We start from the raw sequence: 120,764 nt of genomic DNA on the forward strand, positions 1-120,764 counted from the left end.
ATGAACTAACTTGATAACATTATCTACCATTGTTGGACGCATGAACGTCTTACCCAAATATTTTTAGTTACATGAATCAATAATCAATTAAATATACCTTAACAAAATGATTAAGCTACATTTAATATTTTGGTTCAATATTTTCAACCAAATGATAAACCCAAGAAAATGGTTTTCATACACTTAAAAACCAACATATACCTGGACTTTTGTCATTCTCTGTTTTTTTTTTGAGCAAGCGTGACATAAAACGGTTTATTTCCATTATGAATTTCAATGTTACTTGGTTTGATAACAACTATTTTCCTATCCATACCCGTAAATTATATATTAAGTCTAATGTATAGTCAAATTATATTAATTACTTTGCACGGTTAAAATGTATATTAACATTACACATTTTAGTTTAAAATGCCACATAGGGTGTGTTCGTTTCACAGAATTCATGGGAATTCAAAGGAATTGGAATTAAAATCCCATGACATGGCGTGTTTCTTTCGTTGGAATTGGAATCTTAATTTCATTTTGGTGTGTTCGGTTCAAAGAATTGGAATTGGAATTCAATTTCTTCAAATTCCTTTAAATACATGGATTTCAAATCCTTCCAAAATGTGGAGGAATTCAAGGAAATTCATTGGAATCTTATCTCGAGTTTTTTTTAACGAGAACAACGAATAAAACATTTTAGCCTTTTTACTTTTTTTTTAATTTATTTTTTGAGTTACGAATTTTTATTATTATTTTTGAATATTTTTAAGGGGTTTTTGATCTTAATATAAAACCAATAAAAAAATTCAAATAAAATTAAGAAAAATCATAACGCAAAATATAAATAAAAAACAAAAAATCTAAAAAAACTAAAATATTTTCGCTGTTATCATTGTTAAAAAAAACCTTCTTGATTTCTATTTATTTGTCAAACGAACACACTATAATGTATTTGGATTTCAATTCCCCCCAATTCCAATTCCTATTGTAATGCTCATATTCCAAATCCAATTCCTTTAAATTCCAAATCCTATGCAAATTCCAATTTCATTCCATTCCATTCCTTGAAACGGACGCGCCTTTAGAGTTTGAGAAGCTATTTAAGGAGTTAAATGCAACAAAGAAAGACCCTATACTATTTTCATTGTTGTCCAATATTACCTATTAAATTATCTCAACTCATATAAATACAAATTTTAACAAAACCTTAAAAATAATTGAGCAACAAAGCGACAATTGTATCAAACTCAAAAACAATTCTTTACGTAATCCAACCTGCCTTATGTGACATATTGTTGCAGAGATTATTTTCAACCGACGTGTGAAAGGCGTCGTACACCTGATGGGTTTATGCTAATACAAGTCGCATTGGGTCCGCCAATTATGTTTCAAATATCAACACCCTAAACTTCAATCTATTTATCGACTTGTATTCATTTTTATATGTTATTTTACTATTATCTCAGCAGTTGCTCATGGATTAAAAGATTAATGTGTGCAAAATTGAGGAAAATTCAAATCAACGAAACAAATTAACACACTTATAAAATAACTCGTTTTGACGCGAACCAGGTTGACAACTTTTTAAAATGGCCCGCTTTGACTTGAACCAAATCGATACCTTTTTAAAATAACCAATTTTGAGCCAAACCAAATCGTTACGATTTCAAAAAGACCCGTAAAGACCCGAACCAAATCAATACGTTTTTATATTGATTTTTTTTAGCCAACCAAATCGACATGCTTTTAAAATGACACATTTCAAACGAAATTTAAATTGACACCTTTATAAAATGACCCGTTTTATGGTATTCGAATTAACACACTTTTAAAATGACTTTCTTAAACTGGTTGTGTTACGTGGCAGGGATACTAATTGTTTTGTGTAGGCTATCCTTCGTTTGCAGTCGACGTTCCGGCAAAGTGTGTCCGTCGACATCTGAATGTTTCGATCTGGTTCGATTCATGGTCTCATCTTATAATACCTAAGGAGCTAATGAAACTGTCTTAATTCCCCGACTGTCGCACAAAAAAATCAACTTCTGTTTATTATTATTATTATTATTATTATTATATGGTTCACAAGGAATGCATCGAATTCAATACACATGATATGTTCTAGATCATGAATATAATTGTTCATTCAATCTATTACAACATACGCTGTGTATGTGTGTAATTATCAAATAAACCTATCAAATTATATTTCCTAATCATGAAGATAATTATATTACCGAACCCTAACTTCTATTCTAGCTAATATCACCTTTTTAAAGTTGTTAATTTAACTCACAAGACAATTATATAATATCCATCTATTTGATTCACGCCCCGTGTATTTGTTGTACTATAGGAATGAAGACATGTAAAAGCTCTTAAAAAAATTCTTAACATGCCCATGCTATATGTTTTATAATATAGTATAGATATGGTAACTATAGATATAGATAATATAGATATATTTGAGTATTTTTATCTTATATGAGCTTAATGTGATAATGTAATTAATAATTATTATATACACTTAATGTAGTTATTAAATTATAATTATCATTAGTTAAAAGACCATAAATCTTTTGTATCTTCTAAAGATGCAAGAGTAATTTTACAAAATGTGAAGCTTAATCAACTTGTATCAAACGCTTTGAATACGAATCGAGTGATTGTCAAATTACTTTTCCTACCCAATTATGAATTGCCATTTTTGTCCTTGTCATGTAATTATGAAATTACTCAATTGTCCATCACTCTTCCTTTATATATATATATAGCTATATATATATAGATATAGAATATAGATATAGATTTTCAACTTGTGTACGACTCGCCCTACTGTAGCTCGTTTCATCAAGAAACACCATTATAGGCAACTCTTCTTTAGTTGTTGAGTTACCTGTAGAGCAAGGTGAAAGTTGTCTCATTATTGAGTTATGGATACGGTTAGCTTTTATTTTCAACTTTATAATGAAAAACCATTAAGCCAATTCCCAAAGTTACTTAAATATATTGACCCAAATCATAAATAGTTAATGTAAGATGGAAAGAATGAACAACATGTGACATATTAAACTAAAGTGCAATGCAACAATACTAACATGTAACAAATAATTTAAAGTCTTGTCTACAAAAAGCACTCTTTTTAGTACCTAAGACTTTTAGCAACCTCAAAAAAATGAGCAACATTTTCTTCTGGTGTGCCTACAACAATCCCATGACCAAGATTCAATATATGTTTACCTTTCCCTGCTTTCTTCACAGTATCATGTATCCTATTGATGATGAAATCTTTTGACCCGAACAACACACCCGGGTCTATGTTCCCTTGAACCGCTATATCAGAACCTAACAGTTTCCTGCCTTCAGCCATATCCACGGTCCAGTCCAAACTAACCACATCCACCCCCGTCAAAGGTAGCCATTCCAACAACCCACCTGACCCACTTGCATAAATAATTAAAGGAAGATCTGGGTGAGTTTGTTTAATCGTGTCCACGATTCGTTTCAAGTAAGGCAAACTGAATTCTTCAAAGTCAGTCGGGCTCAGCTCGGTGGCCTATGAGTCAAAGATTTGAACTGCTTGTGCACCATTGTCGGCTTGGTATTGAATGTATGTAGCCATAGAGGTTGTGAATTTTTCAAGCAGTGCGTGTAGGACCTGCAATTGTGAACCGACAGAGTCACTAACATTTAACTTATGAAATATGAAATTTTGAATTATAATAATATAATGTAATAAATTAATCACCTTAGGCTGTGAGAAAGCAAGCCTCTTAATTTTGGAAAAGTGCTTTGATGATCCGCCTTCGACGTAATATGATGCTAGAGTAAAAGGAGCACCAACAAAATCTACAAATTTCCAACACTACCAAAAGTGTTTTTACAAATTTCCAACACTACCAAAAGCGTGCTTAGTTTAGTCTGAACTTTACACTATCATCTTTTTCCTTAGCCCAAATTGCCTCAACTTAACCTTGAGAAATAGTGTATAGAGGGTATGAGGTTGTTATTCATTGGTATGTATGTATATTTATGTAATAGAAGCACACGAATGCACTATATATAGGCTAACAAAGTTAATAGAAACATAATGACACATGAGAGTTAAGAATGTGGATATTCACCGTAATAATGATAATATGTGGACAGTCACCATAATAATGATAATAATAATCTATAATAATAAGTAAACCATAACTTTTTGTTTTTTAAAGGATTGAAGAGTAATGTCTCAAAAATTGAAGCTTCATGATGTTGTTGTACTAAGAGCTTAAGAGTTGATGGATACATTGACAAATTACTTTTCTTGCCCTATTATGAAATGACATTTTTGTCCTTGAACTCTAATTGTGAAATTACTATGGATACCCATCACTCTTCCTTTATATATAATATAGATAAAGATTAACGAAAACTAATATGTTACTTGTAACAAAAAAAATGCGACACAAAACATATTATTTATGAAAATCATAAAAAAATATAAAACACATTATTTATAAAAATCATAAAAAATCGGGCAACTGGCACTATTGTTAGCTAAGTTAATTCGGTAACAAAACTACCAATTTCTTGATCAGTACAGATTTTCAATTATTTCACATTTATTTGAGTTTTATGCGCAAACTATATAAAACGTCAAGATCATGATACTAGAGTAAGTATATATATATACCTAATCATAAATACAAATAGTACTATTAATATCATTTTAAATTTTAAAGTTATAATAATCTAGAAACATGGAGAGTTGACGTGGTATTTAAATCTTCAACGTGTCGAACCGTTCAATACTCTTTTAACTAAAATGTATTTTAATGCAATATAACCTTTGAATTGATTGATGAAAAAAACTAATTATTATTGTTACTTAATCTTATTTTACGTTACATATTAACAACAAACAAATAATAATTAAATATTGTACTTTGTAGATTCGGTAATAATAATATTCCGGATGAGTTGAAATTGATTGGAGTTGCACCCCTGCTCCAACTGAATTTAAACTTATTCAACTTGTACAGCTAACATCCCCATTCCTCTTTCTCTTTCTCTCTCTTGTTTATGTATGTATGGGTCAAAGTCATTGCATATATATATACACACATACCAATTTGGGGCTAAGTGAAGGAGTCAGTTAATCACAAAATGGTGAACCGGTTGCACCGCCGTAACTCCTCCGCCTCCTCCGTTGACTACGCTTCCGGCGAACGATTTGAATTCAAGTTTTCCGGTCTTCACGCTCTCCAGGTACACCTATACCGATACAAGTGCCAGCTGGATTGTAATTTGTACGGAACTGTTTATTCGTATTAGTTAATATTTAATACACGTATACGAATGGATGAATGAATGATTATTAGGATATTGATCGAGTTATGGCAGCTACGGAATTATTAGGTTTTGAGGAATGATTATGATGTTTATAGTGTAGTTACGTTTTGTTTATGCGGCTCGAATGAAATGAGAGTAAATGTTATAGGCTATTACTGTTTGATAGCTAGTGGTTGATTTCTGATGCAAGTACTTTTATGCTACTGGTTTCTTATGCTGTTATTGAGTTCTCATTACAACATAGCGATACAACTTGTGATTTGTATGGAACTGTTGATATTGATCGTGTTCTGTTATGTGTGTTTGAAGAAATAGAATAGTGTAGTTATGTTTATTTCCTGCGTTTTGAATATAATGAGACTGAATGTTATAGGCTGTTTAGTCAGAGAATGAGTATGATGTTGATCGAGTTATGATAGCTACGGAATTAGGTTTTGAGGAACGATTTTCATAGCGAAGTTGCATTTTGTTGCCTGCGTTTCGAATGAAATGAGAATAAATGTTATAGGCAGTAGGCTATTGATAACTAGTGCTTGATTTCTGAGGCAAGTAATTTTATTTAGGAGATTATGAGTTGTGTTCTGTTAAGGAGGTACCTGGAGAGCGAATGGTACACACACGCATAAAAACACGCAACAAAGCGATGCAACTGTAGTTAAATTTGTTATTTGTATGAAGAGTCTTATTCGTTTTAATTAGTGACTGATTATGATATTGATCGAGTTATGATAGCTATGGAATTAGGTTTTGAGGAATGATTTTCATAATTCATAGTGTAGTTACGTTATTTCCAGCGTCTCTAATTAAATGAGACTAAATGTTATAGGCTATTGATAACTAGTGCTTGATTTCTGAGGCAAGTAATTTAATAAGGAGATTAGGAATTGTGATATTTTAAGGGGTTTATGTTTATGCTACTGGTTTCTGATGCTGTTATTGAGTCCTCATTGCAAAATATTCACTCTAATTTCATTCGTGATCTGTATAGTGTTACTGTTCAGGATTGTATAGCTTAAGTAGCATATATGACTGTCACTACTGGAATCTGTTTTCATAGTTTATATAATCTTATGATTTATGGAATAGGCTTTGTGTAACAATGTTCTGTTATCTGTGTTTGAAGAAATAAAATAGTGCAGTTTCATTTATTTCGTGTCATCGTGTGTTTCAAATAAAGTGACTAAATGTTATAAGCTATTGATAACCAGTGCTTGATTTCTGAGGCAAGTAATTTTATTAAGGAGATTAGGAATTGTGTTATGTTGAGGATGTTGATTCTTCTATAGAGAGGTTTATGCTACTGGTTTCTGATGATACAAAATATTCACTCAAATTTCATTGTGTTCTTCATGATCGATAATATATAGCAATATCGTTCAGGGTTATATAGCTTAACTAAGGTATAGGGCTGTTACTATTGTAATCTGTTTTCATAGTTTATTTAGTATTACGCTTAGTTGTGATTTTTCAGTTGTGACAATTTTTTTTTTTTTTGCATTTCTAGGTCCCTAAAGGATGGGATAAGCTTTCACTGTCACTTGTATCTGTAGAAACTGGAAAAACAGTTGCCAAAACAGGTAGATCATTTGTACAGAATGGGAATTGTCAATGGGCTGAGAGTTTGTCAGCATACATTTCGGTTCCTCATGATGATGCTTCAAAAGGGCTCGGACAATGCCTGCATAAGCTTCTTATCTCAATGGTCTGCTCCGCCTCATGTTTTTTTAATTAAGTTTCAGTTTGATTATTATTTCACTAAAATTCTTTTATTATGTTGAGTGACAGGGATCAAGTAGAACTGGCATCCTCGGAGAAGTTACTGTAAATTTATCAAATCACTTGAGTTCTGAAACTTCTACTTCTATTGCGGAACCACTAAAAAACTGTAGTTATGGGACAATCTTACAGGTTAGTCATAATTCTTCTACTAGATTCTTCAGTAGCATGATTATTAAGATCATCAACAATGGTAGTGTCTTCTTGTGCCTTCTTATGTGTCTTTTATCACAGTGTTCATAAACTGCATGATTATATTCAGAAATTGGCATGATCAGTTACTTCTAGTATTTTTATCATTTTTAAAAAAAATTATTAGGTTATTTTAACAAGTCTTAGTTGACTTAATCCATAGAAATTCTATGGATAGAATAGATGATACAGTCAAAATTTATCATGCTGCTTTGTAATCACATATTGAAAATGCTATCTTTCCTTGTGATGCCCTCTAACACTATTAGTATGATATATCATATGATCTAGCCTTGTGATGGAAACATTAGATGATAGTACCTGACATGTCGATATAGAATAGATTTTGATCAGATTTTTGCCATAATTCTTATGTCTTATCTAGGCACACAAGACATATGCATTGATGTTAAATAATATTTAATTTCCTTTCCTTATTATCAAAGGACTAAGAAATAAATCTTCTAATGAATTGAAAACTTTTATTTGCAACAAGGATATAAATTATGTTATTTTCTCCTTGCAGGCGGAAATTAGGTGCTTAACACCTAGACCAAATATGAGGTTTGTTCTTCAACATAGAATATTGATATTCATCCTTTTAACCATTGGCCTATGTGCTAAAATGCTGCATGTTTCAGAAATGACAGATGGATGGACACTGAATCATTTGTAGAAGATGCCAATGCTTCTGATGACTTGGATACCAAATCAGATGTGTCTGATAGTAGGACCACTAAGAGTGTAGAATCTTCCATGAGCAGTAACTTCATGTATACCTCTCAAGCAGGTGGACTTGGTAGCAAGGTACTTTTTCAGGGAACTTGATATGCATTCTTTTCATTCTATGAATATGCGCTATCAGTATTTGATTAGACTCTTAGATTAGTATAATAATTGGAAGTAGTAGCTTTAATAGGAACCAGGTTCTTGTAAGGAAAATTTATAAATAGAGATTAGGAATATTGGATTACTATGCTTGATTTGATAGAATACAAAAAAATTATTTTGAGCGTTCTGTATCTAAGAGTACTTTTGTTGCACAGGATACAAGCTTATCTGGAAGGGGATCACTTAGTAGTATTGATTCATTGGATGACTCTTTTGGTAGGCATCTAACTGAAGCCAATGATCTAATAGCAAGACATGATTCTATTGGCTCTTCAAATAGGCCACAATATAGCTCATATCATGTCTCTGATTCTCCTAGAGTAAGTCAAAGACAAGATTCTGGAAAACTTAATTCAGGTCAAAGACAAGATTCTGGAAAATTTTCACATTCGATTCCCACATCACCACTACGAACTTTTGGTTCCGTTGAATTTGGTCTAGAAGCTGAAGGGGCCACAGTGGAAGAACTTAGAGCAGAAGCAAGAATGTGGGAAAGAAACGCACGGAGATTGAAAGTAGATCTTGATTTTTCAAAAAAGGAGTTCAAAGACCAAACAAGAAAGTTACAAAATGCATCTATGGAGATTGTTGCATTACAGGCAGAATGTGATGGGCTGAAACAAGAAGTTGATTACTTAAAAGCCATACATGATGAATCAGAAGTCAAAGAAAAGGCTGCTGACAGTCTAAAACTCCAAGCGCAAGGTGATATACAGACAGAATTGGAAGAAGAAATAAAATTTCAAAGAGATTTGAATGATGAATTATCTCTTCAGTTTAATAAAACTCAAGAATCAAATCTTGAGTTAGTTTCTGTTCTTCAGGAACTAGAAGAGACCATAGAGAAACAGAAAATGGAGATAAAAAGTCTTTATGGTTTGAAAGATAAGATTAAGGAGCTTGAAAAAGATTGTAATGAGCTTACTAACGAGAATCTTGAGCTTGTATATAAGCTTAAAGAATCGGAAAACGATCTTTCAACGGGTGTCAATTCAATTGAAGATTCTGAGATAATTAAACTTGAGTGTGAGATAGAGAAGCTTAAAGAAGAAGCAAATGAGAGAGAGCTTGATAGAATAGATGCTGGTAACCTGCAAAATCATTGTAATGAACTAGAAAGTAGGTGTGTGAAACTAGAAGTCGACATCCAAGATTTTAAGGATAAAGCTTATTATCTTGATGGTGAACTCAATATATACCGCGCAAAAGCAGAAGAATATGAAAATGAGGCTGTTAAATTGAAAGGATTGTTGAAAGTGCAGGAAGAAGAAAAACATGAAAGTAAGTACCTTGCATTTATGTTTCTAGTCTGTTTTATCATAAGTATTTTGATGTAATTTTCTATTTCAGGCAATCTTATTTTTTCCCAGAAAAAAAAATTGAACTTCAGGAAAAAAAATGATAAAAGCCCTCAAACTTTACATTTTTTATTAACATAATTTGAAGATATTACTAGGTCAAAATAATGATACGCAGAGTAACTTTGACCATGTTGACTTTTTTTACACGAGTTGAGAAAATTGTTTACCTGCTGGCATGTTGAAGACTAGCTTAAAGCCTTAAAAATCTTAAATGTATCATTTTTAAAATTTTGATGGATTTTCTGTGAGACAAAGTTGGTTCCCTGAAACAAAATTTTGACCACCAGTTACCTTTGTATACAATTTGTTGGTTGTGTTTTTGTACACTAGTGACTAACTGTGGTCCGTTTCACTTATACTTGAACATCACACTCTTTCATTGCACAAATGAACAAACTGACTCTCATCCTTCAAATTTAAATGTTTTTACTTACAGTTTTAACAGTAAAACTATTTTAATATGTACAGATTCATTCACTGCTGAAGAAACCAAACCAATGATGAAGGATCGCTTTAATATTGAAAATGAGATGGAGTTTAGTTTGAAGGACGCTAATGGCATAATTGAGAAGCTGAATATTGAACTACTGGCAAAAACCTCTGAAATAGAAGTTCTTAAATCAGATTGTTTGCTCAAAGATAAGGAAATTCAACGCCTGAATGCCCACCAAACAGACTTGGAGAATCAGGTGTCTGATCTGAAAATATTAAAGAAGCAGCTAATGGGCGGTTTGAAAGCTATGCAAACAGAAAGTACAATCATCTCTGAATGTCTGGATAAGGTAACATGCTCTGTTCACTAATGATCAAATACAAGCAAATAGCTGGTACTTTAGCCTCAAATTGTGTTCTTTTTAATTTTAAAAAGATTTTTTTCTTGTTGGTCTCATCCCTAGGAGGCTTAGTTACACTTATATAGTTTTTAGAAACAAATTTGAATTTCCTCTTTAGATCTGAAATAGTTGAGCCATAGAAACCAATCCTAATTGCTATCTTTATATTCTTTCTTAATCTAATATAATCTCAAACTAATGAGTTCATCATAAAATTAGGAGTGTAACATGAGCCGAGCCGAACTTGACTAGGCTCGAGCTCAGCTCGTTTATTATTTATTAATTAATTTATATACATTTATAATATTATTATATAAATAATGGTTTATATATATAACATAATATATATTATTTAGTTATTTGATCATAATTTTATTTATATTAATATATATATTAAATAAAAATTACATAGTTAATAGGCCCGTTTAGGCTCGCAAGCTCAATACATGAAGCTCAGCCTAATGCTAATTTATTAATTAATCTTAATTTTAGGCTCGATTCGAGCTTTTAGCGAGCTGATCTCGAATAGCTCACGAGCGGCTTTGCTCGTTTACACCCCTACATAAAACTACTGGTATTGCTTATCTAAACAAAAATACTTAACTGATTATTAACCTTATTCTAAGGTAATCATGAGCTCTGAATATATAAAATCCAACAGGTTAAAAATGACATGGTGGTTCTTAATGATGCAAAAGATTCCCAAGTTGCTGCAAACAAGACTCTTGAAAAGAAACTACGTGAGCTCGAGAGCTGTAACAGGGAATTAGAACAGCAAGTAACCGAATTAGAAGTAGAAAATCTACAATTATCAGAACGAATATCTGGATTAGAACCTCAATTAAGATATTTGACTGATACACGTGAGTCAAACCGTTTGGAGATACAGCATTCAGAGACACGTGTCATGAATCTACAGGCTGAAATAGAAAAACTAGAAGCGGAATTAGAAACAAGCAAAGTTGATATGAGACAGAAGTTTGAAGAAATGCAAAAACGTTGGTTGGAAGCTCAAGAGGAGTGCGAGTATTTAAAAAAAGCAAATCCAAAGTTGCAAACAACTGCAGAGAATTTGATTGAAGAATGCAGTGAACTTCAAATATCAAACCGAGAGCTAAAGCAACAAAGACTTGATTTGCATAATCGCTGCATAGATCTGGAAGCAGAAAGAAGGGAGTCGCAATATAATTTCTCTAAGTTGTCTACAAAATTGGAAGATTTAGAAGATAAATTCTCATTAATGGTGAATGAGATTGCTGCAAAAGAGAAAATATTCGATTCAGAACTTGAAGCTTTACATCTCAAAGTTAACGTCATGGAAGACTTAAAATCATCTGATAAGAAGATCAAGACCGTTGAAGTTGAATATGAAGAAAATATTCATAATCTAACGGTTGAGCTTGCTGCTTCCAAACAGATCAATGGAGTTCTAGAAGCAAAACTTGAAAAAGTAAGGGAATTATTGGAGAATACAAGATCTAATGAAGAAAAGCTAAGAGTTAAAGTTGGTGTGCTCGAAGGGGACTTAAAACATTGTGAATACGAAAGAGTGCAATTAACCGAAGAAATCTCGAGTTTGACTAGTCAACTGCAGAAAATTCCATTGTTACAAGATGAATTAGTGGCTCTTAAGAACTCATACAATGAAGTGAAATATGAGAGTGAAAGGTTGGAAGCTTCACTACAGTTGGTAACTGAGGATTATAAAGAACTAAAGGAGGAAAAAAGTTCATTGTTGCAGAGAACATTAAGCATGCAGAAGGCGTTGATTGAATTAGAGGATCATAAACTTAGTAAAATTGCATTGGAGGAACAAATTATACGGCTCCAGGGCGATTTAACTGCACGAGAAGCATTATGTGCACAAGATGCTGAGTTGAAAAATGAAATCGGGCGTCTAAAACGGTCAAATAGTCAACTACAGTGGAAGATAAGCAGTCTTCAAGAAGAAAAAGATGAATGCATGAAGAATGCTCAAGTTCTTGAAGAGAAATTGGAGGATTTATCTGCTAATAATAGTGTTAAATCTTTCAGATCAGATAGTAATAACAGTTTTCACGACCATATGAAGCTCACAGAGGTTCATATTAAATTCTTATTTATGATAAATTGTGTGAAAGAAAAACTGTCTACGAATTGACTTCTAATTATGTTTTTTCATGTTACAGGATGTGGATGCGAGTACATATGAGGTAAGTGTTGATGTGTCATCAAGAATCAGGTCACTCGAGAATGAACTTGTCGAGGCTTTGCAGGCAAATGACATGTATAAAGCTCAGATTGATAGGTATTACTATTAACCAAAAAAATCATCTTCTGTTGATAAAAGCATATTATATTTGAAACAATATCATTTTTTAATCATTTTGATACCACTTATTTATTAAAAAAAGTCCAATTATTTTCAGCTTTCTGTCAAAGGGAGAAGTTCATCAGTTAGATATTCCACTCGAGTTAGAAGATGTAAAAGCAGTTAAAAAAGGAAACGATAACGATGCATCTTCACTTGAGACCGAGTTGAAAGAGCTTCAAGAGCGTTATCTTCACATGAGTCTCAAATATGCAGAAGTAGAAGCTCAAAGAGAAGAACTTGTATTGAAGCTAAAGGCTGTGAAGCCTGGAAAGAGCTGGTTTTCATAATTTCAATTTAGTATACCAGGTATATTATATCATCTATAACTCATTAAATGTTAATATCCATTAATAGCTCCTATATGAGGAAGACCAAAAATATGTGATTATGCATAGCATATAGTATGGAGTAAATGAATACAAAAAGGATAAGGTAAATGATTGTATTTCCACTTTTATAGTAGTTTATTGTATCTTTTATTGGAGATCCAAATTCATGTCAATTGTAAGTGTTAATGAATATTACAGACATCTATTGAGCATATAGAGTTTTCACTGTCAACCTGTTCTTTTACCTTTATAATCTAATAACTTGACTGTGTCGAAAAACTGTATTTTAAGCTGCTTTTGTAATCTAAAACAAACTAATAATTGACACACTGTAATCATTTGTATCCAAAATAATAGTCCAAAACAGAAGGCATAGATATTAAAAATATTGATTTTGTTGATAATGTATACTTTTTTTGACTAATCCAAAAGCAAAAGATACAAACAAGAAAAACAAACGTGTAGTTAATTTTGTTAACGTCACTCGGTATATAAAATAATAAAATCTACAGGTTTGATTTATTTGAAGATGACAATTTACCATTTTACCGCATTCCAGTGGTTAAATAATTAAAATTTGTGCTGTGTTGAGTATTATGATTCAACCACCAATTCCATCCCAGTTGGTAAAATGACAAAATATTAGTGTGGAATTTTATTATGCAATAATTAATGAAAAGGAGCCAATTGTTAATCCAATTATACAATGCGTAACCGATCATTCAACATATAATTAGAAAAACAGTGAGGCAAAAATGACGCACTCCACGGATGAGAACACAGAACTATAATCTTCTTCCTGGGTCAGTTTGTAATCTGTTTACAGTATGGAGCTTACTGTTTATAGTATGGAGTAAGCTCGAATAACCTCCACAATTGGTGCCCTGCATAACGGACATTTCCCCCCTCCACGAATCAACTCGTTTGCACATTTTGAACACGTACACATGTGCCCGCATCTGTATCAGTTATGTTATAATTAAAGGGTATTTCAGTCATTTTTCTAAGCACTTTATAAATTATGTTTTCAAAGAATAGAGGGAATTATTACCTGTACAACAGAGAATCGATCTGGCTATCGCAACAAACACAACATGTTCCTTTCCTCACTTGACACCATTTTGATCCATCTTCTGATGTTTCTGCAGCAATACCTGCATTTACGAAATTTACATTACATAACCACCAAAGGGCAGAATAGTAATTACATCATTAGGTGTCGTCATGTACCTTGTCCATCCCCTGATCTATTCAACGCAGCAGAAACTTCTTGTCGGACAGACCGTTGCAGCTCAAGCTGCATGTCCATACAAGCCTCCAGCATTCTCTGCATGTGGCTCATGCCTTGTTGCAGTCTTGCCATATCTGCCCTCAAATCATTAATCATCTCCCACTCCTGTTCCATTTATGTCCACTCGTTAAACTAATCAATCAAATGTTATAGGTTGTAATCATCATCATCATCATCATCGTACTCAGTATATCCCACCAATAGCAATGCTATGGTAGGGTCTGAGGAGGGTAAGATGTAGACAGCCTTACCTCTATCCCATAGGGATAGAGAGGCTGCTTCCGGTGAGACCCCCGGCTCGATAGTAGTTTTGCATCAAGCCTTGGACATAAGGCACATAGCACTCAATCATCGGGACACCGGCTGATCGGTGCATGTGCCCTTGTCTTTCGGCTATCAACGCCACCACATGATGCCTGATTAACCTTCCGCCACTTTTAACGTTATTTTCATGAGATTAGTAAAATAACGTCAAAATTAGTGCAATTTTACTTTTGCCCACCCGAGGGTTCACACATATATACATTATATGCGCGCACCGCAAGCAGGGCGTAAATGTTATAGGTTGTAATAATTAAACAATAAAATGTTTTTGAGTGTACGACAACTCTCAAGTATAACTTACAAGTTCAGACCGATGCATTGAGTGACGGGACCAACTAGAGTAAGGCAAATGATGCCAAATGGGTTGTGGTGGTGGTACTGGTGGAACCAAAGAAGGTCTGCCGCCAATGGCACCATTCTGATTCTCACCAGTCTGTTCATCCTGGCGGTGCTCCTGGTCACCCTCTGGTGAAGCCGCGGTCGGCAAGTTGCGGTGTAGATCCCAATCAATGGGCGCACGACCTTGTCTGCTGACATATGATTGGATCAACTGGTCCAAACTCTCACGGAAACCGCTTCTAAGAAGATTAGAAACACTTCTCCTGCAATAAACAAGAAAAATATTAGTTAATGATTTTGTTTGAAGTTGTATGTTGTAATAACCAAAAAAACGCTACCTGCTCAAAAGTTCCCTGAGTTCCATGCTGTACACGTTATCATCATCAGGTGGATGAAACCTACTGACTCTCCTAACAGGGACAGAATGCAGCATTCTTGGTGGGTCAGAATGCTCATTTGGCCAGTTTTCAACAGGTTCCCGTGAGCCGTCTTCATGCCAAACCTCATTGGTTCCATGCACACGAGGACCATCACCACCACTTTCTAATGTTTGTTGAGGCCAATCATTACCTGAATTTTCCTGCCAGTTTCTTCCAACATCTTCTGAATTTCCGTCTCTCCATTCATTAAACTCATTATAGCTGCTGCTTTCCTGCTGCCATTCTCCTCTTTCATCTTCTTCAATGTTTTCTTGTTCATTTGTGTTTTCAACATCTGTAACGGTTTCTAACCTTCCTGTGTGATCCGTTACCTGATGAATGTCAGTTTCCTGGGCCCACAATTGTGACTGATCTTGGTTCTCGTATTCGGTTTCCTGTGAATTGATTATGTAAGCCTTACTGCTTGTAAATTCAGTTAGTATTGTTGTTAAACTAGTAGTTAAAAGTGCATGCTTACTTGATCATGAATGCCGTTTTCTGATCTGGACCGGAACCCTTCCCTGGTTTAAAAAGAGCCATCTCATCAAACAGAAGTTGAAAAGAAAACCTCAACTATTTAACTATATCTGGAAATCTCAATCCATTTAAGGGTAAATGAGCCAATTCAGGTAACACTTTGTGCAGGCCAATCATGGGTAAATTTATAAAATGTAACTAAAAATCAAACAGGATGAAGATCATGCAGACTGTACTCAAATTGTATGGGAAGATTATTTCATAACTTGGATTATATGTAATAATACAACTGAATCTTTAAAGCAAAATATAAAGATTTCAAGCATATAAGCTTCAAATATAGCATACCTCAACCCAGAGACAGTGTGACGTTGTCTCAATTGAACCAACTCACTTGCTGCAACTGAAGAAGGCCTTTCTTCCTCTATAGGTCTTTCATTTCTTAAGAATCTGCCTCTCAATAAAGACTGAAAAAATGAAAAAAATCATGTATGGCCCAAAAATTGCTAGACATTAGGCATACATACAAAACAAAAATCTTAATAAGACGATAATCATATGCAAGAAAAGTAACCTGAATACGGTTGCGATGTGCGAAATCAGAAACCGCACGATACTCGGTCAAACCCTGAAGCTCCCTCTGTCGTTCTCTTTCGACCCTTAAAAGTAAGTCAATTAGAGCTTGTCTTCCCCGTAACCTGAGCATATCCCTTCTGATATGCTCTGGTTGACCATCATGTTGACCACCTGTCCTTTCACGGTTTTGTTCACGGCCACCACGTGCACCCCTCTGCTGACTTGTCATCTGCACCCACTCCCTCACAATCCTCACTCTTTCCCGTTCGGTTTCCCCAAGCCACTCAGCTCTCGGACTCTCATTATTCCTCTGTGCAACAGCGGGTGCGGGTTCAGATGCACCCAAATCCCTCCACCCCTGTACAATGTGCCTAACCCTCTCCCTCTCGACCTCACCTATATCAGGAGTTTGCTCACGGCTCGAACCGTTATCAGCTTGAACCTGACCCTCGTTCTGTCGTTCAATTTGATCATGCGACCACGTTCCATAATCATTTTCACTCCCGGTTACATCTTGTTCACTCCCTCTACCTTCTGTAGTGGTTGAAACATTTGTATTCGAGCCCACACTTCTTTGCTGCCTAAGTCTTACTCTCACCCTTTCACGAGCCCGATTCAACACATGTTCATCTTCCAACTCCCTCCACATCTGCAATATCGACGACGCGCGGGTACTCGGCCTCTCAACATTCCCCTGTCTACTAGAAGTAGGTGACGGAGACTGCGACTCCCTCAAGAAAGACGAATCCAACATCGAAACCGTATGCAAACCCGCAAGCGCCATCAACTCCGACTCCCTGTTCCTCCTCTCAATCGTAGTAATCATTTCCTGCGCTTGTCTCGCAGCCCACCTACTCAGAATCCGAGAATGCCGTCTTCTCGCAATCGAAGACTCCGCCAGGTCATCACCTTCAAGATCAGACCTCCGTCTTCTCCTCATAAGCTGGTCACCACCTTCACTCTCCTCATCATCCTCTGTGTTCCGCGGGGAGCTGCATGACGCAAACGACATACAATCGTCCAATTGCCCCCTCATTAACTCCTCATATCCTCTTTCGAAATCCAAACACGTGTCTGTCGTGCTCTCGGGTTTCTGCGGAAGCTGCTGTTGAACATCATTCATCTTCGGCTCTTCGCACTAACCCTACCCCGAAAAACCTAACGATATCCACCCGAATTCACCACCGAACGCACCAACACACAAAATTAACCATTTGATGAAAACATAACCCTAAATTGATACAAAATACTCGTTTAATTTACGGAACACAGTGGCGTGAAATAAAGCTAATTCTGTATGATCGTTAAGGATACAATTGATCACAGAAACCGAATCGAGATCCATCAGAATCTGGAAACCGTAAAGAAAACTTACCTATGAAGCAGTGTGTTGTCTTTCAATATATTAATACAAACAAAACCCTAGAAAATTGGTTGCCTGAGGAATTGAATTGAAGACAAAAATCAAAGGAAATTGAAAGGTAAATTGTGTGAGTGAAGATTAAGATTAAATAAAGAGAGAATTAGGGTTGAAAATGGTTGAATGAATATAGGGATGAATTGTTTGTTGTATTGGATTGTATTGTATGCAAGCAGAATTGAGACGAGTGAATAATAAGGCTAATAATAATAATAATATCTAAGAAGAAGAAGAAGAAGAAGAAGAAGAAGGGATGAAGGTTGGTTTTAAAAGGGGTGAAGGGTCCTCCTTAAATTGTGTTACCCCTTTTTTATTGCCGATTTTTTCGCTTTTTTTTTTCTTTTCTTTACCCAAACATTTTACTTGCTGTTTACCGTTATTTTTATTCTTTTTTAAGCTTTCCATTTATATATATTTACATTTTATTTATGAATATTTCATATGTAAAAAATATCGATGGTTAAGAAAATAAGATGAATTTGGTGGTTTTGGTGAGCCAGTTCTGGAGCGTCAAAATCAGTATTATTGACGGTTGACATTTCGTCTTAAGAAAGCTCACTCGAGTATTGTGGGTAGTTTTAAACGTTGTTAAGAAGATGTAAAAAATATTGAAGACCGTTTTCTAAGAGACCTATAATTTAGTTGTAGAGTTGTTCATGAGCCAAGTTCGGTTAGTTTGGTCTTAAAAAATAAAACTATAGGACCTTTGACTTGGTTTGAAATCATTTAGCATGTAGAAAAAACCTGAGCTCGTTTTTGACTGAGCGGATTCATTTCTATAAAAAAAATGAGATCATATGGGAGGATCTCAGATAAAATCAAGAGATACGTAATTGTTCACACAATGACGATATGTTATTGTTGATTTCGATAAAAGCAAATGACTGAATCTCATAAGTGAACATTCTAAGAGCGCTTGTTATTTTTCGTTGTTAATAAACCATCTATTACTGTACAATAAAGAAATAGTTTGTTGTTACAATTCATGTATAAATTTGTTTTCTTTTTATTTATACTTTTTGTATTAAGCATGTTAGTTTTTTTTTTTCCAAAACAAAAATAAAGTATGGAATTGGAAGCCACATATATATTTGGTAAGCTATAAAAGATTTGCTATCACACGTGACACTTTCAACCTTAGCTATTACTTTTTTTAACGGATAATATATGTTATAAGAAAAAATAATAATAAACACATATCTACACAATTACACATTGATATAAAGGAAGATTTACTTTAGATCCACGACTTCTTTGGGCATTCTTGAAAACTCAATAACAAAAATAATAAAAGAGAATTACACATTGAATTCTAAAATTTGTATGATCATTCTAGAACACACTATTATCAATTATAATATAAAAGAGAATAAGACTTGAGTCGAGTACGAAGTGAGTAGTGAATTTCTCGCTATATTAACCCTTCTATTTGTTATATGTAACAATTTGTACATAAAAGATATGTATACTAGTCTATATTATTATAAAAGATTATGTATATGAGAAAAAGTTGATTGACATATGAAAAAAATCTATATAAAAACTTATTACGTTTTTACTTCATATGTATCAAGTTTTCTTGTGTATGCACACCTTTTATTGTTATCGTTATTTAATATCAACACACATACAATATTTATAAAATAATACAAAATAAAATATATCTAAGAATGAGACCATATAGTATATACAAGTATGATATGTGGGAAATCATAAATTTAGTACCATGCGATGTTTATTTAATTAATTGTGGTTAGTTATTATTCATAAACTTTTCAAACTAGTAACAAAAAATAAAAAGAAATAATCTTGTAATTAGTTATTCTCATGATTATAGATTTATAATTTAGAACTTTTGTTTTGGAACCAATAAGTACACCACCTTTTAAAGATTTAAAGAGATAATGGATGCAAAATATGGATCTTTTGATTACAAATATATTATATATTAATTAATTAATTATTATCTTAATAACTAGATAATCTTGATACAAAGAAGTCTACTGAAACTCCTTTTACTTCCAACAGTAGAATTCGTTGACCATGTGAATGTTTATTTGATCAGTTGTGCTTATTTATAAATTATAATTCAACAACTTTTCAAATTAGTAACAAAAAATAGTCTTGTTGCTATTGCTAATACTTCTTATGTTTATATTTACAGAGCAGAATTTTGTTTTGTACCACAAATGATGTCCGTGAGAGAATCTAAATGGTTGAAAATGTACGATCATATCAATCGTAGTCACTATTTGTTAGTGTAATCTTGCGTAAGTGCGTGGACCTGGTTGTCACACTTACAAACCTAGGGGGTTATTGAGTTAGTTTTCCTCCTATTCTTGTCTAACAAGTAATTGTATGGTTATAAATAGGGGTTATTTGTAATCAAGTAATAACAACAACTTATTAATCAATACAATAAATGTTTAGACTTGAATCTTATTGTCTTCACTATTTTTGGACCGTTCTGCTTTCAGTCACATGTTAATTTGCATCCGTTTTTAATCACAAATACCCCCTTTTGAAGTAGTGTAAAGAGGGTTAACCATGTATTAATTTGATGCAAAGTATGATATTTTAATTACTTATTAGCAAACTCTACATATCTAAAAGTTGTTAAAAGGAAAAGAAGATAAAGATAAAAATATAAAGAATGATTTGGTGTTAAGGAGTGAAACAAGGAGGGTTGTCTAATCTAAATCAAAAGATTGACTAATGTAATGTAACGGCGGTGTGGCACCGGTGCCATGAGTTGGGGTGGCCTAATCAATCATGTTGGTAGTATGTACCCTTCATCATCCTCTATACTCTAGATACATCACTTTTCTTTGGGGAAACAAAACCATCCACCACGTGCTTTGCAATCAAATGCTCATTTTTTAATATTCTCACTTTCTTCAAATTATACTAGACTTAACAAAATGGGTATTGATCTATAATTTTAAATAATCAAAACTATAGACTATTGACGAATAACAGTTTTAACTAGCAATTTGATTGCCGACGTTTCCAACTTAAATCATATTTGTTTCTAACAGTTTACGACTAACGGAAGCTTAACTTCGTTAGTCTGATGCAGACGTGGCATGCCTTGTTGACTGAATCTATCTTATGTGGCAGCATACGTGGTACACCAACCTTATTCATCGTCCCCTACATGTATAACTTTCAAATTTGGTACACATTCTAATTAAGAAATTTTACCCGATAAAAAATAAAAGAAGTTGAAGTAGTCAACTTTCTTTCAAAATAATTATAATATACATGATCTATGAGAGACTAATCTACGACGTTTGACTCATCGTGATACGTATCTAAATAAGTAATGTTCTTCTAAAAGAAGAGTGGCATCGTGACACAAGGGTTGTCGTTTTTTTTACCCTACGCTAGCGAAGTATTAAACCTTGGACATCTAATTACCCTATCTTTAACTCTATATTGTTAATCACCTTGATGAATTTAAAGTATATTATCACTTCACACTATGAATTATTTCTATATTCATGTTTTATATGTAGGGTTTGTCCAATGCCCACAAGGCCACAATGTTATTGTTAGTTCAAACTGAGTCATTATACCAACCTATACCACAACGACACACACGTGTATTATCTGTCCTAAAACAATGTAGTTGGTTAAGGTTTGATTTTATATCAGCAAAAATCATTATATGATGTATTATATGATGTATGCATTATATATATGTGCTTTCTTACAAGTGAAGTCACAAATTTAGAGAGGTTATTAAATTTAAATACTACACCAAAAATACAAGAATAAAGAAGACGATACAACTTTTAATATATTCGGTTATTTTGGCGTAAAAATAATTATGATGAGTGCACAAATGCAGTCCCATAAATTAATGAGTCACTAGAATTGGGATGGTGCTATTAGTGGTGAGCATTTAATTGATTAGTTTGAACTGAACTGGTGTTGGATTTATGGATATCTAACCCTTTATATGGCTTTTAGTCTGGGTCAATTAGGTTATGTTTTGTAGTCTTTTTGTTTTGTGTGTACTTGTCATAACTACTCACTAAGTGCCTTTCTTTTAATATATTTGCCGTTCAAAAAAAAAAATTAATCGATTAGTCAACCGCAATCACGTTAACTGATTTAACCGAACCTGATAGTTTGGTTAAGCCATAACCAACTAACTGAAAGTTATGCTTCATTTTGATCTTGGTGGTGTGTCAAACTGTCAATGTGTCATACTTGAATTATCTTGACCGAACATAAAACGAGCCATGTATTTGTGTGAACTAGTAATTTTGGTTGTTTGTTTATAGGTAATGTGAGCTACACCATGTCGTTGTAATGTAGCTTTCACATGTGTATGTAACGATATGAAATTTGATAATGCATATAAACATACTAGTTTTATGGTATATATACCATGTACATAAACCTATACATCCTTCATAAGAAGTACATAATCTAAAAATATATGAAGTATAGGTAATTTTCTAAAGTGATTTATATTTGTTTTGAGCACGTTTAAATAAAAAATTAAGTAAACTATAGGAACCTAATAAGCAAATGTTTTTGGACTGAACGGGAAACCAGACACATAATCGATCTGGTTGTGTATAGTTAACTTTATCGGTTCCATTGGGAATCAGACTTGGTGGTCGGATATATATACTTCTTTTAACTCTATAAATATGTTTATTTAGGACTTCATGCTTAATAATATTGTAAATCCACCTATAAAATAAAAACATTTATATTTGTTTAAAAAACTTGGTATACAATTAGCAGGGGATGCTCGGAGGGTGTGCGAACCGCACTATTGGTCGGGGCACATAAGTTTCGGGGGCACAAACTTTTTATACATATTACATATATATGTTTTTTTGTATTAAAAATAAGGTTATTTGCAATGATTTATGAGATAATTACATGTTTAGAATTGTTTCTGCTTATAATAAATCGATCGATAAAAGTTTTATCCATGTACTTTAGCGAATAAAAAAAGTTTCGTTAAGACTTACGGGCCTTTTTATTTTGGTTCGGCTGAGGTATTCAAATTCTCGGAAACGGCCCTGACAATTAGATGCTTAATTGCTTTTTTATTTTTAACTATTCGGCTTTTGAATGTGGCCCAACTAGCGAACAGATAAAGGCGTTTGTGAATGGTTCAGATATGAGAAGATCGCTATGAACAACATTCATATATTTTGTTTTAACTATAATAGATAAGGCAATTATGTAACAACTATCACACTCTTAAAGAATCATATTCTATAAAGCCTTGATCGACCTCTTTTTAATTCAACAACACGAGCAAGCAACTCGGCGCTTAATCATCCGGTTTAACCATAAGTTACAATATTATTTAGACCTTGTAAATTTACTAACTTAGATAGAAAATAGTTACACAAAATAAAGCTAGGGGACAACCCCCAGGCAGAAAACAGCATGGCTACCTAACATCACTTAAGCCCTAACCATGCCCATGCAAAAATACCTACTCATCTATCAATCATTTTTTCATCTTGTTTTATACCTTCTTAACTCTTTCCATCTCCTCCTTTACACCAATCCTTTTTCTCACTCTTTATCATGCTTTGTTGGCATCGGTTCTAAGCATATCTATAAGAATCGATATCTTCACGTGTCTATATTCAAACCGATCAAAGTTGATTAGGATCAGTCAAGATGGGTACCGATGAAACAATGACTAGGACCAATCAAGATTTGTTTGGTGATCTAGACTGGTTGTAAGTTACAAGTGATAAGATCGAATTTAATCGGTTAATTATATGGCATGAATAATGTGGTTTGTGTGTTGATCGTTGGTATTTATTTGTATCAAAGATGTTATCAATCCTAATCAAATTAACAAACTTAAAATTGTGTCAACCGAACATGAGCTATTCAATCCACTTATCTAAACGAGTCAAACAAATTTACGGGTTGTAATCAAGATGTAAACATGTTAAATGAGTTAATATGTGACATATGAGAGTTATATGTCACATAACAAAATAAGTTTCATTGAACATGAGCTATTCAATCCACTTATCTAAAATAAGTGTCTCACTTTAACTTAATTGAGAGTTATAACTCTTAACATTGTTCAACATTAAACTACATATTTTACTTTTTATTTGAATATGCTTTTATAAGATTTTAGGTTATTACATTATATTATATTTGTGACATATGATCATATATTCTTTAAGGGCCGGTACTAAAATTGTGCATATAAATTTCAGTATTTTGAGTAACAATCGTATCTTAGTTAATGAAACTTAACTTGAATAAACGATGTAACAGAAAGTACTTTCGATCATAGATTTCTCTGTTATAAACAATAATAACCAAATCTGAATAGAATTATAACCTCCTTAATCTACTATTTGTTATAAAGATTTTATCCATCCGTATTAATTTGGATTTTTCGCAACAATTATCACATAAGACGTTCTTGATATGATTCGGGTGCTGATTAAGAGTGCTTAAAACATAAACTACACTTCAAATCGCCTAAAACAATTTTATTATTGATGTTCAATATAGTACACACATCAATTCATTCATAAATCCAAAAAAAATAAAATTAAACCACCATTTTTTATACCAAAGTTGATCTATGTATATTCTTCATGGTAGACCAACCCTAATTAACTCCAAAAGCTCAATGTCCAAAGAATGGAATGATTGATCCAAATTGGCTTCTTGTAGATGGAGTTTTGCTAAAACCCTATTAGCAAGAATGGTGATGATAACATGTGGATGTATGCATCATGCATGGACAAAATGGTTCACATAACATGCATGTGTAAGGAAATAAGGGTTTGCTTCCATTTTATCCCAATGCATTTGTCTTCATTGCAATGGACACCCCTTACCCCTAATTCACCAACCCCCATAGTCCATGCTTCATGGACCCTTGTGTTATGACTTATTCTCATGTACAAATCATACATGATCATGTTTGCTTTTTATTTATATATACTATTTTCCACATACAATCTTTTGGTATAATAATGTGGCATGTAGCTTGACCACTCAATATAATCTTAGTTTAGGTAAACTTTTTTCTACTTAAATTCTCCCACTCACAGAAAGGGGTCCTGTTTATTGATTGGTTAACTTTTCTATTATATATTTATTCAATAATAGATTACATCCTCTTTATTAGTATTCTTTTTGGATACTTTTTAAGAGAAAGCCCCTTTAGTTCCAAAAAAATAAATAAAAATAGTACATATATCATGTCCATCTTTGCGTTCAATTAATTGGGTTTATATAGTTACACAATGCACATTGCCTCTATACATATTAATAATCTTTTTTTAGTAACAATACTACTAGGTATTTTATATCGATGGCAGTTAATCACACTATTTCGATAATAAAAATTAAGACGATAACAATATCGCAATTTATAGAGAAGTAAAAAAAGGCTGAAAGAGCAAATACGAATGCATCCTTCATTGTTGGACTGTTGGCTTATTTATTACTTAAATCTAGTCCAATAAACTTTCTTCTAAACTCAAATAACTTTTATATATTTCAAGGCCTTAAAAAAATCATATTACAACAAAAAAAAATTATGTCCAGTTCCAACTATACAATTAAAACTAGTTGCAATGGAACGTATAAAGTTGTTACAACAGTACTTCTAAACTAGTTATAATGATGCAACCAAAATGTCCTAGTTTGACGCATACAAACTATAGCAACAATGCATCTAAAAACACTTACAAGTTACAACTATATCTAAGTATACACCCTCACTTAATACGTATCACATCCTAGATTCTTCGCATGCACGCTTCGCAAAGATCACCTTTATAAACTCATCTTTGCACATATATATATATATATATATATATATATATATATATATATATACTGTAGGTTTTTTAATATCAAAAATAGATCCCAATACCATTGGAAAACACAACAATCCCAATCCTAAGTGGGACTAATTATGATGAAATCAAAATTTTGAATGGAGAATGTACCATATCTTGGAAACAATAATAAATCATGGGTCATTTATTATATCAAGAGAAAAAAAGAGTCCATTTGGGTCCAAATGCACTTAACTATTAATGAGCCCAATTGTGTCCAAATGCAGTTAACTATAACAAATATGAAGAAAAAAAATTAAGACCTTTAACATTAATTAATAATAATGTAAAAAATAAAAAAAATAAAAAGTTGGAGATGCGGGGTATCTCCACCCGTACCTCTCGCATGCTAAGCGAGCGCTCTACCATCTGAGCTACATCCCCATTGTTGTTTCATTTCAAACCTTTAGATAATTAAAAATTAATTATTTAATAAAAATAGCTCAAATAAATTATAAATATACACATATTTACAAGTACTTACTTCTTTTATCTAACAGTGAGCATAATTCATTTTGTTACAACTTTCACTCTACACCAAAGTGTGCTTTGGTTTTGCTCCTTAGAAGCCATTTGGGTTCGTTTTTGAAGTTTTAGATGGTTAGGCTTTTCGGTTTATTTATGTGTGGATATGCTCGGCTTTTTGGTTCACTTTTGTGACTGGGAAAATTGAGTCCACCAAGTTCGTAAACAACACATTTCGTTTAGGTCAAATTACTCAAGAGGGAATTAAACTGTTACATGCCACATGCCTAATACCTCAAATACAAGACATTAGCTAAAAGCATAAAATACAATATAGATCAACCCCTAAAAACAATTAACACATTTCATCAAATATGTAGTTTTATAATAGTTTAGTTTGTTCCTTTTCGATTATAATGCATATAATTGAACCAAACCAATGAAACACTCGGCATTTCGGTTTAAAGTTGGTTTTTCAGTTTTTCACACACCCATAACAACATTTATAAGGCTAAACTTCTCATAACCATTTTTAGATGGTGGATTAAAAACTAAACTTTAGTTATTAACTCACTATCCATTCATATTTATAGTCATGTGGATCTATTAAGAAGCAATGGGTATCAAAGTTATTTTGATGTGCTATATAGTATCTATCTAACAATTGATTTTTATGCGCTACATCGTATTCGGCACACTCGACTCACAGTTTCACCAAACATTTCCAAAGGGTGACACTAGTATAAAAAATTTACGGATCCACTACTAGTGGCGGTAGTTGTGATTGTAAAACTTAAAACAACTCGTTATTGAAAGATTACAATACATATTTAAAGGGCGCTTGGGTAAACATAAGAATCTTAGGTATACTTTCCATCAAATAACACTAGTACAACTCAAATATAAAATTTTGTTTTTACACAAAATTAAGTTCATATCATCCCATCATGTTGGAAAGAACAATAAAGTTGTAGCTTGCGGATATAAAAAATGTTATTTTCATATTATATCATATCCTACCGGTTCCAAGAGGCTGCCTTGAGGTGTCACCAGACGCCCACGCTTGATAGTCTTTCATCAACTGCATTCACATCAAAAGAAAATAAAACAGTCATGCATCTATTTATAGAAAAAATACATATATATAGTGTAATTTGAAAATCAAAAGAGAAGAGACGAAAAGAAAACAAAGTATGACATGCCTGAGCCATAAACCGGGGAAGCATAATTTTGAGTATCTGTTCAAGGACTTGAGTGCCACTTGATTCAATGGATTGAACCGGGATTGCTTGGAAAGGAAATGGAATATCAATGCTAACCTGAACAACAAATTTCAAACAATAAATACACAACCCGTGTTTTACTTTATCTCATTGGTTAGCAGAGTATTGATGGGTCCCGTGAGTTTTCCAGTAACAAGTTCAACCAGTTATAAGAAAACAGTAATAAACAAGAGGTATAACTATACTACTAGAGTTTAAGCGTCATGATCACCTCGATAATTGTGTCCGACGTGAGATTTTGCGTGGATGAATTACTCCGGTCACTATCACATGATATTCTATTCACCATAGAAGCTGCATGCCCATACCAAATCAGTGTCAATGGAGTCCTGAAAAAGGATTATGTAATATAACTTATAAACATTATATTCCCACTATAATAATAAAACTAAGGCCAAGTATTTGCTCACCATCAAACTTATCATTTTGTGCAACCACAATTGGAGATCCCTCAAGCTGCAACAAGTAAAAAAATTTCAATATTAATAACATTACAACATGCTATAAAATAATATGGTAAAAATGAAAATTTGCATACTTCAATTACCTTACAAGACAAGAGGTTAATAGAACAGCCATTAGGCTGCTCCTCGACTCGGACCAACAAAACAGGGCAAACCTCAAAGGCGAAAAACTTGAATTTGTATACATAACACCTGAAAGTATTGTCGTCAATCCTCTCGATCCTTTGCGCATCTAGAACAGAGTATTGACTTGCAGGAAGGCGCATGTACTCCACTGTCATGAACAATGACACAAAATCAGATGACCCAATTAGCAAATTGTTTCTACATTCTCTAGTTTAGGTAAAGTTGATTAAAATTACTGACAGTTCAATCGAAGATGCCGGTGGAGCGCGGATCGCCCATTAGACCATGTGGTTGGCCCAGGTCATACCACGTCACCAAGACATTTTTAAATATGTTAATTTGTTGTATTTTGGACATTGACAGATTTATTTTCATCTAAGACATCTTTTTGTTTTAAATATGCTAATTTGTTTATTTGGGCGTTGACGAATTTGTTTTCTTCAAAACATTTTTTTTAAATATGTCAAATTGTTGTATTTGGGCGTCAACCAATTTATTTTCATCAAAACATTTTTTTGGTCTTACATATGTTAATTTGTTGTACTTGAGCGTTGATAATTTTTTTTTGGTTTAGTTCCGGTACTTCAACCCGATACCAACCAATTCGCTTCGACTTGTAGCCACACCGTGCTTGTTTTACCAACTGACTACATATAGTTTTACTATGTATCATATATCATAAGCTATATGTGTCCCCATACTATCCTCAGCGTTTACTAATTTACTTTTGGTGCTTAGTGTCATCTCCGTAACGAACCTAAACTCATATTTAATATTTAATCATAAATTCGGAATTAACCAAAAGTAAACAAACATATGAATCAATATCATAATATAAGTAAAATAAGCAGTGGTAAAACATTACTTAGAGGGCGTTCGAGTTGTCGAACGGGGATGGATTCGGTCCGACGAGCAACAAATCGAGCTTTTGGCACAGAAGGTGACCTGGCTGAAACGAAAAAAGAGTGTGTACGCAAATCATCTGAATTTGATGATGTTAACCCAAACAAGGAAGTTGAATAATAAAAGTTGGAACTCAACGCCATTGCCAAACTATTAATTATTATTGTTTATATGATTATTTTTGTGTTGTGACATATGCTAGAGCATATTGAGATAACTGTATGTGTGTGTGTGTTAGAAGAAGTGAAGTATGAAAGTGAGATGTGTGGTTTGGGATAAGGCAATGGGTTCGAGGTTCTATCTTTCTTTACAGTTCAAAATATCATTTTTCAACGGTTTGGTTTACCAGACATGTGAACCGGACCGGTTGGTGCCAAGTTTCATAATTTTCTAAACCGTTTACTAAAGAAATAATTGTTACCATAAATGACCACTTAATAATTTAGTTGAGAAAACCGTTGACTTCAAAAAAGCATTAGGTAGTGTTGGTAAGAGACGAAATGAAATGAGTGTGTGAGGTAATGAGAAAAAGTGTTTGGTTTGTTAATAAAAGTAATAGAATCATTTATTTTTTTACATCAACTCATCATACTTAGGGGCGTGGGTATTAAATTTCACGATTTTTTCTGAAAATTTTTATAGGTATTAATCGCGGGCATCCCAGATGCATTTTTCCAAAATGCTATGAACACCAATGGTTTTTTTTTTAAATATAATACCTCATCGGTTTTTTTTAAATCTCACAGTGTTTATAAACACAAGTTACAAAATAGTAGTTAAATAGTAAAATATTTGTTTTTGTAAATATTTTAGGTCTTTGTAATTCTTCTTCTAGGTATTCATCTTTAGCGATGAGCTCGGTACCGTACCAGTAGCGAAATCCTGATCCCGAAAATCACAAATTTTTAGTACCAGTACCGATACCAAAATCTTTGGTTCGGTACCAGTATTGAAGGTAAAATTCGGGAATTACCGATATCGAAACTCAAAACTTTGATACCTATTCGGTACCGATGGTACCAAATCAGTATTGATTTTGGCACCGGTACTGGTACCAATACCGAATTTGATTAACCCTACTCACCCTTCCTCTCGCATTATCATGAATATTTTAAGTCTTTGTTGATTAAAAAATTATTTTGTTTTTTTATTGTAAGAACAATCGTTTGAATAAATGAAAAAAAAATTAGATATATAGATGTCATATTGTTTGATCCGACTCAATTCGAATCATCAACATAAACCGAATCGTTGACTCGAAATTTTTGAGCCCGTGACTAAGCCTAAGCTTCGTTACTGACCGCACTCCACAACCACCACCACCACTGCCTCTATCACTACCACTTGCCATCTCCAAACACCATCAGCGACCACTGCCCCGCCGCCACCGCCGCTCAGCACCATCACTGACCACCGCCTACCATCACCTGTCACCGTGCACCACTAGTTTCATTTTATGCCTTCGCTATCAAACAAAATAATTGAATGGTAATTACCATTTCATTTATTTTTCCGTTATATTAATATGTCCATGCCATATCTCATAACAAACACCCTAATTATGGGGGTGTTTGGGATTCCTTATTTTCACCTTCTTATAACTTATTCTCATAAGTTATAAGTTACAAAAGTGTAACTTATAACCTATTACCCTCACAACTTTTAATTTTGTCAAACATCTTATAACTTTTTTATGAAAGTTATAAGTGAAATAAAATCAGTAATCTCAAACACTCCCTAAACGTGGCCTAGAGGCATAATAAATAATAATGTAACATAAAATTGAAGTTAAGACTCGTTTGTTTATAAATACGTGACATTAACTAACTAAAATGCCGATTTAATAATAATAATAATAATAATAATAATAATAATAATAATAATAATTTAGCATAAGGCTGAGGGGTGCGGAGCGCGAGAAGGGGCGCGAAAGCCCATCCGCTCGCGCCCCGGGGCGCGAGCACCACACCACCGAGGCGCGAGAGGGGCGCGAGAGGGGCGCGAGCACGCAGACCAAGGCGGGCGCAAGGCCAGTCACGGCTGAAAATGGGCGTAAAGTGGCTTGGGAATGCGTGCAGAGCCGTTGGGTGTGGATAAATAGAGCCGTTGGCTCTTTAACTTTATTAAAAAAAATTTTTTTTTTTCTCTATATAAACCAATATCAACCCAATATCACATACCACACCCAAAATCACATAAAATACTTTACCACAACCTCAAAAAAACCCAAAATCACCCCATCTTCCAAACCTTTTTTTAAAAACATGGCTGGAAATTGGTACCCAAACCTAGATTCAGATTACAGTTACGACGATTTATGGTCGGCACCGGACCAACCGATGTTTTATTCGGGGTCGCAACAATCATCCGGCTTTCAACCATCCAACATACAACCGTCTCCTAACTTTGTTGTTCCGGAGACACAAGAACCAGAAGGTGAAGCTGCGGGACAAAGAAGACGCGTCCACCGGAAAAAACAAGTTGCAACGGACGGGTCGGGTTCGGCTTCGACTGGAAGGACGAAACGGAAAACCACTCCGTGGTCATCGGATGAGAAGGAAGCCCTGTGTCGGGCTTGGATAGTCATTTCTGAGGATCGGCGTTGCGGTAATTGTTTTAACGTTTTTAAAAATGATTTTTAATAAAAAAGTTAAATGACTTACAAATTTATTTATGCATTTTGCAGCGGACTACCAAAAGAGCAAGGTCTTTTGGACAAAGGTTAGGGAGACGTTCTATTCGCTCGTTGGGAGTACAGAGCGGAACGCCGATATGATTTCGGGTCGGTGGACCGAAATCAGAAAATTTGTCGGCTTGTTTACTAATCTGTTCAACAGGAACGCCGGTCGTATGAGACCAAGTGGCAGTGACGATTTGGCGGTTTATAATTTCACTGTCGAAGAGTGGAAGCAGGAGTGCCTGCGGAGGTATGGGACGGTGAAGACGTGGGACGATGTAAAGGTGTGGGAGAGGTTGAGAAGGTGTTCTAAGTGGGTTGAGCTGGTGGCGCCGGACCTTGATGCGGAAGTAGGGCCGAAACGGACTAAAACTAGTTCGTCTGGAGCGTATAGCACTTCCGCCGGGTCGGATTGCCGGGTTGGATTCGACCTAAACGTTGCGGGGGAGGAAACGTCTTCACCGCCGAGGAGGCGGCCATTGGGAAGGGACGCCAGGGGGAAAAAACCGGCTGAGGGGGAAGCCGTAAACATCACCGATCTTGTTGAATCCCTCAATAAATTCAACAAAACCATGGAGGTGGTCTCTAATGACAAAAAGGAAAAAAAAAAGGAATGAGAGATTTGGACTTCCTTACAAGAGACTTCAGTAACCTAAATCCGGTCGACCAAATGCTGATGGAAAAACAAAAGGAACGTATCCGGAAGAGGTTGATCGAAGAAGACCAAGCCGAAGAATAAGAATAATGTTTTTTTTTAGTACTTTAATTTTTTTTTAGATATTAATGTGTTTTTTTAATTAATGTGTGTTTTTTTAAATAATTTATGAGTTTTTTTAATAATACGTTTTTTTAATACATTTATAAAAAAATAAAAAAAAACCGCTCGCGCCCCCTCTCGCGCCCCTCCACACCAAGGCCCGGGGCGCGAGCACCACAACCAACACCCATCTTATCAAGTTTCTCTCACAGCCACACGTCACGATATTATTGGCTGGAGCCCCACTCGCGCCCCCTCTCGCGCCCCCCACACCCCTCAGCCTAACAATGGACGCGTCAACTCTGCAAATCCTGTAAACAAACTCCTTCTGCAAATCCACAGCAATGGGATCACCGGACGTTTCATTTGATGACGGTGTTCCACCGCCGCAATCTCCTCCTCATCCGTCAGGTACTGTTAATATTCATTCAATTGACGATTGCTTGTCATTTTGATCTATCTAGTTTACATTTACCTCAACTTACTGTAAAATACAGATCTCACTTAGTATGTATTATATAGGCGAATGAATACAAGTCAATCCTGATGAATATTTTATACCAGTTGTGTGCTTGTTTTGTGTTGTCCTCATTAATGACCAGCTGCAATTTGATTTCTGTACATTTTATTATAAGTATTTGTTGATTAGGTCTACATGAACGTGTCTAGGTTTTGTAATTTGTATGTATAAAATGAAGGAAGAAAAGCACTATTAGATTAGTAGTAAATGAGATTTACTCATTTACATGTTTTATTTGTTATTTCTCATTATACTTGATGTGGATTGTGTTTACCTGGTGTTTGTCATAGTTTTTGGATTTGCAGCTATGTAGTTTTTGTTTTTGTGAATGGAAGTCATATTTTGTATGTTATGTTTGAACATCTGTACAAGTTCTTTCTGCTTCAAGAAGTGATAACTCGATTCGTTTATGTTCCACACTCCACAGAATGTTACTGATACGAACCCACCGCATGACCGTTTCATTTGCATGTTTACTTCACACATTTTATTAGTAAAACTAGTAGTTTCTCATTTCTGCATTTTCAGCCCATGATCTGTTAATTGCATTAGTGTAGCAAGTATGATTACATTTATTATCCTAAATATGTAATCATGGTTTACATTAAGAAAATTAAGCAGAAAATTGAATCAAAAGTTTATCTCTGTTTCTTGTTTTCTTGGAGCCTAACTCACTCAACAGGTCTATCTATTGGGAGATTGACCATCTTGAATCGGCCCCTATCAGTTGCAGTGAACAAACTCCAGAAAATTTAGTTCTACAACTATAGAGGCCACTTACATTAATAATGTTTGCAACCAAATAGGACCGGCTAGTAACAAATTTTTACAGATAAGTAGATAACTAATTGTTGTCTTCCTACAGTTTTTACCATTTCTCTGGATGATTTAACCTTCCAGTGGAGATCATAAAGTTACTATAATTAGTGGGAAACATAATCACTAGTTGTATATGAAAAACCAAATTTTATCACTTACTTTGTGTCCAGGAAGCTTGGAATTTGTTTTAGTTTCCTTTCCTGTGGTGCAATTTTCCTCTTGTTACACAGAGTTGCTTTAACAATATCTCATTTTATGTTCAAGACTACACAGATACCACTTATCTGAGGTTTCTTGCATCAAATGCGGAAGCTGGTTCAATTATTGGAAAGGGTGGATCAACAATTTCTGATTTCCAGTCGCGGTCTAATGCACGAATCCAACTGTCACGGAACTATGAGCATTTTCCAGGAACATCTGATAGGATTATTATGGTGTCTGGAACGTTTGATGAAGTTCTTGATGCCATTGAACTTATACTGTCCAAGTTGGCGAATGAAGTAATACCCATAAGTCCAAAACACAGACTGCATTTGGTTATTTACTTTAATACTCTTATATAGTATTATACATTGTCAAATAGTTTTATGCTGAAGATGGTGAGGAAGCTGAACCAAGATTGAGATTTAGGTTAATTGTACCGAATAGTTCTTGTGGTGGAATCATTGGAAAAGGAGGATCCGCGATAAAGTAAGACTGCTACTCACTGCATTATATTTGTAACTTTGATCTTATGCATGTCTGCACTCTGCACTACCACTGATTTCAAATGGTCTTGAAATAGTTTGTTTTGGGTGATTGTGTGGTTTATAACATTTTAGAGTTTCTGAAAACTTCGTGTTTTGGTCTTTCTCTTTGCAGGTCTTTCATTGAAGATTCTCAAGCTTACATTAAGATATCTCCGCAGGATAACAACTTGAATGATAGATTGGTAACTGTAATTGGCACCTTACAGCAGGAGCTTCAAGCCACTAATCTAATTCTATCAAAATTATCTGAAGATCTTCACTGCATAAAATCTATTGACCCCCCATTCTCATATGCTGGTAGACTTTTTTTTTCTTGAGACTAATTCTCATGATACTCTGAATTTTATAATCCTTCATAGTTGTCCATTTGCTGATTCCTCTTTTTTGCTTGTGTTATTGTACAGTGCCTTATGATGTACCAAACTATGGACCAAATGGGGGTGGTAAAAAGCTTCAAAACAATAAGGTTCATCATTTTCCTTATAATATTACTGGCATTAGATTAGTACTCGCTTATGTTATCATACTTGACACATTAATGATCTGTAAAAATATGGTGCTTTGCAGGAAGAAATCAGTAATTCAGTGATGTTGGGTGTCGCTGATGAACATATAGGGATTCTTGTCGGCCGTGGTGGTAGAAATATTAGTGAAATTAGTCAGGTAAGCAAACACATTCTCTTTTGACTCATTTCATACCATCTTTTATTAATTTTTTTATATTTCTCTTATTGCAGACTAGTGGAGCTAGAATTAAGATATCAGAAAGAGGTGATTTTATGCATGGAACATCTGATAGGTATATATCTTTTCAAAGCCAATTCATTTCACAAATACCAAAATGAATATTGTGTTTCCTGTAAAAAGTGTCACAATTTAGTTTGACTCGCACATAATTTAGAGAAACCGTTCAAATGATTTGTTAAGTTATATAAATTACTCTTCAAGACTGAAAAGCGAAAACAATAGGATCATGATATTCAGTTATGTTTCTTGTTAACTTCAAGAGTTGATAGAAAATGTCTTGATAGTTAAATAGGATCAGTACATTAAACAAAACATAAAAAAAATGTTATGTTCTTGCAGGAAAGTAACGATCACTGGATCACAAAGGGCAATCAATATAGCAGAGGACATGATAATGCAGAAGGTTGCTTCGGCTTCATCTCCACCTTCGGCTCCCGAGAGCTGATAAAGCACCGTATCAAGGTTCTCCTTGAAAACCGACACTTATTTACATTTGACCAATACTGATTCTATTCGTATCATATTTTGTAAACTGTCTTAAAATCACTGAGAAAAAAAGTTAAAACAGAACAACACATAGCACTTGCCATACATCCTTAAAAGATGAGCATTTTATTTTTAATAAACAAAATGAGTACATTCTTATAATTATAAACTTACATGCAAATCAATAATCTTACAAGTAATATAGTGAATCTGATGTGATTTATTGTACGGCAGCAATTTCATAAATGAAATGTATGTGAATTATTTAACTGCTGAGTGATTATAGTATTTTGCTGTAAATTTAGTTTATGGTTCATAGCCACCATCATAGTCACCATCATAGTCACCGGATCCGGATCCATATCCCTCTCCATATCCGGATCCACTCCCATATCCGGAACCTTGTCCATTACCCCCGCCTCCGCCTCCGCCTCCGCCTCCTCCTCCACCACCACCTCTACCGCCTCCACCACCACTGCCACCAGCTTTCCCACCACCACTTCCATATCCCGAGCCACTACCACTTCCATACCCTGAGCCACTTCCCGATCCATTCCCACCTCCACCGCCACCACCTCCTCCACCACCGCCACCACCAACTCCACCCTTTCCACCACCTGAACCATATCCTGAACCACTTCCAGACCCGTAGCCTGAACCGGAACCACTGCCATTCCCTGACCCTCCACCACCTCCTCCACCACTACCACCACCTCCTCCCTTACCACCACCGCCACCACTTCCATATCCCGAGCCACTCCCTGATCCATAGCCTGACCCATAACCCTGGCCATCCTCTCCAGAACCACCTCCACCCCCTCCTCCTTCTCTGCCACCACCACCGCCTCCTTGACCGCCTGTCTTCTTAGAAAATCTAGCAGCAAAAGAGAGGTCCACAACAAACAACACCAAAATTAAAATAGCTATTATCTTGGAGTTTGCCATCTTCAAACTCCCATTAACTACAATGCTTAACTTGTGATTAGTATATGTTTTAAACCAATGCAATGTATTTGTTTTGTAATCAATACAATCTCTTGAGTTGTGTGGTGCAAACAAGAGCAAAAGCCTTGGCTATTTATAAGCACTGCAAACCTCAAAAGGATGTGAAAATGTGAATTACTTGTAATTTTTTAGTAGTTTCCAATTGGTGGGTGGTTGAAGTCTAAGTTAAGTGTTTGATTTGAGATTGAGATAGAAAGATCGTGGTGGTGGCGGTAGTGGTGCTGTCTATCAGTCTAGCTAGCTCCCCATGCATAATTATCACTTCACTAAAGTTTCCTTCCACTTTTGACAAAACCATTCTCAGCCTGTTCACACAACTACACGTGTCATTACATTCATTCCTTGCAAAACTACTGTTAAAGAATGTCGACAAACAAAATAGGAAAAACTAGTATCATTCATTCAACTATATAATTCATACATACATTTCATTATATATTAATACAACATGAAACCTTAAAGCCTATGAACATTGGGTCAAGTGTAAAATGGTCCACATTGATATACAAAATGATTTTAGTAATTAGCATTGTTTTGGCATTGTTTTGGTAAAGTTAATAAGGAAAACTTAATTCCTAGGGTTGGTGGCCCAATGACAAAGGCAATGCCTAAATGTCTTGAATTCAAGTACAGGGAAGTTAGATATTCAAAAATGAATGATAAGGAATAATTGAAGTTTGGAATGGAAACAATTGAAATTATTGCGATTTAACAAGTTTTAATAAATCAACATTCAATACCCTTTTAATCTACAAACAAAAACAGTCTTTTAACAAATATGCGGTGTCCTCATGGATCGCCTGCCATGTGGTTGTCCATCATGAGTGCTTTAAAAAACATTGGCAATGAGCGCTCAGACGAGTTCATGTTATGTTAGCTTGTGAATATATGAGTCAAGTAGCTCGAGTCAAATCATATTAAGCTACAATTTTTTAAAAAGTTTTTTTAGCAGACTAATTTAAAGTAAAGTTAATATTAACGAGTTAAGTGAACGCACCCATGCTACACATGTTATGTTACAAGTACGTCCGTATGAAGAATGAAAAGAGAAAGAAGTGGGCAATGATTATGAATCCAATAACAACAATGTTTGTTATATTCTAACATGGTTGAAAAGGAAGAATGTTTGAAAAAAATGAAAGTAGCTTCACGCGTGACAGGTGTTGAAACCATAAGAAAGTAAACATTAAGAAATTTAGGCCACAAGTTGCAAACGCAAAACAAATTAAAAATAATAATAAAATAATTCAAGTCACCAACTCTCTCCAATTAGAATTTAGATGGTTGCATTTAGTGGTGGGTGAGTCCAGTTGTTTCTATTGGTCACTGCATTTGCATTCTGATGAAATTATACTTTTTCCAAAGTAGAAAAAAAATAAGAGAGCAAATGGTTTTTAAGATGAGATTTTCCTTTTGTTTTGGTTTTTAGGTGATGTTATTTGAAATGATGGTTCTTAAAAATTATATTAATGTTTTCGGCTATTGTCTAGTAACATTGGACTTTCAAAGATCTTTCGTCATTTGAAATTTAACTAAAGTACATATTATTTCTATAATTAATTCACTTTTTATGTATCTTGTGGTATAATATAGGTGTTATTTTCTTTTGGTGGTTAAAAGTTCAAATCCCGCAATAGACAATTTAGCTGAATATAGGAGTAAATTATTAACTTTCGAAAAGAAAAAAAATCCCACATCTAGTTCGGCATGTATAGTCAATACGTTCATCGTGTATGGTCAATTAAATAATACTATTTTCCACTTAAAACCATTCAAAAATATATCGTGAACCCTCAAATATGAGAGTTTACTTTAGTTTTCTCTATAATTTGTGATATAGAGAGAGAGAGAGGATTCCAAGTCCAGTAGTCAGTGAGAAATGTATGAGTAAAAAATAACAAAATCTCGTATTTTTCGCTAGAAACTCCTTTGTGACTTGTGACTCACTTTGGGCCCAAAAAAAGGTGGCCCATTTTCCTAAAACTATTTTTGTATGGCCCAAATCTGAATTCATGTATCTAGCATTCTAGCCTGTTAAGTGTTAACTACTCGTAAATTATTATCACGTGGAAGAGCAATAGACAATCATGAATGTAACAACCACAAATCTACGAACCTTGAGGAACACGAACATATGAATCTACAAGAATATATAAAGGATGTGATTTTATAACAAAGACATGTGGAAAAGGACTCAAGATTTTGTTTTTGTTTTGTTCTTTTTTCTCTTTATGCCTTCAAAATGATGGACCGCCCGACCAATAATGGATTTTTGTAGTTTTAGCCTTAACCGTTATATTTTCATTTTGGGACTGAGATTTAGTGTTTTGATTGGATCAGGTGTAGTTTTATAGAGAAAAATTTAACTATTTTAAATAGACAAGATTATTAAATGACAAGTTAGATAAGGTTTTGTTTTTCTAAAGGATAAAGGATGATGGTACATTTTGTTAAATACAGTTTATTATTAATAAAACTCTCCTAGCAATTAACTATAACACAAGAAAAGGTTACAAATACAATAATAGGTTATACAATCTTGTTTATATAACTTAGACATTAATAATGACTGATTTACTAAAGTTATGCTTAAAGTATTATTAGTGGTGTCGTTTTAATAACCAATAAATTATAGGATGAATAGGGTTATAGGGGGATTAGGGAATATATGGTGTTGATTATAAGATCATATAAGTATATAACCATGATTAGAGTTTGACTTGAATGAGGTCATTTACATTTTCTTTTTATTTTTTCTTATATAATAACTCAAACTTTATTAAATTATTATGTTTTTTTTAGCTTTCAGCCTTTTAGTAGTGCATGTAAATTTAGTAAGAGTTGAGCTTAAACAAAATGAAAACATAAACACAAAAAACTAGTATAACAGGATATGTTTAATATACCTCGTCACGTAACTTCAAATGGCTCTAAAGTTACGTCCGTTTTAAGTTTAATTTTTTTAGCTATTTCTGTTTTTTAACTTTTTGTTCTATATATGAATATATTCAATATCAAAAAGCTACTTTTCGACCAAAATACGAAAAGGTCCAATATAATAGAACGAACGGACATCTCGTTTTATATATAGGATATTAGTACAACAAAACATAACTATATTCTTGATACAAGACCAAAAAGAAAAAGAACAATATTTCATCACACTCATTATTTGATTTTGTTACATGTAAAAAAAGATCCTTACATATATGTAAGAATGTTTAACTAATGCGTGTTTAAAGTTTAAACATTTAAAGCTGCAGCTTCTTGTTTCATTTCAGTTTTAATAGCATCAGCCAAATGATCATAAGCTACACGCCATGCATCCTTCATCTCTTCGCTGCATTTTTCGCCCATCGCTTTCTCCATTGTTCTTATCAATGCTTCTTTCACAACCTTCATTTTTTATTCAAATTATTATTTTAAATCTATATATTTAACTAGGTTATAAACCTGTCTATTGCACGAGTTGGATAATAAAAAACGATATAATTCGTAAATATGTAAGTGCTTCTTATAAAAACGGTATAATTCATGTTACACGAGCCGGTTTAATAATGAGAGAATGTTCAATTTATAAATGTTTTATGAGCAAGCTTAACTTTCAAAAAAAAATTATATGTTTTTTTAAATAAACATGCATAATTAATTGGAGAGTAAGACGGGAAAAAAAAGGTGAAGATGCACAAGAGAGTGACACGTGACAAAAAAAAGTTATTTTTTTATGTAGTATAGATATTGATAAATATAGATCATATATAAAATTAAAAATCCATGAGTTAAGAGGATGATGAATACCTCAAACTGAGGATCAGTAATTTGTTTCTGAAGATGAACAGATCCCAAGTACTTGAGTATAGAACCAGATATCACAACTTCACCTTTCTGCCTTAGTTGAACTGCTGCCTCACATACCTTCAATCATCATATACATTATATTATAATCATATATAACAAGGGTAAAAAAGGAAATTCACACACCATTTTAAAGACTTTAACAGCATGGGACTTGAGCTTGGGGTTATTTCTGGGGAGTTCATTTGTATCTTTCAAAAATGAAAATAGTCCTTTCACCTCTGGGGCTATATCCAATATCCTAAAGTAATTTGTCACAATATAAAAAAAGTTTATACTATGAGCGTCCAGTTGAAAAGTATTGATTCCGTCACTGGAGATTAATTAACTTACATTGCGTAAAGATAGAGACTTAACTCCGGAATGTCTTCCTTCATCACCTCCCATGATTCCTTCACCAATGTTTCTTGCTTCTCACTAAAACCCATCTCTTTCTCTTGTTTGTGAATTGTGTGTGTTTCCCTATAACATACACATGCATGTATATATACTAGGCTATATGTTATAAAGGCAAGCATATCCAAATTTAAGGGATAAAGATGTAAAAGTGTAAAACATATGGCTACATAAGTGGTTTTGCTCTTGGGGTTCATTAAGGGTCATTTTGGCTTTTAACAAGCGGATGTAAATATGACAATCATTATAAATATACCAATTTTAATAATCTTCAATAGGTGCATTTGGATGGTTCCTATGATTTCATATGTATCTTTTTGACTGATAATTGATCTTATTGGTAAACAAATTTGTATAGTTGTAACAGAAACTTATATAATATTGATTTTTTTAACTGTTTGAATATAAAATATTTTAACAGAATCTTATATAATATTGATTTTTTAACTGATAAGAATATAAAATATAAATATAAATTGTTCCATTTAGATTTTTGACAGAATTACAAATTTTGTCCTTTAAAATAAGACGAATTACGGTTCGTGTCCTTTTCTAAGTTTCCTTGCAGGCGGTGTACTTTAAACTTTTTTTTCCTACAAGTTATGTCCTTTACGCTAACTGGGTTAGAAAAACTCTGTTAAATCCCATCACGTGAGAAGCATGTGAGGGTAGTTTTGTCTTTTTGCCTACCCTGCAACAACTTCTTCTTCTTCTTCTGTTTCTATACCTTCACTAACACCATCAGAATCAAATGGAACAACACACTGATTGCAATTTGGGGTTTTCACGGCCACCAGAACACCGCCGCTACCAACCACCGTCACCTAGGGTTTCCAAACAGAAACCCAGCAACAGTTGGGCAACAACCTCGCTCACCCTTTTTCGGTCGTTTCCTAACAACGCCACGACACCGAACCCCGTCTTCTACACACCATCACCCTCCACTGACCACCATCGCCTGTTACCGTCTCCACCCGACCCCTACCATCGCCTATTACAGTCACCTAACCCGATTTTCCGGCGAGCCCACTTAACCTAACAAATCTGAGATCCGGGTTAACCTAACAGATCTGGTTATATTAGCCCACTTAACCTAACTCCAGCCACCATAAATTCCGGCCGGAGTTATGATTAGCCCGATTTTCCGGTAAGATGTTATGATTAGCCCGATTTTCCGGTAAGATGTAACAGTGAATCGGGGAAAATAAGTGAATCGGAGGTTCAATGGAACTTCTGATGTTCTTAGTTTAGAAGAAGAAGAAGAAGAAGAAGAAGAAGAAGAAGAAGAAGAAGTTGTTGCAATAAACGACGGATGACGGAGGCACACGTGGCGGAGATAAGGCTCTGGGGGGTGACACAACTCCATTCGGAAGAAACTGGATCAAAAGAAGATATTTTGATTGCCGGATTAATAATATTATTATCGCCGGTGGTCGGAAAAGAGAGGGTATATAGCGAGAGGTAAGGTGGGAAAGAGGCGGTGTAGATCACGCGCCGCCATGAACGGCAAACGGAGTAGAGGGTGGAAGGTGGGACTAGATTGAGACAAAGTTGAGCGATATGATCAGGTAGACCTGGTAGTAGAGGCTGGTGGCAGGTGATGGTGTTAGTGAAGGTATAGAAACAGAAGAAGAAGAAGAAGAAGTTGTTGCAGGGTAGGCAAAAAGACAAAACTACCCTCACATGCTTCTCACGTGATGGGATTTAACAGAGTTTTTCTAACCCAGTTAGCGTAAAGGACATAACTTGTAGGAAAAAAAAGTTTAAAGTACACCGCCTGCAAGGAAACTTAGAAAAGGACACGAACTGTAATTCGTCTTATTTTAAAGGACAAAATTTGTAATTCTGTCTAGATTTTTTTAATGACAAACTAACATAGTATTAAAAAAGCACATTTATTTGCAATTTACAGGATTTAAACTCTTAACCTTTGAAAAGGATAGGCGACACCTTATAGCACAACATGTTTAGATATCAATAGTTCTAAACTAGTAACATACGTGACATTTGTTTTTTTATAAACAATATATATACACTAGTTTTTATACCCTGTATTACGGGGGCTGTTTTACATTATTCGTTTTTTAATATTTATATACATTTTTGGAGTTTTATTTATTTATTGTAAGAAATTAATAATATATACTTAGAATTTGATGATAAAATGGTTTCACAATAACTAATATGTTATAACCCGGTTTAAAAGTTATCTGAGTCTGGTGAGACCCAAGGTCCGCTTATTTTTTACTATAAAATTGTTTATTAAAAAGAATATCTTTTTTTTAAAATAAAATCGTATAATGATTTTTAATATATCCCTATTTTATAGGATTTTCACATCAATAATTTGGTGAGATTAATTTTTAATTTAATGAGATATTATAACCTGTTTAAGGAATATCTAGGTTTGGTAAGACTCATACCCGTGAATTCGGGTCAAATGCATGGGAAGCCACAATTTACAAATAATGCAATCTTGTGGCTTGAGAGAACGTAGAGAGCAACCAAAGAGCTTTTACAGGTTTCGTTTAAATATATATTATAGATTATATATATATATTATAAATATATCATATTATATTCTTTATAATTAAGATTGACCGTTCATATATAGTTTAAAGATCAATCGCTCCTTATGTTGTGGGAATGATCACAATCGTATCCTTTTGATACAAAGCACACATACTAGCTATAGGAAAACCTGGTTTAAAAATGACAAAACTTAAAACGGAATAATATCGCTTTGTTTGGAGTTATAAGGTCCATAAGTAATGGATGAAAACATCTCGACATAATATAGACCATTTACTCGTACTGTCATACCCGAATTCCATCACCTGAGCCTGTCAGTTTGTGTCTTAATGTGTTTAACAAGTTAGAGATGACGCAATTAACATAAGTATCAAATATGAAAATGACTCGCTTAACAATTGACTTTGGTGGTTTGAGCATGACAGTTATACGTTTTATATACAAAGAAAGAGAAATAAGAGTAATCTTATCGTGTCTAAACAATTGAGTCTAGTGTCTTAATTTTAATTATTTTTAAAAAGGTACAAATTTGCATAGCAACATTTTTTGCTAAACAAATTTTATCGTGTCTAAACAGATGCCCATTTTGACGGCCCTTAATAATGATATTTAAGTCGTTGAATAATATTCCAAATTTTCTTTTCAAACGAGTAATTTCAATATTTTGTGTTTCTTCCTTTATTGAACGTGTCTCTCTGATATCTCAGTAACTAACATATTTGGAATTCATGAAATGATAAATCATAAAATCATTCACGAAAGCAAATTAAGAAAGTGGAGAGTAAATGACAAGATTGGTATTCTTCTTTTGAGCAGGTATAAATAATAATAAATAAATAAATAAATTATTTTAAAATACGTATAAACCATCAAATACAAGGGTATGTGTAGGCTACAGATCTATGTGCGGATTGGTTGTTTAACTTATTATTTTTAAATTATTTTTCATCATATTAATCAACTAAATAAATAATATATATGATATCACTTACTTCTCTAGTCTATCCTACTAAAAATAAATAATATTGTTTCTGGGATATATAAGAAAAAAACAAATAAAAAAACTCTTTTCAATAATAAATCACCGGTTAAGTTATTTATTTGAACGATCATTGTTTAAAATGGATTGTTTGGTAGCCTCTTATTAATTCTGTTAAGAATTTATTTTTGAATCGGTCAGAGGCAGAGTGTGTTTGATTACACCTCTTAATAGCTCATGAAGTCTCTTAGTTGTTACATTTCACTAACATGCTAAATGATTCAAAAACTATATTTTAATCAATTAGACATTTTATTGACTCACAACCCTTAACTCATGTTTTTGTTTATTAATGATAATGATTGTGTTTATAGAGTTCATAAAACTATATTATTTAATTAGTAACCACATATTTTAATAAATTGTTTATCAAATCAAAATTGTACTTTTCTAGACAGAAATGGTATCAAGTTGACCATTTTAAATTAATATATTCATGAACCGTATATTAACCCTTGTTAAATAAAAATGATCACAATTTCAGTCCATTTTTAGAAATTTTTTAGTTGACTCTCAAGTGTGAAAATGGGTAGATCCTTGTAAAATGCAAAGACATGTGTCAGAAAGTTAGATAATAATTAAAATTTAAATATCAAACTAGAAAGGTGAGAATTCTTACAAACAAAAAAGATATTTTTCTTTATATTAACATTTTTTTCTATTTTAGACTGCCATTTAGTCCTATCATAAAATTAACTTTCAAAAGGCTTGATTGGAATTGGTGTGATAAATGACAAAACGAGAAAAAGATTATGACTTGTTTTTATATTAGTTAATGGGTGAGGTGTTCCCTTAATTCATTATAAAACCTATCATTATACTAATTATAGGCTATACCAGTGGAGGTTTTATGTGAATTTCTGAAAACATGAAGCTAGCATGAAATTTACTACTAAACCAAATGACAATTAGATACATCACATGTAAATAACTTCAAGCCAATATTACAAACATCAAAGATAACAATATTCTGAATCACTGAACAATGATCATCCTAAATAAGACAACCTCATATTAGTTTTGTTTTCTTTGATAAAGAAACATATCAAAAACATTTTCTTTTAAACCTCATTTAACCAAAAAATATAACTTCCCAATATGTTTTTTAGAGTCTCAGCGCTACCATTCACTTCACACATACTTCAAAAACGAGTCTTGTGAAGAAACAAACCTGAAGTTTATTCAGACCAGAACTTCAGAAACGCAGCAACAACTGTCTTCATAAATGACACGATAGGGTTAGTTTCTTGGCTGACAGATTTCTTTGCTGCTGCTGCTGCTTCACACGAATCACTGCTTAAAGAAAATTAAGCTAAACCATTTGAAAGATGATTAAATGTTGAATACAACTATTACTTGAGTTGTCTTTTGTCTCAAATGAACAAATAACATTTTCTGGGCTTTGCTTATTATACAAAAAGGACAAAAAAAAACTGCTTGCAGATCTGTTGACTGGGCGGGCGCGTTTATGTACTAAGAGTGACCCGTTTCAATCATAGTTGTTTTTACAGGTCACCCAACCTGCCCGTGTTTTTTATTTCTCAAGAATATGGCATGTTTATGATACACTCTTTCCATGCATATATAAACATTACACTTACATGTTGATTTCGTTTGATGTTGCATCAGCTGTTTGCTTTTGAACAGTATCACCGGGCTGCATTTCTAATTTGTACTTATCTGCGGTTGTTTCTTCAAAAGTTGCATGTTGAAGAGAACTGCTGGAGTTGTTGCTGTCTAGATGCTTAGAACTTAAGGCCTATCAAAGTGACAAATAATAAACTTATGGTTATTTTTGCAGACAAGTCAGATACTGAATAATATCCTACAGACATACACCAGGGATAATATGACCAGAATTAATATAAGAATATAATCTGTAAGAATAATATAACAAACGAGAGAAAATTAAATTTTAATATGAACTCACATTGTTTTCAACAGTATCCACAGCTGCATTTGAAATAATATTAGCTTCCACTTCCAAGTCGCCATCTAACAATTCTTTCTCACTTGGTTTCACATCAACATCATAAACCATGCTAGAAACAGGCCTCAGTGGAAAAGTCTCAACCACCACATCTTCTGATAAATGACGTATATGACCTTCAAACGGTTCTACTTCTTCTGTTCCACCTTTATGCCCATCCAAAACCCGTCCCATTAGCGGTTCCGCATGCTCGGGTTCTACAATATCTTCACTTTTCATTGTTGCATGATTACTCCCATTAACTAAATCATCATTATCAAGATTCTGTCTATGCATTTCAGGAACCCATTTTGAATTTATAAACTTGTCAAGCTTGGATTCATACTCCTTGACTAGTCTTTGGTTGTCTTTTGGCGGTAACCCATGTACATTGGGATCAAACGATATTGAACCCAATGGATTGTTATACAAGAAACTATCTACGTTCTCCATGTTCTGCTCTCCAGGAGGCAACTTACTCGGTTTTCCTGAATAAGCTCTCGGAAAATTTCACGCACAGTATAATATGACCCGCCAACTTCCTTGTGTGTGAGATGCAGTGATGGGAAAGTTCCATTATTTGATGACTGAGGTCTGAAAGCAGTATAACCAAAAATCAATTAACTAATATATAACCATCGTTTCTAACAACAAGTCTTAAGTACATTAATTAGAAGAAAAAATATATAACTTTGGTACTTTGAGAACTACAATTAATAATCCAATCCACACTCAAGTGCAAATATAGTTTTTGAAACTAAAATATGAAGACTTTTGTGTTTTAAAAAAGGGCCCGGCTATACAACACCATTAATGTGCTATTCAGACACCAGTGACATGTCATACGGCCAGTATGGATTGCCGAAAAGTGGTCAAACTGGGCGTATAATAGAGTGAGAGTCATACGGATCATATGAGGGCTAAATGATACAAAAGGTATGATTTTTTAACTGACAAAAGAAATGAGTCAAATGACTGAGGTGACCACTAACAAAAATCATACGCCCATATGATTGGATATAGATTGAAATTTGAAACTGAATCAAACAATAATCATGTAGATTTGCTTAAACTAGAAGATATAAAATCCATCTACATGTGTAATATGGTACAATGTACATAATAATCGATTACATGTACATAGTATGCAGTTATGCACTATGCCGTCATACATTACTTGGTAACACAAATGGATAAACAATAGCTGAAATGATATTACCTCTTTACAAAAGTCTCAACCATTTCTTTCCGTTCCTCTTCTTTTGAACGCCGCTTTGATTTTTTCCCTCCGGACGAGTCGTTGAGCTTTGCTAGGGCGTATGTTTTCCCAACACACCCTACTTTACTCACTTGCATTTGCTCAGCTACACACAAACATCAACAGCATAATTAGCGTTCAATATACCATATGACATATTGACATGTAATAACTAATAAGTACTCCTATTATGTTTAGGGGTGAGCAATAACCAAACCAAATCAAAAACCGACGAAATCGAACCTAAAATTGGTTATCGGTTATTTTTTATACCCTCGGTTAACCGAACTTAACCTAACCGAAACATTCATTTTTTTATATATTTCTAGCTTTTATACCTACGTTTAATGTATTATATGTTTTATACGTACCATCATTTCATGTATTTATATCTTCATATATATAGTTATAACTTCATTTCATGTATTTATGCATCCATTTTATGTATTTCTAAATAAAATAAAATAAAAAAACTAGCCCAAAATTGATTTTGGTTATTAACCGAAAACCAAAAAATTAATCAGACCGATTAACCAAAAAATAATTGGTTAATTTGGTTGAGACTAATAACCAAACCAAACCGAACCGAACCGTGCACGCCGCTAGTGTTTTACTGAGAAATGTGAAGCCAAAATCTAACAATAAGACTAAAAAAAGTCACAATGTACACGGTAACAGACTGTAATAATAAGTCAGAAATTATTGGGGCAATAATGGCATGCAATAATATAATGATTGTTTAGCTGTAAGTAAGGCATATGTATGTGAGGGATCTGAGTTGTGATGCGATGACGGTGAAGAAATGAAATGAGAGGGGTTTTAAGTGTGAAAATGAAAACCCTACACAGTTGTTTGTAGTGAAAGTGACACTGGAGTTTGAGTTTGACCGATTGCTATCTACCCTTTTTCTCTTCTCTATTTTCTTTGTTTTTCATGTGTTTTTAAGCCAACGATTATTATATTAATATTATAATTGTATAACTACCCATCATAATTGTCTATCTATATCTATACTATATATAATACACCAATTAACACACTTGATTTTAAGAGATTTACAATTGTTAATGCATAAAGTATATGTGTAATTAGGGGTAAACTTTTCTTTTAAACACAAATCACCCAACTTACAAGTTTGTCCCCTCATCTTTAACCATATTCTTTTTTAGTTTCAATTTTAAACCAACTTCTCACCCACGATTTTTAAACATCAATAACTTTTTTATACGTTAATATTTTTGTAAAATTATTGCACCATAAAAACGAGTATTTTATTCTCTTTAGTTTGAGTATAATATTGTACAATTTTTCCAATTAAAAATTAATATGTTACGTATGGGTGTTTAATGCCGGTTTTGATTGTTTTTAAGTTAAGTTTGTGAGCCCAACCGTTAGTACCCATCTTTTGTCATCCAAAACCAAAACTAAACCATTGAAAATTGAAAGTCAAACTGTCATTAACGGTCTAGTATTGTTTTGGTTTGGTTTAACAGTTTAAGCTTTGATAATAAAATTTGTTTAAAATGATTATTAATTAACAGTATCATCAATTCCAACTAAGTCAAAATATGATAGTTAAAATGATAAAGGAAGTAAAAATACCGACTGAAAGTAAAAAACTGAGCCGTGAAACTAAACCGATGACCGGTTTAAACGGTTTCAAGGTTTTAAACCGAACCATGAACACTCATAATTGTTACGTGATTAATAGGGTCCGCGTTCAAACACCCGCTGTATCGCGCGGGCACCCGTCTAGTATCTGATTGATATAGTTGAGAAGTTTGATGTCACAAAAGTTTTTTTTTTTAATATTTCATTTTTGTAAATCATTTGGATATTTATCTAATTGTGATAACTTGACATGTTGATTTTTTGATAAATTTATTAGAGCTTAGAAAATTCGAAATGTGTATAGGTTGAAGCCACATCTCAAAAGATTGTATAAGTATGACGCTCATCTTAAAAAATTGTTATGTGGAGACCCATTCTTTGAATAACTTTTTATTATTTTATTTCATTTGTTTTTTTTGTTTAAATATATTCATTTGTCAAAATTATCATCCAGCTTAATTTCCAATGTTGTAACGAACCTATTTGATACCAATCGAATTCGCGTTGATTCATTATCGCAACATTTGTGTTTTACCGATCACATAAACATCGTTTTAATTATGTTATGTTTCGTATCATAAGCTATACGAGTATCGCTATTATACCATATTCACATCGTTTCTCCGCCTCAACGTGTGTTTTTCTCTTGTTTTAAATATGTTAATTTGATGTATATGGGTGTTGACAAATTAATATTTTTTTTGTTTAGTTATGATTACGTAACCCGATATCGACCGAATCCGCGTTAGCTTGTTGCTGCAACGTTCATACAAACAGGCAAATATCACCAGCCCAACACAACACATCGAATAAGTCACATAGTATTCAACACTTCAAATTTCACATTTTGTCACATTAAATGTAATTTGTAAGGTAGTACCTTTTTGCTACGTTTTTATAAGCAAAAACGAACCTTCATTACCAAAACAACAGTTGTATTATCAAAACAAGCTTAAAATAAAAACACTTGATTAATGAACACATACTTGGATGCCATTATGTTTCATAACCCATATTAATTAAGGTATTGGTTATCGCCACCATTATAAAAATGTCATTATATTTCACTTTAGCCACAGGTCATATTTCCTGTATAATTATTTTGTTTTTTTCACTCCCCTTTATTGTACTTTCATGTCAAACTGTAATGTGTTTACACTACACTTGTCGCCATCTTCTTCCACAACGAAGTCTTTGTAATAATCTTGGTGTGCTTCTGGTATTCTTATTATCAGTTTTCTTTTTAAGCTTTGAATTCCACCCATGAGGTTAAATTTTCATACTTCACACTTAACACTCAAGCTTCAGCTCCACCGATTCTCTTCCTTTATTTTAATCTAGTGAACACACACAATCAAAACTCTTACAACCCAATGATGATTCCATATGGTAACAAAAATGTATGCATGTAAAAAATATAAAAATTTTAAATATTTACCGTTTAAAATTTTTTAAGTTCCAAGTTTTTAGAGAGTAAATAAATTTATATCAAACCTTAACTAAATGAGGGTGAAAAGTACAAAATTTTAAAGTTATTTAGTTAATATAACAATATCATTGCATTTAATAGAATATATCAATTATTTTAATTCTATTATTTCGTTTATGATGTGGAACTAATTTAGTTTTACAAGATGTCTTGTGTGTAATCATAACCTCACGTTTTTTATGTTTTCAAATTTAGAAAGATGATTACAGTTATTAGCAAACAGACTCAAAACTACCTACAAATATATGTTTGCCATTACATTCTACTACAGTGGTACTGTCTACATATTGTAAAAACATAATTTGTATTTAGTGAGACATTCGAATTAGAACAAAAAAATATTGAAAACTGCAAGAACCATATAACGAAGTTGTACTTTTTGTTTTAAGTGTCTGTACAAAAGACACTTACATAACAGCCTACCCACTATCTCATCAAATCATTAATGCAGGGAAATATAAATACTTTGCGTGATTCCCGTAGTTCCCTGCATAAAATTGGCTTTGAAAAGAAAAGGTCACTCAATTGGTGTTTTCGTATTGGGCTCTTACAGATAGCATTAGCAGTCACATACCATCTCATACATATTATACTTGTATCAGCGTATGCATATGCATGATACATCAATTGGCTAGATTATCATATCAGAGGGTGTTCCCCGAAACTCAGGCCCCGAGTCACTTTCTAACGGGTTTCCTTCGATGTTTTTCAAGCCTGCAACTACATGAAACTGGTTTCCAAAGCTCAATCACTGGATCATTGTGGCAACTTGCAACAATAGGTTTTATCATTTATCGTACTTTGGACATTTAGAACCACCTTTATTCGCATAACTCAAATACTGCAATATTATATAGACACTCACGCACGCATATAGAACCACATATCATCAACCATTAACAGATATACAAATTCCAGAAGTGGATAATAGAGTTAGCAGTTGGGTTTACTCATCATCTGGATATTCATCTAGAAACTGCTTTATAATCTCTCGTTCATTGGTCGTTAGATCAAAATCATCAGCAGCCAATCTCTTCCACAAAACAGCACTTATGCTCTCAGGGTCTTTATCCACAACCTGCATCCGTTTGAAAAGTGTACTGGTAAAAAGGTTTTTGATTTATAACACAAGAAAGATATGAATGTGAAAGTACTATCGTGGAGTATGGCAAACGGGCTGGCCCGATGGCTTGGGTAACAGGTCAAGGCAGGTTCAAGTTCGGTTGACCTGAATGATAATGAACCATACCTGTATATAGTTGTTGATGTGACCATCCTTGTCGGCGGGAGTAACAGGTTCATAGGTATTGGTCAACCATTCGCCATCAACTATATACTTGTACTCGTAACGCCCTTCCTGTTATGAAAAGTTATAATAATTAATTTTAAAATTAGTAGCATGGAGTATGGACATAGTTTGGTTGAAAAGTCATTACATTAAGTTAAATCATAGGACATGCAGGTCACATTTAAAGGCATTAATTTACCATTACGCCCCTGACTTGCAAATCAACAGTTTTTTCTCCTTGTGTAGGTTTAAATGTATAGATAATGGATACAAAGGCTATTCAATTATATATATTTTTTCTATGAAGACTCCCCTCCAGAAACAGTTAAAAGTTTTGAAATCGACCCATTTACCCCTTAGCATCCATTCTTATCGATGACAGTAAATATTCAGCACTGGAGATAATTACCAGCAAGTCTCTATGAAGAATCCATGAACCATGCTTCTCCTCATATGTTAACGGGATTCTCTGCAATGAATCGATAAGTTTAAGATCAACTGAAACTCGGATTTGAATTTAATATTTATCTCAGTTTTAAAGATTGTAGCATAATAAAATCAATAGTTCTATTAAACAATTTGGACTAGCAATTTTGTTATGTTTTCATTGTTTATTCTTGGAAAATGGAGGCTTTAGAAATTACCTGATCCCATCCGACATCAAGTCCTGATACTTCCACTGTGGAACAGTTATCACCACTCCATGTCAATGTAATTGATCTCTTTTTAAGGCCTGTAAGCTTTGTATTCAGTACAGGAATGGTGACAGACGGGTTAGAATTTGATAAGTATTAAGTATAAATATTCAAAACAATTGCTTGATGTGTTGCTTATGAGAATAGGAGTCGAAGTATCACTCACAATATCCGCAGTAGCACTTTTTATAGCTTCCACATTCGGGAAACATTTACGGTTTCTCTGCATAGAAAGAACAGGGTGATTGGCATTCTGTACAAAGATTTTGCATGTACACAAGTTTTTAACAAAAAGGATTTTGGAATGCTCCCAATAGTTGACATGATTTCTGAGATATATTGTAGAGTGTTGACGATTACATCAAAGTTTATAATCAATTTAAAAAGATTATAATGCGCCACTAAAAATCACCAACACTATCCATAAAGATTTAGCATTTTGTAAAGTACTAGGTTTGAATATATTTCTACTCTTACTGAGTGAAAAAGAGTGCATTTAAGAAGAAATGTTATACCAGGAGCAGACTGAGGGCATTGTTTAGCTTATAACCTTGAACCCAGAACATGTATGCCAGCTGTCAAATAGTTGAAATCACATCAATAATTCGTAGGAAAAAGTGAAAGTTTTAGAGCTTAAGGTTAGATTCAGCATACAGCAGTTGCAGGAGCTCTTCCAAGTCCAGCAGTACAATGTATGTAAGTTATTCCACCATTTCGATTAACAGCTTTGTGTAATTTGCTAACCACGGCTGGAAGGCGCAGCCTCAAATCCGCTCCATCAAAGTCTCTGTTTCATAATATTTAATGTTAAAACTTACATCAAGTAAGATACATTTAATTCATGATACAAGACCACACGTTAACCTTTAAATAAAGCAGTCAAAGAATGCAGTTACCTTATTTCAGCACGTATGTGTTGAATATCATCGAATGTGCTGGCATATTCACGAATTGCACCAATGTCCACACTAAAATATCTAGTGAAAAGGTTAAATAGAAAACAAGAAGTGCGCCAAGAACTTATCACATGCAACATCAATTATATACATCAAGCAAAGCTACAAATCTAATCTGACAGAATGCTACTTAATTTCTTTGTTTTGTATCATAATTTCTTAGAGATACTCAAGATCTGAGTCTTGTTGCAAGCAAAATATGGTTTTCACTTTAATGCTCCGAAGCTTGTCAACATCTGCAGGAGTCTGCTGTGTATAAAGTACGGGTAAGAATTCAAACTAAGGTTTCTTGGAAGAAAAAGAAATTATCCAATTGGGAGAAGAGAGAAACATAACCTGTAGACATGACCCAACGATTAAGTCTGGACGAATGAAGTTGTAGTTCATTCCAAGTTCATGTCTATAAGTCAAAACTGAAATTAATGCATTAGCTAGATGATATTGAGCCATAGATGTGGACCAACAAAATATTTGTTCTATAGATTTAAGGATACACAGTCAACAAAATGATACACAAATACCTCTAACGAGACTTAGAATCTAAGGATTACAGAGCCCAAAGATGCCATTGGGCCAAAGGGCATTTCGTATTGAGTTCACATATTGTATTACACGATCATTAAACTTACCAGCACCCATTGCTTCGGTCATGTTTGTACTGTAAACATCAGATTTCTCCTCGTCGTTGGCACCTTCCGTGTCTGCATTAGGTGCAGGGCTAGACGTTGCCTACATAATCAATCGCATGTGACTAGGTTATATCAAATACAACAATAGAAACACATATTATGATAGCTAATAATAGCCATTTTTTTACTAGACAACTAAATTCCTGGTTAAGCTTTCTTGTGCATAAAGTTACCCTATGTTAGCTGCTGTATATAGATAGAAGAAGTAAGGCAGCCAACAAAGGTAACAAATAGGGGTGCAAACGAGCTGAGCCACTCATGAGATACTCGAGATCGGATCGATAAAAAGCTCAAAACGAGCCGAGCCTTATCAAGCCTGAGCCTCAAATAAAGCTTGTTTAGGTATTGATCTCTGCTCGAGCCTTCTGTGGGAAGACCGTTTAGGGCTTTAGGCTAGTCAAGTCTTATCGAGCTTAGGATATTTCCAAGTTTTAACTATTTTGGACTTCTATGTATTGATTTCACACTGTACGATCGAGCTCGAGCGGAGCTTAGGCTTGTTAAGTTTTTTCACAAAATATATAAAAAATAATTAAAAAATATATTTAATTAATAAATAATAAACGAGCCGAGCCCGAACTCGAGCCTTGTGTGAGAAGATCGTTTAGGCTCGTCGAGCCATTAGAACCTAGTGTATCTATAAGTTTACACTATTTTGGACTTCTATCACTATGTATTAATTTCACACTCTACAATCAAGCTCGAGCCAAGCTTAGGCTCATTATGGATTTTCACAAAATATATGAAAATAATTAAAAAGATATGTATTTAATTAACAAATAATAAACAAGCCGGGCTCGAGCTTTTGAAAAAGAGCTTGAAACAAACCGAGCTCAAGCTCTCGTAAGTCAAAACAAACTGAATAAATGGAAATAAATCCACATTCACTCTCGTGAGAGGGAGAAGTGTCATGTAAATTAAAAAAGAGGAAAAGTAGCAATCACGGGGAGTCCAGACTTTCCACGAGATTCAACATTCAATATAAATGAATAAACGCACAAATTAAACTCGATCAACTTAGCCTTACCCTAACCACACAGTTTGTTCGAAGATCAGTAGCAATCAATAATCCCTGTCATAATGAATAAAAACAACAACAACAACACGTATTGAAACGAATACATATACGAAAACGCTCACATGTAAACACTGCATTTTACCTTCATATTAACAAAATTCGGATGAACAGAAACTGAAGATTTGCATTTGAATCTGCTGCTGCATAAAGGCAACGCTGAATAGGACGATCTGTGGTGAAGGTAAAAACCGAGACGATCATATACGATGAATTTTATACAAATTGATAACGAATATTATGGTATAGAAAGAAACCTTGAAACATTAGTGAGGCAATTCATCTGTAAATCAATCACTAGTCACTGGCAACCAGGTGTGGTGAGAGATATTGTTTGCTGTTTGTCTAGTTTTGATTTGATATTTTGGTGTATTTATACCAACTGATATTAAAATGGGGTTACTTTTGAAATGATTCCCCAAAATGCCATTCACATTTTACGTGATGGAACTGGGCCTTGTACATTGGACATGGCCCATCAACCCCACTCTGTCTCTAACTTACATTATTAGATTTATTATTATTGTTATTGTAGTTTTTGCAAAAATTGGATTATAATAATTTAAAGTAGAACCTGCTAGTAAGTCGATGATAGTTCACATGGCCGTCTCAACGTTCGTGGACGCCTAGAGAGAACTAATGTTGAGGCCTTTTTAAAAAATCCATTTGTGTAAACCATTCTTTTCCCGGGCTTGGGACCGGCAATAATAAACTAATACAATATTTGTTTCTTTAACCTTTTAGATTGACCTGATTCAAACTTTCTAATTGTATTTGACATTATAAAAAAAATCTAACTATAAATAATCTAAGATTATAACCATCGACTGCCATTAACCATAGATGAATCATTCAATGACACGGGCCTCACTCTTAACTTGACATATCAACAAGTTCTTAATAAAAAAGCCAAGTTTTAAAAGATATAGTAAATAACTCATATAAAATTGGAGGCCTATAAATACTGGAGGCCCAAAGCCATTGCCTTATTTGGCTGGCCCATGAACCGGGCTATTAGTTCATACAAGCAATTTGACCGATGAGAATTATAATCTAACGGAACTTATAGAAGTAACTTACCAAGTTCCTACTGAGCGTGACTACGTTTATCTCAATGAGAATGTTTTAAAATTGTTTTGAAATGATATAATTGAAACTACTATTTCAGTAGAGTGAAATTGCCCTTATAAGTTATAACCAAAGTAAAGTTACGAGTGTCATCATTAAGCTGCTATTAAATAAAATTTGTAACATAGAATAAATTACGAGAATTATTAATGTGTTTTGTACGAAGTTAGTTTGATTATTGATTTATTGAAGTCCAAAAGGCAAAAGCTAAAAATATGTTATGGACATTGCACAGGCCATCAAAATAAATGTGAAAACCAGTTACATGATGCTATTTTGAATTTTTGATCATTTTTACTTTGCCCTTCTTCTTTTACATTTGTAAATAAACTAGTTTTTTTACCTGCCGTGTCGGTAAAACTTGAACAGTGGTAAAATCCAAGCGTTGTCGGTCACATGCTTAGTAAGCCAACGCGAATTCGGTCGGTTTCATTGTCGTGTGTTATCATACTGGAATTAAAACCAAATATAAAGCATAAAATTGAGGTGGACCAATGAGGTGGCGTCGGTCGATAAAACTTGGAAAGAGAAAGACAAAAAATGATGTTCAGTCGATTTACATTACGTTCGTTAAGATGACTAAACTAAGAAAACAAAAACAAAATTTGCGGACCAGTTTGGTGTCGCCAAGTGGCTTAATAGGGCACTTACGGCACTAAACTTCTTAATTGTTATATAGTAATAATTTCTATGTTTTCTCCTTCCTTCCTCTCTCATGAGACCCATCCCCACCGCAACCAAAAGCCGAATTGAAGCCTTAATGTCACACCCTCATCTAGGGCCTAGGAGCGTGACTTAATAGTTGGTATCGTAATTGTAAATAAATCAGAGTTACGTTTAGTTTGCGGAAGACTTATAAATTTTAAGGATCGAAATATAATATTTACATAAAAGACGGAATTATAGAATACCCGTTTGAGTTAACAAAAGATTACTTGTTTATGTTACAAAACCACCATATATTAAGTTTTACAAAATAAAATCCGAGCCATCGGATATATAAGCACTTCGTCACTCCAAGTGCTAAACTTGTTCACCTGCAAAATGTAAGAAAATACGTCAGCAACGAATGCTGGTGAACACGCTGACGCAAAACAACTTCTTTTACTTTATTACCCCTCGAGACTACGCCTGCCTCGGCCCAACGTGGCTTAGGAATAATAAAGTCAAATAACACATTATAAACTAGAACCTCTACACTAGGTCACCTCACAAACACCGCAGCGTTTGACTTAGTTAAGTACCCGTAAATATACACAACGGTCGTACTCCCTGCAGGAGAGCGTCCTACGACTAAGGGTGGTGCGATCATGCCCATACATCGCATAGTACCACCTATGTAAGGATCCAGACATATGTATACCACAGCCTGAGGGCTAGGTTCATACCCATAGTTATAACGGTTTTAGGAACACATAGTTCCTTGTAAACAATTTCATATAACAAGTTTGACTCATTTGAAAACAAGTTTAAAAGTTTGGGGGCGTATTCACCTTGTCTCTTTAGGATCGGCTTCACTCACCATCCAAGGGTCTCTCCCTTTCTTTATCTCGCACCTATAGTACGAGTATAAATATTTGTTAGTCGGATACACGATCTGGCTTAAGACCTTTAGTCTTATATCTCAATCCTCGATTGAACCTTTAGTTCAATTCTTTATTTACTTAAAAACCTCTTGTTTAAAAGTAAATTATAAACCTTTAGTTTATATTAAAAACCCGACGTTTCTTCTTCTCCAAGAAACGTAATATTTTCTTTTATTATTTAAAAATACTCTTTATTCATTAAATAATATTTCATAACAAAGAATATATACATATATACTTACACACATATATACGTTATCATACATTCAATATTCAATCTTTCATTCATTTCTTTGTTATGTTTTCTCTTCTTTTCTTTTATCGAGGTATCGAGTATAACCTCGACTTAAAGCTTAAGCCTTGAACATACTATTAAATTATATTGAATTCGATATTACGCCTAACCTTAGTGGCGTACCGAAATCCTAGGGACTCGAGCAGTACTCCAATCCCGCTTGATCTCTTTGGTCGTCAACTGATAACGCCAAACTTCAATTCTCGACAACACGCTTATCGAGATTCATTGCCATTATAACTACACCTTCTTGGTGAATGAGGGTGGAGGGTGGTCAAGGAAACGATGATACACAATTAAGATTCGAGGCACACTTATCAAGGAAATGAGGCGCGAATTTCGAGGTAAGCTAGTGAGGGAGTAGAGAGATGTAGGAGTTGTTTTGGTGTGCAGAAATGGAATGCCTTTGGCCGCTATTTATAGGCAATATTTTGGACCCCATCGCGGTACGTGATGGGTCACTGGACAGACCTATCGCGTACCGCGATACAGGTCTGTCGAGTAACACATATAGGCCTGCCACGTGTTGACACGTGGCAGTCGCCGCTCCACGTGGCGACAGTGTTGCCACGTGGCAGCACATGGTGCCACCGTGTGCCACGTGGCACACGTGTCACATGTTGTCAGACATCCCATCGCGGTACGCGATGGGTGTCTCTTCTGACTCATCGCGTAGCGCGATGGGTCAGGAAAACCAAATTTTCATTTTTAACCCTCCAGTTTGGATTTTGGCAATTTAGTCTCTAGAATTTGGAAAGTTGATACTTTGAACTCGAAATTTTTACGGTGTTACACTTAACCACCACCGTCACCACACCTCCATGCATCACCACCAGACCCCAACAGAATCACCCGAACAATTATCTCATCAACTTGAGTTTTGGCTTTTATTGACTTCAGGTTTGCTCCAACTAAATTCCTCTATGGACTTTATATGAACATAGATAAGTCCGTAGTGGTGTCAGTGAGCCGCAACGACAACTTTGTGGGTGTTCTTGTTTTGTTCTTAGCGGTTTCTTGAGAATGGTGGTGGAATTGAATTAGGGATAGCAATTAAACCCGAACCCGATGGGAAAACCCGAAACCTGACATAAATGGGACGGGTAATACCCGACCCATTAGGGTTTGGGAAGGGTTTGGGATTAGTTTTGAAATTTTTCGCGGGTTTGGGACGGGTTTGGAATTTCTAATATACCCGATAACATGAACCCATTTACCCGATTATATACCCGATGTACCCAATATAGCTTATTATATTGTATATATATACTATATTCCAAATATATTATTTGTCGAAACTTGTTTATGTCAATTATTTGTGACATTTTATCTTTATGGTAACAATCTTTGTGACCGATTAGTTATATTTACTCAAAACCAGGTAGAAACCTAGCGGGTTTTGAGCCTGGTATACCAGACGGATATTTTATCAAAACCCGATCCGAAACCCGATGGGAAAACCCGAAACCCGACGGGTTTGGGACGGGTTTGGGATGGACTTTCATAACCGGGTATGGGTTTGGGAATACCTAAACCCGACCCAAACCCGACCCATTGCCATCCCTAAATTGAATCAATGATGGACTCGTGTAAAACGAGTCACAACTTGCTACCCAAAAACAACTCGAGATCAACTCGAATCAAACTAAGCTTAATCCTAAGTCTGAGCTTATTGTATAACGAGCGTGGGCCCAAGCATGACTAGGTTAACAAACCTAGTATTTAAATAAATGTAACAATGTTCATAATTTCATATAATATCTAATAACATAATAATATTAATAATAATAATAATATATGTACTTCTCATTTGAAAAAAAAACATCTAAAACTTAAGACACCATTGCTGCTTAACTTGGCTACTCCTTGTATCATGTGTCCCACACTGTAACCAAAACTGTGTGACAAGATATTCAATCTGTTCTTTGTTGTTGAAGACTGGGCACTTACATTATCATATGTTGATGAGATTCATATATTCTCATTTCCAAATCATGTCCCCTAAGAACTGAAGAGCCGGGACGCCTCTGATTTCTACATCAACAAGCGGCGCCTGCACCAGAAGCAAACTAGACAGCTCTGGATCGTTCTGGATCATATCAATCGCACGTGTCTGGTCCTGAAACATGTACAATGTGTAATTAGACCAACTGAATCGGTTACCTCCATTAATAGAACAGTTTCATTTTATTTTATATAATCATATTTAGAAATTTGTGTAATTATTATAAAACAATGCAATTATTATTTACATTGTAAAGTTTACAAGACCATTTTCTAGAATTTTAACTATGCAAATATAATAATACAAATTTTATTCTTTTAAAATGTGTATTACGCAAATAATTAAGAGAATATATGTACCTTTCTTTTCATAGCACAAAACTTGCAGTCAGAAGCAGATGGAGGAAGAATTTGATTAACAATAAGCCTTTTGACAGGAACATTTTCCTTAGTAAGTGAAGCACGCAGTCTCGATGATTCACTAATCGCCATTACCTTAAAATCAGAATGGAAGTGACAAAAAAAAATTTTAGGTCAATATAGTTTTTCAACAGCATAAAAAACTATATTTTAAGTTAACTAAAACCTTGTTATGAACCGTTTACAGTTCTAGATGTATGTAAAGTGTATTACCGTAGGAATTGTGACTATAACAAATTCTGTTGAATCTGTATCGCGGAAAAGCTCGCGTACTTTAATCATCCTCTCCCTTAGTTTCTCCAGTTTATCAGACTACATGATCATGAAATATAAATAAAATATTACCGATCCCATCCGGCTAGTTAAATATATTTGCAATTAAAAATTCATTAACAATTTAATGCTTACAGCATCTTGACGAGTTTCTTCTTGCCCGAAAACATTTTTTATGGCTGAAGTAGCCGATGATATTTTCTGCCTAAGCTGTAGGATGCAAATTTGTTTATGAGAGAAAAAAAAAGATTAAAAATTGAAGAAAAAAAAAAGATGTTATAAACAAAAGTGAGCATTGAATATTCATATATCATGGTTAAGCTCATTATGGTCAGCCCGTTAGGGTTAGTTTATCTATATATACTTGTACATCGCGTCACTATTGAAATATAAAAATATATAGTATACCTTCAGTATCTTCCCAATTGATTTATCCAAGAAATCGGGTAATGACAAAAGCCGCAGGGTATGACCCTGTTTGCACATCATATTACGTTAAAAAAACTACCTTTTCAACAAAAACATAATGTTTTTAAAGAAAAGGAACAACTGCTTTACTTACCGTTGGTGCAGTATCGAAAACTATACGCGTGAACATGTTATATTCTTGCGATTCAAGAAATTGTATAACCTGTCAAAAAGATTTATGTTATTACCAAGAATTTTTATAAAAGATTAAATTAGACAAATGTTAATGTCGATTAGTACCTTAGAAATTGCAATAGCTTCGTCTAAACCAGGAGGAGGTGTGTCCAATAGCTCCCCTAGCTTCAGCTCTCCTAACTTTTATCAATTGATCATTCATAAAATATCACAAGTAGTCAAATATCTTAAAAAACTAAGTAAGCTAGAAAAAATTAGCAAAACAAAGGAAAAGTTACTTGATCCGCAAGCATTCCAAGACCCATGCCATCCATGAAATCTTTAACTCCGGTCCCACCATTCTTCTTGCTGACATCACGAAACTCTTCTCTTGCTTTCTCAGGATTTATCTGTCACGAGTTTGCACATGTCGTTTAAATATACATACATCAATCAAGATAAAGATTTTATTAAAAAAACAAGAAAACATCAATAAATGATTTATCATACGAACCTCAAGAGCAAAGAGAGGAGAAAGAGGTCCTTCAACGGGTACAAGAGTCCCACCAGTCAAATCCTGAAAAACAAAGATGCACACAAAAATGCAACTTTTAAAAAATGTTGTTTTTGTAAGCTTAACTAACACATTAAGAAAACGTTAAAAAAGATATTACCTGGGCAAAAGAGTCACTTAAAGAATGTGCAGGGTCGGTTGAAACTACAAGAGTAGGATGACCATTGTTTGCAAATTTGACAGCAAGCGAAGCAGCACAGCTCGTTTTACCAACACCGCCTTTCCCACCAAGCATGTAGTACTTTCTTTGGGTCCCGGAAACCATTTCATCAAACTCTGCTGTGGTTTCAACTGGAGCTACAGCTGATCTCACTGCATTTAGTTTTTAGCATCATGTTAATCAGCTGTATAAGAATGTTTACCAAATTCTGATTGTCTGATCAAAGTTGTAATCATGCTAATTTGTGGTAGCTATTTCTAAACAGAATGTTTCAAGTTTCAACCATAGATAATACAATTAACGGGATTAATCAATTTCGGATCACAATGCCAAACACCTCCTAGTCAGTGTTGTACAAAGCGTGATTAGTCACCGAATAAAAATTAGTAAGTCACCTATTAATTTCACCTACAATCGGTAGTCAGTCAAAGCCGGCCCAAATCGTCCAGATTCGGTTAAAATCAGTACATAAAAAATTATAGTAATTAATCCAATCCGATAATTATATATAAATATTTGAAAAAAATTGTATACAGTATATATAATTTTAAAAAATTACATATAAATTTCCAGTTAGCAACAACCATGGTTGTAAAAATCCCAACTAGACGCCAATTAATCCCCGATTAATCGCTAGTCCCCACCCCACTGATGAATTTAGGGCCAATCGATCAATGGTCAAATTCGGTAAAATCGGGATTAGTCGGACTTAGTCGCCGTTTTCTAGTGAGGTTACTACCAAAATCGGCGGTTTCCAGAGAGATTCCAGCCAATTTCTAGCCAAACATGTGTATGTGTATATATAAAACTAAAAAATACATATAAAAATGTGTGTTTAAATATATAAAACTGAAAGCTACATATAAAAATATGAGTTTATATATATATAAAACTGAAATTTATACATTAAAGTTCAATCCGATTAATCCCAATTAATACCGATTAATCGCTAGTCCCCACCCCACCGCCTGACTAGCTACTACTACAACACCCTCCTAGCTAGTTTGTACAACTTAGGGCAAAATGAACTAAAAATAATATATGGTGAATGAAGTCATCTTAAAAACTAAAACAAATGCAAAAAAAATAAAATTATGAAACATTACCAATAAAATCAATAAAAATAGCCCCAATTTGGAAAAACAATAATAAAACTTGAAATGACAGACATACATGAATAATATACCTGTAAACAACTTTCTTGATTGTTTATGTTTGGATGAAAGGAAAAGAAGACCAGAAGTGAAAGGAGTTGGATAAGAAATAAACCCGGTTCGTGGTACGGATGCTAACCGGTTCGGTGAAAGACAATAAGAAGATGAAGAAGACATGAAGTTAGTGGCGTGATAATAAGATGTTATTGCCATTATGTTTCGTCTTGACAAGAATAATGGAAGGCTGTTTGGTGTTTAGTTTAGAAGGGTCTCGTACGGTGAGATAGATACAGGGTTGGAGTTGGAGGTGATCGTGTGTGTATACCTAACAAAAACTCAAAACATTATCACATGGATTAGCAAATTCGGGACTGATACCGGTACGGGTACGATACCAACGTTTTGAGTTTCGGTGCCGGTAAGGTACGGGACCGGTATTTCTCGAATTTTACTTTAAATACCGGTACCGTCCCCGTCCCGTACCGATACCGGTACTGATGTGTGGGTAGAAATATGTGTATTAAGTGTGTAAAGTCGTGTGTTTTGATTAGTTATATATTGTGAACACGATTACTTTGAGTGTGTTTGTGGTTACAGGTGTGCAGAGCTTAACGGAGCTTAAAGAAGCTAATTTGGAGCATTCATGATGGAGTGGAAATGAAAGTGATGATCTATGAGATGATAGAGAATTGAAATACGAAGACGTGGCCGCAAACGGGGAGGAAAACGGAGTTGAAACGAAGATTTTATGAAGAAAACAGTTTTGGGCTAGCAGGACCGTAAAGCAGAGCTGTTTAACCGTAAGCTACGGTGGCCGGACCGTAGCTTACGGTCTGGTCTGACGAAAAAGTGATTTTGGGTTATTTTCTTTCATATTTAAGGCCCAAAAACTCTAATATCGAATTCATTCAGTTATAATCAGTCTTGGGACTTCTTGGAGGCTATCATACACCATCTTAACAGCTACCAATCACCACAACCATCCATGTTATCATCATCTCAATCAAGAATCAAGATCTTCAAGATGCATATGCTAGGCTAAAGCTTTTGTGACCGTCTCCAGGCGTAGGGTTGTGTTTGTGGTTAGACTCTTTGGTATTTTGAACCTTAATATTGGATTTTGATTTGGTTAATCATTCGGTTAGTTGAATCTTTACATTTGTTTACGCATTTAACAGTTTTTCGTAATTGAATGTTTTATGTTTTTATCAATTTATTGATTTGTGGTCATCAACGTTTAGGATTAAGTTCTTTGAGTCATTGGCCCGTTTATCATTAACCATTAAATCACTTACATTTATCAAACCCTAAAACTGGTAATCAATTAGATTATTATTCAACTGTGCCAATTGTTCGGATTAAGTTTTGACAATCAGCAGAGCCAGATATTTAGTCTTTTGCTTATTAATTCAAACAAAGAGATTTCCAAATAGGTTTAATTACTTGTCCGACTTGCTTCACAACCTGAAACCTGGAGATTGGTTATTTTCTCATAACTGTTTACAAATCAAAGTAACATTATCTTTGCTTAACAAATCTTTTAAACCGCTTGACATCGTTTGTCCACTTAGTTTAATATTTTATAAATTATGAACTTGATTAGCACTTTCCACTGATTCCTTATGGATTCGACACCTTATTTGCCCTTGTTAGTAAAGGTAATTTATTAATGTTTTTGATTGACCTTTCGACATCGATCAAAATGGCGCCGTTGCCGGGGAATCAACGCGCAAAGTGCTAGTTTAGCTTAGTTTTTTTTTAGTTTGTGTTTTTAATTTTTCTTCGTTGATTTTACACGGGGTGTTAGTGTTTGTGTCCTTGCAGGTAACTTCACAAGTTGATGCAGACAAGATATTCCCGTGAGAAAGAGCCGCTCTAGTTTGATCCCGAAATCGAGAAAACAGCAAGACGAAACCGAGCAGCTCAGAAGCCCATACTAAACCAAATACCCGAATTCATAGCACCAAAATAAGAGACCATGAGTAACCGAAGCAGAAGAGATCCAAATGCTTACCAACCACATGACCAAGAACAACCAATCCCACAAAACCAGAACGTTAACCATGACAGAAACCGTAATCTGTTCAACCGGAGAGATGTTAACCGTAATATCAGAAACATGGATGACAACTTGTCAATCAGATCAGCTCCAGCGAACCGTCACAGACAGAATGATTTGAGAGAGGAAAGACCCGAGATTGATCGTGCTCGTGCACAGGTGGAAAATCGGCACATAGGGGACGATTTTGGTTATGATTATGAGGATGAGGAGGAGCGTAGAGATGAACAGCGGGGTCGATATCAGCAACAAGATCCTCGTGATGACCAAGAAATTAGACAGAATCATCCAGAAAATCAGAGAGATCGAGCACCGAGACGGCAACAACAGCATGAACAGCCGTATTATGATTTTGATGATGGAGTTCCAAGGGCGTTTCTTCCACCGCCAGTCAGAAGCGTTCAAAGCCACTTTGTTCCACAAGTGGCTACGAATCCTCTACCAATCATCATTCCAGTCAGACGGGGAAGAACTTTTTTGGTAAGACAGAACAGTTTAACGGGATTACCGACATTTCATGGAAAGGCTACAGAAGAACCATACTTACACTTGAGTGATTTCAACTCGATATGCGCACTCATCTCGAGTCAAGGTTTTACTGCAGAAGAGGTGAAGATGGTAGTTTCCAGTTCAGTTTGAAAGACGCGGCAAAGCAGTGGTTTCTATCGTTGCCATCATCTAGTATTTTCACTTGGGGATATTTGGCACAACAGTTTTTAGATGAATATTATACGCCCCAGAGAACCACAGAGGCCCGCAACAACATTCGAAACTTTCAGCAGATCACCGATGAAACTTTCTATGAATCATTCCAAAGGTTTAAACGATTGTTGAGGACTTGTCCACATCATGGGATTGCGTTATGGGAATTGATAAAAGCATTCCATGATAGTCTGTTGGTACATGTATGTCAGTAGTTCATAGTCTAACGTTTGTAATCGAGTCTGTAATGTAATTATGTTTTTGATTATGTTTATGTTTATGTAACGAGCGAAGTTGTCAACAAGTTCGCTTAGGCGAACTTGTTGAACAAGCGAAGTTGTTAACAAGTTCGCTCAGGCGAACTTGTTGAACAAGCGAAGTTATGGACAACTTCGCCTGAGGCGAAGTTGTCGTGTTTATATATACTGTTCACCGTAACAGTTGAGGAGAGTTCGTGAGGTTGGTTAGGGTTCGTTTCAGTTGATTAGTTCGAGAGTTACATGGTTACAAGTCAGAGTCTGTAATAGTGACCTCGTGTCACGTGTTCGGGTTATCAATATAATGTGTTTCGGTTATTGCTCGTGTGTTTGTTTTATACGTATTCTACGCTCGTATCTACCTACGCAGGGATTCCGCACCTGCGCAGATAGCGACATCCCGTGTACGATCCGTCCAGGAACCTACAATTGGTATCAGAGCCATCGGCTCGATTGTGAGGTTCGGGATTTCACGCGGGTGTAGAAAACGTCTCGTTTGACCTATTCACGGGACGAGTTTTTGTTCGTATTGAGTTCTAGTCACTATATACAGTCATTTTCAAGCTTTTACAACGACCGGAAACTGCAGAATCGTCGACAACAGATCTGAATATTTTCAGTGTTCATCGGGCGAAATTACTGTTCTTCAGGCGAAGTTGCCGTCACTGAAAGTAGGGTTTCGGCGAAGATATAAGGTTAAGCGAAGTTATTCACAACTTCGCCTGCCTCATAAGTTATCCTCAACTTCGCTTACCTGATAAGTTCGCTTACCATAAGCGAAGTTATTCTCAACTTCGCCGAGTCACACGAATTTAAGAATTTTTCCAGCGAAGTTAACACTTAAGCGAAGTTATTCTTAACTTCGCCTTTAGTACTGTTTGGACAAATTTTTGAATTTTTCGGGTTTTTGAGAAGATGTCGCAAATTAACATCTCTGAATTGGTGAAAATGGAAGTCGAAGCGGGGTCAGCCACTAAGGCCCCAAGGCTGTTAAAAGGAACCGACTTTGTTGCATGGAAGGATCGGTTTATTCAGTATATTAAATACCAGGATGCAAAGATGTGGGTGTGCATCCAGGATGGATATATTCCACCGACCATGGAATACGAAGGTCGGGATGTGATAAAGAAGTACAGCAAGATGGAGGAAGAGGAGAAGAAGATGTACGAAGCCGAAAGCAAGGCTCACGCAGCTATCACTATGGCTCTTCCACATGAGATCCTTCATACTTTCAGAAAGTATACATCGGCTCGAGAGCTTTGGGATGCTCTTGAAAATAGATTCGAAGGGAACGTGGGTATTCGTGCCTCGAAGATTAAACTGTTGAAGACTCAGTTCTCTGTCTTCAAATATTTGAAGAACGAATCTCTGGATGATATTATCACTCGATATTATCATCTAATGACAGAGCTAAACAACTATTCGATTGCTTACAGAGAAGAGGAGATAGTTGAAAAGCTTCTCGATGCTCTCCCACCGAAGTGGTAAATGTACACAGTTCTGATGAGGGAAGACAGAGACTTTCCTAATTATGATTTGGAGACAGCAGTAAACAAGCTCAGAACCTTTGAGCTTAATATGGTTCGTAAAGAGACACCAACAGATCAGATTCAAGACCCTGGTATGTATGGTGCCAAACTTAACTCAGGCTCAAGTTCGAAGCCTGAATCTGCTGCTTACTACTCCAAAGGAGAGTCAGGTTCTAACTCTTCTCATGAAGGAAACGTTTCAGTAAACATGAACGGTGATGTTTGCTTTGTTGCTGGAGGTTCAAGTGCTTCGAAACCTCAAACATCCAACAGTAGTTTCTCTCCCAGTGCCTCAAGCAATAACTATTCCAAGATGCCAATGAGTGTCAAATCTGCTGAAGAGCAGTTTGCAGTCTATGCATCTTTTATTGCTTCATATGAGAACTACATACAAGGGAAGATTGTGGACCCTGCTGTTTTGGATGAGGATTATGACCAGATCGATGCTGATGATCTGGAGGAGATGGATTTGCAATGGCAAATGGCCATGATAGTGAGGCGAGTCAAGCGTTTCATGAATAAGACGGGGAGAAAGTTTGTTGGTGGTAGGCCCGGATTCGACAAGTCTAAAGTGAGGTGCTATAACTGTCAACAGTATGGGCACTTTGCTAAAGAATGCAGAAACGAGAGAGTTGAACGGGGTCAAGGCCGGTCTGCACAGCCTATTGGGATTAGTAAAGAAGTCAATGCCATGTTGTCTAGAGAAGCCGGTGAATACAACTGGAACCTGCATGCGAATGAAACTGGTGAGCAGGCGAATATGGCTAAGGTAGAAAATGAAGATTGTGAGAAGATGACTGGAGAGGAGAAAGCTACTGGTAAGGAGAAAGCTTTCATGGCAGATAACGATGGTCAACCCTCCGAGGTAAGTTCTAAACCTGTTTGTACAAAATGTGAGAATTTGTCTGAGCAACTTGCTACCATAACTGATCAGTATGTTCGTTTAGATGCTGAATTTAAAACTCTTAAAGAAGATCATCATTTTACTAAGGCAAGAGAAAACAGTTACAAAGTTAAAATAAAAGCATGTGAAAAAGATGTCAAAAGCTTAAAAACTAAACTTGCTGAAAAAATTGATGTAATTGACCTAAGTTATGAGGTTTTAGAAGAAAAGACTAAACTTATTGCTGAACGAGAAAAGCAGATTGCTGACCACCAGGGGAAAGTGGTGGAACTGAACCGAAAACTCGAGCAGTTCCGAAATTCCTCAGCTATTCTAGATCACCTCGTTAGTGATCAAGGTACCTCTGCAAAGAGGGGAGGAATTGGTTATCATGAGGTGCCACCACCTTATAACCACAACTACACTTTCAACCCTAGTATTCAGAAATCTGTGGATTTTGAAGTTCCTCAGACAGTTCCAATCAAGGTTACATGTAAAGAACCAACTGTTAGTAATGGCGAAACGAGTTCGCCTGTTTCTAGTGTAAATATTTCTGTTACGAGTCCAGTCTCATCGGATTCGGATAAGTTGTCCGAATCAGGTAAGACGAAAGAGAAGGTAGTGTTACCCACTGGTGGAGATAAAAATAAATCTTCTAAAAAGAGTACTCCACTCAACCCGTATGTCCCACCTTATGTGAGACGAACGGCTGGTAACACTGCCTCTACATCCAAACCAACATTTGAAAAGAAAATGGAGAGTAGGTGTTGCTTTAGATGTAATAAATTAGGACATCTTGTTGCAGATTGCCCTCTGACGCCGAGATACAGAGGTGTGAGGCCAAATAAAACTGAGAATAAGCATCAGTTTGATACTGCTAAAAATGAAAACTTTTCAAAATGCCAAAATGTAACTAATTCAAGTTTTTTGTAAAAACAAACCTCAGTTTTTCAACCAAACTACAAGATATAACACTTTCAATTCACATAGGTTTGGAAGGCATCACACTCAATCTTCAAGGAGATTTCCTAACAGGACTTACAGGAAGTATCCTGATGCTAACTTTGGAAAGCCAGGGTACGGGACGTATCGATCCAAGACCAATTGGTCTTGGGTCCCAAGATTCTAATTCTCTGTTTTATTGTGCAGGAACAGTTGAACAGGGCTGCCCACAGTCTTTGGATTGTAGATAGCGGCTGTTCCCGGCACATGACGGGCAACAAACACTTGTTGCAAGACTTAAAACCTGTTCAGGGAGTGAGAGTTAGTTTTGCTGGTGAAAGCGGAGGAAGAATTACTGGTAGAGGTACAGTGTCAAATGGAAGGATGACACTTGAGAATGTGAATTTTGTGGAGGAATTGAAGCACAATCTGCTGAGTGTGTCGCAGATTTGTGATAAAGATTACACTGTCCATTTCACGAAGAATGAAGCGATCGTGTTGAAGCCTGGTTTCCATATACCAGACGAGTGGATAGTAATGAAAGCTCCACGTGAAACAAATACATATGTGATGGATATGAGGTCTACTGAAATGGCCACGGGAGAATCTTGTTTAATGACGAAAGCAAGCGAATCAGAATCTGAATTGTGGCACAGGAGAATGGGGCACATTCATCTTCGGAAGATGAACTTCATTGTCAAGAATGGGCTTGTGATGGGCGTTCCCTTAAAAAGTTTTAACTTTGAAGACAAATGTATAGCATGCAAGAAGGGAAAGCAACACAAGAAATCCCATCTCACCAAGAAGGTCAACTCTATTGCCGGTACTCTAGAACTACTTCACATGGATCTCTTCGGTCCCGTGAATGTAAAAAGTCTAGGAGGTACTTCTTACTGCTTGGTGATCACTGATGACTACTCGCGATATACGTGGGTATATTTTCTGAAATCGAAAGATGAGACGGCTCAAATGGTGAAGAATCTAATTACAAAAGTTGAGAACGTCATGAGTAAATCAGTTAAATACATCAGAAGTGACAATGGAACAGAGTTCAAGAACTTTGAAATGGAAATCTTCTGTCTTCAGAAAGGAATTGAACATCAATACAGCGCTCCGTATACTCCGCAACAGAATGGAGTGGCTGAAAGGAAGAACCGAACTTTAATTGAAGGAGCCAGAACTATGCTGGCAGATTCAAAACTTCCTGAATTTCTTACTCACTCCTATTTTAATTGATAACACTGCAGCCATCTCAGTAATTAACAATCCCGTGAAACATAGTAAAACCAAACATATTGACATTCGTCATCATTTCATACGGGATTGTGCTGAGAAGAAACTGATTAAGATCGAAAAAGTCGATACGCTCGAGAATTTCGCTGATTTATTTACAAAAGCGTTTGATAAATCCAGATTTCAAAACCTAATTGAGCTAAACGGGATGATCAATCCCGAGTAACCATGTTTTTTTTTTTGTGTGTCTTAAAAAAAAAAAAAAAAAAAACGTCACTAATCGCTTAAAATTATGTCGGTTATCTCAGTTGGAAGGACATGTCTTAGGATATGTTTTGGTCCTCATCTTCTACTTGTAGATTTTGAGGATAGCCATTAACCAGATGACTGAAAGTGACCGGGGCGGTTATGATGTGTTTTCTTTCTGTCGCTGAAAATTAGTCGGTCATACATAGTTAGAAGGACACATACTTGTATGTGGTCGGTCCAGTTGATCCAGTGGATCTTCAGGATTGCCGTTTACCTGAAGACTTTGACGTGATCGGGGTGACTGAAGTCAAATTTTTTTATGGGAAATGAAATTACTTTTCAAGTCTATTACTTCGTATGAAGTAAATGTGCTATGTTTAACAGAAAGTTGATCCAACCTTGGAAAATGATATATATACTGATTGTGTGTGCTTAACTAGTGAAGTTATTAGGCTTAAAAGACTTTAGGACAGTCATTGTATGTCATGGTAATTTTTTATGGTGCGTAAAAGTGTATGTGATATTCACTTAAATTACTCGATTTTACGTGGAAACTCCTTAAGAGTTTTGAATGTCTTCATGCATTTCTTTCCGAATGATAGGCAGAAAAGCGACTACCCAGTCATACACGAGCCCGTAAGTGTTCTGATTCCCGTGAAGAAAGCATTTCAAGACACTGCAGTGATCCAGATTCGGGACTTGCAGTGGTTTAGTACTCCGAAGTCTATAAGTATGTGTGGATAAAAAAAAATAATAATAATTTTAAGTACTTATGAGTTATTGTAACAATCAAGACTTCTCAATTCTGGAGTAAGAAGAGAACGGGAAGCAGACAACGAGTATCTACAAGTTAATCAGACACTATGGGTCGAAGTCAATTCGGGGTGACTTGGGTATAGCCAAATACGCTTTGAGAATAGATAGAAGGCTTCATTATCTCTGAGTTGTTGCCCACTTAAATTTTGAGCTAAATTGAACCTTAATCCGTATCACAGAAACGATGAAAACCATTTAAGTTATTTACATGCTTACAACCTGTTTCTCTATGTCATAATACGGCTAAACACGGATCTATATGACAGTCACGTAGTGAGTGTGATTCCTGTTAGGATCTTTTCTAAAAACATAGTGGTCCCTGACTAGACTGAAATTTGATCCCTTATTCGTTAAATTTTTATAAGTTTTTCCTATTTTTGTAGTTGTATTATTTTATAACTGGTTACTTAGACATGATCATATTTGTTTAACTCTTTTTGGAAGTTTCAAATGTTAATCGCAAAATGTTCAAACTTAAAGGGTTGATTTTGAAATTATAGGCGAAGTTCTTGAATCCGGCGAACTTATGCTTAACTTCGCCTAGGCGAAGTTATCCGTAACTTCGCCTGAACCAACTCTGACCCTATATAAGGTGATTTTTTAACAGTAAACTTCATTATAATATCAGCGAACTTGATTTTCCGGCGAACTTAAGAGATTTCCGGCGAACTTGTGTTTATCTCCGTTTTCGATCTTTGCTTCTAGTTTCTATTATCATTGAGGGTATGTGTTGTCGATATCTCTCACAAACTTGTTCGTTCTTGATCGTTTTTACCCGGTTCGAGACCTCGGGTCGTCGGACCTTCAAAATCGAAATCTTAAAAACTTGTGTTAACGTGTGCATGGACATCCTTTTCAACTTCACATCCTTAATATCATGTGTATTGATGTCCTTGATCGTCGAACTTAGCCGAAAACACCGGATTTCCGGTGTTGGAATCCTAACAGTCGCCGATTAAGTTCAGGCGAAGTTAGGGTTTAGGCGAAGTTATCCACAACTTCGCCTGGGGCTTAATTTCGCCTAAGGCGAAGTTATCCACAACTTCGCCTGAAGCTTAATTTCGCCTAACACTTATCTTCGCCTGAGGCGATGTTGTGATAAGGCGAAGTTATCTTCAACTTCGCCTAAACCAATTTGTTTAACAGTTATTTAGACGAACTTACAGATGAAGCGAAGTTGTTCCCAACTTCGCCTCACCTTTAAGTTCGCCTATACAGTTTTAATCACAACTTCGCTCATGGTATAACGCGAACTTGTGAGTTGCTTAACAGTTATCTAACTTGGTTCGTTTAGTGCAGATATGGCTGCTGTTGGCGGTGCTGGTGGTGATGACGGTAATGATCAAAGACAGTTCTTTCCAGCGCATAACCAGTACATCATGTTAGACCCAGACGCAAGTGGCGTGGAGGACTACAGGGAAATAATCACATTTCTCCTGCGCTCAAGGATCTTCCATGCGATCACGAATACCCTGCCTATTTCACTACCTAACATTGAAGACTTTTGGCAGTCGGTAGAGTATGATTGCCGGGTTGAGCCCCCGGTGATGCGAGCAACCGTAAATGGTCATGTTGTGCAGTTCTCTTCAGAAGATATACGGTTGGCTTTGCAGTTTGGAGAAGAAACGAGGGATGACCCAACGGAGTTCGTCGCTCCTTTTCGTGATGCGGCATATCTCAGGATGGGTTATTCAGGTCCGTTGGGGGACACGCAGAGGAGAAAAGGATTTTTGTTAGATCAGTGGCGCTTCCTAATGCACGTCTTGATCGTGTGCATGTCTGGGAGGAAGGCAGGAACTGATGGAATGGGCGCGACGATGCAGTCTGCCATGACTGCCCTGACTTACAACAGAAGATATTCATTTAGTCAGCTGATATTTTACGAGATTGATCGTCAGAGGAGGGCTGTGGCGCGTGAGCGATTTATTATGTATCCACGATTCTTACAAATGATTCTCAATCATGTGGCTCCGTTGCTACCTCAGAGACGCCCTATTAGATACGTTGAATGTGTGACGAAGCGTATCTTTGCTCAGTGTCGCACTTCTAGCGCACGAAGCAAGCCTGAGCTGCGTCCCAGGCATACTCCACTGTTCGGGTATCTTGTCAACCCGGAGTATGTTCCTGCTGGTGGGGACGAGTTCAGAGACCCAAGACCACAACAGACGGCAGCACCTCATGCTGTATCAGCTGCGCCTGCTGTGCCTACTGCTGAAGACGTCGACCTTGATGCTGCTTTTAGCGGCCAAGGATTGTTTGATATGGATGTCTCGGGTTCTCAGGCCATGGATGTTACTAGAGCAGTTACTTCGGTAGCTGACTCCGATCTTGATGAGACATTTGCTGAAGCTAGACGATTGATGGTGTCTAGGGAGAGAACGATTGGGAAGAGGATGAGAACGGTTGACGACGATGACGAGGAAGATGATGAAGAAGAAGCAGTTCAGCTAGTGCTCAGACGTTCAAGAAGAGAACGGACAGGTATGGGTTCGGGAGCTGGAGAAACTTCAAGGGTGGTACGTTTTGCTCCACCTGCCTTGTCTGGTATGTCTCTTATTCCTTCTACAGCACAGGTTACTGCCGTCCAGACGTCGACTCCAACAATTGTGTCTCTACCACCTCAATCGCTTACTCCATCGGTGGTAGTAGCACGATTTGTTGAGTCTACAGTCACTACTACTGCAGGGTTACCAAGTGTACCACCTGCGGTCACTTCTGCTGCTGATGTCCCGCCAACTCCAACGCCTACTTCAGACTCCGAAAGGATAGCTTCACTAGAGCGGATCGTAGCTGAGCAGTCCAAGACTATTCAAAGCCTAGTGGAAGCAAACCAACTACAGGCCTCCCTCCTGGTCGAGCATGGGAAGATCATAGACGCTATGAAAGCGTTCTTGGCATCTGAGGGGGAGATGAGCTGTAGGGGAGATGAGTTGAGGACAAAACGGAGAGAAGATCATGACGATGATCCCAATGCACCGGAAGGTGCAGGTGGTGAGCTGCCAAGAACTTCTATAGCTCTTGGTACTTCCACAGCTGAGGGGGAGTCTACAAGCGCAGCTGGTGATGATGTGGTAGATATTGATGATGATGATGATGTTGATGATGTAATCGACGCGTTGAAAGAGCTAGATGATGATGATGATTTTATGCTTGAAGAAGATGTGCTGCCGAGTGATGAGATTGAGAAGATCGGTGAGCAAATTATTGTTGAAAATGTGATAGAAGAAGGGGAGATAGTAGATGAAGATATTGAACACGAGATTCCAGAGGTTGAGATGCCCGATATGGGTGATGAGACAGTTGTGGAAGATACTGAATGGGAAGAGCAGCCGAATTGGAAGGAAGGTTGTGCTCAATGGTTCGTAAAGACGAAGAAACCGGCGGTCCCTAAAATGTTCAAAAAGAGTTACAATATTAAGGGATACGCTGAAGCAAAGAAAGGTATTATCTGCTGGATATATGATGAGCAGCTGCGGCTCTTCGTGATCAAAAGATATGACGGGATTCAGTACTTCAGGAGAACTTTGAGATCATTAAACACACTGCCTGAATGTGAGGTTAAAGACTTAGCCAGATTGGGGTTGATAAATCGAAGTGACAATAACATGGCTAGAGTCATCGGAAAGATCGTATGGAAAGAGAGCATTAAGGAGAAGAAGTTTGAGCTGCTGAAACCACAAAAGGGAAAACTTGTTGAAGACAAGGATAGAGGTTTGAGAGCTGATGGAAAGCCTTGGATGGTTATGAAGTATAAACCGATCCGGTGCCTTAAAGAAGTACCGATGAAGCTTATGCCCAAGGACGTGCTCAAAGACCTAAAATGGTGGTTCGTGGATTGTGAAACAGCGGAGGCGGTAATGGAAGATGAGGATGAACAAGAAGTGCTTAGGGTTTACGACCCGATGCATCTTGTTAATCTATCGCAAGCTGATCTGAAGATGCTCAACGAAAAGAAGATCTTCTACATTCCTGCTTGGAAGGATCAAGCAAGGAAATATCAAAGGGTGGTGTCGGTATGTGTTAGAGAAGGAGCGCACGCGTAAAGATACAAGATTACAAGACTCAAGCTTTGAAGATCAAGATATGAAGCTACTGCCAAGGGGGAGTCTGTTGGTACATGTATGTCAGTAGTTCATAGTCTAACGTTTGTAATCGAGTCTGTAATGTAATTATGTTTTTGATTATGTTTATGTTTATGTAACGAGCGAAGTTGTCAACAAGTTCGCTTAGGCGAACTTGTTGAACAAGCGAAGTTGTTAACAAGTTCTCTCAGGCGAACTTGTTGAACAAGCGAAGTTATGGACAACTTCGCCTGAGGCGAAGTTGTCGTGTTTATATATACTGTTCACCGTAACATTTGAGGAGAGTTCGTGAGGTTGGTTAGGGTTCGTTTCAGTTGATTAGTTCGAGAGTTACGTGGTTACAAGTCAGAGTCTGTAATAGTGACCTCGTGTCACGTGTTCGGGTTATCAATATAACGTGTTTCGCTTATTGCTCGTGTGTTTGTTTTATACGTATTCTACGCTCGTATCTACCTACGCAGGGATTCCGCACCTGCGCAGATAGCGACATCCCGTGTACGATCCGTCCAGGAACCTACATAGTCTCTCAAATGATGATGTTCGTGACCTCCAAGCCACCAGGAATGGATCTTTCCTTGCAAATGACGAAAACGAGGATTGGGGACATTTGGAGAGACACGTGAGTAATTCGAAGAGACAAGCACAGTCGAACAGGATGTCAAAAAGATCAGTGGTCAAAGCAGTTGAAAGTCATGGGTCAGAAGAAAAAATGGATAGGTTGGAAAAGAAGATGGATAGGTTGTTGGTTGCAGGTGTACAAGGAGCCAGAAAGTTTGGGAAAACATATCCGGTATGTGAAGGTTGTGGTGAATTAGGACACGAGGTTGCGAGTTGTGGGGTTGTGCAAGATGAAGAAACTGAAGAAGAAGAGGTCAACTATGTGCAGGGTGAAAGAAAGTACAATAATATGAGTTCAAATACTTATCATCCGGGCCTCAGGAATCATCCAAACTTCAGTTATGGAAATCCGAACACGCAACAGAACTCGAATTTTCAGGGTAGTTTTCAGAAGACATGTTATCAGTCAAATCAGAAACAATATGGTAATAGTTCGGGCAGCGGTCAGAGTGGGTACAATCAGAGAGATTCGGGGGGTTACAATAAAGGTTATCAAAAGAGTTATCAACAGGGGCAAGGAAATTCTTCGGGTAACAAAAAGGAGTCACTTAAGGATGTGGTGGAGTTATTGAAACAAATGAAGGCAGATCAAGATACTCATAATAGAAATCAGGAGACTCATAATAAGGCATTGAATCAGAGGTTGGAGCTTCAAGAGAAGGCAAATGCTGCAAGAGATAAACAAGTGAGTCACTTGGCTGAAGAAATGGCGAGCCTAAAGAGAAATCCATCCAAATTACCAAGTGATACCTTGAAGAATCCGAGCCATCAAAGTAGTAGTTCGTCAAACTCCAAAAATGCACATGTCAGTGCCATCACAATCGAAGATAGTGTGGAGAATGACACGGTTGAAGAATTTGAAACAGGGGCACCACTCATCTCTATTCAGATTGGTGAGTTCAAGACCACCAAGGCACTTGTTGATTATGATGCGAGTGTGAGTATTCTACCGAGGAGTGTGTATGACCGGTTTGATTTTGGGCCTTTACAAGAGGTTGACACCACCTTGGTGTTAGTTGATTTCACTCGAAGGCGGCCACGTGGTAAGCTGGTTGGTGTTGCGGTAAAGGTTGGTGATTTTTACTATCCAGAAGACTTTCTTGTTCTTGATTATGCACCAGTTGAGAAGGAAGAAGAACCACGTGTGATATTGGGGAGACCGTTTTTGGCTACCTCAAATGCTCAGATTAATTGCCGAGACAGAACAGTTTGCATGACCTTCGGTAACCGTAAGTTAATTTTAAGTATATTTTCAAATTCATATGATTATTCTTTTGAAAATAAATAATCTAGGTCATGTGCTACTAATGGGTGTCTTCCTCGTACGTGTGAGGATGACAACAAAAAGGAGAAAAGTGTTGTTTTTGACAGGTCTAAGCGTGAACGAGAGAAGGAAGAGTTAAATGCATTAGATGTAAAAAGTGGAGCAACAGTAAGTTCAACAAACAACACTAAGACGATGATGGAAGTGGTGGTTGATGAGGAAAAGGATGGACCAAAAAAGAAGAAACCACCAAAGAAGGAGAAGGTAAAGAAACCACCCGGATTCAAGAATGAACAAAGGAGGTTGGCATGTTTTGGGCCTAGACGGGAAGCATTAGAGCTACCATTGTGTTGGAGAAGTAAGAAGAATGAGGTGGAGGAAGGTAAGAACTCCATTAGACCACCATAACCGCAAAATGAGGTAACGGTCTGGTTGAAGACCTTAACAAAAACTTAGCGCTGACCGGGAGGCAACCCGACCTTTTTGTTTTGTTTTATTTTCTTTATTTTTGGTTTTCTTTTTGTGTGTTACTTTTTGTTTGTGTTTTGTGGTCATAGTGAACCATAAGTGTGGGAAAGTTCATGGTGGTTTTGTCAATATTCGGTGAAGTAGATATTGTCATATCATATTCAAGAAGTGTGGGTCAAGGTTGCAAAAGTACTCATCAACAGGACCCGTTTGACATAAGAGATTTGAATCAGGTCCATGTGTCTCTCCCTATCTTTTATTTGCTGTTGACTGTTTAATAATTGTGTTATGGGTGGTCGGGTGGCGTGATGAACATTCGGGTCGTGTGGTTGATGCTAGTGTCTATGCTTATGTTTGAACACTTTGTGTGTTTCGTTTAATGGTATGCAACTTTATTTAAATCTGGAGATGGGTAATTGGTTGTCCCTTGAATTGCAATTGGTATGAATATCCCGTGTTTGCATCTGTTTTTGAAAATCTGAGTTACATTGAGGGCAATATAAATCTCAAGTGTGGGGATGGAGAAATTAAAATTTTTAGCCTTAAGAGTAGCTTGATTGTGCGCAAAAGCCAGAATTGTAAATTGTTAATTGTTAGTATTAATGCCAAGTAGAGGTCTTTGGTCATGGTCAATTTTTAAGCTTCTCTAAAGTCTTCCCATGCAAATGTTTTTCAAAAATAGAAAATTAAAATGGGGATAACGAGTCATGGGGACAGGTACACATGTTTATATCGTCAACCCTATTTCTCCGGTACATGTGTGAGTTGACCCAAATATATATATAATACACATATAATATATAGTACACACATGTCATTTGAGTGCTTTCAATGATGTTCATGGATCACGGGATCGTAGTTGGCAAAATACAAAAGTGATAGAGGCAATTAGGTTAAGCCTCGTCTGGATGAGCGTGAGTATGGGTACTGGGGGGTTGGGGCCTCATACATTATACATATGAGGATGGTTAATGAGAGGGGCGGGGGGTTGGGTCCCTTAGAAAACCTTTCTTGGACTTAATTTTCATTTGGTTAACCCCGACATTATGTTACGAGACGATCCGGCTTACTAGGTTTAATTGTAATTGTATTTGTTTTTGATTTTGTATTTGTATTTGTTCCAGTATTAAACATTTAATTATTATGCTTTTAAAAAAAATTGAGGAAAAAGCCAAAAATATGTCTGTGTATATTCAGTTATGTATTTAGTAGTTCGTTTATGTAAAAAAAAGGAGAAAAAAAAAAGCAAAATAAAAAAATAAAAAAAAAGTCAAAGAAAAGCTCAAAAAGAGTTAATGTTCTAGTCAGTATTGGTTGTAAATGAAAGTCAGTGAGTTTGTTTAGTTGTTTAGTCATTGGGATAAATTAAGTCATTGTTTATTTAGTTGTTTTGTAATAAGCCGGATCGGATCGTCTGAGCTACTTCAAAAATTCCTTTCCATACCCTTACACTTGGCCCCGTTACAACCCTTTTTAAGACCTCTTGATTTGCATTTGTGTCAAAGCAGCTTTATGGATGAATATTTGCTTATGAGTGATATTGAGAGCAGAGTGATACTAGCATATCATTTGCTAGTCCAGATATTAAACCGAGATGAGAGATATTATATATATTATGAGGGGTATGACCATGCGTGCCTTAACCGGAAACAAAGTACACTCGTTTGGGCGGTTTCAAAAGTTTTAAAATGTATCATTAAATTATTTGGTGGGTTAAGTGTCAGTTCTTGGGAATCGGGTATGACCTTATACCTCACTAGTATTAATACTGATAATTGATGAACCGTCGATCGAGGTGTAAGTGTTGCATGAGAGTTTGCTTGAGGGAAAGCAAATGATAAGTGTGGGGATGTGATGTGTGGGTAGAAATATGTGTATTAAGTGTGTAAAGTCGTGTGTTTTGATTAGTTATATACTGTGAACACGATTACTTTGAGTGTGTTTGTGGTTACAGGTGTGCGGAGCTTAACGGAGCTTATTGGAGCTTAAAGAAGCTAATTTGGAGCATTCATGATGGAGTGGAAATGAAAGTGATGATCTATGAGATGATAGAGAATTGAAATACGAAGACGTGGCCGCAAATGGGGAGGAAAACGGAGTTGAAACGAAGATTTTATGAAGAAAACAGTTTTGGCCTGGCAGGACCGTAAAGCAGAGCTGTTTGACCGTAAGCTACGGTCTAACCGTAAGCTACGGTGGCCAGACCGTAGCTTACGGTCTTGTCTGACGAAAAAAGTGATTTTGGGTTATTTTCTTCCACATTTAAGGCCCAAAAACTCTAATATCGAATTCATTCAGTTATAATCAGTCTTGGGACTTCTTGGAGGCTATCATACACCATCTTAACAGCTACCAATCACCATAACCATCCATGTTATCATCATCTCAATCAAGAATCAAGATCTTCAAGATGCATATGCTAGGCTAAAGCTTTTGTGACCGTCTCCGGGCGTAGGGTTGTGTTTGTGGTTAGACTCTTTGGTATTTTGAACCTTAATATTGGATTTTGATTTGGTTAATCATTCGGTTAGTTGAATCTTTACATTTGTTTACACATTTAACAGTTTTTCGTAATTGAATGTTTTGTGTTTTTATCAATTTATTGATTTGTGGTCATCAACGTTTAGGATTAAGTTCTTTGAGTCATTAGCCCGTTTATCATTAACCATTAAATCACTTACATTTATCAAACCCTAAAACTGGTAATCAATTAGATTATTATTCAACTGTGCCAATTGTTCGGATTAAGTTTTGACAATCAGCAGAGACAATATTTAGTCTTTTGCTTATTAATTCAAACAAAGAGATTTCCAAATAGGTTTAATTACTTGTCCAACTTGCTTCACAACCTGAAACCTGGAGATTGGTTATTTTCTCATAACTGTTTACAAATCAAAGTAACATTGTCTTTGCTTAACAAATCTTTTAAACCGCTTGACATCGTTTGTCCACTTAGTTTAATATTTTATAAATTATGAACTTGATTAGCACTTTCCACTGATTCCCTGTGGATTCGACACCTTACTTGCCCTTGCTAGTAAAGATAATTTGTTAAAGTTTTTGATTGACCTTTCGACATCGATCAGGTATCGAACCGAATATTTCGGTACCGGTACCAAGAATCCGTGATTTTCGGGACCGGGACCGGTCGGTACCGGTACGGTCCCGATCTCATCCCTAATCACAAGTATGTTTTTAAAGGGATATTGGTTTTTAATAATCCCAACTTTCCCTTATTGGTAGATCACTCCAACTTTTGATTTGTCGCCTACCATTCCCAACGTTCACCATATTTTCTTATATCACTCCACGTCTAAAGGAACACTAACCTCGTTAATGTTTTGGACTAAAAATGTCATTCAAATTATTTGAGGGGGTAAAACAGAAATTTTATTTTTAATATTCAAATTATTCAAGCAACAATCCTCACCTTAGCCGTTACTCTCTCACTCGAAGACCGTGAGGTCTTAGCCTACATGATTACTCGTCCTATCAAATCCACAAACCCTAGGTCATCCGATAAGAATAATAAAAATAATAATAATAATAATAATAAGTCACCGGCCGTACACAAATCTCCGGTAATAGACTGCGAATGCTTCGACTGTTACACTAACTACTGGTTTCGGTGGGACACGTCAGCTAACAGTGAGCTAATTCATCAAGTTATCGAAGCGTTTGAAGAAAACCTTACTGGTAGTGAACATGAACATGTTAACTGCCTCGGCGGCCGGAAATCTAAGAAGCTGAGTCACCGGAAGCTCGCCGGAAAAGCCTTAACTCTGCCGCCAGAGGTTTCGGTTTCGGTTTCGCCGCCGTACGATGTTGCATTAGCTGAAGAATGTGCGGAGGAGTCGCCATCATCGCCTTTGTTGCCAATAACGGATGAGACGGCGGTGATTAGAGGTTCTCCGGCGAGAAAGGTGGTGGCGGACGTGAAAGGGTTGTTTAATTGGCGTTTATGGGGAATATTAATTTTTGGTTATTTTGAAGAATATTAAATTTTAACATCTCGATGTGTGTAAAATTTCTGTTTTACCCCTCAAATAATTTGAATGACATTTTTAGTCCAAAACATTAACGAGGTTAGTGTTCCCTTAGACGGGGAGTGGTATAAGAAAATATGGTGAAAGTTGGGAGTGGTAGGCGACAAATCGAAAGTTGGGAGTGTTATCTACCAATGAGGGAAAATTGAGAGTATTAAAAACCAATATTCCTTTTTTAAAATACCCGAACAATACATAAAAGTTTTTTGGTATTAGTATTAGCCGATAATAATCAATATTTATTTTATCGTCATTGTCGGTTTTTAATTTAAAAAAGTCGGCCCTTAGTGGCCTCCTGTTAAAAAGGACTTAACGAATGTATATTTTTTTCCCGAATTTCAAACTAATTTTTAGGTTTTTATTCCCGAATTTAAAAATGTTGGTCATCACCGTTTCGAACTAAGTTTTTCATCAATCGACTCATATTATCCTTCCGATTAAAAGCCCTAAAATATTAGTTTGAAATTCGGAAAAAAGTATAACGACGTTAAGTTTTTTTTAACGAGGGACTAATAGGGGCCAACATTTTAAAATTTGGGACCGCCATGAATGATAAATAGGAATTATTATCGGTCAATGTCATTCAATAAGATTATCAAAACCAATATTTCAAACATAAACCGATGGCTTAGTATGTGTTTTTGTAAAAATAGAACTTTTGGTTCGGTTTTTGTTTTTGCATGTAATTAAAGCTGAAAACCCGAACATAATTTATAAGTTTTCATTTTCTATTTTGAATTTTAAGTAATTTGTAAGACTTTAGTAAGAACTCAAACCTTAATATTTTACTTCACATGTATAATAATTAACTAATAAACAAAAATATTTTTGCCAACATTTGTTATGTTGCCACATTTTTTTACCTAAAAATTGCAAACACAAATTGCAAATAGTTTGAAACTTGGCTATACAACTTGAAATTAACCTAATTGCAATATAATTCCTTTTGTAATCTTTGTTGTTATTATTTCACGTCTTAGATCTTCCATTAATATTTACCATTTATGTGGCTATAATTATAATTTTTTTATTTATGATCATCTCAAGTATCATATTATGTTGGTTTTTAGTTAAAATTGATGGTACATTTAAATTATTAATTATTTTAAACTAAAATTATTATTAAAGTTTAAGCTGTGAAACCAAACTGGAACCAAGCCGTTTGTAACGATTCGGTTTCAACTTTCAATGGTTGAGTATGGTTTTGGACGACAAAAAATCTGTATTAACGGTTGGACTCACAAGTTTAACTTAAAAACCATCAAAACCGACACTGAATACCCCTACGTAACATATTAATTTATTTAAAATGAAAAAAAAGTACAACAATATCATATCCAAATTAAAGAGAATAAAATGCTCGTTTTTATGGTGCATTTGTTTATAAAAATATTAGCGTATGAAAAGGCTATAGTCGTTTAAAAATCATGGGTGGGAAGTTAGTTTACAAGTTAAATTACAAACATAATATTGTTAAAGATGAGGGACCAAACTTGTAAGTTAAATGAATTGTGTTTAAAAGACATGTTTACCCTTACTAACACATGTATCTCATGCTTTAAGTGTTGTAAATTACTTAAAAATAGATGTCTTAATTTGCCCTTGTTTGGTATATTATATTAGTATAGATTAAAGAAAATACAGACACATCATTGTCTAAGAATTTGAATTTGTATGGTAATAAACTACAAATTGTCAATAAACTGTATACGAGTAATAGTGCATAATGTTTTATATAATACTGCTTTCATATTTTGATTTGAAATTTTCTCAAATGCATTTGAACTTAGAAAAATGTGTATTTTCTTAATTTTCTCTGAACATTATATTTTTTTTTCAGAATTATTAGGGACTTCATAGAAACATCCAAACGATTTACAATGAAGTGGGAGGTAAGCGGGCAACAAGCTGCACCGCAACCCCCCTTTTGGATAGCAAACCCAATCCGACTAAAAACAAAGTTTTGATTCTTATGGGCTGATACGTTACTATACACAACTTTCTGAACCCTATTCAAAAGGTCCACGGCATCCGGAGCTAAGAAACCAAAAGTGTCAAAGGCGAAGGGGATAAACACGTGTTGATTCTCCAAACAAGCTATCTCGTGTTTAGCAACCTTGCCCGTTGCTGCCTTCAATGCTGCCTGGCCTGCTACAAATCCGGTGTCCCTAATCCCAACAAGAGGGGACACTCCTGTGAGGTCGACACAAGCGTGTTTTCCCCCTACCCACCCAAAAACAAGAATATCGGCCGGCCGTAATGTAGATCTTCCTTCTTGAGGATCCGTAAGAAAGTTTACGGGGGCTTCCTTTTTAGCCGAAATTCTGGCTCGTTTAAGAACATCGCGTAGAACATCCCTCACCAAATCATGCCTGTACTTAAACTCAGGCAACTCTTTGCAGTGAACCGCATGCTCGCCAAAAGAATCCAAACAAACCTTACGGAAAACTGGGCACGGCTCATCTACCGGAAAAAAGGGATCATTAACCGATTCAGGATGGCCCGGTGCTCCAAAGCCGACATATGTTGGCCCAATCCTTCAATAGGAAGAACACTTAAGAAATCTTGAGCCCGAGGAGCCCGAAGACACTCAAACACCGCTTTCTGACGAGGGGATAAATCAAACTTCATTTCCAAACTCTTGATGATTCCACTATAAAGGGCACTCGCCAAAGCATGTTGGGCTTTAGAGGGGGCGGTGTCTTTATTAGAGAAACCGCTAATGTCAAAATCGGGAAGTGAAATGTGCAACCGATCTATCGCACTCCCATAATCGGAGTCAAACCCATCAATACCACAACCTCGAAGAATGTGGTCTTGCAATTCCCAAGATTGCGCCCTCGAGGCCACAAACGCATAAGTAGAAACGTCTGAAGCAGAACATAAACCCAAACCTCCAAAATGAGTCGGAAGTGATGCCAACTTCCATTGAAAATCTCCAAAGAAGGGACCACCACAAACCACGATGTCCTCAATCGCCCCCCGAAGGCCATTGTCAAACACAGAAACTGTTTCCCCTACATACACAGGTTGGCATGTTCTGAGACCAAACAACAACTTTCCAACTCTCATACATGAGCGGAGCGAAAGGAGCTCGCATTGAGGGTCCCGCAAATGCGGGAGATAGCTCATCAACTCCACAGCTCGCGAAGCCCTCAAGTTCACTGATGAACCCGGTATCCCGGCTAACGGCTCCCCCGAGGAGTTTCACACCTAGCACCGGTCTTCCAATCTCACAGGGAAACACCCCCTCCTGCACCTTAACCCCATTGCACGACGGCCAAAATACTTCGGTTTTCTTAATATTAAGTTCAAGGCCCAGGCGGGGACCCTCCGACCTGATAATATCTAAAGCTTTAGCAACCTCTTTAGAGTCCCCAATAATTGTACCATCATCTAGGTACCAAGCATGAAAGAGAAGCTTACAGGAACTCTGGACTAATGAATAAGTGGGTGCAGAACTAAGGCGAAAAGAATAGGTCCCAAAGGGTCCCCCTGCTGAACCCCAGTGGTGGACCAAATGTGGCCATCCCCCACATATAGCCTGGCCGGTTGCCCATATAAAAAGTTCACCCATAAGGAAATAGATGGGCATCGGGCTCGAACCTCATTCAGAAGGGCAGTCCTGTCCACCAAGTTGAAGGCATTACAAAAATCAATAGTAAGCATAGCCAATGACCCATCAGAATGGAACTTACTTAAAAACCTGTTCGCGCTATGAAGAACGGCCTCTACACCACTAGGGACTCCCACCCCAAACTGAAAGTCGCACAGGTATTTAGTAATGTCTTTCCCAACACCCCTCATAGCCACCTTAGATATCAATCTTCTCCAAATGGCACCTACGGCAATGGGTCTAATCCCATTGTCCGGTTTGAGCAACGGTGTGAGAGGAGCCGACGCAATGAACTCTGCCAAAACCCTTGGGCATCTCCCCCCCCCCCAACATAAATTAACCATCGCAGTAGTAGCCTTTAGTAACCCAACAGCGATCGGAGACTCCTCTCCACAAAATGCATCCAAAATATGTTGTGCCCTCAATCCATCTCGTCCGCATGGCGTTCCTTTAGGGAAGGATTTAATGCATCCAAGCACACAATCCTCATCAACAACAAGAGGAGGCTCAGAAAGCAATGAAGCAGGCATAACCGGCGGGGGCAAATTGGGATGCTTAGCCACTAACGCTTTCAAAGTGTCATTGCCGAAAGGTGCAATCCCTGAAGAGCATAATACTTTAATGGCGGCAGTGAAATGCCCATCCGCCACTTTTCGTAAACATTGTTTCACATTGGCGCATACCGCAACATCATCATGCTTAGCGAGAGGCTCCTCATGACTCGAGTTCACCCCTATAGGTGTGGCAAAAAGGGATAAAATAAGCGCATCAAAACCATCCTTAGCACTCCAACTTGCTAGTGCTTGTTGAATACTATGACATTGCAAAGACTTTCTATTACCAGACCTGCGCTCCTGACGTTTAGAAGGTCTGAAAACACGCACCGTGCACCGCGGTAACAAGAAAAGTTTCACCCACACCTCAACAGAGTCTGGCATAGCAACCACCTTACCCAGAGCCGCAGTTAACGCTTGAGCAAATGCCATACGACAACTATGAGGGATGCTCTTAACAGTTGTGATAGGAAGAGAGAAGACGCGGTCAAGGAGAACCTCATCCACCACTATCCCTCCCAAGGGAGCAACATCCCTCATAACATGCGGTTTATCAATCCCCACAATAAACTCCTCCACAGCTCCCACACCCTCGTTGTACTTGGTGACTCCATCAGCATGATGACACATCCGTTTAAGAGCATTTGGACGCATACACACCCCACATAGCCACTGGTCCGAGGCCTTAAAAGCCTCCCCAACCGAAATAAATAAATCACAATCCGTGGAAATGGCGTCCCATAGGGTCACTTTCCGCTCATCCGACGACAAATGAAGTCGTTTGATATGCACAATTAACCGAGAGATCCCCTTTGACCCCGCCCGTCCATCCGGGCAACAATGGAACCCCCTAAAAGGACATGGCCAAACACCCACCGAACCCACACTATTGTCTAGGGTGTTAGACATAGCACCCTCATCAACCATACAACCATGTCCACCTCCCGTGCCCACCTCCCCCGATGGGGCTCCTTTTGAAACATTATATATAAATATTGCAAACATGTAGAATATCTATTACATAAATCTTGGTGTTTAGTTTTAAAAAATTATTGGTTTTTTGTGTAATATAAATGATTTTAGCAAGAAGAAAATCAATATTTATTTTTCAATATTTTCTTTCATAACTCAGACAAAAATGTTTCAAAACATATATTTAATGACTTGATATACTTTTTAATGCATTTAAATATTTTAATTTAATATGTCGTATAATACAAATTACTTAAATAAAACTATTCAAATTCAAAATTATAAACCAAAAATTATGTTATATTAAAGAAAATAAAGGTGCATCATTGTTTAAGAATTTGAATTTGTATGGTAATAAACTACAAATTGTTTTTAAACTGAGATTCGAGCAATAGTGCATAATATTTTGTATAAAATTGGTTTCAGATTTTGATTTCAAATTTTCTCATATGCATTTGAACTCATGAAAATGTGTATTTTCTTAATTTTCTCTAAACATTTTATATAAATATTGCAAACACAGAGAATACATATTACATAAATCTTTGTGTTTAATTTTAATTAATTCATTGACTTTTTGTGTAATATAAAGAGTTTTAGCAATAAGAAAATAAATATTTAGTTTTCAATATTTTCTTCCATAACTCAGACCAAAATGTTTCAAAACATATATGTTATGACTTGATTTATACTTTTTTTATATATTTAAATATATTTAATTTAATATGCCTTATAATACAAATGACTTAATTAAAAGCACTCAAATTCAAAATTTTAAACCAAAAAATCTGTTTCAATCCCATCCATTATTTTCGCTTTCCAAAAATCATTTACGATATTGTAACCTAGATTTTAGCAATATCGTTTTCGTTAGGTTTTTACATAATTTTAATATTATATTAACTTATTAATTTTATATTTATACAAACACAAAGAATTGAGGTTATGTTAGTGTTTTCTCGTGGTTAGTACATAATTAAAGTGTTTATTATGGTTTATATACAAAACAATAAAGTTATACACAAAATTTTAAAAAAAGTACAGTCATAATATCTATTATTCATTTATGTTATAAAAATTCATTAAGATTCACACCTTAATTATAATGTAACTTAATAGAAATATTTATTATTTTTTCTTAATATTTGTAACTTGATCATGTTCCTCATTATATTAAGGATATTCTATTTTCATATTAATTATAAAAAAATAGTTAATCAGGTTAAAAGTCATTTACCATGCTTTCATACAATCGAAAATCTTTGTTTCTTCTTCTTTCCTTTTTTTTATCTCTATAAGATGTTAAAATATATATGCTTAATTAAGTATTCCAACAAATTTTCATAATATTAACTAATAAGTAATAACACGATATTAGTATTCTAAATTTAATTATTCTTTACCCAATACTTTGAATTATTTTAAATAAGAATCACTACATTTACTTTTTGCAGCTTTAAATATTTCAATATTCTGCTAACTCAGAATAATGACTGTTATTTAAACAATGATTTTAAGGTTAGTATGTCTTTGTCATTTTCCTGTGAATTATATTCGTATGAAATGAAACAAATCGTTTTATTATATTTAATTATCAGTTATATATGTTGCCTGATTATACAACTTTTAATTATAAGATACAAAATCAATTACAATTTTGTCATACACAGAATATTAATGACAACAAATTTATCATGATCAATCAATTTCAGATTCTAAAGATTGTAAGGATGATTATATCATCAAAGTTAACGGAATCTGTTTCTGTGATAATCATATTTTTCGGATAAACATGAACTGATGATCTCAAATGACATAATATTAATTGTATAAAAGGTATGATATTTTATGTGTACAAATATTTTGAATTTGAATAGTTTCATAGATATATTTATCATTATTTAAGGGTGGTAATTTGGTATGTATATGAAATAACCTTATTTGTCACACGGACAACTATATGTGGCTACATCAAAAAGTTATAAGCAAACTTATATGTTACAATTAGACATGGACTAAAGATTTTGATTTTTGATAAATAATGTATACCAACCAATACAACAAATGTAGTGAACAATGAAGTTTTTTTTACTTATTTGTAACATATTTGTGTAACATTAGTTATGTAATTTTTACAATTTTAATGTAAATTGTAATTGTATTAACAATATATGATCATTTTTGACTTAATTTTACTTAATCGCTAGAGTTTAAAATTTTCGTCAATTACCCGTGTAATACACGGGCCTCAAACTAGTAGTTTTATATTCGTTAACCCGAACACGAACCATTAATTGATTTGGCTAACTGTAATTTGTTAACCCGAACACGAACCACTTTATTTGGAAAAAAATTATTTAACATTTTCCGTACTAATACTTTAATGTTCTAAGAATTAATATATCACTTTTGTTATTGTTCAGCGGTTACGTTTTAAACATGACAACTTGGTAAAAAAAAAGGAAAATTGGATTTTAATAATCTCAATTTAATGCAGTTGGCTGATAATAATCCCAACTTTGAAAGTAGCTGTCACTGATCCCAACTTTCACACTATTTATTTTCATTAGACCTCTGTTAAAAAAAACTTAACGACGTTATGTTTTTCTTTCAATTTTCAAACTGATATTTTAGGGCTTTTGATCGGAATGAGAATACGAGTCGATTGATGTAAACTTAACTCGAAACGACGCTTCAAACAACTTGATTTTTGTTAATTAAATGTTTAAACACAGAAATTGAAGTATCCTTTAGTCGTTTGGACCACCGTTTGGAAGTAAGTTTTACATCAATCGACTCGTATTCTCATTCCGATCAAAAGCCCTAAAATATCAGTTTGAAATTTGGAAAAAAACATAACGTCGTTAAGTTTTTTTTAACGGATGTCCAATGAAAATAAATAGTGTGAAAGTTGGGACCAGTGACAGCTATTTTCAAAGTTGGGATTATTATCAGCCAACTGCATTAAGTTGGGATTATTAAAATCCAATTTTCCAAAAAAAAAACTCACATGGTTCAAGTTTTTACATACACGAAAATGACTCCTTAGTTAAACGTGTTTATGGTTTGACCCAACATTTATCGACCCCTTTAGACTGAACCCAAACTGCCGAACTTTGTGGTGCTGTTTGTCATCTCAGAAATTCGCACCCAATATTGTCACTGATATATATATCAATATATGTGTCATTTAAAGGAATTTTACATCCGGCACAGCGGCAGATATTTTCGATTAGCTCTGTTGCAGAGGGGGGAATGTGTAATTTGTTGCCTTGAGAGGCAGCAATCAAGAGACTGTTTACCTCCGATGCAAAGCGGGAAGTTTAATATATGTTATGATACACGGGGTGTAATGCTAGAGCTTTACAGTTAAGACGGTTGGGTTTTAGTCAAATGTGACATGGTTCTTTACAGAGAACGGGCTTTCGATCATAATTCATGAGTGCGAATGTGACATCAAGAGGATTTAAGGCGCGCAATACATGCCGTACTCATATAGTATAGAGATGAGGTAAGCGGTTCATAGCGTGATGCGAGTGTGTTCTCACATTCAAGTATGATATCGCACCTGAAAAGGAAGATTTTCTTTAATTAGGATGTTCTTATCATTGTTTATGCAATCTAGGATACTATATGTTTGTAGATTGCAAATGTAACAAAATGTAAGTATTCAAATATGATATGTACTAAAACTTTTATCATATTTTTTCATCTTTTGTGTCATATTTAGGTTGGTTAATATTTATTTGATTTTTAAAATTTCATAGATTATATTTATTAATATATTTTAAAAATAATTTTATCAACCCGTGTGTCACACGGGCATATAAACTAGTTAATGGTATAAAAAAGTTTGAGATCTTATTTCAAGGTTTTTCAAACAAGCTTTTCGAAAACTTCGAACTTTCAAGTAATTTCTTATGCGAATTAGTTTAAGAAATAACCATAATTCAGCAAGTATATATATTCCAAAAACAAATCTGAAGTAGGGTTTCCATCCTAATAAATTAACACAATTCATCAGCTGGTCATCCCATTAAACATTGCATGTATGACTAACACACATCTTATAGGCGATGCCATTCTTCACAACATACTTACTCAACTTCCTGAAAGCCTTTACTACGGTTCCGATGCGTGTCAAAGCATTGGAATCGTCTGATTTCAGATCCCTACTTTATGAAGTCAAGATCACGTCAAATGATCCTTCTCCATTGGTCATTGATCCATGGGCCTCTCGTTATTATAGATAATAACATACCGGCTCATCCCATTGTCAGAATTCGTTCTCCGGTAAAACAACAATACGTGCATAGAGTTACCAGCATAGTTGGAACATTCAACGGCATTGCGCTTTTGGCTCTCTATGATGACTCCTTACATTGTCAGCTAGTCCTTTACAATCCCTTAACACGTGCATCAAAGATACTTGTGGTGATGGACCCGCCTTCCATCGGTTATCACAAGGTTCCCTGTGTGTTTGGATTTGGTTATGGTGACACCACACATGACTTAAAGATTGTTAGATTTCAACGAAATATGAAATTTGATATCTTTGATGTTAAAACTAGTTCGTGGAGCACGCCGCAACAATACACGATCCAATGGGATTTTTACTTCAAGGATGTGGTGGGTGTGTTTGTAAATGGTTTTTTTGTATTGGGCAACTTCGAAAAAATATTCGGCAATCTTGGCCCTCAATGTTAAGGAGATGGTATTTTCACAGATAAAATTGCCAAATGGACTCGAACACCTAGCGCCTCTGCCTGATGGAACGTGTCTTTTGGGATCCAAAGGCAGGTGTCTTTATGTGATTAATAGCATTGACATAGATAAATTTGATGTGTGGTTGATGAAAGAACAGTGCAATGAGAACTCATGGATGAAAGCACATTCATTTAAATTCGCTTTGGATTTGGGACCTGGCTCGTTTTCGATGGTCTATCCTATTTGTATTTTGGGTAACGGAAAAATTCTTATGAGAGATAAATCAAGACTACTTGTTATCTACGACGCATCAAAACATTCATATGAGATACTCAAGAAGTCGAAAACTCTTGGTGATTTGAGGTACATGTCGGGCATGGAGTACGTGGAAAGCTTGATCTCACCTTCTGATATTTGTTTTATCTAACGTCGTTAAATATTTTAGAACATATTGATTATGTTTTTTCGGTTTCATGAGATTTGGATATGTACACATACTTTTATTTCTTAAAGGCTTTTGGTAAAATTAAAGTAGTCTTTATTTTTAAGGATTATAGGATTTAATTGTAATATCTTCTGGTGAATTTATGATAAGCCATTTGTGGTACTGCTTGAATTCTGGTGCAAATGAATTGGTGATTAATCTTTAACCAAGAAAAGAGAACAAAAATATGTTATGTTTATGAATTGAGTGTGAAATCATCATTTAAGGCATATTGATTTGATACCATTTTTTGGATCACCTTCTTTATTTCTTTGCTTAGACCAACTGATATTTTCAATTTAATTAATGAACTCAAATGGTTTTGATAATTACAAAGTTGTGTGCAGTGGAATACGAAAAAAAAAACAAACCAACAGAGTATTAGAATAACAAATAATCAAACCAACATAGGCATGTTCATGTCCGCTCATTTAACTTTAACCGAAAATGAACATGAATTTATTAACAATTTTTTTGCTCATGTCCGTTCATTAATGCTCGTGTTCTTGTTCGTTTACTTAAAACCTCAACGAATAGTTGACGAACGTAAACAAACATAAACACATTTAAAGGAACATAACTGAAAAACATAAACGAACAGTTGGTCTAACGAACAACCTTATGTATTTATTTAAACTACATAAACAGACAACCATAAACAAACGTAAATAAATGAACGGACACAAACGAATGCTCATGAACATAAATGAATGAACTAAACGTGTGTTCATGTTCATTCATTTAATTAAATAAACAAAAAATTTGTTCATGTTCGTTTGTTTATCAGATAAACGAACATAAACGAACTTTCTGCCAAAAAAGTTAATGAATACGTTCTGTTCTTTTATAGGCCTATGTTTTTTTGTTCGTTTTTAATACAAAACAAACCCAAACCAAATCGTGCACACCAACGCCCCTATCAACCTAGAAAATATAGTAAAGTGTGATACAAATTATTTTTGAGATCAGATTTCAACAAACTTTTCGAATACTTAGAACTTTTAAGTAGTTTCTTATGCAAATTAGTTTAAGATAAACATAATTTAGCAAGTATATGTATTTCAAATAGATCCAAAGTAGGGTTTCCTAGCTGCCTTATAAACGCATTTCATCAGCCGGTCACTACCATTAAAAACGTGCATTGAATCTATGATCTATGGCCAACACACATCATATAGCAGACGACGTTCTACACAACATACTTGCTCGACTTCCTGGAAAGCCTTTACTACGTTTCCGATGCGTGTCAAAGCATTGGAATGGTCTGATTTCAGATCCTTATTTTATGAAGTCGAGATCACGTCGAATGATCCTTTTACAATTTACCCGGCCTCTCGTGGCTATAGATGTCAACGAGGCTCATCATGCGGTTGAATTACCTCATTCTCCTTTAGAACACGAGGAAGAAAATACCCAAGTTTCCATTGTTGGAACATTAAACGGCATTGTGCTTTTGGCTCTTATTCATAATTGTAAGTCCTTACTTATTCCCTCACGTTTTAAGTTGGTCCTATACAATCCCTTAACTTGTGCATCAAGGATAGTTGCGTTAATGGGTCGAGCATTAGTACATGATCATCACCCCTATGTGTTTGGATTTGGTTATGGGGCGACTAAAGATGACATAAAGATTGTTAGATTTGAATATTTTTCTAACCATCCAAATGGTCCCCAGTATAAATTTGATGTCTTTGATCTTAAAACTTGTTCGTGGAGCACGCAACCACGAGACCTCACAATAGAATCTTTCTTACAGAGTGCTCCGGGTACGTTTTTGAAGGGCTTTTTGTATTGGCTAACTTTATCATCCAGTTTCGGAATCTTGGCCCTCAATGTTAACGAGATGGTTTTTTTAAACGTAAAACTACCCGATGAACTCACATACGTAAATGAAACTCTTTTGGGATCTATTGGCGGATGCCTTTGCGTGGCTAACAAGGTTGGTAGCACTAGACTCGATGTGGTTGATGAAAGAAGAGTGGTCATGGATGAAGGCACATTCATTCACATTCCCTTTGGAAAGACGCTATTTTTACCCCATTTGTATTTTGGATAATGGACAAATTCTTGTTAAAAGTACCTCACACGAGTTTGTCATCTATGACCCAACAAACGATTCACATAAGCCGCTCAGCGGTTTTCCAACTCTTGATGATATTAAGGGGATAAAGACGTCATCTGATTTCAACATGAGATACATAAGTTATCATTTCAACGATTTATGCTCCATTGAGTACGTGGAAAGTTTGGTTTCACCTTTTGATATGTGTTTTAGTTAGCATTCGTACGTTTCGAGATTGTTTGTGAACGTATTTGAGTGAATTTGTCTATCTTTTATTCACTTTATCAGAACACACACACTTTTTAATTAGCCCTCAGTCTAGTTCTCAATTGCTATCATCCCAAAAATGAGTTGATATGGATCACTTTTCAAGAATTTTAGATTAATATGGGTGGCCATTTCTCGTAGAACGGGTTAGAGAGAGTTGATTGAGACAACTCTTTCCAATAAAACAGGTAAAAATGGGTTGATATCTAGGACGAGCAACCTAGCGTCAGTACACGCATAACACGCTATCGAATGTAACCTGGTAATAGCAACTCATATTGGATATAGAACTACGGTGTAGGTTAAATCTATTTGTTCATATTTAAATAAATAAGAACTATTAATCAAACGTTAAGAACTAAGAAGTAACATGGGTACAAGAGACTTTATTTTAGAGTTGATTAAAAGGTATGTATAATATACCCAACTTGAATATTTAAGTTGTATTGAACAAGTACGGAAGTACCATATCGTGTGTGAATTAAAAAGGATAATACAATTTCAAATCACAAGTGGAGGAATAATGAAATGCCATACACTAATAAGGAATGCCTCAACTCCACGTTCTAAGACACATAAGAAGTCAAACATAATTAAATTGATGGAATTGCAAAAGTGGACGTACAACGTGCTTATTTCTTAATCAATTTTCATGTTTAGAGAAAAGCTTTGAGTACCATAATTTTTAAGAAAAATCTTCGACATATTGATACTACGTGTATTATAGTAAATTTGTATAATAAAAAGTGTAAAAGTTAGAGTTCTTTCTCTCGGCTCTTAACATATGATTGGTTTAAAAGCAAGCGTGCATATTTATATTGTTTTAGTTGTTTAAATACATATTACTATTTAGCACTTAGTACTTAAAGTTATGTATAAATGTATACTTACGTCCTTTTTTGTCCAAACATTTCATAATTTACTCATCTGGTTCTAATTATTTTATCGGTTAATATGCTTTTTATGTCTAATAAACGAACCTTCAAATTTGATGTTAACTATATGTAAATATATACCTACCACACATCACTAGATTGGGCACCTATTCTACACCATGAAAGCATGCCAACAAGATGGACTAGTGTTGAAACTCATCATCTTCACAATCGAATTGAAATTGCGATGACAGAAGCCACAACGATCCTTGTTGGGTGACTGAGTCATAACTTGCGATTGGTTTAACTTTATCATTCAATATCGATGAATCGACTCATTAGTATCTTCTTCACAATCGTAGTGAAGTCGCGATACATCCTCGCTAGGGTCCAAACACGTGATTGATTTAATCATACCCTTCAATATCAAACGACACACTTCATTGCTTTCGTTGCAATCGGCTTCAAGAAATTTTCATCGGTTAATCAAAGGTTCGTCCATATTTTTTTTAGAATAAAGTTTAGTACTTTTTTATTCTCTAAAAACAAATCTACAAACACTTACTTTAATACTCCATCTGTCCCGGTCAAAGTGTCTTCATTTGAAAAAAACACAAAGTTTAAGGCAGATTAAATTATTGTTTTTTTGTTTACCAAATGACAATAATACCCTTAAAAATTGGGTTCATAAATATTGTTTATTAATGTTAGTTATGTATGTTTAAGGATAAATTTAAAAATTGACTAATAAATTTTGAAAGTGGACATTTGTAATGAGACAAATAATAAAGAAAATGTTAACACTTTTAATGAGTACGAGGAAGTATCTCATTAGACTCAAAACAATTACAATATGTGACCGGTAAACGGACAACAAGCTGCGCTACAATTTTTAGAATACCAAAATTTGATGCGCTACAATTTTTAGAATACCAAAATTGATCCTATTGAAAATGAAGCTTTTAGACTAAGGAACCGAAAAAATACCATACACTTGCTAAACCTTGTATTCACAGCCTCCAAGGCCTGGAACGTCAAAAGCTTGGTTAAAAGTGAAAAACCTTGGGATAAAAATTCTCCTCACTTTACTCTTGATAAATATAAATATATATTTATTAATAAAGAAACTTTAGATACAAGAAAGTGTTTAATTTATTCCTAAAAACTAAAAAGATAAAACTGAAAAGCGGGACCCCACTTAGTATAGTAATCAACGGCCGATAGCCGGCCCACGCGTAAACAACGTCGAATCGTTAAACCGGATATCCGTTTTGATCCGATACGATCAGAGTTGACCCGCCTACTTGATGATGTGATTATATCGTTGACCCAAACCTTCATTATTATTATGATTATTATTATTATTACAATATTACAACAACAACAGCCATTAACAAACAGCTTTTTAAACCGCCCCCAAAATTAGACTCCGAAACCAAAACCCTTAGCAAGCAAAATGGACAACGGCGGCGTAGCGGCGGAGCAAGGGACGGTTACCTGTGCCACGTGGATCCGGCGGCCAGAAAATGCTCATCTAGTCGTCTTAGGGAAGCTGAAGCACGGGGATCTTCCTGCTTCGTTACAAGTTTTCACGTTCGATCGAATCACCAACTCGCTATCTCCTTTGCCTTCGGTATATATATTTGTGTTTAAATTATTAATTACTAGTTCACGTGAATCTAGTGGCGTTAATTCTGTTATTACTATAGGCTACTTTTGAGTTTGAAGATGGATGTGATCCGGTGAGTCTAGGGGTGCATCCGAGTGGTGATGATATCGTGTGCTCTACGGATAAGGGCGGATGCAGGTATACTCAGTTAGAATTATTATTATTATTATTACTGTAATTTTGAATTTATATTTAGAATCTATGCAGTTAATGCCTTAAAATTTCGGATATCGGTCAAGGACTGATAATTGAGATATAGGTTATCGCGGTTGGATATTGGTAATTTTAATATCATGCAGAATTTATTTATATACTCTCCTACCATTAACAAATTACCCTTTTGCAACTTACAAAACACTAACAGTTGTAGCAAGTAGGAACTGATAAGACTTAAAACGCTAGCATTAAACACTAACAATTGAGAATGAAGACTTAAAACACTAATATCGGCCATAAGAAGAAATACGAATGGAAGATACTGATATCGGGAAAATTGGTGATATATTGTTACCGATATTCTGACCAGTATTTCACATGGGGACTGATAACTGATATAGCACCAATTATAAAGTTTGCTCTTAACCTTAGTAACAAAATTATATGGTTGTAAAGTGATTATTGCTATATGAAGTGCAGAAGTGTTAATCATGGGTTGCATGTGTAACAGTTAAAGTTGTGATTTAATAATTATTGAGGATTGAAACAATCAGATTTTGGATAATAAGGTAATTATTTAGATAAATGATAAATGTGAAATTACTAATTACATAAAATTCCAGCCAAACATCCCCTTATGACTTTTGGAAAGAGGAAGTGCAATAGATACAATTGTGATATAACATATACATGGAGTTGTGAAGGGGAGTTGGCTTTTGGAGATTTATACACATGTAAACTGAAAACTAAGTTATGGTGTTCGATGTGTTTTAGTGGAACACTAGTAGAAAAACTTTTCAAAGGATGTGTTTCTTGTTTGATGGAACCAAGGAGCATGCTATAGAATCTGAGTATTTTTTTTGTTTTAAGCTATTAAGTGTTCTGTCATTTGCTTTATTACTAGATCGCTTAGTCATGTTATTTTTTTAGTACTATATCTTTCTTTTGTTACTTTTATGCTCCATAATTTTTGAATAAATAGTGTGCCCATGAATTCTGAATCTTTCTAACTAGCAAACTTTAGTAAACGTGCTTAATGGTCATTGTTCAACATAATATTTGCTTTTATTATACGTATGTTATTTTATTTTTAAATTTCGACTCTTACGAGTCGTGTCACAAGGTTAATTTTCTAGTTGTTGTCCAAAGTTTTTAGTTATGATGATGATGACGATGTCATGTTGTCATGGCGCTACTGTTAATATTGCAAGCCATATTCAAGATACAGAATATGATATTAACCTTCACCATTTAAACTTTCTGTGGAAGCCTTCATCTGCTGATCCTATTTGGCATTAATAATCCCAAAGACTCATTTGATAGTTATAGATAGATGATGTCTTTTATATCTTATGTGCAGGCTGTTTGAAATATATGGTCACGAGAAAAATATTAAGATGGTGACTAAAGACCTAAAACATCTTCAAAACGTGGGACCACAAAAGTGCTTAGCCTTTAGCACTGACGGATCTAGATTTGCTGCCGGAGGGGTGGTAGGCATTTATAACTTTTCTTTTCTCTTTTCCTTACTGATATTTGATAACTGGTTTATGTTAATAGCTTTTTCCTCTGCTCACTACCCATGATTAATATTTGATGAATTAATTAAAGGATGGGCATCTCAGAATACATGAGTGGCCAAGCATGCGTGTCATAGTAGATGAGCCAAAAGCTCACAAGTCATTCAATGATATGGATTTTAGGTAGGTGAATTTTGAATATTTAATGCACTCTAAGTTTATGTATTTTGTATTAACATCATTTTAGAAAACTGGTATATATACTTAAAGCTCTAAAATGTTCTGCTGTGTTTGTTGCCAATTTTAACCGGTTTACTTACGAATAAGTTGATTCAGGTTACGTTTTGCCAATCTAATGAAGTTTAGTGTTTCTACATTCTTGTCATACTCTCAGCCTAGATTCAGAATTCTTAGCTTCAACATCCACCGATGGCTCTGCTAGGATTTGGAATGCAAATGATGGTGTCCCGGTCAACTCTTTGACTCGAAATTCAGTAAGTTCCAATTGGTAATTAGTAAAAAATGTGGTGCAACACTGCAACACGAATCTCCTTATTAGTTCTAGGGTAATTGTTATGTTTTTTTCTTTTTTTTCTCTCATTGCAGGATGAGAAAATTGAGCTATGTCGATTTTCCAAGGACGGAACAAAACCATTTTTGTTTTGTACTGTCCAGAAAGGTATATTTACATTTGCATAAAGTGTAGTATAATTCAGTTTTTTCTTCTTTTGTAAATCCCTTTATGGCTTTACGGATTTCAGGATTTGTAATTTTATATATATGCAGGCAATAGATCAATCACAGTTGTCTGGGACATTAGTACATGGGAAAGAATTGGGTTCAAAAGACTTCTTAAAAAGCCTGCATGTGTTATGTCGATCAGCTTGGATGGAAAGTATTTAGCTCAGTAAGTTTTATCAGCAATTCATTGACACTATTAGTAATATTTGTACGTTATATCTTGTGATTTTTACTGAACATATTAAGGTTACAGGGCGAGTAAAGACGGTGATGTATGTGTAGTAACAGTAAAGAAGATGGAGGTTTCTCATTGGAGTAAGAGGCTTCATTTGGGCTTTCCGGTCACCTCTTTGGATTTCTGTCCAAGTGAAAGGTAAAGCAACCTGTGTAGGCGTGGTGTGTTTAAAGAAGTTATAAGTAATAATTTAGTCAAATATGAATGCAAGATTTGTATTGTTATAATAACAATCTAATTGCACATCAAGCAACTAATTCTGTAATGTAATGTGTCGATGCACTTTTACAGGGTTATTCTTTCGACTTCTAATGAATGGGGAGCTATGATAACTAAGTTAACTGTTCCTGCAGACTGGAAAGGTCTCTCTTTCTCTCACACACACACAGTCACACATACACCTCCACATAATCTACAAGTTTGGATTTAAAAAAAAAATGTTTTTGGACAGAGCTACACACACCACTGACATACGATCCATACATTACTAACTTGTCATAGAAGACGTATACATTTTACCCAAATAATACGGGCCATATGACCCTATATGGCCCGTACGATATGGCAAAAATGTTCATACGGGTAATGATCCGTATAAGGTGTTTTACAAGCTGTTTACGGCTTTGTATAACTTTACTGAAACTAACTATGACAATGGTGTGTTATTTAAAAAGTCATGTGGGCCATATGATGTAAAGTTTGCTTTTATGCGGCATGTATGACGTGATAGATGCGACAAGCATAGGGTTTACAAGGGTCATATGGCCGTATGCCCCCTATATGGCTGTTATGATATGGCGAAAATGTTTACACTGGCCCGTATAAGGTGTTACACCTGCTGTTATACGGGCTCATATAACTTTACTGAAACTGACTAATGTGACAAGTTAGATATGTTGTGTAATAAGTCATATGGGTCATATGTAAAAGTTTGCTTTTATGCGGCCCGTATGATGTGACGGATGTGCCAAGTCTGTATTTTGCAAAAGTAATACTTTCCATATAACCTTATAGGGCCCGTATGATGTGACAGACATGTGCATATGGTGTATGAATATCATCCTTTTTTTTTTGCTATTTTTTGTTATTTTCACATGTATTTATTATTTTTTCTTTGTGGTGCAGAATGGCAGATATATCTGTTGCTTCTAGGACTGTTTTTGGCATCTGCAGTCTTGTTCTACATATTCTTCGAGTCATCTGATTTATTTTGGAATTTCCCACTCGAAAAAGGCCAACCTACGCGGCCAAAACTTGGTTCTTTTCTAGGAGATCCTCAATCTGATGACAAGAACATGTGGGGCCCTGTAGACATGTAAACACGGGCCCGCTTCTCTAAACCCTCATAAATGATCCCATGTTTTCAACCAACTTGTAACTGTTTGTTTCTCAGGTATCTCTCACCCTCATAGAGCTAATGCACATTCGGTAACCATATGCCGAGAGCAACACGTCAGTGCTTGTTGGCTAAATTGGCTTTTCTTAATTGATATTTGTAATAGAAAATGACGAGTAACCGATGACATCCCCCTATGATAATTTATGTCACGTTTCGTTTGTACTTTGTAGTTTTGTTCTTTATATTTTGAAGTATGTGATTGAGTTGTTTCAAACTTTATTTTTTTAACTTGAGCTTGGATTGTGACAGCTTACCTAAGCTTTGTTGGTGTGTCAAATCACCAATGATTGTTGATATGACTTGATGGTATAGTTGTAGGTCGATTTCAGTAGTACCCTATACCATTACTTGTTCGCATATATATATTTATTCTGCAAGTCTCACATTGATAAATATAATCCCCTAACTATAATAAATGTTGAAATCATCCTAATATCAGTATTTCTACAATCAATCGTGTAGTTAGGTTTTATTGCTATATTTATTTGTTTTCTAACTCAATAATATTCACATAATAATGCATAAAGACTCAAAATGAAGTTTAAAATAGCTATTGGTTTTGACATGGTTGAAGTTATATTTTTATTAGAAATGTCTTTAAAAAATATATGAAATTACTTTATAATGTGCTAACTATCTTACAGTATCTCGACTTTCGGGTCCATAATAATACATTAATGTGCTATCTTCATTGCAATCAAATCTTAACTAATACACCGATCACCATTAAAAGTGTCACATGCATTGTAGGTCCACTTTTAGAAGCGCTTGTGTCATTTACATCAATAAGTCCAAAATTATAATTTGATCAGTTTAAGATGTAGGAAGAATTATGTGACCTCTGTTTGGAATTATGAATAAAAAGTGCAGAAATAATGGAATAGAAACAAGAAATTAGAAATAATAAGAATAACAATGAATTTCCTTATATTTAATCAAAACGACGTTGTTTTGACTGGTTTTGCGTCTAAGCTTAAACGATTAACAACACTGTATTCACTTTCCCCTGTTTTTAGAAAGAATGATCAGTAACACCTTTTTTATTTCCCATCATTTTTCTTGTAATGTTTACAAACATTTATGGTTCTTTACATTGTTCTTAGAACCGAGTTGTACCACCACAATCAGTCCCGTTATGTACTCTTAAATCGTTTTTATTTGGACCAATGATTATAGCATTAGCCGATTGAGTTGTATTGATGTTTTTAATAGATTTTGAAAACAAAAATTATTTTTCTTTTGAAATTTCAGTTAACAGTTTATTTGTTGCTTCAAGTTGCATACTTTATTGCTCATACTCCATATTTTGTTATATTTAACAAAGATAGGTTATTGCACAGTGTTTTTATCCTCTTAAGTGTAGGAAACCATCACAATGCGACATGTGTTTTGCGGGTGAGAGGTATACGCGTCAATGTAGAACTGTAAATCACTACAAGTATAGGCAAATTACGTGGCGTGCATAGTTATTATCTCCAGCTTTTGTAATTACTTTCACAACATATGTATATAATCACAAAATGTCTATTCACAAGTTAGTTGTGTTTAAAAAAAACGTTAATATTAAATGTAAATGAAAAAAACAATGAAGGTGTACGACTTTTTAACCAAAAAGTTATGAATTTTAGTTTCATTTGAGACATGGAATAAGTATTAGTTGTTAAAAATAATGTTAATTTTCTATGTAACTTCTTAATATATAGTATTTTACCACAACATTATTTTTTTTCTATGAAAAAATAAAGTTACGGGTTCAAATTAGTTTCTACCCTAAAAATTAATTTACCTCCATTTTAAAACAGCTTAAAAACTTCTTATATATTAAATTGCAAAAATTCTAAGTGAGAAGCAAACACTATTTAGTTTTTGATTAATTTTATTGGTAGGTGAGTAGAAGATGTCATATGAGTTTTTTCTTTGGTATCACAAGCACAATCAACTATAATAAAATTTTAGGGGTAACATCTAAAAATAATTTTTTATTATGTTTCATACAATGTAAACGAAACAAAAATAAAAACATGATAATAAATCTATATTATATATAATATAGGAGTAAGGAACCTCATAAATTTTAAGAGGTACCACTCTTGTTGCGTATTGTACAAGTAACAATGCATAAAATTTTAAGAATTTAGGGGTAAAATAGTCTTTGCATATCCAAAAATAATATACAATAATGGTCATTCAACTTCAATCAAGTTTTGTTAATATATTAAATAGTTACATATTTTCCCCTAATTATTAACCAACTACACCACGACATTTAAACGACCGTAACTTTTTCACACGTTAATATTTTTTTTAAAAAAAAGTACACCATAAAAACGAGCATTTTATTATCTTTAATTTGAGTATGGTATTGTTATAGTTTATTGTTTTAAAAAAACTAGCATGTTACATGATTACAAGTTATTACCGGCAATGGTGTTGGAACGAGTTAGGGTTGGAACAGGTTAATACAAAAAGGGTTAATTTAGTTCATGTCGGGATGGGTTTTGATCGAAAGGGTTCATGTCAAAACGAGCTTCGGGTTAAAACATTTTAGGGTCGAAACAGGTTCGTAAAAAAAGATTCGGTTCAAAGTAGTTTATTTGAAATTATTGTACATTTCATCTTTGCTTCTTGCTTGTCGTCACCTTTTATGCGCGTTCAAGCATCAGTTACATGGATGACATTGTTTATACATATCGGGTTGCTCGCGTATATGCATTATATGGCACACTTATGGGCACTGGTTACACGCCCGATGCCATGTTAAACGCATACCACCGTCGGGTTACGCACGTAACGTTGCGAGGTTACAAACATACTAACGGTCTAACACTGGTTGCGTTTGTACGTACACGTTGCATCGCGCAGGCAATTGGCTAGTAAGTTTAAACATATGGGTTGCAGATATCTCCTCTTCAGTAATTGAAAGCTAGAATTTGAGTCGTTACAACATTTTCTTTTACATTATCAAACGTTTCTATTTCGACTACACAAATTAAATCTTTGTTCAAATACTTATCACCCATTTGATTGTGCAAACCCGTCTTTATAAGCTTCGTTTTAAATTCATCTTTACTACATTTCATGGCAACCCATACTCACTCATCCTTCAGCTGCATATCAATCTCCGCCACCACCAAACGCTCCCACCTCCTCCTTCGCCCGAGACACGCGTTTACTCACCATCCTCCTCATCTATTTCGAAACGCTTCGGTTATTCAAGCTGGGCGCCCTATTCGTCTTCCGCCACGTGTTTTTGCTGTCGATGTTGCAGCTCATCATCTCATTCAGGATGCCGGAGCAAGTGTTCTCGTTGTTGCGGGCGCGTATGCGCTCCTATCTGGTTTTGATTATCTCTCGCAGCGGCGAATCATCGAGCAGGTTGGATAATCTCAATCTTAAATGATATTATGAATTGAGTTTTACAAAGTAAACAAAATGTCAACCGTGTAATCCAATCACTTTCTAATTATTACTTGACGAGAATTTTAACCAATCTAATTCTGCCACATGTAATAACTGACGAGATTTTTTAGGTGTCTTGATTTTTTTTTTTGGCATTAGACGAGATTTTTTTGGCTTATGACAGGATGTTTGTTTGATGAGGACATTAATCCTTTCATGCCAGCTAATTGATTGATGTGCCTAAGATAATCAAATGATTCGGTTGATATATTCGAATAATTAATAATTCGAGCTTCTTTAGAGGTTATTACTTCTTTGGTAGCTCAAAATGGCTTCCAACGGGATTTTCGTGTCTTTTGACAAGATTTTTCGGACAAGTGGCAGATTCTGATTAGCTGAATCTCGTTGGTTAATGATTAAAAAAGTGTGCAGGTCGATGAGATTAAGGGTGGACATTACTAAAAAAAGCTGGTCAAATGGACATTTTGTTTAGCTTAGTGTATTAAATACATCGACGGGTTGTTTCGTGTTTAGCTTACTTAAATCAATTTGTTTGAATATAGAAATCAAAGTAATAGTTTGATTAGTAAAATGCATGGCCTAATGATCTAAAGTAAATTGCTATAGAATTACAAGAAGAGTACACAGTACTGTTTATGTAATTGTACCCTGCGCACTATTTTCACTTTTACAGCACCTGCTTTTATGGCTCCTTGCTTTTTGCTCCTTGTGTCACATATGGGATTATTGTATTAATAAAAAAGTGTTTTTTTTTTCTTTTTCACTTTTGTAAAAAGTCATAAAAAGTTCAAATTATTTTCTATTTATTTTTTAGTACTATGGTAACCTGGTTACATCCGGTAAACCCCAGTGTTACTTTAATGTAGTCTGGCATGTTTAACCCGGGTTACGATAGTTCTAAAACATGAAACAGAAAATAAAAAACAATATTGTTAATACTCTTTTCAAAATTGATAACACTTGCAGTTACTTGAGTCTTGTCATTAACCTGAAATACCAATTATCATCACCTAACATCCATAAAGGCACTTAATTATTCAAGACAACCAATTACAGCTAATCATGTATTAAATATCCCTCAGCATCCCTTAACTTTCTGTTTGGAAACTTAAAGACTGCAAGGGTAAAAATGGAATAAAGTTATAAATTTTGGCTGTAACAAGGCTTAATTAACTGTTTGTTGCCACAGACAGAAATTTACATTTAGATTAAGTCTGCTGTCTTTGCATGATTCGGATCGAATCTTATTTTTATTTGGCCAAATGGGCTTTCGGGTCAGGATATCTTTTTGGACACCACCCAAAATTCCAATGAGTACATCACTGTCTAAAAGTATCACCTATAATATATTAGTACAAAACTCCAAGATGCAAGTTGTTACGCCTAGTGATATTGACAACTTCAGCATATTATTTTCAATCTTTGTGTGGTCTATTGGAACTTAAATGTATGCTTCATTTAAGTTTTGGTAGGTGTTGTGTGATCCCCTACCAGTTTGTTATAACTTATAAGCATGTTACACACCCTATATACGGACAAAAAAGGGGCGCAGGTGAGTACGGAGGGCATATAGGCTGGGACCTCTTCCCATAAAGATGAATGATACATAACCATATAGTTGTTTATATATGTGGCGACATTTGTTGGTTAAACCATGTAAATATGTAATTATCAAGTATAAGTCAAATGGGCTGGACCGGGTTTATTTGACCAAATACTGATTTTATTTATCTGTAGTTGATGCATCAAATATGATTATGCAAGCTGCATTCTTACAATAATATACTTTTATAAGTAAAGTTATTTAGAAGGTTTTATGCATTAAAGTCAATTGACTTTCATAGATAAAACACAATCCAAATTTATATTGACTATTAAAGTCAAACTTGGGTTATTTGTGGAATCTAAAGTAACTTAAATTGGCAGTTTAACTTATTTATTATGTTCCATTCTCCTTTCAGAATCTAAGCAGAAAGCTGGTTCATATATTATCTGGATTGCTTTATATGGGCTGCTGGCCACTTTTCAGGTAGTTTTTCAGTTACCAAATATATCCATTATTTTTTTTTTCTGAAAGAATGTATCAGTCAAACTCTTACCGTTGATATTTCAATCCTAGATTAGTACTTCAACCGAGGCTCGCTATTTTGCTGCTTTAGTGCCCTTATTGAACTGTGTAAGGCTTCTTGTTCATGGACTTTCACTGGTGCCCAATGAAGATCTCATAAAATCGGTCACTCGAGAAGGAAAACCAGAGTAAATTTTAATAATATTATCCCCAATGGTTTGTTTTACCTTCAAATAAGTTCCCAATTGAACAAAATTCAATGCCTTGATTGCAGGGAGTTGCTTAGAGGACCTCTATTTTATGTTTTGATTTTGATTCTATGTTCTGTTGTCTTCTGGCGTGAGTCGCCAGTCGGTGTGGTTTCACTTTCAATGATGTGTGGCGGTGATGGTATATCTTTGCAACCTTCTGTGTTTTGTTTCTTGGTGGTTTATAGTTGTTTCTAACATAATAACACTAATACAGGTATTGCAGATATCATGGGTAGAAGATTCGGAGTCCATAAAATCCCTTACAACAAACACAAGAGTTGGGTTGGTAGCATGTCTATGTTTATAGTTGGTTTCTTAATCTCAATTGGGTATGTGCAGACTGCAGAAGTGCAGATGTTTGTGTATGATTTGTGTTAGTTTTGTTAAAAAAGATTGAGGTAATAGACTGTTTTACACTTTTATCCAGGATGCTATACTACTTCTCAAAGTTTGGGTACTTTGAGCTAGATCGGGTGAAAACAATTCAACGAGTGGCATTGGTTGCAACGGTGGCAACATTGGTCGAGTCGCTTCCAACTAAAGGAGGCCTAGATGACAACATTTCTGTTCCTTTGGTGAGCATAATAACAGCATATTTGAGTTTTGGCTTCCAACCTTAACGTTTTCGCCCTTCTTTTTGTTGTAAATGTATCATTTTTGTCTAATAAATGTGTGGATGGGAATAATTATATACTAATGATTCAAACAATAATTATTTACTAATGATTCGAAAAAAGCAAGTGACAGTACCCGCTAGGAAAAATGAAATGACCCATCAATACCCTGCTAACCAGTAAGAAATGACCCTCCTTCAAGGTGTGGTTTTGAATATAACATTCCTTCATTTTATTGTGTATTTATCTAGGCCGCCAAATACTATTATGTTGATTCATGGTTGATTATATACGAAAACTAAGGAGAACCGTCAATTTAAACCAATAATATAAATACTAACACACAATGAGGAATTAAAACATGCATACCGACTAAACAAAAAACATATTAGTTCAAAGACGATGAGCATGTCAAAATTCGATAAAACAACCTTACAATGTTAGCATTATTGTGAGAAATCTTTGACAGCAAGTGGCTCATACCATTGAGGACCAAATCCAGCAGCTTTTCTTGCTTTTTCGTTGAAAGGAGGCTTCAATGGACCTCTGAAATATGACCTAACAACCTCATGAAACTTGCTAACCGCGTCATCATCACTTTCTTCATCTCCATTATCTCCACGGGCTCGTGAACAAAGATATTTGAACCATTTAACTCCAGCAGCACAATGAGTGACCTCTTCAGGGTAAACCACTTCCTCCAGCAAATCAGCTGTTTTGTCATCACCTCCATTACGGAAACGGGAAATGGTGGTAGGCAGCACATCCAGTCCTCTTGCCTATTATTTAATTAACTCTTATTAGATCATCAACTGAAAGAAAAATGGACCTTTATAGGAAAGTACTCTTAACTATTTAATGCATGAAGATGAAATGAGAAAGATAACAATGTAAGATGATTAACATTAAGGGTACCTCATGAACACAATGTTCTACTGCAAGGCGTGCAAATACGTCTTTTGATGTAGCAACAGCTGAGTCCCACAAACCATCATGAGCAGGCAAAGCTCCATAGAAAGAACCGAATTCCTTAAGACGAGCTGCAAGAAGCGTGAAGTGACGGCCTTCATCTTGTGCAACTCTTACAAAATCATCAAAGAACTCTCTTGGCATTGACTCTTGTTTACCAAAACGCGCAATGATATCCTGTTTAAATAATATACACAAACAATCAGATAGAAAATATAACACATGCCTTTCAAAAAAACAAAGAAAATATAACACATTTTAGTTTCACAATCATTATCAATAGCTACAATTCTACAAACACCTATAGCAGGATGTCTATCATCAACAGAATCAAATTAAGGTGTGCGCAAAGTGGGTTCGGTTATGGAGGCTTAATCATAACCATAACCATAATCGAATAGTCGGTTAACCATCAGTTATGGGTCAGTTTCGGTTAATTGTCCAATGTATTTTATATCTTTTTTTTTATTTGGGCTAGTTGAAATTGGTTCAGATATGGTGTTTCAAGCTCAATTATGAAGTTTTGAAGCTGAAATATAACAGTTCCAAGCTTGGTTATGATGTTCTAACTTCTAAGGCTCTAAGCTATGTAATAGACAGCTGCAACATAAATTTAAACTCTCGAAGTTGGAAATAAAGGTATAAAAAAGTGGAAAAAGAGGTACACATTTTGGGAAAAAAATAAATAAACATACAAGGTTCGGTTGGTTTCGGTTAAAGTCGATTAACGGAGATACATTAACCGTAATCTTAACCGAATAGTCGGTTAATAATATTCACTTAACCATAACCGTCGGTTTTATTCGATCATGGTTAATTTCAATTAATATTTTTTGTTAAAGGTTCGGTTTTTAGTTATGGTTCAGTTTTTGCTCACCGAATGTGAAAATATACACATTGAAAAGATACAGAACAATAAGTACCCAAGATAAATCAATGGCCCAGCTTTCAGTATGCACAAGGCTGTGCACAATGGCCTGTCTACTCTGCAAGCTCCCGGCTTTCCCAAGCTTCGGCATAAGGCTAGGCGACACCAATTTCACCTGCAAATTATTAAAAAACCAACTAGTCATTTCATCGAACACTTGGTGTGCATCCCTCAAAAAACAAAACCAACAACGGATTTATTAAATTGTATTGTGAGACTGTTAGATGCTAACATTGGTGAGTCTAGCTGGGCGGTCTGGGACGATGAGATCAGGGTGAGAATGATCGTATGGGTTTGTAATAAGACCTTGAAGCCAATTGTTGGCTACTTGATCCCCAAGCTTTGCTTTGTCAACTGGGTCAGGTGTGTTAAGCACACGCAGTGCTGCTTCCACAAGGGTTTCATTGCTGCTCATATCTATCAGTACTGGTTTCTTGGTGGTGTGTATGGTCTTGGTTGACGAGATTGAAAGTACAAATGAGTTGATCTTCAGTTTAAACAGGTTTTCAAAAGTTCTGTTAATCACTGCAAGGTCCATCTTTTTTTAACCAACTGTAAATGATTAACAGAATCCTAACATCGTTAGTTGCATATCGTCGGAAGATTCACATTTTTTCGGGAAAACTCAACATTTTCGTCCCAAACATCTTTGTAACCTTGGATCGGATAATTATGAACTTTTTTCTAGTAAAGCATTAAGGTCGTCGGAATCCTAGAACCATCGTCGGAATCGGTTGTTGGTTGGTTGGTGGTGCGTCAGATGGTGGTGGTGACGGTGTCTAGGTTGAGTTTTCCTGGAAAAAAATGTAACTTTTTCGGCCAAAAACTTTTTCCCGACGACCTGCAAGTAACGGCGTTAGGATTCTATTAGTCGTGGACCATTGAGAACGAATACGTTACCGTCAGCTGTCAATTCGTAATTGAGACCGGTATCGACCAAAAGATGATAGTTGAGATTGATAAAACCGATATACCTAATTTATTTATTTACTTTTTAGAGTAGATTCTTAGTCATAGTCAAGCAACTTTTCGCCTTTCTTGGGATAAACTTACTAATAAACCGGCAACAAACATCTTCTTTCTCAAAGTAAATTTTCTCCCTTTTTACTTTAGTTTTCAATAAGGCTCGTGCATGGGCACTCACCTTTTTTGGCTCCTTCTCGGCGTAGAAGTTCGCTTATTACAAGGTTACAAACTTGTATATTATACAACTTAGATAAATGTTTTTCAAATCTTTTTATTTTAAATAATATATCATATACTTCTCAATAAAGCTTTATAAATAATAGCACTTGTGATGTAATACTATTATTTACCAAATTAAAGAAAATTATTATTATTTAATAGAATGGAGAGAGAGAATTAAAATTTAAACTTCATTCAAAGTCTTACACGTGGTATCCAATATTTAATAAGAGACGAAAAGCCAATTTTTAAATGGTATCCAATATTTAATATGAGACGGAAAAACCAACTTTTAGGTGGCGTACAAGGTTGACATGTATGATGTATCCACTATTTTTATTTTGTTTCAGTTGTTACATGGCATGTTACATTGTATCGATAATCTTTCCACTTCTAACTTAAAGCTATTTCAAATGCATGTTATATCTCTTATCGTATGAGTTTTAGTTTTCAATTTCATCAATATAAGAGCTATTCAGAACCATCATGAAAGCTAGCTCACGTATTGTATTAATAAGTTATCAAAGAGTAAAAATGATTATTCGTTTCTTAATCAGTTCTCTCTGCAAAATTTCAAATTCGAAAGAGCATGCACCATTAATCGCCTTCAATGGATGTCCATTACGTAATCCTTTATATTTTCATATACATTATGCCAAAAGAAAATGCAAAACGACTATGTGCACTAGCAGTAACAATCGATAAAACAAAATCTTAAGCTTCAAAAGGTTCGATAATTTATCAATAACAAAGCGTTACAAGTTACAACTAACAGCAGCTCTAGATAATTATTATACATTGAGTGGACCCAAAACAGAACATCAAGGTTTAAAATGCAGTTAAAAACATAAAACTAAAATGGTTACATTAGTTGAGTACCAGAAAGCGTAAAGAAGGCTAGATTAGATAGCTTCTGGATAGCGGAATTCTGCAGGTCCCGGACCTAAAATCCCTTTTTGTTCAGTTATTTTCCCGATGCAGAAAGCCGGATCACTATGCGATGGTCCAGTTTTATCTTCATCCCTCAATGTGCTACCTTGCCACTCCCTCTGCAGATTCAATTTAAGGGTCAATCAAAAAGTATATCATACAGGATTACAGGTTAAAAACATGCAAAACTTTATAGCTGAAGCGTATCCCAATACAGCCCCCCTAAATCATTATATTCAATGAATACATATTATTGTTGTAATCATAGTTATCAAATGCGATAAGCGCTCGAAAGCGTTGAGGTGGGGTCTAGCGAACTGAATAAGCCACATAGCAAGTAGAGTAAGAAATTAATGGAACTACAAACATTAGATTAAATAAAACATTGTGAATCTAGTGATGAAGGCATAAGTAAATTACATCCGTAACTGTTAATATACTATATGTAAAAGTTAAAACACAACGGATAATTAAAGAACTAGAAATATCAATTGTCAGTAAAAAAAGATGTAATCCTTTCAAGTGCCTGTAAAAAAAGATATAATGCTTTGGTTGATTATCTATCGACTGTTTTAAAAATATGAAAGCAGAACAGAACAAATATTGCTTAAAAGGCTATGAAATGTGGATCATACTAATGGGACTCAAACGCGTAAGAGCATTTTTGAAAATAAAATATGTAAAAACAAATAAAATTAGTGTGCACATCAACCATCATATGGTAATTAAAACTTGCCTCATCGATGATTTGGGTCCCTTCATGCAATAATGGGGTCATAAGCGGCGGGGCCACATCGGGATCAGGCTTTTGAAATATGAATGTAGTATACAAACCTGCAAACACAAAAACAAAAAAACAAATAGTTTCATATGAGTCATGTAAGCAATTCTGGAGAACTTTTGTAAGTGAAAACCTAAAAAACTGAAACAGACACACAACCTAGTACATCATAGAACTTAGGTAATAGCCTCCCTCTTGGGTCCACAAGACCATGACTGGCTTCTAGAAGCATCCCAGAAAACCGTGCTCTGATATCACAAAAAAAAATGAGAAGCCATCAGCCTTTATAAACAGAGCACGTCATCGAACACGATATCGCAGAAAAAAGATATAAGATATTTATTAATTACTCACCTGTTATCATCATAAAATTCTAGCAAATTTTGTATCTCCACATATTCAAGTCCAGCTTCTCTGGCCAACCTGGAAACATGCTATAAACATTAATTTGCAAATATTAAAACTAATCTTAGCTTAAAGTCAAATTCCAACCTGATCAGGCTTGGAAAATGTACCAAGCAATGTGTTTCAGCAGAGGCGTCATTAGCAAACTTCAGCTGGTACTTTTTTCCAAAAAACGGAAACCTGTAATTTACCATGTAATAAAAGATAAATTCCGAGAGTCCTAATTTAATCTTAAAAAGTTACGACAGGGTGGATGTTTTGTTGTACTTCTCTTCTTCAACTTCAAAAGTGATCATATAGTTTTCAGTTCGAATGCAATTAGGAACAACATTTGCCTTCATACCACCACTCCGGTTGTGATATGCTTCAACATTTTTCTGATACTTTGCCCTGCAATTTCATTCAGCGGCACATATTAATTCCCAAAAAAAGCTACCAGTTATTTTAACCTGATATATATAATACATACCATATAGTAGACGAGTCCAGAGTAATGCCCATAAGATAACCCCCAGGTTTCAATAAAGATGATACATTTTGCAGAAGTCTTCGTACTTTCTCCTCGGTTTCAAAACAAAACTGCAGTAGAACATTAAGTTAACATTGTTGCTGGTTATATGAGGAGATAATTGATATTAGCACAAACAATGAAATCAGACCTGTAAATGTTGCATGCAACAAACTATATCAGCTGTATTTCCCTTGTCCCCTAAATTTGCTTCCAAGTTTTCCTGAATAATAAGTGAATAAAATACATGGTCAGAAATACTTAAATGAGCAAACAATATGCAGGTAGATACATATATACAATGCAATTACATGAAGTTCTGACTAACATTTTCTCAAAACCACACATTTATGAAAGACTTTTGAATTTATATAAGAAACTATGAAAACTTTAAACGACTTACAATGCAGGGGTCAAGCTCATAAAAGTCAGAAGTGTAAGTCTTGCGTTGACTTTCCCATGCTTCTCGAACTTCTCTAACTCCGGATGATGCTTCATCTGCCAACATAAAGATCCCATTGATATTGTCAGACATAAAGCAAAGAAAGAACTAGAAATTAACATCTTCAAATGTAACAGTCGCTCCAAATCCTCCAACAAAGAAAAATCGTATATATATTTTATTGATTTAAAATGTAGTGATTACACGGAAACAAGAGGAAAACGGGCAACAAAGAAAAAGGTGAACGCAATCAAGTAGAAAACTTTCATAACTTTGTGAGATAGTTTATTCACAAATGTGTCCATTACTTAACTACGCCACCTGGAAAGAATTAAAACTGTTCAAGAGAAGCTGACTAGTGCTTCATTTTGAAACAGCAATTTTGTCATCCGTGTCAATTATTATGTGATCCTAACTAAAGAGTATATGGAAGACTGCCTGAGCTGGAAATGAAGATCGTGTGGACTGTGCCGCTCTTGCATTTCAATAAAATGAACCAACCCTCAGGTACCGTTAATTAGTCAATAGATTGCTAGGCTGTACGTTTGTAATACTACGTTATCCTATAGATACTTGTAATCACTACCGTCTGGAAGTGATGAGAAAATCTTGACTTTCCTTCTCCCTTTCCCTATTCTCAAAAGCGTGTGTGTGCAGCTCCAGGAATTATTCAAATCTTGATCCCTCAAATTGATTATCATCACTGTTGAATAACTTATCAACCATGATGATTTCAGTAAGCATAGCATTGGTATCAGGGCGTCACCTTCCTCCGATCAGCACCAATAAATCACACAAAGAATGACAAGGAAGCAAGACAAGGATGTATTGTATCCTTCATCAACTAGTTCAGAGCTTAAGGAAATAGAGGTAAGGTTCATAGATGTTGTAGAAGACTAAAAGGTATTTGGGATAAAACTGAATGTAGTAATCAACAGAAACATGTGCAGATTTCACAGAATACTAATTCAACTTCTAAGATGTGTGATATCCTATCTCAAATCTCAACGCAGGAGGCCCTAATTTAGCAGGTCCATCAGAGTATGAAATGAGATGCTTAATAGCACGTCGTCAAAGACTATGGTGAAGACTTTAAACTATGATGGTGTTTAAACCTAGGCTTAAAATCTTCATCAAGCTTATTTTCTTGTGTAATTGCAAGAATCTGCTCTCAAGTTAAAACAATCTAAATTCAAAACCGAAACACTCTTGCTTCCAATATTCACAAGCCCCTTACACAAACACCCCAACATAATAAAAGGCCGTTGCATATGATGCCATAAATACATACTCTCAAATTTCCGGCTTCCTAATGAGCGTAGCGAAATCAAGGTACTTCTTTTGAAAAAACTACTTACAAGAAATCATTAATCAATAAACGCATTTGCGATGTTATCTGATTCGGTGTTCATAACAGCAGGTACCGGTACCAATAGCAACTATGACATGCAATTTATAAGGAACAAAGAAGCAAAATCCCTAATATTGGTCAATGTACAGAAAAAGCTGTTGCAGATACAAAAAAAGAAAGCAACCCGTATCTGAGGATTCTAAAACGACCGAGTGAAACACGTATGAACTGAGCATGAATTATAAAAAGGTCAATAATAATAATAATAATTTTATTTAAAAGTTACCAATTCCAATGAAGTGTCCGATTTGAGCTTCGTCCCAGCGGTCTTCATCCGGTACTCTTCCGCAATACAGCTCACACACCTTAACCAATTCAAATGTCAAAATCACATAAAATGACATGAACGCATACATACATATATGTACTTTAAAAAAAAACACATACAGATTAGATGATACAGGAGGGTGAGATTACAGACAGTGGCGTATGGGGAGACGAATATCTTTATTAGAGCTGTCTTCACGGCTTCCAGAAGTCGGTGGTGACTTGAATCAGCAGCAGCGTTCCTACTGTTACTGTTACTGTTACTGTTACTGTTACTGTTACTGTTACTGTTGCTGTGTGTAGGACTCATCTTCTTCTTCTCTTAAACCCTACACTGGTTCGTTACCAATTAGCCAAAGCTGGTGAGTTGGATCGTCTCGTTTATTTGTGCACACTTTACATAGACCTATCAAGATAATGCACAAAGATTTTTTGCTTGCTTAGATTGGGTTATAGTTTAATTCTGAGCTCGAGCTTAGACTATCCGTAAATTAACTAAAAATTGTTTTCGTTACGTTATTATTACCGTTGCGTAGTTCTTTCTCATTAAAAAATAGTGTAACGGATTAGACTGTGTAATATAAGAATATAAATGAATGATTTTGATTGATTGGAAACAGTTTGTGAACCCACCTAACGAGCCCTTGAGTCTGTTACATCTTACCACATCAACACCCGTAGGGGCTTTTCTCTATTTGACGCTCACTCGGGAAGTTAGTGAACTGGTAAAACTACAAAAGGCAAGGTGAGATGGCAGATACGTCTCCCCACCATAGTTTTGTTTGTAATTTTTACTTCTTACTTCAATTTAGAAGAGGGGAATCGTATGCAACTCAAGTAGTTGCAGTGCACTATTTTTTTATTATTTGGACAGTGCAATCATTTATTCTCATACTTATTTCCTTTTTTTTCCTTAGGTGCACTATTGTCAACGAAGGACCACAAACGCCCATTCTCTTGTCGCGTTAGTCAAATCAACTCAAGTTGAATCACATACATACTTTTACCCAGCCAGATGCAAATGTATCATGAACGTATTGTTAAGTCATATCTGAATTATGTCAGATTCCGAGGTGTTATTTATTTATTTAGTTTTCCCTCTTAAATCTATCTATATTTATATTTATATATATATTAAAACAATTGAGTTTTATTGAATAAACTCTATTGTTTCCATATATAACAATCACTTCTATGATTTTCTTAACAATTAAATAATTCAAAATTAATTAAATTAATCAATAACCTACAATTAATTCACATACTAAGATATTTAAATTTAAATCATTATAAATTAACTTTTAGCTAAAACCGACAATTTTAATATTCAAAATTAAATTTCAAACTTAAACCGAAACTAACACAATGAATGTTCAATTTTAATATTTAAATTTAGACCAAAACTAACAACATAATTAATTCATATCCCTCTAAATCTAAATCATCTATAAATAAAAACCGTGTAATAACAATTGTCAAACCCTCAAGTATTAGATGTCCAATTTTTAAAATTTCAAATTTCCACTACTTATTTGACCTCATCTTATACTTCGAAAACCATTTCAACAATCATTTCTATAAATTCGGTATTCCATACTCATTTGTTTATATCATCATTTTCACTCTTTTGAAGCTGTTATAACTTATAACTACGACTTTGTATTCAAATTTCTATCGTTTGTTATTGTTTGTAAGTGAAATTCACATTATGTTGTCATTATTTGGTCTTTTTGTTGTTATGCAGGTAGGTTAGCTTGAGAATTGGATGTATGCAAACTGGTTAGGTGAGTGATTCATGTTAAAATTTCCGTATTGTCAGTTCTACTTAAATATAATTTTTTTTTGTTCTTATTATTGGTGTACCTTGAATGAAACTTAATTATTTGAATTGTTGGTATTATTTGTAGTTCATCTTATATGTTGCACACATCTTGCTGCTACTTAGGTAGGTCAGATCATGAAGTTTGAGGACCATTCGGAGACTAGCTCGAGCCATGGTAGGACCTGGTCACAAAATGTTTGTTCTAGTTGATGTAAGATTTCTTGAAATTCATATTTACAATTTTATTTTTATATGTTGAGAGCTTCCTCTATTTATATTTATAGTTTAAGAACCATTTGGAGTTTAACTCTAGCCATGGTAGGACTAGGTCACCAAGGTTCCACATGCTCCTTCCAAGATTCAATAGACATTTTGAAGGTTTTAAGATATACGAAAATATTGTTAATTTATTTCCTTATCGAAATTATTATGATAATTATTCCGATTACATCCATTGATAATTCTTAATAATTTTTTTAATAGTTCAGTGTATCTAGCATTAATTTATTTTAGTAATTTCAATTTATGGCCTCTCAACTTAGTAGATTGGCTAATTGCATGGAAAAAATATGTGATGGAGATTAGGTTGATTATGTTTGTTCTGGTCATTACGAATGTATTTTAATTGTTAATTTTCTATCATTTTTTATTCTATGTAACTTAGACAATTCATGTAAATTAATTCATTTTTATATAAATGACAATCTTCATTTTCTGTGTTAAAATTCTTGAATCTTATCTTGAAAGTTTTAACAATTAGTTATTGAACTTCCAAAAAAATGGAACGTTTTTTTTTATAATAATATTTACAATTATTTATTTCTGTTTTTAAAATTCAAAGCTGACTACTATTGCAACAATCTTTTGTAGTTTTTAGTAGTATTCAGTCTCAACTGACTTTCCATCTTTTATATTTGACTAAATTTTAATTAGCATAAATGACAAATTTAATGTAGCTGAAAATTTTAAATAATTTGCTTTTGATTATACTCGAAAGTTAATAAGTTTTGTATTAAAATCTCATTAATTTATTTGACAAATTTAATATGGGGTGTATTACTTATTTCAAATTTAGATTTAAAAAATCTTAGATAGTTACTATAATTGGTTATTTATTTTAAAATATTAATCATCTTTAAATTTAATGATACATTTCAATCATTTATACATTAATTTATTTTTGTTTTTAAGAACCAAATTTGATCACTCTTTTTTAGTTTTAATATTCTTCGATCTCAATAAACTTTACATCTTTTATATTTGACCAATTTTTAATTAGGCATAAATGTCAAGAATTACCGATTTGTCTAAATTGTTCCGGCCAAATTAAAAATAAATTAATAAACTAAATAGAAAATAAAAACTTTCCATCTTTTTATATTTGCCCAATTTTTAATTATGCATAAATGTCAATATTAATGTATAAAATTGAAAAAAAAATATCTAATGAATTTATTGTTAAATAAGGTAATAATGCTAAAGTGTTGACAATAATTTCGTGATAATTAAATAAATTAATAGTATATTGTTAGTTACTGAATTTTCAAGAAAAATTTAAAGTTTTTTATAATAATATTTACATTTATTTATTTATGTTTTTACAATACCGAAATTGACGACTTTTGCAACAATCTTTTGTAGTTCTTAATAGTATTTAATGTCATCAAGCTTTCCATCTTTTATCTTTAACCAATTTTTAATTACGCATAAATGTCAAGATTAATGTATACAGTTGAAAAAGAATTACATAATGAAATTGATTTTAAATAAAGTAATGATGTTAAAGAGTTTGAAACATAATTTACTGCAAATTGCAGTCAGTTTAACTAAATTTTAATTAGGGAATGACCTCTATGTAATAAAATTAAAATTAACCGGTTTAATTTCAATTATCTATATATTATTTTAATTATACTTAATTAGTGAAATTAGTAGAATAAAAATTTATTGCTTCGATTTAACTTAACACATCTAACTAAAAAGTCTTTGAATCGAAATAAAAAAAAAGTTTAATCACAATATAATTTATAATAAAATATGCCTTTATTTATTTATTAATGTTGAAATGAAACTCTTAATACCTTAAGACTTTAATTGTATATTTAATCAGGTTGCTATAGTTTATTTTGTTTTTTAGATTTTGAAGCAAAATGATTTTTTTTGTGAAATGTCGAAGAAGTTGATGGTGGGCTAATATGATTATAACATGTTCATGTCTTTGTTTGGTTTTTAATTTAGTTGCATAGTAAGTTTGTGTAAGTATTAACTTTTTTATGTACACAAGTTAAATGATTAATATTTTGGTTACAAACTTATGTTAACGATTTGTGTTGGTTTAAAATGTCAGTTATGAAATTTTATGGTTGTTTATATGTTTTCAACCAATGTCTAACATGGGCTACTATTCTAGAAATATATTGGTGGGTTAGATATTTTTGCATAAATGAATTAATTTCTGATCATTTATGTCGATTCAAGTTAGCCGATAGTCTACATATCCAGTAGAGTAAGTTGTGTTATTGTTGTTTCCTATGTAATATTTTTAATTTCTATGTCTT

At 35.0% G+C, this 120,764-nt stretch overlaps 15 protein-coding genes and 1 pseudogene across 17 annotated transcripts; 6 read left to right on the forward strand and 10 right to left on the reverse strand.

Annotated features, from left to right (window-relative positions):
• Nucleotides 1–3,032: 3,032 nt before the first annotated feature.
• LOC143632801 (uroporphyrinogen decarboxylase pseudogene) lies at nt 3,033–4,357 on the reverse strand (annotated as a pseudogene). The gene is made up of 3 exons (XR_013153577.1): nt 4,354–4,357; nt 3,734–3,834; nt 3,033–3,643 (listed from the first exon to the last, which is right to left on the reverse strand). The product of XR_013153577.1 is annotated as a uroporphyrinogen decarboxylase pseudogene (transcript).
• A 679-nt stretch (nt 4,358–5,036) lies between these two features.
• LOC143632848 (uncharacterized) lies at nt 5,037–13,278 on the forward strand. Its single transcript, XM_077101272.1, has 10 exons — nt 5,037–5,235; nt 6,824–7,021; nt 7,105–7,227; nt 7,814–7,851; nt 7,929–8,094; nt 8,334–9,459; nt 10,008–10,321; nt 11,034–12,452; nt 12,541–12,659; nt 12,781–13,278. Exons 1-10 carry the CDS (start codon nt 5,134–5,136, stop codon nt 13,010–13,012), a joined length of 3,837 nt encoding a protein of 1,278 aa, XP_076957387.1. The 5' UTR covers nt 5,037–5,133; the 3' UTR covers nt 13,013–13,278.
• Nucleotides 13,279–13,681: 403 nt separating this feature from the next.
• Nucleotides 13,682–17,704, reverse strand: LOC143632849 (uncharacterized). Its single transcript, XM_077101273.1, has 8 exons — nt 16,479–17,704; nt 16,253–16,371; nt 15,906–15,948; nt 15,347–15,822; nt 14,971–15,271; nt 14,285–14,450; nt 14,106–14,208; nt 13,682–14,013 (listed from the first exon to the last, which is right to left on the reverse strand). The coding sequence occupies exons 1-8, from the start codon at nt 17,601–17,603 to the stop codon at nt 13,896–13,898; spliced, it is 2,451 nt and encodes an 816-aa protein (XP_076957388.1). The 5' UTR covers nt 17,604–17,704; the 3' UTR covers nt 13,682–13,895.
• Nucleotides 17,705–27,082: 9,378 nt separating this feature from the next.
• Nucleotides 27,083–29,239, reverse strand: LOC143632762 (uncharacterized). Its single transcript, XM_077101188.1, has 6 exons — nt 28,975–29,239; nt 28,067–28,257; nt 27,930–27,975; nt 27,731–27,813; nt 27,439–27,555; nt 27,083–27,317 (listed from the first exon to the last, which is right to left on the reverse strand). Exons 1-6 carry the CDS (start codon nt 29,153–29,155, stop codon nt 27,246–27,248), a joined length of 690 nt encoding a protein of 229 aa, XP_076957303.1. The 5' UTR covers nt 29,156–29,239; the 3' UTR covers nt 27,083–27,245.
• A 3,504-nt stretch (nt 29,240–32,743) lies between these two features.
• Nucleotides 32,744–35,840, forward strand: LOC143632763 (protein BTR1-like). The gene is made up of 8 exons (XM_077101189.1): nt 32,744–32,857; nt 34,050–34,285; nt 34,369–34,475; nt 34,647–34,831; nt 34,939–35,000; nt 35,102–35,197; nt 35,272–35,333; nt 35,621–35,840. The coding sequence occupies exons 1-8, from the start codon at nt 32,791–32,793 to the stop codon at nt 35,724–35,726; spliced, it is 921 nt and encodes a 306-aa protein (XP_076957304.1). The 5' UTR covers nt 32,744–32,790; the 3' UTR covers nt 35,727–35,840.
• A 148-nt stretch (nt 35,841–35,988) lies between these two features.
• LOC143632764 (uncharacterized) lies at nt 35,989–36,986 on the reverse strand. Its single transcript, XM_077101191.1, has one exon. The coding sequence runs from the start codon at nt 36,710–36,712 to the stop codon at nt 36,074–36,076; it is 639 nt and encodes a 212-aa protein (XP_076957306.1). The 5' UTR covers nt 36,713–36,986; the 3' UTR covers nt 35,989–36,073.
• Nucleotides 36,987–39,985: 2,999 nt separating this feature from the next.
• On the reverse strand, nt 39,986–41,098 carry LOC143632765 (anaerobic nitrite reductase HB2-like). The gene is made up of 4 exons (XM_077101192.1): nt 40,961–41,098; nt 40,754–40,868; nt 40,571–40,687; nt 39,986–40,168 (listed from the first exon to the last, which is right to left on the reverse strand). The coding sequence occupies exons 1-4, from the start codon at nt 41,053–41,055 to the stop codon at nt 40,016–40,018; spliced, it is 480 nt and encodes a 159-aa protein (XP_076957307.1). The 5' UTR covers nt 41,056–41,098; the 3' UTR covers nt 39,986–40,015.
• Nucleotides 41,099–45,454: 4,356 nt separating this feature from the next.
• Nucleotides 45,455–47,923, reverse strand: LOC143632766 (uncharacterized). 2 transcript variants are annotated; one of them, XM_077101193.1, is made up of 4 exons: nt 47,783–47,923; nt 46,525–47,157; nt 46,196–46,353; nt 45,455–45,887 (listed from the first exon to the last, which is right to left on the reverse strand). In XM_077101193.1, the coding sequence occupies exons 2-4, from the start codon at nt 47,014–47,016 to the stop codon at nt 45,773–45,775; spliced, it is 765 nt and encodes a 254-aa protein (XP_076957308.1). In that variant the 5' UTR covers nt 47,017–47,157; nt 47,783–47,923; the 3' UTR covers nt 45,455–45,772. The 2 variants fall into 2 exon arrangements, with proteins under 2 accessions (XP_076957308.1, XP_076957309.1); XM_077101194.1 differs by having other exon boundaries at nt 45,798–45,873; nt 46,185–46,353.
• A 3,729-nt stretch (nt 47,924–51,652) lies between these two features.
• On the reverse strand, nt 51,653–55,952 carry LOC143632767 (phosphoglucan phosphatase DSP4, amyloplastic-like). Its single transcript, XM_077101195.1, has 14 exons — nt 55,882–55,952; nt 55,710–55,797; nt 55,577–55,621; nt 54,490–54,589; nt 54,197–54,273; nt 54,030–54,106; nt 53,801–53,881; nt 53,559–53,691; nt 53,420–53,479; nt 53,071–53,127; nt 52,854–52,949; nt 52,619–52,678; nt 52,171–52,278; nt 51,653–51,999 (listed from the first exon to the last, which is right to left on the reverse strand). The coding sequence occupies exons 1-14, from the start codon at nt 55,905–55,907 to the stop codon at nt 51,868–51,870; spliced, it is 1,140 nt and encodes a 379-aa protein (XP_076957310.1). The 5' UTR covers nt 55,908–55,952; the 3' UTR covers nt 51,653–51,867.
• A 4,662-nt stretch (nt 55,953–60,614) lies between these two features.
• On the reverse strand, nt 60,615–64,111 carry LOC143632768 (ATPase GET3B-like). Its single transcript, XM_077101196.1, has 11 exons — nt 63,833–64,111; nt 62,587–62,798; nt 62,427–62,489; nt 62,212–62,322; nt 62,039–62,113; nt 61,893–61,961; nt 61,739–61,804; nt 61,466–61,540; nt 61,271–61,369; nt 60,998–61,132; nt 60,615–60,752 (listed from the first exon to the last, which is right to left on the reverse strand). Exons 1-11 carry the CDS (start codon nt 64,011–64,013, stop codon nt 60,615–60,617), a joined length of 1,224 nt encoding a protein of 407 aa, XP_076957311.1. The 5' UTR covers nt 64,014–64,111.
• A 13,096-nt stretch (nt 64,112–77,207) lies between these two features.
• LOC143632803 (uncharacterized) lies at nt 77,208–79,462 on the forward strand. Its single transcript, XM_077101224.1, has 2 exons — nt 77,208–77,619; nt 77,659–79,462. Exons 1-2 carry the CDS (start codon nt 77,208–77,210, stop codon nt 78,456–78,458), a joined length of 1,212 nt encoding a protein of 403 aa, XP_076957339.1. The 3' UTR covers nt 78,459–79,462.
• Nucleotides 79,463–94,437: 14,975 nt separating this feature from the next.
• LOC143632804 (putative F-box protein At3g16210) lies at nt 94,438–95,337 on the forward strand. Its single transcript, XM_077101225.1, has one exon. The coding sequence runs from the start codon at nt 94,438–94,440 to the stop codon at nt 95,335–95,337; it is 900 nt and encodes a 299-aa protein (XP_076957340.1).
• A 2,506-nt stretch (nt 95,338–97,843) lies between these two features.
• On the forward strand, nt 97,844–102,475 carry LOC143632850 (SEC12-like protein 1). Its single transcript, XM_077101274.1, has 10 exons — nt 97,844–98,118; nt 98,195–98,292; nt 99,671–99,803; nt 99,922–100,013; nt 100,225–100,324; nt 100,437–100,509; nt 100,617–100,737; nt 100,825–100,944; nt 101,098–101,168; nt 101,932–102,475. Exons 1-10 carry the CDS (start codon nt 97,942–97,944, stop codon nt 102,123–102,125), a joined length of 1,179 nt encoding a protein of 392 aa, XP_076957389.1. The 5' UTR covers nt 97,844–97,941; the 3' UTR covers nt 102,126–102,475.
• A 2,808-nt stretch (nt 102,476–105,283) lies between these two features.
• LOC143632805 (phytol kinase 1, chloroplastic-like) lies at nt 105,284–108,636 on the forward strand. The gene is made up of 6 exons (XM_077101226.1): nt 105,284–105,580; nt 107,587–107,654; nt 107,750–107,881; nt 107,968–108,083; nt 108,159–108,273; nt 108,372–108,636. The coding sequence occupies exons 1-6, from the start codon at nt 105,284–105,286 to the stop codon at nt 108,562–108,564; spliced, it is 921 nt and encodes a 306-aa protein (XP_076957341.1). The 3' UTR covers nt 108,565–108,636.
• Nucleotides 108,637–108,938: 302 nt separating this feature from the next.
• LOC143632769 (uncharacterized) lies at nt 108,939–110,919 on the reverse strand. The gene is made up of 4 exons (XM_077101197.1): nt 110,688–110,919; nt 110,451–110,570; nt 109,474–109,704; nt 108,939–109,337 (listed from the first exon to the last, which is right to left on the reverse strand). Exons 1-4 carry the CDS (start codon nt 110,868–110,870, stop codon nt 109,005–109,007), a joined length of 867 nt encoding a protein of 288 aa, XP_076957312.1. The 5' UTR covers nt 110,871–110,919; the 3' UTR covers nt 108,939–109,004.
• Nucleotides 110,920–112,300: 1,381 nt separating this feature from the next.
• Nucleotides 112,301–116,694, reverse strand: LOC143632806 (mRNA cap guanine-N(7) methyltransferase 2-like). Its single transcript, XM_077101228.1, has 11 exons — nt 116,539–116,694; nt 116,344–116,422; nt 114,668–114,762; nt 114,416–114,487; nt 114,226–114,335; nt 114,024–114,146; nt 113,844–113,936; nt 113,706–113,774; nt 113,511–113,599; nt 113,307–113,404; nt 112,301–112,689 (listed from the first exon to the last, which is right to left on the reverse strand). Exons 1-11 carry the CDS (start codon nt 116,692–116,694, stop codon nt 112,543–112,545), a joined length of 1,131 nt encoding a protein of 376 aa, XP_076957343.1. The 3' UTR covers nt 112,301–112,542.
• Nucleotides 116,695–120,764: the final 4,070 nt, after the last annotated feature.

The sequence above is a fragment of the Bidens hawaiensis genome, unplaced genomic scaffold (genome assembly GCF_021521415.1).
Source record: "Bidens hawaiensis isolate Kalapana, Puna unplaced genomic scaffold, B.hawaiensis_p1.1 tig00006534_1, whole genome shotgun sequence".
Taxonomy (NCBI): domain Eukaryota; kingdom Viridiplantae; phylum Streptophyta; class Magnoliopsida; order Asterales; family Asteraceae; genus Bidens; species Bidens hawaiensis.

Coding starts and splice junctions, on each gene's coding strand:
- LOC143632848 (XM_077101272.1), top strand. CDS start 5,134: ATGGTGAACCGGTTGCACCGCCGTAACTCCTCCGCCTCCTCCGTTGAC. Junction 10,322..11,033: donor TCTCTGAATGTCTGGATAAG/GTAACATGCTCT, acceptor AAAATCCAACAG/GTTAAAAATGACATGGTGGT. Junction 12,660..12,780: donor TATAAAGCTCAGATTGATAG/GTATTACTATTA, acceptor AATTATTTTCAG/CTTTCTGTCAAAGGGAGAAG.
- LOC143632849 (XM_077101273.1), bottom strand. CDS start 17,603: ATGAATGATGTTCAACAGCAGCTTCCGCAGAAACCCGAGAGCACGACA. Junction 15,823..15,905: donor AAAACGGCATTCATGATCAA/GTAAGCATGCAC, acceptor ATCAATTCACAG/GAAACCGAATACGAGAACCA. Junction 14,451..14,970: donor CAATGCATCGGTCTGAACTT/GTAAGTTATACT, acceptor TAAATGGAACAG/GAGTGGGAGATGATTAATGA.
- LOC143632762 (XM_077101188.1), bottom strand. CDS start 29,155: ATGGCGTTGAGTTCCAACTTTTATTATTCAACTTCCTTGTTTGGGTTA. Junction 28,258..28,974: donor ACAACTCGAACGCCCTCTAA/GTAATGTTTTAC, acceptor TGTTCATGACAG/TGGAGTACATGCGCCTTCCT. Junction 27,318..27,438: donor TTCCCCGGTTTATGGCTCAG/GCATGTCATACT, acceptor ATGTGAATGCAG/TTGATGAAAGACTATCAAGC.
- LOC143632763 (XM_077101189.1), top strand. CDS start 32,791: ATGGGATCACCGGACGTTTCATTTGATGACGGTGTTCCACCGCCGCAA. Junction 32,858..34,049: donor ATCTCCTCCTCATCCGTCAG/GTACTGTTAATA, acceptor TTTATGTTCAAG/ACTACACAGATACCACTTAT. Junction 35,001..35,101: donor AAAAGCTTCAAAACAATAAG/GTTCATCATTTT, acceptor GGTGCTTTGCAG/GAAGAAATCAGTAATTCAGT.
- LOC143632764 (XM_077101191.1), bottom strand. CDS start 36,712: ATGGCAAACTCCAAGATAATAGCTATTTTAATTTTGGTGTTGTTTGTT.
- LOC143632765 (XM_077101192.1), bottom strand. CDS start 41,055: ATGGGTTTTAGTGAGAAGCAAGAAACATTGGTGAAGGAATCATGGGAG. Junction 40,688..40,753: donor CTGTTAAAGTCTTTAAAATG/GTGTGTGAATTT, acceptor TGATGATTGAAG/GTATGTGAGGCAGCAGTTCA. Junction 40,169..40,570: donor TTACTGATCCTCAGTTTGAG/GTATTCATCATC, acceptor TAAAAAATGAAG/GTTGTGAAAGAAGCATTGAT.
- LOC143632766 (XM_077101193.1), bottom strand. CDS start 47,016: ATGGAGAACGTAGATAGTTTCTTGTATAACAATCCATTGGGTTCAATA. Junction 46,354..46,524: donor TGGATACTGTTGAAAACAAT/GTGAGTTCATAT, acceptor TCACTTTGATAG/GCCTTAAGTTCTAAGCATCT. Junction 45,888..46,195: donor ACATCAAACGAAATCAACAT/GTAAGTGTAATG, acceptor TTCTTTAAGCAG/TGATTCGTGTGAAGCAGCAG.
- LOC143632767 (XM_077101195.1), bottom strand. CDS start 55,907: ATGAATTGCCTCACTAATGTTTCAAG. Junction 53,882..54,029: donor CAACAAGACTCAGATCTTGA/GTATCTCTAAGA, acceptor CCTTTTCACTAG/ATATTTTAGTGTGGACATTG. Junction 52,950..53,070: donor AAAGTGCTACTGCGGATATT/GTGAGTGATACT, acceptor CTGAATACAAAG/CTTACAGGCCTTAAAAAGAG.
- LOC143632768 (XM_077101196.1), bottom strand. CDS start 64,013: ATGGCAATAACATCTTATTATCACGCCACTAACTTCATGTCTTCTTCA. Junction 62,490..62,586: donor TAAGTGACTCTTTTGCCCAG/GTAATATCTTTT, acceptor TTTGTTTTTCAG/GATTTGACTGGTGGGACTCT. Junction 61,962..62,038: donor AAGCTATTGCAATTTCTAAG/GTACTAATCGAC, acceptor TCTTTTTGACAG/GTTATACAATTTCTTGAATC.
- LOC143632803 (XM_077101224.1), top strand. CDS start 77,208: ATGTCAAAAAGATCAGTGGTCAAAGCAGTTGAAAGTCATGGGTCAGAA. Junction 77,620..77,658: donor TAGTTCGGGCAGCGGTCAGA/GTGGGTACAATC, acceptor GTTACAATAAAG/GTTATCAAAAGAGTTATCAA.
- LOC143632804 (XM_077101225.1), top strand. CDS start 94,438: ATGGCCAACACACATCATATAGCAGACGACGTTCTACACAACATACTT.
- LOC143632850 (XM_077101274.1), top strand. CDS start 97,942: ATGGACAACGGCGGCGTAGCGGCGGAGCAAGGGACGGTTACCTGTGCC. Junction 100,325..100,436: donor ACTCTTTGACTCGAAATTCA/GTAAGTTCCAAT, acceptor CTCTCATTGCAG/GATGAGAAAATTGAGCTATG. Junction 101,169..101,931: donor TGTTCCTGCAGACTGGAAAG/GTCTCTCTTTCT, acceptor TTTGTGGTGCAG/AATGGCAGATATATCTGTTG.
- LOC143632805 (XM_077101226.1), top strand. CDS start 105,284: ATGGCAACCCATACTCACTCATCCTTCAGCTGCATATCAATCTCCGCC. Junction 107,882..107,967: donor ACTCGAGAAGGAAAACCAGA/GTAAATTTTAAT, acceptor CCTTGATTGCAG/GGAGTTGCTTAGAGGACCTC. Junction 108,084..108,158: donor AATGATGTGTGGCGGTGATG/GTATATCTTTGC, acceptor ACACTAATACAG/GTATTGCAGATATCATGGGT.
- LOC143632769 (XM_077101197.1), bottom strand. CDS start 110,870: ATGAGCAGCAATGAAACCCTTGTGGAAGCAGCACTGCGTGTGCTTAAC. Junction 110,571..110,687: donor GCCCAGCTAGACTCACCAAT/GTTAGCATCTAA, acceptor AATAATTTGCAG/GTGAAATTGGTGTCGCCTAG. Junction 109,705..110,450: donor GGGCCATTGATTTATCTTGG/GTACTTATTGTT, acceptor TTATTTAAACAG/GATATCATTGCGCGTTTTGG.
- LOC143632806 (XM_077101228.1), bottom strand. CDS start 116,694: ATGAGTCCTACACACAGCAACAGTAACAGTAACAGTAACAGTAACAGT. Junction 113,775..113,843: donor CATTTTCCAAGCCTGATCAG/GTTGGAATTTGA, acceptor GCATGTTTCCAG/GTTGGCCAGAGAAGCTGGAC. Junction 112,690..113,306: donor GGACCCAAATCATCGATGAG/GCAAGTTTTAAT, acceptor TTGAATCTGCAG/AGGGAGTGGCAAGGTAGCAC.